Source organism: Haemaphysalis longicornis, unplaced genomic scaffold (genome assembly GCF_048455015.1).
Source record: "Haemaphysalis longicornis isolate Haplotype H1 unplaced genomic scaffold, Haemaphysalis longicornis Haplotype H1 scaffold_5, whole genome shotgun sequence".
Classification (NCBI taxonomy): domain Eukaryota; kingdom Metazoa; phylum Arthropoda; class Arachnida; order Ixodida; family Ixodidae; genus Haemaphysalis; species Haemaphysalis longicornis.
Window position 1 is genome coordinate 45300720 of NW_027526385.1, and position 144179 is coordinate 45444898.

The 144179-nt window shown below is 47.0% G+C and overlaps 3 protein-coding genes and 3 long non-coding RNA genes across 6 annotated transcripts in view; 2 read left to right on the forward strand and 4 right to left on the reverse strand.

The window, feature by feature from the left end:
* The first annotated feature begins 640 nt into the window (after positions 1 to 640).
* Ndg (Nidogen) lies at positions 641 to 44593 on the forward strand. Its single transcript, XM_077670303.1, has 19 exons — positions 641 to 968; positions 14327 to 14605; positions 15081 to 15292; positions 16615 to 16838; positions 18443 to 18685; positions 19902 to 20102; positions 21413 to 21634; positions 22881 to 23012; positions 23086 to 23208; positions 23735 to 23954; positions 25526 to 25695; positions 27294 to 27428; positions 29283 to 29558; positions 30260 to 30485; positions 32287 to 32438; positions 36677 to 37004; positions 39179 to 39463; positions 41731 to 41846; positions 43265 to 44593. Exons 1-19 carry the CDS (start codon positions 747 to 749, stop codon positions 43384 to 43386), a joined length of 3888 nt encoding a protein of 1295 aa, XP_077526429.1. The 5' UTR covers positions 641 to 746; the 3' UTR covers positions 43387 to 44593.
* LOC144139205 (uncharacterized) lies at positions 8623 to 9508 on the reverse strand. Its single transcript, XR_013316099.1, has 3 exons — positions 9262 to 9508; positions 9082 to 9160; positions 8623 to 8973 (listed from the first exon to the last, which is right to left on the reverse strand). It is a non-coding gene; the product is annotated as an uncharacterized LOC144139205 (long non-coding RNA).
* An 8252-nt stretch (positions 44594 to 52845) lies between the features above and the next one.
* Positions 52846 to 69819, forward strand: LOC144138160 (uncharacterized). The gene is made up of 3 exons (XM_077670304.1): positions 52846 to 53005; positions 65080 to 65380; positions 67583 to 69819. Exons 1-3 carry the CDS (start codon positions 52972 to 52974, stop codon positions 68688 to 68690), a joined length of 1443 nt encoding a protein of 480 aa, XP_077526430.1. The 5' UTR covers positions 52846 to 52971; the 3' UTR covers positions 68691 to 69819.
* Positions 69820 to 76916: 7097 nt separating this feature from the next.
* Positions 76917 to 92579, reverse strand: LOC144138161 (uncharacterized). Its single transcript, XR_013315828.1, has 2 exons — positions 92287 to 92579; positions 76917 to 87206 (listed from the first exon to the last, which is right to left on the reverse strand). It is a non-coding gene; the product is annotated as an uncharacterized LOC144138161 (long non-coding RNA).
* A 10965-nt stretch (positions 92580 to 103544) lies between these two features.
* LOC144139669 (UDP-GlcNAc:betaGal beta-1,3-N-acetylglucosaminyltransferase 8-like) lies at positions 103545 to 115129 on the reverse strand. Its single transcript, XM_077671960.1, has 3 exons — positions 114864 to 115129; positions 106201 to 106714; positions 103545 to 103574 (listed from the first exon to the last, which is right to left on the reverse strand). Exons 1-3 carry the CDS (start codon positions 115127 to 115129, stop codon positions 103545 to 103547), a joined length of 810 nt encoding a protein of 269 aa, XP_077528086.1.
* A 21928-nt stretch (positions 115130 to 137057) lies between these two features.
* Positions 137058 to 144179, reverse strand: part of LOC144139206 (uncharacterized) — a 7259-nt gene continuing 137 nt past the window's right edge. Inside the window, exons 1-3 of the long non-coding RNA XR_013316100.1 lie at positions 144135 to 144179; positions 139961 to 140084; positions 137058 to 137264 (exon numbers count right to left, since the gene is read on the reverse strand). The exon at positions 144135 to 144179 is cut by the window's right edge and continues 137 nt beyond it. This is a non-coding gene — a long non-coding RNA (uncharacterized LOC144139206). The remainder of the gene's footprint in view (positions 137265 to 139960; positions 140085 to 144134) is intronic.

The following is a 144179-nucleotide window of genomic DNA, read 5'->3' on the forward strand; positions in this document are numbered from 1 at the left end:
GAAAAAAAGTCAACGGTGTGTGGCCTAACGTAATACGTCTTCTGTCACACGCTTGAGCACTCCGCTACGCCTGATGTTCTGAGCCGAAAAAGACATCTTCAAAGGCCCCCCACCGCCCGCACCGGTACCCGCGCCACCCACGAAAATAACTTCTCGCCCTAGACCAACCGCCGCGACAAAGACTGCGCTCACACGCACTTTCCGAGAATGAAAATGGCGCCCCCGCCGGCACGATCACGTGGTAGTCTCACTCACGTCCTGCGATTGGGAGCGATTACCTCGTACCGTTCCGATTGGTTAACAGTCCCGCTAGCCTCCGCTCCGAACAGAAGGGTAACGGCGCGGCTGGCTGGCGCGGCCGTCCAAAACGCTGATCATAGCACTCTCACGCGAAAGTTCCGAAAAAAGAACTCAAATAAGCGGAAACAGCAACCAAAAACGGTGCCGACGAAACAGAAGACAAGCAGAAGAGAGCAGTGTAGTCGCAGACGACGCCATCTGGGTGTCGTCTGTGTCGTCGCCGTCGTCTGCTAACACCGGCCGGCGGCCGTCTTCTGCTCGCAAGCTCTTCTGCTGAAAACGCGGGAGCGGGTTCGCGGTGGTCCGTATCTCCGCAGGCCCCCTCCCCCCTTTTCTGCGTCTTCGCTCCTTCCTCTAATCGGGGCTCGAGCTTCGAGGAGGCGGCAGATAGCGTCTCCGGGCGCGGGGTTGTCCGAGACCGGCATCGCAGTCGTCGTTTTGCCACCATGGCGTGCGGCGTGCTCGCGTCACCGGCGGCGTACCGTTGTACCGTGCTCCTACTCGTGCTCTTCTCACGGGGTTCAGTCAACTCCCTGGCCGTGTCCGAACTGTTTCCGTACGGGGTCAACCAGGACCAAAGCCTTCCCAAGGAGAATGATATCAGCTCAGCCGAGGTCCAGCTCAGCAGTCCTATCACCTTTTACGGCACCGAGTACTCTACGCTATACGTGAGTTGGATTCTTCGCCCAACCTACTGGGCTTTTATCGCGGATTCCTCCGTCTTTTTACTGTGTCTCCGGGTCTCCTGATATCACGATGTCTTGAAAGCTGCAGCGCCATTGGTTGCCTAACATCTGCTGTCCTGGCAGTTGTACCAGCTGGTGTGCTAGCCGTTGGAAATAATATATTTTCTATTCAATATAAAAACTGTGTTCACTGGAAATGCTCCTTTATTACGAAAATAGCGGCAAATTACAGTGACACACACTGCGAATGAAATGCAATGCTTTGGAAACAAACGCGCTGAGGAAAAAGTGCCCAGGTGTCCAAAATTGTGGTTTCGGAATCCCGATTCCCTTTAACACGTGTAGTAACCAGCCGTTGCCTTTTCTGATGTTCTGTTGCGCGGAACATAAAAGTGAATTACAATTCGCCGAATATTGTATTAAATTTTGTAACAGCTCGGTTCTTGTGCGCGCAAACACCTACTGCCGTGATTGAGGAACTGAAATACGCTGCAATTAAATAAAAGGAAAATTGTGGGCTTTTTACGCGTCGAAGCTACTACCTGGGCTATGAGACGCGCCGTAGTGGGGAACTACGGATTGATTTAAGCCAGATGAGGATCTTAAACATTCGCCTAAATCTCGACACACTGCCACTAGTAGACCACAGGACGTTGCTCAAATAACTGAAACTCTTTCGTCAATTTTCTTGATGAAACGGCTTGCACATGTGCAATGATTTCTACGAAGGTCCCGTTTTATAAGCTATTTTGATTTAAAATAACATCAAAGACAGTAACGCCCTGGTTTTTACCAATCGATTAAGGACCTGTTTCGGCCTATGGGAGCCAAACTTGCCTGATTAGTTTTCGCTCTATGCGGACAGACGAAAATGAGCTTGCATTTGATTGCAGGGGCAAAAAAATACAAACAGGGCATTGCTGTTGCTTGAATTGTTTTATGAAAGAACGTACTGTAAGGTGGACCTTTCTGCAATTTTTTAGAACAATCAAGTCAGCCGTTTCTCAAAAAGAAAAGTATCATTTACTGCTGCAATATACGTTTCATGTGTACATTAGGTTGGCCCGTTGGTTTGCTACTAAACCATTCAGCTTCCACAAGGAGATGCCGATTGAATTACTCATAACAGATGCTACTGTGTTCTACCAGGCTAAAAAACATACATTCAGACCACCTAAATAAATCATTTTGATGCATCATTAATATTTATGAAGCGTCAGCCTTTTTAAAAAAAGCTAATTCTTAAAAACATTTTAACAATGTGCGGTAAAAGCGGAAAAACTTACTGAGACAATGCATTCCGAATATGCTATGCTCATTTTACTTGAACATAAGAGAACGATATTATTAACAATGAATTGTTAACAAAAATCGACAGAAATAATATCGCTTAACACCCGTCTCCGTAAAGTGATTTCTCAAAATAATTTGACAGGCGAAACAGTGGTCTGTTTTATTATTATGGAGTATTTAGGGTTAAAACATCCCTAGTTACCTGAATATCACATATTAAGACCTGTGCGCGACACATTTCCTAGACTGCACGTATTGCATAGTTCACTGCTATGTGCTGAACGAGTTTGGAACGTTTCTGCTGATCCAGATTAAAGTCCCAGTGCTACAACGCCTTGTGATCTTTCGTTCTGGCAGAAGCGACTTGATTTTTACTATAGATTACCACACAATATATCAATGAGCACCATGTACTTAATCTAAACATGCTGGGAATCGTATTCATGTTCAGGGAATCATCCAGTTTTTTAAATGTCCAGGGAAAACTTTCGAAAGCCTATTGGGTACAATTTGTGGCATAGTGACCGTGGTTTGACAGAGAATGTTCATTCAGACTTAATTACGGTATTCAATTAAGAGTCAAAGAGCCAAAGATTGTTCCTCCGTAAGAAGCATCCACTTGATACAGTGCAAACAAAACATCGACACAATTAAGGTTTATCTTCTCGGTGAGATAGAGGAACCAAAATTTGACAAGGTTCAGCAATAGGTCGCTACCGTTCAGCCCATCGCTTTCTCGACAAAAGTAAAACGTGTAGCTCTGGTTGCGTTCACAGTATACGCGCCACCGTATTACATTGCAAGCACTTGTGAACAATAGACGACACAGGGTTAGTGTCCAACTTTTCGCGTTGGCCACCTTCTGGGAAGGGGAGACATTTTCTTTTCTCTGCAGCTTTTACCTGAGCACTTCACAGGGACTTGAATAAGGTTTTGTTGAAGCCCAACCCGATTCAGAAGAGGGTCAGTGGAGGGAGGCCATAAATATGGTGCACGCGTCCCTGCCTGTGGCTGGCCGTTCGTGTGGACGAGTTTCTTGGGATACTTAAACCCAGAAAGTTTGGTCTGTCTGTCTGTCTGTCTGTCTGTAACTCGATTCAGCCACCCGGCCAAAGTAATATTACTGTTGCGAAGTAGTCTTTTATACTCACAGCCAAATGTAAGCGTCTAAGCCCGGTTTATATGTTCATACTTGTCAACTTTGTTGAACAAGAACAAGATATTACGCAAATATAATACAGGACATTAATACACAAGGGATATTTACAGTGTTCCTTTATTAAAAAAATTCATAGATGCTTGGTTTTTCAATAGCAAATGATATTCTACATCTACTGCAGAAAACCGCCGCCCCCTGGCGGCCTATGAGAAATCACGCGGCAACAGCAAAGAAAGGTTCCACTAGCTAGGTTCCGCTTTATGCTTGGAACGCACGTGGAGCACGGCCACGCGGTTCTATAAACCTTGTAGTCGGCCGCCTCCATTCACGCGCGTCTCCGCCGTACTGCAGCGCTGGCATCGAGGAACCCGGCCTGTAGCGGTGGAACGCGGTAAATTCAAATCGCCTTGAGCAAACCTTTAGTGTGTTTACCTTGGAATGAGCGCGACGGTACAGGAACAGCATGAGAGGGGAGCGGGAAAGCAGAAGGCGGCATTTCCTTGGCAAATGTCTACAAAGACTATCGTCTTTTGACGACATTTGCAACGAAAGGAGCAGATACGCGGCCAATTTTTTTTATTTTTGGAAAAAAAAAAAGAACAAGCGCATTGATTTCATACCCGCTGTCTCCACACAAGCGTATGTACAGCAATGAAGAACTACACAGCTCGAAAACACTGCGAATGAAGGGGGATAGGGAACAAGCTATACTCGGTAATAAGTTAAGAGCGGCAATAGCTATGAAAGGTATCACTCCGCCTAAGCGACCAACCCGGATGTCAACGGGCGCGCGCGTTTTGAAAGGAGATTGCTATGAATGCGTGATATTGTCTGCTTTTTCTCACGTACACCACTGCGTAATGTGTTGCCCAGAGCATGATGTCGAGCGGACTGCAATGCTCTCAGCGATTCGAAGGCTGGCAGCCCCACACAGCACTCTGGACCACATCGTCTTCCCAAGGGGACATTGGATGCTGCGCAGAGACGTGTCGCGCCTTCTACTAAGCTTCCTTCAGGAGACGGAACTGGCGAACTCGTGGTGAAAGGACACTACCACAGACTAATTAGGAGGAGCTTGGGCGTAGCAATTGTCGGCATAGCCAGACAGGCTAACCCCGCCCGATCCCACACAACAACCACCACCACATCTCACGTAGTTTGCTTGTCGTCGCTGCAGTAGTTTATAAGCATATTAAGTCCAAAAAATCACGGAAACGGCTCGTGCCATGTTCAGAATATTCCCTGTAACGCGCTACTTTTGCGCCGGGCAGAGTAACGTCCGGCAGCTGTGATGAGGCACAGCGGCAACTTCCGTTGCAGTTCTTAACTTGTACCCGAGTGACGCATGCAGCGTCGGAGGACAATGTTTATCTCAGGGGCCACTGGATTTCACAAAGAGAGACATCTCGTCCCCAGCTGGGATTTTCGCAGTCTACAGGGCAAAGTGACGAATGGTGTACGAAGAGTGTACGATAACTCGGCGGAGTAATCACCGGCAGCTTTATGCAAGGCTAAGTCCGCCTTATCAAACAACACATATGACCACTGCACTTTAATACCAACACAGCAATACGTTGCGGTAATGTGAACCTACGAAAACCAGACGAATAAAGAAGTGTGCCAAGTTCAGTGTTGGTGCCTGCCTTAACCTGCCTACTCATGACGTCATTCTTCCAAGCGACGTTTTATCACCCGTATTCCAGGCTAGAAATTTCCGCCCACGTTTTCAAGTGTAGCCGCGTTACGAAAGCTTGCACAACAATTTAAGATGTTACTTATCGGACTACGGGTGGGCACTGCAGCGTGCATCGACCGAAATTTCCGCAGCACAGTGCCGACGTAAAAAGAAATCTCGACTGTTCCTAAGGTGCGCAAAACAGGGCCAGAGACCTCCAAAGGCCCCATTCCCGGACGACCGATAACGACAGCGCGTACGCCCGACAAGAACTTTGATGATTTTCTTCTTTCTTTTATCGACCTGCATAGCTGCGATATGTCGCGTCCCCTCAGCAGACATGCGGGCTCCAACAGACGTAACAGCGGAGGTACGTTCCACAGTACGGCTCGCCGCGGTGACTCGTGTCGTCGACGCCGCCAACGTGGAGGCGGACGAAGTGTCTGCTCGTTCGTTATCGGCCGTGCGTAGAGACCGCTGGTCCTTGACGAGGCGTCACCGAGATCTTTGTTTGGGCGATAGTCTCGGGCACTGGGCGCGCCTGGCCGGCACCGACGTCGGGATGCGCGGTCCTTGCGCATACCGCGGGCCACTTGGAAGAAGAGCCTTTGAAATGGGCTCGGAGCTGACACGCTGTGATTGGGGTGGGCCACCCGTACGGAGTGGATCTTCCTGCATCTAACCGGTACTCACCTACGGGGTAGAAACTTGGAGGCTCACTAAGAGGGTTCTACTTAAATTGAGGACGACTCAGCGCGCAATGGAACGGAAGGTGATAGGTGTAACATTAAGGGACAAGAATAGAGCGGAGTGGGTGAGGGAGCAGACGCGTGTTAAGGACATATTAGTAGAAATTAAGAAGAAGAAATGGAAGTTGGCAGGGCATGTAATGCGAAGGCAAGATAACCGTTGGTCGTTAAGGGTAACAGAGTGGATCCCTAGAGAAGACAAGCGTTGCGGGGGGCGGCAGAAAGTTAGATGGGCAAATGAGATCAAGAAGTTTGCAGGGATAAATTGGTCGCAGTTAGCACACAACCGGGGTAATTGGGGATTAATGGGAGAGGCCTTTGCCCTGCAGTGGGCGTAGACAGGATGGTGATGATGATTATGATGATGATGATGACTATTATGGAGACGCATGTTGAGACATAGGCAGACAAGGCCGTTTAGGGATTTCTTCCAGCGTATACATAGTCCTTAAACAAGTTTGAAAGCTGTGGGGTCTGTCGCCGGTGCTGCGATCATCAGATTTGGTGATATAACTGCACTGTTACAGAGGGCACTCTGGCAGCCCTCCAGAAGCACTGCCACTGAAGGGTTGTGCTTGCAGGAAATTCTTTGGGGCTGTATTCGTTTATGCGCACAGCATAGCAGGCGTATCAGAAGAGAATTTGTTGGAAAGCCTCACAACAAATCATTGAATCATTTGCCTAGCCGTTTTCCTGTAACCATTCTATCAGAACGGTTCTGAATCGGTGGGCGCGCGAAGCCTGGCTGCGCGTGCACCCCTACTTTCCCCCAGCCGGTGCACGCATAAAGGGGCGCCTGGTGACGCGCGCGTGCTTATATATGAGAAAGACACCGGCCGAAACGTCGCTCAGTGAAGCCTCTCAAGGTGCTCATGTCGCTCCAGGGGCCCTTCAAGAAGGGAACACAAAGCGCTAGCTCTGGAGACAACAATTCTACGCCAAACGAGTCGAAAATGAGGACGAGAAAAATTCCTGTAGTCTATCGTATTTTTGCGTGTCGTACTGTCGTCTTGTATTCTCGTGTCGTGATTCTGGCAGCTGGCTATGTCACGACAGCATGATGGCTGTCGTAGCTACAGGCAGTTCTGTTCTCACCACAGGAATGTTTGTCGTTGAGAAAATTGGCTTTGTTGTTACGCCATAAATGCGTGTCGTAACAACCGATGGCTTTGTCGTCGTAACAGCAGGGCTTCTGGTGTCACAACGAAGCTTTTTGTCGTACGACAGGAATTCTTGTTAGGTTTCTGCGGCATTCCTGTTGTCATTTTAGACTGGGAATTGGCGTAGAACGGAAATTTTTCTCCGTTCCAGAATTTTTTTTTTTTTTTTGTAGCGTGAGCCACACTGGCCGAGGTTGAGCAGTTTCTCGTGGCTCCTGGAGAGCCGTGCTACGCATGCGCGAGTAACAGTGACACGTCACACGGCGCACAGAACGTTGCTCGCTGCCCGGCGTCTCTCACACACCCCACGCGCCCAGCGTCTTCGCCGACCTCCGTTCCGCACGTGGCGGCCCTGTCCACTTGATGATCATGCGAGGGGTGGCCGGGAGTGGAACCGATGGCTCGTGCGTCGCAGCACCTCCGGCGTGCGCCTGTGGAACCAGCTTAGCTCCGGGGCGATTGGTGACGCTGCGCCGGAGCCGCTTGATAAATACACATGTGTCACATAATGCGTGTAGCGTGTGTGTGTCATTTAAGCAGCAGCAAGCATGATAATGAAGCTAATTCTAGACAACCAGGAAAACTAAGAATGATAAGCTGAACCTTAGCTCACCCTGCGTATATCCTGGCATAGCCGAGCTAAGCCACTGCTAATTTTTTTCCCCGTTTCCGTAGAACGGAAACGGAAAATTAGCCCGTGCACGCAGTATGGGGAAACAGAGGCGCATACAGCTTCTCTGTACGAATTCTGCAGAAGTTGCGACCCTTGTTTGGCCTTCCGTTCGGGTTCCCCGTATGCACATATATCAGCCGTTATTTCCAACGCTTTCTTCGTTCGGAGCGAGCGGCCGTGACCGGCGCTGCCGCAGCACAGGATGTGGCCCGCCTTGCTCTTGCGAGCCGAACCGGAACGCGGAACATCCGCGCAGCCCCAGTTAACTGGCGCTCTCTCCATTGAGGTCGTTAAAGGCGCACTGTCGGTAAACGATGACACGCGCTCGTCGAGGCGCTCGTCTGAAGAAGCCGACTGCGTCCTTCGCTCGTAATCTATTACGCTCACTGCACACGCTGCCAGACGGAGGCTTTGTTTTTGTTGATTCGCTAACCGGTCGTATACGCACAGCGCGGAGAGCACTAGGCCAAGGTTGTCGGGAACGTGGAGGAGAAAATGCGGGGAGAGATTTAGAACTGAAGGTTTCGCTTACTGCGGCTACTTCTTGACTGCATGCCATACTGGAGAGCCAATGGTACGAAGTTAGAACTTTAATCCCTTGAGTTACCTATGACCTGTACACGTCAGAGGAGACTCACTACCTTGCAAGCAGGAAATAATAAAGCTCATACCTATTTAAAACCCTGTGCACTAAGTTAAAAGAGGAAAAAATGTTCATGTTTGATACGGACACACTTGAAAAATGAAGCGTTTTAGTGACGTTTCGGCCGAGGGACCAGTCTCCGTCAGTTTAACCATGCATCATTAATTTGATGAGGATGTCTTGCCCACAACGTCATTCCCAGCCGAAAAAAACCATTGGCCGACCTATTGGCGTTCCAATAGGTCGGCCAATTGGTCGGCCATTTGGTCGACCAATTGGTCGGCCAATAATGTTTTAGGCACCCATTGGCGTACCCATTGGCCGGCCAATTGGGCGACCCATTGGCCGTCCAATTAGGCGACCTATTGGCCGACCCATTGGAACGCCAATAGGTCTTCCCATTGGCCGCCAACTTGTTGCACTTTTAGTTGGTTCATCCCACTGCCGCAGCCACTCCATCTGAGCTGCCGCTGCAGTGCGCTGGTTACCTGTATCACAAATACAAGAACTCTTGGAATGAATGAATATCTTTATTGCTCTGTTTGTATACACAGCATGCAGACAGTTCGTCGTTTAAGCAATTTTTCACAGGCCATTGTCCATGCCGCGCTCCGCTCGCCGCAGGCTGGCTGGACCTTCACAAAGTGAGTGGCAAAAGCGAACAATGGGTTAACTTTATAATAAACCGCAGTTTCACGCATTAAAACAACAAGGCACTGAAATGTTGCGTGGCGTGAGCTCACCTCTTCAACAACGTCCCGTGCATGGCGAACTGCGTTGCGCGGCGATGTCGTGAACCCGTCAATCGTAACATGAACAGCCCTGAAATATATTTAGGCAGACAAATTAATTCTTAATAACACCGCTCACGCTATGAGGAGTGAAAATGGCAAGGAAAACTCGCATATAAACAGTATACTCACATAAACAGAGACACGCTTCCTTCGGTGCGAGGCTTAGCGGCGTTCAGCGTAAAGATGCATCTTGAAACACACTGCTATGGGTGTGCGACATCATCGTCGCCACTTCTCACACTCTTGCAGACCACCTTACATTTCCAATGCAGTCAGAGAAGACTGCGTGTGCAACCGACCAACACGCCTAGAACCTACACCGCCAACACCACGTTGAATACAACTTGTCCACTGTCCGTCTATGGATTGGATTCGATTGGATTGGATCGGGGTTTTATTTCAAAACAATTTTGCTACTCGTGTCGGAAAGTTTTCATTAGTGTTTGTTATGTTTTTTAAGGACTTTATCTTGAATTGCTGATTGTAATATCAAAATTAATTGCCTCATAAATATACATTTGTAAAAGTTGAAGTTCTGAACATTTCTGAAGGTTTCAATTAAGAGTGAGAGAGAGAAATAAATTTCATCCAATTGATGTCGTAATTGAATACTATCCAAATACTATCCAAAATGGCTCCCCGATTGGGTCATCATGTTGGAGCAGTCAGTAAGTAGTATTACCTTTATAGTTGGAGCCAATGGGTCCAATTGGGCCAACTGGCCATCCTAATCGAGCCAATGGGCCCAATGGGCCCAATTCAGATCGCTCCAATAGGGCCAATTGGCCCAATTGGGTTTCCATTTGGACCCATTGGGATTCCATTTGGACCCATTGGGTGGCAAATTGGACCAATTGGTCGGCCAATGGTTTTTTTCAGCTGGGTTACAACTTTCTTTCTTTCTGTTCATCTGTGTTTCTGCGTGTGCCGTGTGTTAGCGTCCATACCGTAAGGTTATTCCAGTATCAACTAAAATCTGAGTCATTTCAGTACCGGCTTATTACATCATCATCGTCATTATTATTATTATTATTATTATTATTATTATTATTATTATTATTATTATTATTATTATTAATCACTACACCACCCTGCGGTGTGGTGTATTGGCTAAAGCTCGCTTAAATGTTTCGCTTCATGTCGTATACGGTTTCCAATCCCAGTCGCAGCACTAGCATTTTTTCTATGAAAACGAGCATAGAACAAAAAGGAATGCATGTGTGTATATGCCATGCGCGCGCTGAACAACCTAAAAAGGCATACATTGTGCTTCGTTGTAAGCCTAAAGTCAGCGTATTTCTCACGCCGCTGTGGAAAAAAAAAAAAAAAACCTAGTCGATGGTTAGTCGGTGGAAAAGAAAGGGGGCCAAGGGCGAACCTTTGCAACGGTCTCCAAGGCCGCAGCCAAGCACTCTAGTTCTGTCCACATCCCCGAAATCCGCTATCGCGCCCAACAGTGAACCGGACCGATAGGCGCGCGCACTGACAGTTTTGTTTGACCATGATAGACGTTTCTGGCACAAACAGGTCGTCCTCGGAGCGTGGGAATGGCTCCGAGAGCCACGACTATGGGGGAAGAAGCAGAACACGTGTGGTCCTGTTTTGCATGATATGGACGCGGGTATGTGACAGTGTGCGCCGCCCTTGTCCGAAAGCCAACGCTAACAACTCGACTAGTCGAAGCAAAGAGTGAAAACGACGCTCATTTGCTCGGGTACAGGTTAAGAACGGCAATGGCTCATGTGCGGTATCACTCCACCGCAGCTATGAACCCGTGACGCCAACGCAAGCGCGCTTTTTGAAAGGTGATTGGATTGCGCTAATGCGTGACATTAGCTGTTTTTTAAGAGCGAATGCTCTTTATAAGCGACCCCAAACCATCCACCGCCGGCGTCGGCGGCGGCGGCGTCCGCAGTGCTCTTTAAAGAAGAAACAGCATCCGGCGCCAGGTTTCGATCCGAGGACTTTGCGGGCCGCAGCCCGACGCTCTACCGAATAAGCCACGGACGCGACGCTGATAATGTCAGTAACGTGCCTTATATCTTTAACGCATTCAAACTACGTCGTCAGCGGCGTGCGTTGGCGACTCAGCGGCGTTATAGCGGCTTGATAACTGCGTGGTGTACACGTGATACTACAAACCCGATGGAAGAGATGGAAGAGAAGGCGGCGAGGCGGTGGGCTGCCGGGGCCGAGCGCAAGCGCCGCAAGCGGGCCGACAACCGTGCATTCGCACTTTCACATTCTCCCCCTCGGGGAAATGCGGGGGAATTTTTCTCTTTGCCATCGTGCCACAGGCGGTTATTATGGTCCCTAGAAATCTTTCTAGAGACCATACGGTTACCGAGTTGAGCGTCCACCGTGGCTGTGGAAGGCACCATGTGCATTCGTGTGCCTTGGTGGCGCCGGGCACCTACCGGTAAAATAGGTACAAGCGACTCCCCATCCTAGCGCTCGGCACTTGTGCTGGGCTTCAATGTTTGTGACGTTGACCCGGCTTGTACGGGATATCGCCCCTACGGAATGGGGCGGCTTCAAAAATTCAGGAACTTTTTTTTCCCTTTGTCGTCACTGCAGAAATTTACAAGCAGACCAACGTAACTCGCGGTAACGCACTCTGAGCCGCGGGCAGGAACAGCTGACTGCGGTGATGAGTCGCAAGGATAACTTCAGTTAAGTTGCACGAGTGTATGACCTTCGACATATATCTTACGAGCCATCTCTTCCCTCTCTCACGCACCCACACGCACACAAAGTGGGAGCTGACGATTGTCTGCGAAAGTCCAGTATACAGACGTGGAGTGCTTGCCAACTAAACATTGGACTTTCCGACTGACTAGACGGTAAACAAGCCAGCTAACGGGACCAATCTTCCGTTTACCACATGTGCACCATGTGCGATTATGTGGGAATATGGACACGAAGGAGGAGGAGGAAGAAAAGCCTCTCTAAAATAAACCGGGTCACAGCCTAATTATTACAGGCAGCTTCTTGGCCAATAGCCCGCGTGGGTACGCGCCATAACATAAGGAACCAACCAACCAACCAAATGAAAGAAAAGAATTGTGTGTGGCACCCTCACATTTCAGAAAGCCTCGGGCTGCCGCTGCTGCTCGGGCTCGATTGACCAGGAAACCGCGAACTGGTCAGCTCGCTCTCCGCAGTTTTATTTTCTTGGCACCAGGTAATTAATTAGATAAATCTAGCAACAGTCCGTGCCTGGCTGAAGTAAAAACCAGCGAAACAACGACGTGTTATCATTCTTCCGCCTCCTGGACAATTCATATCGCAAAAGCCATCTCCTCGGGTGTCTGTCGATTGGCTGCGGTTATCCCTCTTCCGGTTAAGAGAACGATTTGTGTAGATAAGTTTCCCTTTCTCCCGCCTCTCCCTCTGACCCCAGTCGCTCTCATGCCCATTCCATTTTGTTCGGTTTGAATGTCTAGAACAGTGGTAGAACGGTTTGACAGAAAAGAAAGCGGTTAGGGAGTTATACACGGACAGGCAAAAAACTGGACGAATTACGATCGTAATTGTAGTAGCAAGAAAAACTGGTGGAAGATGCCGCTAAGCCCACAGGCTCGTGGCCGCCATCTAACGAGGAAGGGCAGGTGACTTCGTCCCCCTGGCCCCGTTCCCTCCCCAGTATGGGCCGGAATATAGTTCCTTCTCTCGAAGAGTTACAGCAAACTTTCGCAATTCAGGTACTGCGGCGGCTGTCGCGCCGACATTGGCGTGATTACTGGATAGGTACTTTTGGTAGAGCCGTTGCGCTGCCTTGTGCACGGCAGTGAGCCGTATAGCGTTGACCGTTGCTTGATCTTTGCACTGACGGACGTGCACTGCCCTGTGGAGATATAGTTGCCTCACAGTACGACCCGTGTCCCGAATGGAATTCATTTGGAGGCCGGAGTGTCGCCCTACACGATGAGGTCAAACAGCCTAACTGGGGTGTAGAGTTAGTCCTCTCGCGGACTAAATGTGTTCCCACAAGCATTAGTCCATTTAAAGACTGGCGGCAAGGGTGCCACTTGTTCGTCCTTCTGCGGTTACTTCATTCACGGTTCAACTGCCATTAATCCCCTGAAGACTAAGTGTTGTTTCCTTGCAGATGAACTGTGAGTCTTCCTGTTGGCACGCCGGAGAAAAACTGTCCATTTCTCCTGTTACTCATAGCTATAGGTTAATTGGTGTTCCTTGCAAATGGTCTCCTTATGGATTACCCTTTTATATTAAGGGATTATTAGTTGCTCCCATCAAAAGACCCTTGGGGAGTAACAGCTGTTCCATAAAGACTAACTGCTTCTTCGTCTGCATCCTTTCCCTCAGGCCAGCTGCACTCACATGTTTTGTACTCCTTTATGTAAATTACCTTTTACAAGACCAAAGCGTAATTTGTCTTCAGGAAGCAGAAGTAAGCACAACAGGCAAAGAACAGTATTGCTTGGCCATGCATCTATGTAGTTTTCCGCCAACAAAAGTAACCAGGACAAATAAAACTCCTCTTTAAAGCTTTATTACAGCAGTGTATACGCGCAATATCTACGAGAGGTCCGGACTCCACTCTTATAGTCCTAAAGTATCAACACTATACGTCGAAGGATTTTCGGGCCCTCGTTGTAAGGTCAATATCAAACGCACAGTGGATATCCTCGATTTACTAGTCCTGTACGGTCAGCGGGCAGTCCGAGGGCTGCGTTCGGCCCGGAAGTCCCATAGGAATACATGAGAAAATCGAGCGCCGGATGGCGCCTCGGGCAGTCCGCGGACGATCCGGGACTGATAATAGAGGAGGCCCGGTATCAATCCCATAGGGCCCCCTTGGTAGCCGCAAGGTAAGCGTTTCAACCTAAGCGTTTATGTAATGGACTGAAAGAAGGGGAAGGCAGAAAACTTAGTGAAGATAATAATCAGAAAATTCAGGGGCCTAAATCGCCGGCAAGACTACTGGTCGAAACACTACAGGAAAACTGTCGTTCTACTCAGGGGGCGTTAATCCTTCCCTGAGTGGTTGGAGATGCTGTTGACGAGCGGTCGCCTGGAGGACCACACTCTCCAATAACCCGGGATACGACGGAGCGGTCAACACATAGCTTCCTGGAATAAGGATCCACTCCTACTTTAAAACTCAATAAACGTTCTCTCCGTTTACTTCTCGGCTGGGTGACGATGACGAAACACTCCCTTACTGCAGGTGAACGACAACGGTATCGTATCGTTCCTGACCGAGGTGCCGAGCTTCTTCAGCGCCCAGTTCCCGCTGCCGTACCCGGTGATCGCGCCGCTCTACTCGGACGTGGACACGCGCGGGGCCGGCCGCGTCTTCTACCGCGAGACGCAGGAGCCCGCCCTGCTCCGGCGCTTCGACCAGCTGATCGCGGCCAACTTCGCCCTTGGAGCCGTGTTCCGGGCAAGGAGCATCTTCGTGGCCACCTGGGATGGCGTGGGACACTACGAGCAGAAGTCAGACAAGGTACGCTACTCGATAGTGCATTAGCAAGAATCGACTACGGTGTAAATCTCCTCTCTTCACAACATCGACGTGTCTATACGCCCCGTTTCGCCAAATCCGCTAACCTCGGCAAAGCGACCTAGCTGGCATCGGACATTAAAAGTCATGACGAATTGAGTAGTGCAGTTGAATTGTTTTTCTGTTGACGACGACGACAGGCCCCGGGGAAAGTAAAACTACAACAGCCTCGCTGTATATGAGGGGCTGAGGGGCCACGAGGTTTCTCATCAACGCCTTGTTGAATGGCTTTCGTAAAAGCCTCGTATACTTACTTCGGAAGAGGTATATAGTACACGCCGTCAACATCTGGCATTCTGCAGGGGTCTTCCTTCTCTCCCACCTTTTCTTCTCGACGTAGCACACTCCGTCAACATCTGGCATACTACAGGGTTCTTCCTTGTCTCTCCTCCTTTTCTTCTCGTCGATCCGCGCGCAGGTGAACAGCTTCCAGGTGGTGATCGGGTCTGAGGAGGGCCAGGCGTACGCGCTGCTGCTGTACCCGCAGGGCGGCCTCCAGTGGATCCAGGGAGACGGAAAGAACCCCGTGCTGCCGGACGCCAAGGCGCAGGCCGGATTCATGTCCGGCGACGGCCGCCGCTTCACCGCGCTCAGGGGCTCCGGCACCGACCACGTCATCAACCTGGACAAGTACGACTTTTATCGTCGTGGAATGTTCACGTATACTCGTGGCTCCAAGTGAAAAAGAAGTCGCCCGTTCGTACGTGCGTTTGTCACGGAACCATCATCATCATGCTCCTTTAAATGGGAATTACTACGCATCTGTAGACAGTTCTCAGAATTCCTGTGCCAATTTTGCTGCGGCGTATACCTTCCTTCTGGCGATGTGCCGTGGAAACACAACACGACGTAACACTAACCCTATCCGAGAAATCGATGTGGGACGGTGGATCACCGATATGTAAGAGAGAGAGAGAGAGAGGGAGAGAGAGAGACACTCGCCATTCCCTCACCTGCGAAAGTGGGAGGCCAGCCAAGCTTTTTAGCACGCGACATAGAGTGGACACAGAATTTAGGTGAAAGGTACGAGTAAATTTTTTTCTTTTGAGCGTTGACGGTGGTCATCCCCAGGGAAGACTCCTACATACATGCATACACTTTAACTTAGACTTCACTGATATTGAAAATGGTACCTATTAATGACAAGCATTCCACTTCACATGCATATCCAAGTGATGAGCTGTATAAGCTTGAGGTCCGGATCATGTTTTGAACGGCGTGTGACTGGCGGTGACCGCACCGTGACGTTCGTTTACCAACGCCGCGCGTTTGGGCGTCTTATCAGGCGCACACTACGTCACGCTCTACGTCATGAGTTTGCTTTTGTTTTTTTGGCTATATCCCTCTCACTTTTTAGGGGAGAGAGTTTCCGCTCCGACGCGAGCGGTGATTTACGTTTGCTTTGGCGATAAGCTGGATGTTTGTAAGCTGGCTTTTCCATGCTGCGTTTTTCGGCGAGCGCGGACGCCATAAAATCGCGTATCCTAAGCATAGAAGCTTCGCTTAAAAATCTTGATTGATGGGCGTCCGTGCTGATGGTAGGTCCCTCGCTCAGTCGAGTATCCTACCATTAGCGCGGTGTATATAAAGTCCGTGATTACCAGGCTCCGGCTTTCCGCTATAAGCCCTCTTCACGAAGTCTTGCGCCGAGATTCAGGGCCCTGGTCCTTCCGCTCCTCCTAAGAGAAGCAGGGGAGGATGGGGCACTCCCATTCCTAGTGGTACAGGGCGCCGGGCGTGGGACAGAAGTAGCAAAGGCGGGGATATTAAGTCTGGTATACATAGCATAGAGGAGGGTGCTGTAGGGATAGACATTCGTCTGTAATCTTCTTAAAGTGGTGGCTTTCTCTCCAGATGGCCGAGGGTGAGGTGGCGGGAATTTTCCTCTACCATAGCGTGCCAGCGTTTTTTGGGTGTAAAAGATTATGACCCCTCTTCCATCGACCGCGCAGGATGAGCAACACGGCTGTTCCGGGTCTGTGGGCGTACCAAATTTCGGGCAACGAGGTGGTCAGCCCAGACCTGGTCAGCCCCGACGTGGTGACCGGCGGAGGCACGTGCTCGACTGCTCGCGAGCCCTGCCCGCCGTCCACGGTATGCCAGGACTTCGCCACGGGCTTCTGCTGCTACTGCGACCGCGGATTCTTCGGAAACGGAAAGAACTGCATCAGCAACGGTCCGTACACGTCAAGCGCGAGTTCTGCCTTATACGCTTAAACATTGCACACTTTTTCCGCCCGTCCTTTGAAGGCACGCGAGTCGGCCGCACGTCATACTATACGTTGCTAAGTAGTCTACCGAAACGGCGGTCAGTGGAAACTTTTCGCGGCCTTTGCGACAGGTGCCGACGTAGGAAAGAAAATTAGCAGTGCGAATCGTTAGTGCCGAGCGACGAGCAAAAATTCCTTTCTCCTTTCCGTTGGCCTTTCTTGCTTTCTTCCTGGTCATGTCCTCTCCCTCCTTATTTGTATCTCCCTCATTTCTTTCTTTTCGCCTCCCCGAAGAAATAGAGATAACAAAATTTGGGCCCCTGGCCACTCTGGTCTTGCTGGGAATGAAGCGGCCCATGCAGCAGCCCGCGCTTTCCACAACCGGGCACTCCCCTCTGCAAGGCTAGATACCACAGGACGTCCAGATTCCGCAAGCACCACCTTAACACCGCTGTACTCTACCTATAGCTCCATCCTTTCCCACTACACAAACAACAGAAGAAGGTACCCTCCTCCCCACCCATCCCTTACCCCACATGAAGCCTATGTCTATCGCCGCCTTCAGACAGAAACTTTCTATAATCACACGATTCTCTCACACATCTCCCCATCCCTCTTCCCCCATAACTGCCAAGCGTGTGACCTTCCTCTTACCACCTTCCACCTAGTCTTCTCCTGCCCGCAGCACCCAACCCCCCTTCACTCCCCCACCCTTGAGCAGTGGGAGTCCGCTCTGACCAGCTCGTCACCGGAGCAGCAGCTCGCCCTGGTGAAACGAGCTCTGGAATCGGCGCGGGCTCGCGGCCTCCTGGACATGGGAGGCTGACCACTTCCCCTTCCCTCTCCCCTAAAGCTCAAATAAACGTTTTTACCACCACCACCATTACCACCACCACCACCACCACCACCACCACCACCACCTTTCGGTTTATTCCTCTGTTCCATCCTTTCCTTAATTTACTCTCTGTCGTTCTTCCTTCTTTCGTTCGCGACTTAAGTTAAGCTTGGCGAAATCGGTGTAGTGAGCATGGACCTCAGGGGGGTGAGTTATTTACCCTTGACTTTTTTTTTTGAGGGGGGGGGGGGGGAGGGGCTGACGCGTTCCATTGTTATTTTTTTACATTTTCCACGCAGCCTTGGACTGCTCCGATTGCGTGGTAGAGAAAAATGCGGGACGATCACGCCATGTGGCGCAAAGTGACAACACAGCCACAGTAATGGTAGGCGGTAACGTGGCAAAGCGGTCGCTTCCTCAAGCGCATTCGAGGCCAACTCATTTCGCTAAGAGACTGCAAGTACTGCGTAGTGCGCATTTTACAAATAACCTGCGCCGGCTGGGGGATCGAGCGTTCAAGGCTGTGTGACGCAACACCTCGCTTTGCCCCGCCCTCTCAGCCACCCTCACGCCCCCTGTCCACAGGTGCTATTTCAAGCGGTTGCTTCTCCTGTGCTCGCTCTATCCCGGCGCTCCGGCCACTTGTGCTTAGGCAGTGCTTTCGCTTAGTTTTTGGCGCGGAACGATGGACTCGTCACTGTCAACTTAGTGTTGCTCGCCTGAACTTCCTTCCAGGTTCCCCTCAGCGCGTGACGGGCAAGCTGACGGGCTCGCTGAACGACCTGCCTATCGGCGGCGAGGTGGACTTCCACACGTACGTGGACACGGCCAACGGCCGCACCTACACAGCGCTCAGCCGCGTCTCGCCCACGTCGCTGGGCAGCGACCTTCGGGCACTGCTCGCCATCGGCGACGTCATGGGCTGGCTCTTCGCCCTGCCGCAGAACGAGCAGGCGCGCAGCGGATTCGTCCTCACCGGTGCGTGTCTCTTTCTTTTCGGGCGCCTCGATCCGCGCGAAATTTCGGACTGGTCGAATATTCGTGTTGTTCGAAATATCGTAATCCTGGAAATTTGGTGCAGTTGGGATTTTTGTACTATTAGAAATTTCGACATAAACTGGAAGAAGTGCAGTTTGCGGTTGGAATGTGGTCTCTGGACGGTCATTAGAACGTTGCGGCGGTTGAGTGGAGGAGCTTGTAGAAAGTTCAGTAAGGAGTTCCACAGCCAAAGCTTGCTTGGGGTTCTTAAAAACGCCCTTTTTAGGCACACTTGGCTTGGCCTGGAAACTCCGCGCTATATGTCGACCGTGAGGTACTGGAAAAAGAGTGGAGATATTTCTGCATCGATCTCAAGTATTGAAGCGGAAAGCTTGGTTTTCAGATGAAAAGAAAAAACCCTTACATTAGTTTAAAAAATTAACTGGGGGGGGGGGGGGGGGGGGGGGGGGGCGGGGGTAGGGGTTCGAATATTCGAAACTTCAAATAATTCGTGAACAGCTTTGCTTTTCGATAAGGTTCGCAGCGCATTTTTAGCGTTCAAGGCTTCCGAATAGTTGAAATTCACAAATAAAAATTTGTGAATTTGAGAAATTCAGCAATAAAGGTTGGCCCTGCCGCAAGCTTCACCGCATGGCATATACGCTTATGGGTTGGCTGCTTAGCACAACGCCGAAGCTGTGAAGAAAGCCTAACACTTGCTTGAAACAAGTCAGGAAATTTTCACGTTCGCCTAAAAAGAAATAAGCAATCAAATAACTCATATGCACAGAAACTTGCATTGAGTGCACAACTCAGTTCCATTATCCATCATTTATGATCAGCTATTATTTACCTCGATCATTAGAACCGATGTTAATGAACTGATGCTCAAAACTGCGCGTCCCTTGCAAAGAATATTCGATTTTTAAAAGAACGTTTTTGTTGCTTACAGTGATGTGCTGCACTCAGCGACTGGTTTTATGTCTTAACAGGGGCTACACTCTACCTCTAACTGGTGGATTACCACTTACTGTTCAGCTCAAGGTTCGAACGTTTCCGCGCCTTTACTTTTCCTACCACAACGGCGTAATAAAATTTAACGTTTTGAGAGTTTTCAACAGGAGATTTAGTGAGCATCGATATGTGCAAGGTTTCAGTCTAGCGCGGACCTAGCCACTCTCGGCGGTCTTGAAATGGCGCTCCTGAACTCCGGCAGGCGGGGAGTGCAACCTGACGTCGGAAGTGCACTTCAAGCAGACGGGCCACCACGTGACCATCCGGGGCTACTTCCAGGGCTTTGACGTCTTCAACATGATGAAGGTGCGCTTTGAAGTGCGCGGCGGCCTGCCCTCGGTCGCCCAGGGCACGGGCGTCAACGTGCAGGACTTCACCCAGGACTACAACCTGGTCAGCCCAGGTGCGTCATTTGTCTCTCCTGCCATGTCCGTTTGCTTCTTGCCGTAGTGGACGAAGCGCGCATTTGCGTTGATATCCTGTTTGGCGGTTAAGTTAAAGCTGTTAACTATAGGCCGCCTATAAGGAGGTCGCCAGTTGAATAGTCTCGTCCATTTGGGCGAAACATAAAGCAAGTTCAACGTTACTTGTGTTTTCAATGTTTGTTGGCTTCATATAGGTGTACACTAAAGGTGCGCCAACATTCAAAACTTCGAATACTTTGCGAATAGTGTTGCTATTAGAATCGTGCCGAGCGCAGTTACCGTTCGAACTATTCAAAATTTACGAAAGGAGCTATACAAGTTGGCTCTGCCGCACGACATGCAAACGCAATCTTCACCGCATGGCTTGCCTTCTGGGGTTGGCTTTCTCGCACGACGTCACAGCTGTGCAAAAAAGCCTGGCAAGTGTGAGGCTTGCGCTACACAAGTGTATGCCAATGCAGGTGTGTTAGATGAAGCGGAACGCTACTTGTGCCAAATTTATCAGCCTGCCAATATGGTGGCACAAGTGAGAAATCAAGAGTTATTACTAGCTGACTTCTAGAATGGCCATACTGCATGCCTACTCTTTTTTAAATGACTGGAGGTACTGGTCAAATATATACTCCCTTTATGTTGACCAACTTGCATCTTTCTATGGCAATGTGTGCCCAAACTTTTGTCCCAATGTTTTCCTATTTTATCTTAATCTTTAATTTTTTTGCACAATTTTCTTATTCCGCACTAGTACATCTACACTTGGATGTCTCAAGATTACTTTTTTTGTAGCTATGTTTAGGAACTCTGTACACACTAAAGGAAAGATATGCCTAGTCAAAAATATTCAATTTGGTCTACAGTCACTTTTCCCTATTCATATTCAAATAAATTTAATTCAATTCGCAGCCAGTTCTAATTATTCTATTAGATTAACAGCTCCAAATATATATTCACACACCTCTAGACAGACCCGCCGCGGCGGCCGCTTTTCTGATGGGGGAGAAAAGCAAAAATGCCCGTGTGTACGAGATTTCGGCGCACGTTAAAGATCCCCAGGTGGTCAAAATTAATCCGGAGCCCTCCACTACGGCGCGCCTCATCGCCTGCGTTGCGTCGGCGCGTTAAACCCTACAATCAGTCAGTCAGACCTCTAGACAGAGGTGTGTAGCCACTTGTGTATATAGCCACTATATAGCCAGGGGTATATAGCCAAATTGTGTATATAGCCACTCGAGTAATACCTCCATTGCTTTAAACCTTTTTCTCCCACTGTGGCCCCATTTTCTTGCAGGCATGGTGAAGTCGCACCTCTCGCACTCGTTCGAGTTGGAAGGCAGTTCGCTGCCCATCGAGTACACGGTGGACACGACGGCCACCTTCAGGCAGTGCCCCCACCTGCCACCCTCCATGTCGGCCCTTCAGCGAGTGCACGTCTCGCGCAATTTCATCAACTTTGACGACAAGGACAGCATCGTGCGCTACGCACAGACCACCAAGGTCTCCGGCGTCGATGGTAAGGCTGCCGACGCTTTTACAAACCCTACTTCCACCGCAATTCATAGCAATTCCCTTTTTTTTTTTTTTTATCAGAAGAACAGGTAGAACAGGTGTCTACTGGAGTTAGCTGTAACACACGAAGTATACAATGATGTGCCCATATAAATGGCCAACAGATCTTTCCCATTGTGAGTGTAACGATGTGCTGTGTTATTATGTGGTCATGCTTGAGACAGCTGCAATATCCCGACTGACGGTTAAATGCACACTTCAGATGTAGAATGTGGCTAATAGTTCGAACTGAGTTTTGCATAGCTGACTTCACCTAACCAGAAATGTCCTGTGCAGAATATTGCGTTGAACTTGCTGAGGCAGTATTATCTGCTTAATTCCTGTGGATTTTGTACAGTAGGCATTTTCGCCTCGTTTTCCTATTGACATTTATAAGCTGGGAAAAAAAAAAACCTAACACAAGTTCGGACTCTCCGCAAGTATGCGGAGGTCATTCCGTAATTTTATAGTAGAGGTGCACATCGCGTGCAACAATTAACTGCAGCACTTACATCCTGCATCATCAGAAGACATGGTGACGAAGGGAGGAAAATTTGGCTGCCATAAACAAAAGGGCTTTTAAGTGCAGAGCACTTTAGGGGCTCGCTTTGTCGTCGTAGTTCGCTGTAACGATCGATGTCAAGCGACTGCTGGAATAAGGCAGCGCCACGAGATAACGGACCCAAGAAGAGCCCGGCGTTCCGTCGTAGGGTGTCCCACAGAGGCTTCGAAAACCAAGCAGTTTAATAGTCATAAACGTTCGAAACTCATGAAACCATGGCGCTTGTCATACATCTCCCCGTTGTTTAGTGCAAAAAAAATCTCCAGGTACATTTGACGCAAAATATACGTAATTAACCGGCAGCGCCTGTGTTCATTTAGTTAGGAACGCTCCTTAGGTTGGCTTTTGCGACATTAAGCGTTTAAAAAAAGTGGCAGAGCAACGCAGGCACAAAAGGGGGAGGAAAATCATGCACAAAAAGAACAGAACTCCCGCTGGCGCAGTTTCATGCAGGGGGTGCGCGAGCACTGCGAAGGCGGGAAATTTGAATTGCTTTAGCTGGTAGCAGTGAGCGGATAACGACACTACAGCCCATTATGGCGAATCACTTTCTCTGCACTTCCGACAGCTTTTACGTTGAATGGAAGGGCTTTAATTTTTTTCTATTTAGACACAAATTCCTCTCCCGTTTTTTGTGTCGGCTCCCCAGGCAGCGACCCATGCCAGGGCGTTGAGTGTGGAGAACACAGCACGTGCATCCCCGATGGCACCAACCACCGGTGCCAATGCGATGCGGGCTACGACATGCTGCACAGGGGGGACAGGACCTCTGCCTGCGTCGGTGAGTAGTGCGCACACACACTGTATAGGGCGTCGGTCCACTCCACATTCGTTCATCTCTTCCCACTGAACAGATGTGAACGAGTGCTTGACTAGCCGGCACAACTGCCACGTGCACGCCGAATGCATCAACTTGAACGGGAACTTCGCGTGCCGATGCCAGCCGGGCTTCAATGGAGATGGCGTCAACTGCCAGCGTAAGTGCTTGCACTATTTCTGCAAACGCCGTCATCATCAACAGCCCACTAGGTCCACTGTAGGATGAAGGCCTCTCCCGTCGACTTCCAACTACTCCTGTCCCATGCCACTTGAGTCCATTCTTTGCCTCCGAAATTCCTTAATTCATCCCTCCATCTGGTTATTGGCCTTCCCCTTTTTTTTAGACACGTCTCTTGGTGTCCACTCTGTTACCCTAATTCACCACCGGTTGTCGGTTCGTCGCCTTATGTGGCCAGCACAATTCCATTTCTTTTTCTTCATTTGAACTATGATATCGTCAACTCTAGTTTGTTCCCTGATCCAGGTAGCTCGTTTCCTGTCCCTCAGTGTTATGTCCAACATTATTCGTTCCATGGCCCGTTGAGGCGACCTAAGTTTGCTTTCAAGTTGTTTAGTAAGGCGCCAAGTTTTGCTCCACGGTGTTTCAAATATAACGTTCCACCTTATCCACACTTCAGCAAGTACTCCCAACGTGATGGAGGTGGACGTCGTTCCAAACTGCAGGCACCCAGGAGGTGACGTGTGCGTCCCTGCGCTGCGACCCAGCGGCCGAGTGCGTGCAGCCGAGTCCGAGCCACCCGCCGCAGTGCCGCTGCCCCGTGGGCTACACGGGCGACGGCACCACCTGCGTGCCGGCCGCCACCGACTGCCGCCAGGCGCCGCTCATGTGTGACGTCAACGCACAGTGCCAGTACGACTCCCGCACCCGCACCTACGGATGCAGGTCGGTCAATTCCCGGTTCACCGAAAAGGTGTGCGGATATTTCGAAATTTTGAATAGTTCGCAAGTAATTTTCGCTTTTCTATTTGATTCGCGTGCAGTGCAGCTTTAAAATGAGAAGAATTCAAATTCAGCACTAAAAATAAAAATTATAGCGCAAGAAAAGTTCGCCTTGCCTCGGAGAATACTTTCAAGCTCCACCACCATACGGCATACCCTTGTTGGGTTGGCTTTCTAGCAAGACGTCGAGCTGTGCAAAAAAGCCAAGCACGTGCAAGCTTTGCGTGAAACAAGTTGAAAGGGAGCTCTACTTGTGCGGAATTTATAAGCCGAAAAGAAGTTTCCTGCCACAATAGTGGCATGATTGAGGAATCATACCACTATTAAGAGTTATTAATCTCTTCAAGTTAATAATAGAGTTAAACTATTACTATTAGAATATTAAAATTTTAACTATTATTATATCAGAGTTTATTAACTTTATAATAGAGTTAATAAACTCTATCAAGTGTTATTATTTGTTGGCAGTGCTTGCAGTGTAAGGTACTGGTCATACCAACCAATAGCATATACTTAGCTTCTTTTTAATGAATGGCAGGAACGTACACCTTTTGTAATAACAGCATGTTGAAAACCCTGCATGCACTTTTGAATGCTGAATGTACAATAGATTGTTGTTACTCTGCTCTGCAAGTTTGTCCTAATCTTATATTTTTTTTGCCATTTTTTAATCAACGTACTACTAGTATGTGAACATTCAGATGTGTTAAGTCCTGACTGCTTACAAGTTATTTTTCTTCTCCTGAAGATGTTTTAGAAGCGCTATACACACTGAAGTAAATATATTCGTATTTGAAAATAGCTCATTCAATTTGCACTCAGTTTCTACAATTCGCATGTGATTCACAGCCCCAAATTTGATGTTCATAAGCCTTTATTTTGGGCTCATCGAACAGTAAAGTTGCGGCTAGAATTACTGGGTAGCTCACCAATGAAACACAGCTGGATATTTTTCATGCTGGTTTCTCGTTTCATGTTCAATATTTTTCACTGTGAAGGCGTTCTTCGCCAAGTGCCCACAGCACCAATGCTTTGCATCTCCACAAAAATGAATAATTGGTGAACTTGGCACATTACATTGTTACAACAGTGTTCATTAAATACACCTGAAAGAAAATTTCCAAACACACAAAAGACATGTAAACTAACAAATACAAAAAGTTAACAAAATCTAAATGCTTACTTTATACACCACCTCACACAACTGACACACAAATAAAGGAATCAAAAAAAAAAAACGGAATGAAAACATGAAAAAGTTGTAATAAGCACTAACTGTGTGTGCACCAGAATTCATAATTGGTGAAGTTAGTTTAATCATTATACTAGTGTAAATGTATGTTATTAGTCAAAGAAAAAAAAAGCTCAAAATGAATAGAAGCAGCGCACATACATGCACTGTGCATTTTTTTATGACCCTTTTTTAGCACCATTTTATCGGAGCACACAAGCTGCTCCCAATCGTAATCTTCGTCTTGCTAAGTTCCCGATGCTGGTGATGGCAAACTTTTTAGGTGCCGCACGGGGTGGCGAGGCGACGGCTCCTTCTGCGTGGAGCAGTCGTGCTTGGAGGCGGACGACTGCCACGCGGACGCCCAGTGCACCTACGACCGCCAGGTGGACTCCTACTACTGCGCTTGCAACCCGGGATTCTCAGGGGACGGATACGTCTGCTACCCGCATGGTAAGCACACACAGCATGCTGGGAGAACTGGGAGAACCGTCTTTTGCTGAAGATCGCGAAGAAAAAAATTGGCCTTGGAGAAAAAAAAAATCGCCTCCCTTCTGGGGCGCTATTCTCGCGTTTGTCCGTTTTGAAAAAGTTCGTTTTGCGTCCGTTTTATTGCTACGTGCTTCCAGTTGTAGGCGGGCTATGGGTCGACTTTTGCGCAACTGTTCTTGTAAACACACTTTAAATTACTACACCTATGTTAAACTATCTTTTATGTGCTTATTGTTCCGCCAGCGAACCAATAACAGGGCGACGAACAATCGTCTGCTCCAAATCATCTGCTCCAAGAAGCCGCGGCTCGTAGCTCCGCCGCGCTTGCATGGCATCACATCCAGGTGTTCGCTTTTAGCCAATCAGGGCTTGCTCAAAACGGACACTTTTGAAATGGGCACAAAATGGACAAAACCCGAGAATACTGCCCCTGTGCAAGTATCATCGAAACGTAATAGTCTCCTGCTGCCCATGACAAGTCACTACCCCTCGCTGCCCACGTCTCACACTGTCCCCCTCCCGTCTCAGTCCTCCCGTGATACATGCAATGCAAGTTTGCTCAGATCAGTTCAATTTTCCCACGTTGCACTGCTGCAGCGCCATCTATACGGAACTTTCGTTACTGTTTCTTAGGCTTGGTGTGCCATTTCAAGCTCAAGGCTTGAGCACAAGCCCTTTTTATACTTTTGGATGAAGTTAGAATGTTTTTTTTTTTTTCATTTGAAATTCAAGCCCACATCTTTAAACCACTCCTAGTATCAGTTACGTATTTCCGTTGTGCCTGAACTAGGCTAACATTTTCTTTTAGCTGAACAATGTTGAAGAATATGAAGTCTTCTTTTGGATTTCATAGTTTGGAAAGGTTTTGCCCATGTATAATTCTACAAGAATTTCTTTAAATTTTGGCCGGGCGACTCAGTTGAAGGACAGGCAGACAGATAGCACTCTTGATACTACTCGTGCTGCAACTAGCTGTCCCTCGACGTCATTAAATCTTGGTAAATGGCCTCGAATCGGGGGCTATAGACGTATCGGTTCGTGGCACTTCTAAGCAGAGGCAATACACATCCCACACAGCTGCAAATTTTCAACGTCCTCGGCATCCAAGAGTTCGGACTATATTTGCAGCCCCTTCCAGTTACAATGACAGAGAATTGAAATTCGAAATTGAGAACTGCTACTTGTCGAGTTAAAGCAAGTGTAGAGCAAAATACAAGCAAGCAAGCAAGCAAGCAAGCACAAATGAATAAATGAACCAACTAACCAATCAGCCAACAAGCAAATGAGCGAGCGAGTGAGTGAGCAAATGAACAAGCAAACAAAAGAGTGAGCGAGCAAGCAAATGAACGATTGTATGAATGAGTGAGCAAGTGAGAAAAAAAGCACTAGCCTTATCAGAGATGCTGAGGCTCCAGTGAAGTGTCAACACCACCGCGAGAACCTGGGGGATTTACAATACACAGCTTCACTGCAAAAAATAGAACTCCGATCTTGCTCAATATGGAGTGTAGTGAGGAACAAACTGGAACGGTCCCACCATGGACTCCTCTAACCAACAGGCCAGCGGCCATCGTGTGACATCCTGGCCGACTGCCACACCCGGGCCCAGTGCGTGTACAATGCGTCAATGAGTCAGCACCACTGCCGATGCCTGCCAGGCTACAGGGGAGACGGATACCAGTGCGAGCCCAGCCGTGAGTGCGCAACAATGAATGCATACCCCTGCAATGCATGGCTGTATATACGCAGACCAATACTATACGGATCATAATGAATCCAGGGAAATGATGGGCTGCTGGCCTTACTCGCTCTGTCTGTCTGTCTGTCTGCCTGTGCATGTTGCGTGCATGTGTGCCTGCAGACGTGTGTGTGTGTGTGTGTAGCTTATCAGATCAGGGAATGAGCAACTCGATATCATTGCATGAACACAGAAAAGAAAGTCAGCACTCCAAAAAACCAAAGATGACGCATGTGAAGCATTTCATCATTTTTTAGAGTGGAAATAAACGTTTCAAGGTGCTGGTCTGGCTGTACATAGGCGACTAAATACTATCATCTGCCCAAGCACACAGATACAAACACAAAAAGAAACCGACTCAAGCAACTAACGCCGCGGGATCACATTTCCAACCAACCGTTCCTTACAAGTACCCAAGAAATATTTATTAACAAATTCTACACAGATGCATCACTTTCACTGGAAAGAATCTGCAAATGGCGCTACCCCCCCACCAACCCGAAACGCCCATACTGTCAGCAAGCCGGTCAAGGATATTAGTTTGTCAGCCTCAAAAGACTGTCTTAACAGATTGCACTAAGTTGCCTGTATGTATTAAGTTCAGGAAATTCAACCGAAATTTCATGGCAAGAAAAGTCAGCGTAACTACCCCGGTTTTTTCACTGTCCTCCTTTTGGCGAGAACAACCCCGTTGAGAACACAGCAAAAGCAACCTGTAAATGGCACTTCACCGCACAGACACGCAAAGCGAGGAAAAGCGAACTTAACACAAACTTAACAAAGGAGGGAGGACACAGTGGGGCTGAATAAACCAGGCTTTACCAGAGCATTGGAACATTAAAACTCGCTGCTATTGTACTTACAGAAAACAATAGTGATTGCACACCCTTTCCTACTTACCTCCTTCCCCAGAAGGGCTTTGTGCCTCCTTTATAATAAAGCATATTCATTCATTCATTCTTTCCTCAAGATGTATGGGTCAGAAGCGTTATCGCAACCGAATGCAAGTTGTGCAAGAGTACTCAATTTCACAAGCACGTCTCAGCGTCAAAAAGCTCACACAGGGATCTACACTTGGTGCATTGCTTGTGACAGAAAAGTTATTTGGTAGTTATTATTTGACGATACTATGGACAAAGTTATACCCCCCCTGGAAAATTTCTGGGGGGAGGGGGGGGGGGGGGCACTTTCTTACGCTTGAACTGACAGTAATATACTTTTCCATCGTCATGCTAACTGTCGAAGGTATTGTGAAAGGCGGTGAGAGGGTGTGCAAGGGGTGAGGTGCACACACCACCAAAGGCAAAAACCACCCTTGCACTTCCTCCTGATGTCAGAGTTGCAGCCTTTATAAGTAACCAGACTCTTATCATTGTTTTACATTTAGCGTTGCACGCGGGGAAAATCTTTCCTTGAGCACTGCTTCTACACTTCTCAATGACAGCGACAGCTGTCTGCCTGCCCCTCAACACCTAAATAAACAGGCTTGAACTACACTCACTGTGGCTGGCCTTGAAATAAATTTGCATTAGAATAAATGAACAACCACTGGTCGGATTTACAAAGCGTCATTAGGAAGCAACACAACCGGTCACCACAAACTATTCACACAAGCCTTGGAGCACATAATCAGAAAGTAACGTAACAGGACCTCTCATCTTAGCCTGGAGTAGGTGATAGTTGTCACTGTCGTTGTGTTGCCACAATAGGTTTCTTTCCCTACCTTTCTTGGCACAGTACACCTAGTTCCCTATAGTACGGCCCATCTCATTTCTTTAAGTGCTTCAGCTCACGATTGCTCTGTGTGCAGAGGCTGGTTGTGAGTCAGCCCGCGACTGCGCGCCTGTGGGAGGAGCCTGCGTGGTCGGCCCGGACGGCCGGAGGGCCTGTCGCTGCCAGGACGGCTTTGAAGGCGACGGACAACGGTGCCAGCCACGGGACGAGTGCTCGTCGCCTGACCACTGCGACCCGCGCGCCCAGTGCGCGTACGACGGGCAGCGGTACCGGTGCCAGTGTGCACCGGGCTTCGAGGGAGATGGAAAGATCTGCAGGCCCATTGGCGGTGCTGGGGGAGGAACTGAAGGAGGCGAGTAATAAGCAGCAAATCAGCTCATCCTACTCTTTCAAATAATACAGGCACTACTTGTAAGGTTGTCGGTGATCTCTTGTTCCAGTCTTGTTCACTGTACGTACATTGTTGTTGCAAGTTTTACAGTGCAGTATTGGTATTCCCTGTCCCTTTTGCACTATAGAAAGCACCTTTGCGTTATTTATAGAAGCAACATGATCAGGCTGTACCATTTCTGGGAGCATCCAAAGAAGCTGCACGGCTTTTTTTTGTACCTGTACGGCTCCATTTTAGGCGGACGTCAAATTTATCGTCGCAGAAACCTACCCCATTTTGGGGGCTTCCCCTTAGCAGGTAGCGTTGATTGAGATTTTTTTTTATGGCCCTCACAACACCAGCATATGCTGAACAGAGCCATAGTGGGGAACTCTGCAATGTCAACCAACCTCAGCTTCCAACGCAGATGCATGAATTGCTGCCTAAATTTTTGTATTCCATTTCTATCATAAGTGGCTCCAGCAACAGGGACTCAAATTTGAGGCACTTAACTTTTAGTTGCGAAAGGTGTTAGGACCACCACAGCTGGTGCAGTGCGGGTAAAGTGAGTGGTGAAAAGGTGCGTTGCAGCAGTATGACTTTTACGATGACCGCTTTTACGACAGCAGTACGACAGCCTTTATGACTGACTTGCCCCAAATGTGCTGCTTTGGTTTATGCAGAAGTCCAGCCGTGCAATGTGGCGAACAACTGCGGCCCGTACGCTCAGTGCATGCACGACCCTTCAAGCCGGTCGTACCGCTGCGTCTGCGAGCCCGGAACAGATGGTGATGGTTACGTGTGCCGGCCGTCCGCGGTGCAGCCACTCTCCTGCCTCGACGATCCGTCTCTATGTTCCAGGGACGCTGAGTGCGTGGCCCGATCGCCGGGTTCCCTCGGCCCACACGGGTGAGTGACAGCGGGCAAGGTGGGGTAAAATGGGAGGGGTGCTTCGATTTGCGTAGAAACTGGTGTTTGCAGAGGAACCACAGGGAGCAGCTCCGTACATGTTCAGGCATTCACCTCCCGACTTGTGATTGCCTCAGACAGGCAATATCAGATGCCTAGCTCACAAAGAGAAAGATTTACACAGTCTTGTTCATTATGATTGAAAAGAAGGCTTAGTATTAACACCTGTGTCTCAGATCAGTGATTCTGCCTCTAAACTCGCTTATAGCCTTCCTAGCTACAGTGTGCATTAAGTGCTTGTTTTGGCACTCCCTTTTTTCACTGGCATGTTATATATGCCCCTACATTTGAGTGGTATCATACAATCAGCATTTAAATGCATCGCGCTAACTACAGGGAATTTCTCAGAGGGTCTGAGTGGAAGCTCTGCAGGTAGTAGTAGTAGTAAACGTTTATTGGAGCAAAAGGGAAAGGGAAAAGGGTGGTGGTGAAGCGTCCCTAGTCCAGGATGCCTCTCGACCGGGCCGACTCAATGGCCCGAGAAACCAAGGCCCTCTGGCGGGCCGGGTCCGGGCTGGTCAGCTCAGTCTCCCACTGCTCCGGGGTGGGGAAGGGGGGTGGGTTAGGGGAGTGGGGACAGGAGTATACGAGGTGGAATGTGGTGAGTGGGGTGTCGCAGTGTTGGCGTCGACGGGGGTCGATAGTGGGTGCGATCTGGTGGAGGATGACGTGGTTGTAAAAGGTACCGGTCTGAAGGCGACGATAGATTATGGCTTGCTGGTTGGTGAGGGAGTGGTGTGGAGGGGGGTAGACTCGGCGGGTAAGGGTGTAGTGGGACAGAAGGGCATTGTACGTGTTATCGAGAGGAATTTGGAGGAGGTCGTCGTTCGTGCGGGCCCGGGCCGATGGGATCACCTGACCATCGGTGGAGAATGCCCGGAAGTGTATACATAGCAGCAAGTGTGCATGCACAAACACATGTGCAGGTGCCGTCATAAGGAATTGGAACAATGATTTGTGAATATCGATCCCCCGTGAAAATGGAAGAGAATTTCTAGCAAGAAATTATAATTTCCAGCTTCATGACTGACTAGATTTATAGATTCTAACTGGAATCGACAGCTTCTAACTAGAAAAATTCTTAGTCTAGCTAGAGACGATTATTTCCAGCTTGCAGGGTTTTTTCTTCCAGCTGGACTGAAAAATGCTAGCTGGAAGTAATAGCTGCCAGGCGGAACAAAATCTCAATCCGCTATAAACAAGCTAGAAACTAAATTTATAGCTATAGATTTGCCTCTTTCTAGCTAGAAGAAATTTTTGTTACAATAATCCAGCTAGAAAAGAATATTATTTTCACCTGGGTATATTTGTCTTACTGGCTTTATGACCGCCATCACTGGTTTACAGGTGCTTTCTCTACTATTAGGGAGGACTCCTTTGAATGCACACAAATGCAGCCAGGCAGTTTCCATAAAAATAAATTCATGTAAATTTATGAGACTGTGTTCCAATTACTTTTGACAGCACCTGTACATGTGAAGACACTCTTGGTGCCATCATGTGTTCAGCATCGAACAGCAGAACCCGTGCCACCCAAAATATATGGGGGACGAGGAGCAATTGTACAGTGTCCTAGCACCAGGCCCAGTGATCCAGCCAACCTTTGGAACAGCCGGTCATTTTCAAATCGCAGTAGTTCGGGAAACTACCAGCAACAATTGAGCTCAGCTTCTGGCTTTTTCCATGCCTGCGCTTCATTGCCACCTCCCTGGCTTTCTCCAACTCTTTGTGCCTGTAACAGAATGCCGGCGGCATCGCACGTGTGCCAGTGCCAGCCTGGTTTCACCGGAGACGGCAAGACCTGCGCTCCTGCCCCCAAGGCAACCGGGGAGGAGTACCTGCTCTTTGGCCAGGGCATGTCCATCCTGCAGATGCCCCTCAACCCGACAAAGAGTGAGACTGGCATCATCTCTCTGGCAATCACTCCTACCTAACGCCTCTCCATAGTACTTGCTATACCCCATATATATTAATGGTTCTGATGATGATGGTTGATTTTTAATGGTGCAAGGCCAACTAGGGCAAAGAGGGCCAAATACAGTTATTTAACATGATGTAAAAACAGCGCGGTAGGACGAAATACACGAGGAAAGGAACCAGACAGGACGAGCGCGGACTATCAACTGAAAATTTTATTTGACCGGAAAGACATATATACATAAAAAACATTGAAACGACGCATGCGCTAACATCTGTGCCATACCAACACTGATAGCGATAAAAAAGGGAGAACTAGTTTGCTCCTTCATAATGTTAACCACAAGCAAGATAAACCACTTCTTTAGCATGTAAAGTAACGGAAGCGCTCGTGTTGTGTACTCCTCTCTCGTCCCGTTTAATTTGCGCTGGTAAATCATGAAAGTAACGGATGCCTGACTAATGCACTCGTCACCAAGCCTGTTTATATAGAACGCCTCTATTATTTCGCGCTTTAGCTGATTAGAATGACGGAACAGTAAGACCGTTTTTTCAAATTGGGGCTGACATGAGCGCGTAGGACACGAACGACAGTGATCAGACAAATGAGATCTAGGTGTGCCTTTCAAAAAATTGAAGTGCTCTCTCAAACGCACATTTACACAACGGCCCGTTTGGCCAACGTAAACATGACAAGACAAAGGTATTTTTTAAACAACACCAACACGTATACACGGGATGTACTTGTTCTTGTGGTGTTCTAATAGAGGCGTTCTATATAAACAGGCTTGGTGATGAGTGCATTAGTCAGGCATCCGTTACTTTACATGCTAAAGAAGTGGTTTATCTTGCTTGTGGTTAACATTATGAAGAAGCAAACTACAGTCGAATCCCGCTACAACGAAATCGACGGGACGTGCGAAAAATTTCGTTGAAGCGAAAATTCGTTGAGGCGAAATCTGCCGCAACACACCACGGAAAGGCCCGAAAAATAGCCCCGTATGCTTCCGCATCATTGGCAGCATAATACAATGTTTAGAAAAAGGAGTGACGTGCAATAACGTCATGTTTATTCGGATAACAAACATACCAATGGTTATCTGTTCTTTCACTGCACGCGAAGAACCCGCGAAGAACCCGTTGCGGAGTGGGGTGAAGAAATGCAGGCGCAAAACGCATTGCTGTACAACAAGGCGTGTCCACCGAGCTGATTACTTGCAGATAGCTGCTAGGCCGTCGGAAGGCCCCCTCTCACTTGTAGCAGGAGCAGTGCCGTTATCTTATCATCTGACACGGCGCGGCAGCTACTGACCTTGGCACGTTAGACGGGCGCGCTTGCATTTAACACAACTGCGCGCTCATGACTAAGATAGGATGACTTGGCTTCAAGACCAAACACGCAAACATGATTTTTGCTCTTGGCTATGAAGAATGGTAATAGGAAAACGGCAAGGACAGCTGCTCACAACGCATACATGACGGCGCCGCGCCAGCAGCGGAGCACATTTGTGCGATTTCAACTGGATACGGATTGGCTGTAGCTCCGGCTTGGCGAACCGGGCCTGCGCCTCATGGCTGCGCCTCATGTAAAGACGGCCAGCCACATCGTTATCACCATCAAACAATGGCGTCCGCCTATGTTTTTTTTTTTTTTTTGTGGCGGAGTGGTTGCATCGCGCATGTTTTCGGTGAAACTAAGCGTCCTGAATGTATAAAAAGTTACAGATAGCTGGCGCTATGCTTATTTTATTGTAAAATAATTGTTCAAACCCAGCCCAAATCATCAAAAATTTCGTTGAAGCGAAAGCAAGCCTGACAAATGGTTCGTTGTGGCGAGGACTTTGTTGCATGGACTTCTATGGCTGGCTGACGGGGAATTGGAAATATTTCGTTGAAGCGGAAATTTCGTTGAAGCGGCGTTCGTTGTAGCGGGGTTCGACTGTAGTTCTCCCTTTTTTATCGCTATCAGTGTTGGTATGGCACAGACGTTAGCGCATGCGTCGTTTCAATGTTTATGTATATATGTCTTTCCGGTCAAATAAAATTTTCAGTTGATAGTCCGCGCTCGTCCTGTCTGGTACCTTTCCTCGTGTATTTCGTCCTACCGCGCTGTTTTTACATCATGTCGACCTACCAACTCGCCCAACTTTCCATCCTGCTACAGTTATTTAATGGTAGATGTCAGTGCAAATTCTAAACCCTTTGACTTAAACAAACCACAACACAATGAGGATGAGCTGGTGTATAGGGCCAGGACGATTATGCATGATACGTAAGAAGCTGTAAAAATTTGACATCGGTTAAAAACTGAAAAACTGTTGCCAGCCAAAAAGTATGATGGGTGTAACGGGGTATGCTGTCTGTATAGTTCAGGAAAATGTTTATGTCGTGTTGTGTCAAGTGCCTTGCATGTAATTAAGATGTGAACTACAAATAGGGCCTCTCTGCAACTGCTGCATTGGGGTCTTGAAGATCCCGTGAGCAGATACGAGTGTGTTGCATGTGTGTGCCCTCTCCGTGGCCTATTATTGGTTCTGCAGTGGAGTCACCTGATGTGTTCATCATCACAACTATCACCAGATTATCCCGCTGAAGAACACGGGCCTCTCCCATACATTTCCATACACCTACAGAGCCATCAAAGTGTGAGGTTACATTCCCCCTTGGGTACAAGCTAACCACTTCCTGTAAGCATCCAGTGCCACCTACTGGTTCACTTCAAGCGCTCCTACCATTGTTTCGACCAACTGCTAAAAGAATCTCACTGTTTGGCTGCAGTAACCCAATGGGTAGAACCACAGGTTTGACACAAACAACTTGGGTTCCAGCCCCAGCAGTGCAAAAACTTTTGCAAGAACCGTGACATATTTTTCTTTTTTTTGCTGTAAAAAGTTCTCTTGGCTCAATTCTACTTCCTTTTCGTAAATAAGGGTGGTGGGGTATCTTTTAGCTTGATTTAGGGGCAGAATGCAGCATACCAACACATTTAATTAACCACATTTAATTTAATTAGTGTTCTGCATCACACCAGTAGTGCCTGGTTTACACCTACCTCAAAATGAAACATTGCTATTTAACTTCATTAATGGTGGCTTAAATATGATTTTGAGGGTAACATTAAACCTTTTGACTTCACACTGCGGCCACAAGGGATGCCCTGCAGTGCTTAATAATGTTGCAAATGCTTTTTCCACGCCACAGATACGGTCTCTATCAATATTTTCTAGGCCACGCCAAATGTTTCTGATCCACAAACAATTCAAAGCAAAAGGTTAACATTCAGGGGTGACCAAATTATTTCACAACAAGGAACGTAGGTGCTTTCACCAGCTTTCTGGCACCAAACATTCGTCTCACTCAAGAGGTATGCTTGCATTTTGAATTCTTTGTGGCCCACTGACTTTTGCCACGGCTTAGAAACTTTTGACAAAGACTGTACATCTGCAACACCACAGGGTTTTTCAGATGCAGGCAAAACACACCGCTGAAAACGATGTAAACTGTTATGCAGCTAATTCTGCCGTATCGAAAAATGCTTATTGGGCCTCCATCGGTTGCAAGGTTGGCAAAATTGAGAACAGGTCATGACAATGCACGGTGCCAACATACAAATTACCGTATTTTTGTGATTGTAAGCACACCCCCTGATTTTACGCACCCTCCCCTACTTTCGGGAAAAAAAGTTGGAAAAAAGTTTGCATGCCAATGCAAGCACCCCCTTTTCTAAGCAACCATCGCAGGGTAGATTTCAGACGCGTGGAAGCGGTCTCAGGTTGACGTTGTGGACAAGTAATTTATGAAGCTTTCAATTACAAACCGCTTCCACAGAACAGACGACGACCTGCCGGGGGATACTGAAACCGGCGGCCCAAACGGCACAACGGACTTGAATGAATGACTGAATGACTGAGCATCAGACTGAGCAATGGTTCGCTGCCTGTACCTGTTTTTATTTTGAATGTGTGCCAAATAAACCACTGTTCCTTGTGCCTGTCTCGTCGAGACACGGCCGCGAAAAAAAGTGGCGGTGGGAGCGGCAAGTTAGGTTTTTCAAATCTGAGCACCCCCCTCACTTTGGGCATCCCAATCGCAGAAAAAAGGGGTTGCTTAGAATTAAATAAATACGGTAATTTCTTGCCCAAAGCAGTCGCACATTGTATTACACAATAAAACAGCCACTAACGTGATCGTATTGCCTTCCTTTTACCCTACAGGCAACCCAGGCAGGCTTCTCCTGATGGAGCAGCACCAGACCGTGGTCGGCATTGCAGCCGACTGTGTAGAGGAGCGCATCTACTGGACCGACGCCGCGTCTGGAGCGGTCAGGCGCGCCTACTACAACGGCTCGTATCCAGAGGTGTTCCGCGCAGGCCTGCGGTCTCCGGAAGGCGTGGCCCTCGACTGGGCCTCACGCAACATCTTCTGGACTGACTCGGTGGACGACACGGTCGAGGTGGCCTCTCTCGACGGTGCCTATCATCACGTGATCGTCAGCACGGGACTCGTTAACCCCAGGGGTATCGCCGTCCACCCATCACTTGGGTATGTACAATGACAACAATGCCAGCACCAGTGTATTGATGCTGTAAAAAATACTGCAGGCATAGCATTACCACTGGTGTTTTCACTTTTATGGGCGAAGCCCCTTAGGGGCTGGCGCTGTCGGCGTCTCATGTCATTGTCGTAATCGTCGTCGCATGTAGTCACGGTACTAAAACACCGAGACACTCGCTTACGCCTCGCGCTGGAGCGCTTCATGCCTCAAAGACAAGAGACTTTTACAGCAAAGCTGTATACTTCTCCCCCAACGGTTTCATCGTCGTTGCAAAAACGCCAAGGCTCCAAGAATACCCTTATACACTGCAAGCTTCGCCCCCACCCAGGTTTCATGTTAGTGGAGATGGCCCGGGATTTTTTTGTTTGCAATTAAAATATTTACTGTCAGGTAAACCTCCCCAAATGTCTGTCATTGGTACCCAGACGTTAACTTGTGCTGCAATTACTTTTTAATTAATTATTTTGTTTATTAATACTGTTAGCCCAGTTTTGGGCTCTTACAGGTGTGGGAGGTGATGGTACACTATAGCTACAGCGTGAAAAAAGGGAAAGAAAGTACATTTCCCCAAACGCGAACACAAAGTAGAGTTTGGAAATGTAACACGAAGGCAATTGCAAATTTAAATTTCTTGCCACCCCAAGCTGGTGGGATACACTAGTCCTTTCCATAAGAATGAAAGGGAGGCAATACTGCAAGTGAAAGACAATGCCAACTTTTCGCTAAAGGCAAACACTACAGAGACTGGTTTTTGCTATCTTTTCTCGTTTCTGCTTCAAAGGCCAACTGCACTCAAAATTTCGACCTCTTGAAAACACTATTTCCAGTCTGTTAAAAAAAAAAAAGAAAGAAAGCAAGGTGCAAAATACGCCAGCTAAAATACACGTGTGGACGCCGCAAGCGGTTAGCAAAAATTGGCGGTTTTGAAACCGAAATCAACGAGAGTGCAACCATTTAAGTGACGTTGCAGCCGTCCAGTGAGCGGCCGGACGGTCAGAAGCTCGGGAGCAAGCCTGCGCGCAAGCTCTACATGCGCACGGGGCCGAAAATGGGTGAAGTGTTGGAAGCAGAGCTCGACCGGTTCGCCAGCTGCGTGGCTGGCCAGAGGAAGAAGACCCGACCGGCTGGAGCGTCACAGGCGCGTCATGGCTGTTTACGCGATGCACCGGCAGGTGAAGCGTGGTCTGCAGCGGAGCTTTTTTAAACGCTTCTGACTGATTGACGAGGCGTTTCACGGGACCAAAATTTGTGTCCCAGCTGATTTGGTGGCACTTACTACACATTAAAAATCAATTGGTGAAGGCGAAATTTGAGTGCAGTTGGCCTTTAACCATCCGGGGAGTCTAATGCATACCAGAGAGTTATGCTTACGCTGTGTGTGCAACCACGACTCCGACACTTCATGCTAGTGGAATCCCACGCTGCAGAACAAGAGCTCGCCTTCAGTCCTTCATCTCGCGCCCTTCCTATGAATGAGACCACCTTGCCGAGCCAACACCCACCATTGTCGACCGCCAACTTTTTCGTTCTGCAATACGTAGTAGTATTGTGTACCTGGGCATCCAACAAGCCAGTTATCATCTTTATCCACCCCCTCTTTGATGCATCTGGCCTTGAAGATCAATAAAAATACGTAAATAAAAATTTACTGTCCCTTCCTGAAGGAAGTTGAGAGAAGTGCAAAAGCTAAAAGTGTGTCCAACTTTCGCTGAAAGTGCGTCCAAGTGATCATCAAACCTTTAAAAGCCAAATCGCAAATGAAGAATGAAACCATGCGACAATCTTTCATGCATTAAGTAAAGCATCAATGAACGATCTAAATGTATGTACTATACCGATGCGTGGTTCACGAGAAAAGGCACACTATTGTACTCCTCCTTCACGATCAATGCGTGTACTGTCTTATCTAGAACCGTTCTTTTTCTGCAGTTTTTAAGTAACCATTTTGACACAATGGAGTCCTGGTTTCACCCAGCTGTGTGTCCAGAGATCTCATCAGAGCTTTTCAGTCGACCAACCAACCTATGGGGAAATGTGTTTTTTGACAGGACACCATGGGTCCCACTAAGAAATCTTTGGCTTGAAAATAGCACTGGACTGACATAGAGTAGCATTTGGACGGCAACTTAAGTTTGCTTCCCTTCCATTCTTGGCATCGCAGGCGCCTGTACTGGACCGATTGGGACAGGCGTTCGCCGCGCATTGAGTCGTGCCACATGGACGGCTCGGGTCGGCTGGTTCTGGTGGAAGGCGGTGGCCTGGAGACGCCCAACATGCTCGCTCTGGACCTGGAGCACAATGACCTGTGCTGGGCGGACGCCGGCCGGAGGACCATCGAGTGCGTCAACCTGAATGGCCTCGGCCGCCGCACCGTCTACACACCTGCCCAGTACCCGTTCGGACTGGCCCTGGCTGCCGGACGCGTCTACTGGACTGATTGGAGCATGTGAGTGCGCCGAAGACCGGCATGTTTTGACAAATGAGGTGAAAGCTGACAATCGGTGGATCATCAGGGTAACAAGAGGTTGGACTAGAAGTAGGGGAAGGTTATCAACTGAATTGAGGGCTTAACCCTGTGAGGGTCGACTTTTTTTGAAAAAAACTTTCCTAGATGGTGAAATTACTTTACGGTGGTAAATTACAGTGATAAACAAGCTAAGAGCAGTGCCAATATAGATAGAAATAAACTCTCACCATCCCTGCAAGGGAGTGCCGATAAAGATACAAATCAAGCTTCACGCGCCTCTGATTAAGCGGGGAAACTGAAACCACGAAAGGGTGTTGACACAGACCACGTGACGCACTGAAGCTAGAAAGTTCTGTTTACCTCCACAAAAACGTAGTACAATCAAATTTCAAACGCTTCTTGTGAGTCCTAAAAGGTGGCAGCACCTCCCAGCCTCCCAGTGAGCATGCATCGTCATTACGCCACGAAATTTCAAACGGAGGGTTGAAACTATATTCGTATGGCAAAGACCTCACGGGATGGAAAACCGCCACCATACATATATGGAAAAACCCCTCAAAGGGTTAAATCAGATAATTTGGAGGCTAAGCATGGACTCTGGCATCGCGAAGCGGAAATAGCTGGCAGAACATGGGAGGGGCTTTCGTCCTGTGGCCATTATGAACAAGCTGTAATGACTGTGTGATCACATGTAAAAAAACAATGCGGTTAGGCTTTGTACACGAACAATGATCTTTGCAAATATTGGGCACCGAGACCACAGTCCTGAGATATCAAAGCTCTAACAAATTGTTTTATACACCCATGTGTCACTAATGCAGGGGTTCTCAAGAATGTTGGTCCCAGGGAACCCTGCTAAGTTCCGTTGTGTGCCAAGGAACCCCCCTGCCCAACTCCCGCCAGTTTTCATTCCGTTCATGCTACATTAACGTGCAATAAATTCAAAAGCAGGCAAGGGTATCGTTTTTTTCCCGCCGACTTTACGCGAATGCGTACGCTAGCGGCACCTATCTCCAAACAGGAGAAATGCGCATGGGGGTAATATAAGGCTGAGATTCAAGTGCACTAGTTTAACCACGTGGCCCGTTTTCGGAGTCTGGCTGGCTACAAGCTGCTGGCGAGATTTATTGCGCAGCTCGGGAGTTTCTGTTATGCGCCGAGATGTGCTTACTGACACTCGGGCGTGAGTAATGGAGGTTCCTTAGATCGATCGCACCTCAAGTTTACCATACAAGACTTTGCGACTGCGGAACCAGGGAAAATTTATCAGTGGCTCGCGGAACCCTGAGGAGGGGCCTTCGGAACCCCTAGGTTCCGCGGAACCCACTTTGAGAAACCATGCACTAATGAATTGTCAACTTTTTGCATCGTAAAAAAAAAATTGGGCACATGTCAAGCTAATCATACGTGCATATTACATGTGAACAAAGATTTGGTCACTGGAGGTATTTCCTTTTTTTTTTTACCGTGACAGTTGATATATCCATGAGCTGAATTTGGCTTTTCTGCAGCCTAATCTAGGTGACTGCGAAGTGTAGGGAACAGCAAGCACATGAACAGTAGCTCAGCAGGTGTCCCTGAGAGAGCAACAGTCTAACAACAGACTATCTAGCTAGCAAACTGCCCTAACAGCACATGTCGATCCAGCAGGTTATCTAGCAAGCATGCATCGGTGGTGGTACCCCACAAACTGAGTGCCCCTACTCATGGTCTGAGTTAGGCTTGTATGACGAAAGTAAACTGGCCCTAACAGGCGCTCCATGCCCTCACCCCAAAATTGAATGATTGATTGATGATGAGGTCTAACGCGCCGACGCTACACAGGCGATGAGGCGCGCCATAGTGGAGGGCTCCATACAAAATCCTATTGATTCCCTGCATCTCTTTGTTAACTCCTACCCAACATCAGGCTTTTGAAAGAGTGAGTGACATGCACAAAAACGTACGTTGCAATCTTGGGACATGATTGCAACGCATAGCTTGTCACTCAACAGCTGAGTTAGTCTGATTTTTATATAAAATTCGTGTTTCCAGGGTGAATATGGAATCCAGAACTGTACTGTTTGCTATATCACCCCTTCACCACACACTTTGTTCTGCGCATGTGTGTACTTCATGGATGCCTTTTCTCACTTCATCTTCACCCCCCCTCCCCCCTTGAAGTAAAATGAACAAGCAAAAGAACCCCTCTGTAATCACAGCTCACCCCTTCCGACCACGTTAAAGGTTTCTCTCTCTTTTCACAGCCCATTCATCCACATGGTTGACCGGAACGGAGGCACAGCAGAGCCCCTCAAGCTGCCCCTGGGTGGAAACGGGAAGCTGTACGGCATCACCGCGGTCTCCGAGCGCTGTCCACAGCGTGAGTACTTAGCCCAACATTCCATTTAGGCACTTTTAGTTCATGCAGCTAATGTGGGTTAGCCTATCGAAAGTGCCCACATTTTTCTAGCTGTTTTACTACAGTAAAATGTCGTTACAAGAAACACTCAAGGGATCCAAGAAGCATGTCTCTTGTAACCAAGGTCTCTTGTATGCAATTGCTAACATGCCAAATACAGGAAAATCAACCAAACCATCTTCAATCAAATGTCTCTTAAAACGGTGTCTCTTGTAGCAAGGTTTTACTGTACCCAGAAACATCCTTTCTCCATACAACCAGGGCCTCAGTGCCAACTAATCCCATGGTGAACCGGAACGAGTATGTATTTGCGCAGAAGTAGGGACACATCATCTGAAAACCACCCAACAAAAGCTACAGCAGAATTGTTAGTATAGGACGTGCCAGTTGACCGTGTATCGTCATGGAACAAAAGTTGAGATTGGTGTGCTCGATCGTTCATGTGGGTCACCCACTCATGCTAAAAGAACACTTTCTGTTCGCACGCTTCTTTAAAAAAGAAAAGATTGAAGAAGAATGTTGTTTGTAGTACAGTTTGTGGGGTAATTTAGAAGTAAAATATGTAAACTTATTTTGTTTTATTATGTTAAGCCTTTGGAAGTTCTGAAAAATTTGGGAAAAAACAAACGCAAGTTAACATTGGGGGGTAAAACGTAATAACTTACCTACATGCCACCAGAATTTATCACGGTTTTTTCCCACAATTATGTAGCAACTACAAGGCGTTTGACTGGATCAGGATGTAAGGATGATAAAGATGCATTTACTACCACACACAATCGTAAAAAATATTCTACATGTATTCATGTAGGACGTGTAGAATGTTAATTTTTAGAATCCCATTCCCTCCCAAAGAAGGGGCACACGGTATTTTTTCGTCTGCTCACCACCACCGTGAAGAGTGAACTGAAGAAAAGTTAGCACCAGTTTGAGTACCATATTTGCATGATTCTAACGTGCATTGTTTTTCGCTAAAAGTAGCTATAAACTTTTTGTGCATGTTACAATCGCATTCGAAACCGATATTGGCATTAATTGTTCCCCGCTCTAGTTTTGACGCCCGAAGGCACTGGATAAGCATTTTCATGAAGCACAAGAAATTCATAATGCCACACTTGCGTACGTCAAATAAAATGTGCCAGGTATGTGGTGTCATATGTCTCTTATACATGCGTGGGTAGAATCGGCGTAAAATTATTTCTACGAATTTTCATCAGTAAACTTACCTGCGTGTTATATTCGGCGGCGAGTTAGAATCTTGCAAATACAGTATGCATGAATAGTACTCTCACCCCTCACCGTCATATTCGATGTTCTTACGTACTGCTTTGGTAAATTAGCCCATGATCTTCTTCCTATCCCCCCACCCCCCAATGCAGTTACCAATGCCTGCAGCCACATGAATGGAGGTTGCCGCCACCTCTGCCTTCCGAGCGGCCAGTGGGGGCGCACGTGTCATTGCGGAGGGAACAGCACAGCTTGCAACGAAGTCAGCGCCTGATTCGTCCACCCTGCTACGGCGTTGTTCTCTTGTTCAACCTTTCCTCTTGTTCACCCAATGAAGCATTTAGTTTCTCACGCACACATACCCACATGTCAATGCAGTCTGGAAAGAAGGTGCGGACACTTTCCACAAAAACACCTCCACCCGGATTTGTTACACATTACTGTTCCTTAAGAGTAGCCCAGTCTAGATGGTCTAAAACTTCTGTAGAAGTGTATGAACGTGGCAGGTGAAGTGCTCTAGAGAATCATGCAAGCACGTTTCTTTTTGTTAGGGTCTGGGGAGAGGAGTCTCAACATTTTCAAGTGGCGGTGGGTTTGACTCTGTCCTTCCCTGCTTCATCAGTTACACCTAAGTTTGCTGACAAAATGACCAAGAGCAGAGTTTGCATGTTTACTCCTGATTCGGCCACGGCTTCATCCGTTTTTGTGCATTATTAAGGTGTTTTTCTGGAGTGAGCTATGTTCACTGTCTTGTACAAACTATCAAGACAGTGAAGTGTTTGTTTTTGTGGACACCTTTGAGCCTCGATGCCTCATGATTGAAGCGTATGTGGCCTACAGACAGTTTTGCCCAGCTCTGCTTGCATACAAAACTGAAGCTTTCACAAAAGCCATGCTCAAAGCACATTTCAAAATTTCAGGGCACGCCTGAAAAGTCATCACAAGGCAATGACACTATAACCCCAGAACTTTTTTAACCACATTTCTGAATGAGCTCATTTAACTTTGTGCTTTTTCATTGGCTGCTTTTTTACACAAACACTGCAGAGTGCCAAAAACCTGTGCGCAATGCTTCTATAGGTACAACAGCATGACACATTGTATAGGAGACTCATGTTACATAACTATCATTAACATTGACATCTACCAGAGGCCCATCAAGAGGGAAATTTCTTTCTGACCAGCACTGCAGTCTTGCAGCGACGTAGCTTCATACGTTCAACGATGTTACATCATGCACTACGACAAGCTTCTGCACAAAAATACTTTTGCCTTTTGGGTTGTGAATATACGAATGTTAACTTTTTTCCCCCCTTTTAGTAACTGTAAATGGCCTTACTTTCATGTTCTAAAATATAAAAATGTACGAGAAGGCACTTTGTATTTTACTTTTCATGCTGTAAGAGTGTCTACTGATCTTGAGGAGTTCTGTACGACGGAAGAAAATAAATTTCTCACTCTTTGAGGCCTCCTTGGAAAAAGTGTTTTTGTGCAATGACTGGGCTCAAAACCAATTGCAGGGATGTTTGGGATTTCTGTCATTTGGGAACGTTTGGGATTCAATTTGGCCTTGAATCGAACACCACTATTAGACAATTTTGAATCAATTTTAGAAGTATTCAGAAGTTCAAAAACGCGAAGGGAGAGTGATACGATAGACGGCTGCAAACATGCACAAGACTTCTTCCGCTAGCAGCGACTAATGCCCCTCCCACTGCTCACGACTGGCTTTCCTGCACTGCTCCGGTGATGTGCGGCTAAGTGACAAGAGGGATGTGTTTTTGGGAAGCACCTCTTATCTCCTTGGAAGTGAGACAACTCTGCTCCCGTGATTCCCTTTTTTGCACCCTGATAATGCAGTTGTGCTCAAGCTGCTTTAGTCGACACTCTCTAGATAAGGAAGTTCAGCTACGTGCTGTCATAGTCCCGAGAATTCCCCCAAATGACGTGCAGAGTTAATTTGATTTTTTCTGGACATGGGACATAAGAAAAGCCGTGAGCTTGTCAAGCTGTGCCCTTCCAGACAGGCAGATAAAGCTTTCTTGACAAGAAGGCATTGACACCGCAGCACAATTCCCGCAACTCTTTTTATAACGCACAAAATGCCCTCTTCTTGTGCGTGTGTGTGTGTGTGTGTGTGTGTGGACATCCGTGGTGCAAGCGCTTTTAAAAATAAAATTCACGCGTTGTTAGTGGGACATAAACCACACTATGAAAGTATGCTGACGAGGGTTAAAAAATAAGGCTAACGTACATGAAACTGCCATTCACGCTTTTTATGTGCGATGCTAGGCTCATTCTGCTATATTTTTGCATGTCCTAGCCGTCCGTTATCTGCCAGGCTACGGCTCATCAACCATCCACGGAAATACGTCATCGCTTCCAACCGGAAACTATGAGGCCGCCAGGTGCCGGGGCTTGCCTTAATCTGGAATACGGCGCAGCGACCACCGGAGTGTGAAAAGGAGGACAACGATACAACAGCGACAACGGCAGATGCGAAAGAAAGGATACGTGACTTCATCATGCGCCGCGCGCCTGCGCAGTTCAGTCCATCGTTCTACGCCCCGTCGGCGGTTTATATGCTTAGTAGACATGGTTGCCAAATGCCAGGGTTCGCCTGAATCTGGAATGCGGTGCAACAGCAACAAAACTGGAGGACGATGATACAACGGTGGACGCGAAAGAAAGAATACGTGATTTTATCTCGCATTGCGCCTGCACAGTGAAGTTTGCTGCGCACCCCAGAGGTGGGTTGCATATTCAGCACACAGACACGGTCGCCAGCCGTGCCCGCAACCAACACTATCACACCAAAGCACCTCTCCCACCGCAGCTAATGCCAACACCAACATTGTGTCCCCTAACTAAAATAAGGGGCGGGGGGGGACGAAAGATTAACACCAGGCTCTCAAAACCCAAGGGAAGTCTTAGTACACTAAAATGTCTCCTAACAAGAAAAAAAAAAACAGTATATATCACCCAATGCTAATTTTCAAATTATTTTTCAAATTTACCACGGCCCTGTCACTGCCACAAGCTCTGACTGGCAAACTGTTCATGGTGCCCCGCAAACCAGATCAAAAAAGTCACTTCAAAAATAGATCAGGATGCCAACTCGCAGAACAGTCACGTAAGAATCCTCGGCGTGGCCCTGCAGAGAAGCAGCAGAACTGATCTCCTAATCGCCTAAACACAGAAAATGATCTTTAACCATTGAGCTTGCACTGCAACAAACACCTAACCAGGCCAGGGAAAAGCTGAAATGAGAAGAGAAACAGGAAGACTCCCACAGGCACATGATATTGTACAGCTTGCCATACCACAAATTTACCCACACCGAAAATCAAATAAAGACCATCGTTGCAACAGAATACAAGACAGCCCTCAACCCCCAACTTCACCATCACCGAAAAGGTCCTCAAAATCAGTCTTTGTAATACCTTAGAAGAAATCAAAAAAGCTATTCTTTTAAGCACTCAACTTGGGTCTTTATAATACCAGAAGCCACTCTCTTAGCAAAAAGAGAATGCCTGGGAAAAACAGAATTAAGATGGGCCATCCCTTGCAAAATATAGGCACTTTTCTGGGAAATAAATGACTGGAGAACATGATGTACATGTCACTGATCCAGCAACTCTCCATAAAAACTCGAACCCTGCTGTAAAACATGGATCTAAACCTAATCAAGGGCAGACAACGAGCCAGGATAAAATTACATCGAGGAAGTTTTAAAACCATGAAAGCAGAGTATACGACATCAAAATTTATGAAAGAACGAAGGCAACAATTGTTGTTCCAGACTACCCTGGCAGCCTTTGTGACTGCATGACCCTCCAACACACAGGAACCGAATAAGTGGGAATTGGAGCAATTTTTTTTTGGCAATCCGCCCAGTGGAACTATCACTGACGCTGAAATATCATTACTACACTCTCAAAAGGCCACCAGATGGTTGGCTACAGGCAGAAAACCTAAACGCTTCAAAAAGATTAATCCACAATGAAGGAAGTTCACATCACATGGGCACCCGGACACGAGGGTCTGGAAGGGAATGAAGAAGCTAACCAAGAAACATGCTAACTCGTATACCACGTTTTTTGTCACCACAACTATTGCACTTCCCTCTTCCAAAAAGTATTAAGTCCTCACTCCACACTTAAGAGCTCGATCCTTTGCGATGTCACACGAGGAGCTCAACGCCAAAGAATTTCAACCTCTACGTAGGATACAAACCAACACATATCCATATCCAAAACACATCCACAACATATCCACAACAAATCCAACACAGCCACAAATCTAGATGGGCGAACATGTTTAGTGGGAAACATCCAACATTAACTTCAAACTGCGCTAAATGTGGGAAAATAGCCACCCTTTTCCACACATCCTGGTTACGCCCAAGGATATGCTCAAGGAAGAACTACTCGAACATTACATATCCCATAGCCTACATATAGCCTACATATCCCACACAGCCCCTGCATCAAAGTAATGCTATCCTCTCGTACGTCTTAAGACCTTAACATAAATGTCATCTACTACTCCTTTTTAAAAGAGAAATATGGTAATCTCAGCTTGTCAGAGTATACACATATCCTCCTTACACTAATACTGCTACTATTGAAACACTTGCGGTTGAAGTAACCACGTGAGATGAGAAAGTTTCCCCCATATGGATATAATACAATCAATAAAGCTGAAAGCAGCAGGATAGCTTGTTATATGGCACAGGAAAATTTTGAAAACATTTTTAGACGAGCTTTTGATTCATCTACAGACAGGCTAGTTACTGAAACATGCTTGAGAAATTGTAAATTTCAGTTTATATTTGCTTCAGTTTGCAGCTATTCAAGCAAAACCCTTGTTCGCTTGTATTTGCTTCGAAACCAATAATCGCTATTTACATATACCAATACCAAGGTGAACAAACTTCAACAAAAAACTTTTTCAGACAATGGGTGCATAAAAGCTGATACTTCAGCCGATTGCTCAACGACCTCAAAAAGTGAAATACAGCGAAATCTCGATAAACACTGCCCAAAGAGATTGGAAACAGCAGTAACGTTTGCGAGGACACCTGCTTACCAAGACAACATATACTTGAAGTGCTAAATGCTCCCACAAATGCTGTTGCAGAGGTGTTTCAGCGAATAAACATCAGCTGAAACTATTATCACAGACAACAGGTACACAACTGCTGCCTTTTGCATACAGACCAAAGAATGGGAACACACGTCACTTTCAATCACCAAGTTTGCAAAAAAAAGAAAAAAGAAGCTTTGACTGTTTGAAATTATCTCGCAGCTTTTTTCTCTCGACGTCATCCATAGCCATTAGGCAATACAGGAAGATTTCTAAACCCGTTAAAAACGTTTAATGTTTGCAACACCAAGTCTGCATTTTCAGCTTCACAGTTTACTTGGAGCGCAGATTAATTCAGTTTTAATGAGATTATTTTTACGTTGAATCAGTATAGAATCCAACAAATTCGAGACATTTCTTTCAGTTGAGTGGGAATTTGGTTCAAGGAGTTTGTATTGACTGAGATTCTGCTGTATGCACCTCCGGCCTTTTTGCTCAAAATGGTTTTTACGAGCTGGCCTTTCTGTGGGGTCGTAATTGTGTGCATTTCATGATGAGCCTTTCACTCTACACTTTACTCACATGACGTGTGTTTCCACCAATCACAAGGGAGAGCAGCAATTCACACCACTCATGGGAGAAGCAATACATGCAGCACTATCGCAATCAAACTCTCTCTCAACAAGCAGGAAAATCGTGTTTCTAGTGTCTGCTTCGCTTTTATCGACAGGTTCATAAAGGTGATCCTCCAACAGTTTCATTGGTGCAACTGCCACAGAACCCATTTAGCACGAGCGACAGACCATCTTTGCACACAGCTGAGCATGAATTGATGCTTCTGAAGTCGCAAGAGATTGTGGGGGCTCAAGGTAGACCTAGGAACAAAGGAACAAGGTTCCGTTAAAAAGTTGGGGGCTATGAACGCTGCGGGCCTATTACCATCTTTCAGGCATGCAGGAACAGCCACGGCTACATACAGCCTTGCCACCTGATATATACTTCTCAAAACAGCCTTCGTTGCCAGCCCAAAAGCTTTCCTTCTTTGTATTAACTTCTACCAACGCAGGAGGTTACAATGCTGTAATATGATGAGGGCGTTCTTTGTGAAATGTAACTAGTATGTATCCCCCATGAAAATGGAAAGAGCACTTCTAGCAAGAAATCATAATTTCCATCTCAATTTCTCACTAGATTTATAGATTATAGCTGGAATCGACAGCTTCTAACTAGAAAAATTCTTAGTCTAGCTAGAGACGACTATTTCCAGCTTGCGGGTTTGTTTTCTTCCAGTTGGACTGAAATGCTAGCTGGAAGTAATAGCTTCCAGCCGGAATAAAATATCAATCCAGCTAAAATGAGCTAGAAACTAAATTTCTAGCTAGAAATTCTGCCTATTTCTAGCTAGAAAAAATTTCTGGATCAATAATCCAGCTAGAAAAAATATTTTCACTTGCGATGGAAACAACATTTATCATATTTGACGTTCATTGAAGCTAATGCATTGCTTGAATGCACTGAGCCCCAATTATATTGTGATCATTTGGGTGAGCTGGCACTCCATGACATGTAAAGCGCAAAAGGTAGACGTGAAACACATGCACTTAACTGTGTCATTTCTTTGTCTGTAGTTTAAAGAGGCCAATAAGTCAACATCCAGCTTTGCTTTATTCGAAAGATTGGGCAGCATATATGCTGCTACAGTTTTGTGCAGCAGGAAACTTTGCTGTTGTTAGTCTAGAATTATTGTTTATAAGGGAAAATTTCAAGCTACCTACCAGTTGTGCAATTATATGACAAGGCTTTCAGAACAGCAGAATAGATCTCATAACAATGGAATAGAGCGAGCAGTAAAAATCCCTACCAGCAATGCAGAATTGGCAGGAGTACTGTCTGCTGGTTCTATTCTGCAGTTAGTACTAATAGTCCAGCTGATAACAAGACACCTAACCACAGGTGCTTCAACCTAGGACAATTTTCAACAGCAAAATCTTTGTTAGATGCCAAACTGAAAAGTTGGCTCATCAGGCACGATAGAAAGTGGATACTATTAAAAAATTTACTCTGCAAGCATCTTAACAATGCATGTCGTGACTTTCAGGAGGTACCAATCTTTTACAACTAGAGCTGCTAGCACGCAAAATTCTCTTCATGCGGAAAGAGCTATATAAAGCCAAAATTTTTGTAAAACCCCAACCATAACATCCTCTGTTTTCTCTCCATTTACCCGAGTCTTCTAAGTCTTTCACTTTTTAGTGCGGTGATAAGTTTTTGGAGCTCCCAAGGAATGATAAATTGCGCACTTTGTGTTTGTCACAGCCGTGTGCTGGTTTCACCACAACACACTGCCGTGTATTTTAAGCGTGTCCGTAGGGCAATTCAATATGACTTGGCCACGCATGCACACAAAAAAAGCAAGGTGCAGAGACCAACACAGCGTTGAACTGGAAATTTATTGAAAGTGCACGTGTACATAAATACTGATTGCCGTTCTAAAGTGCTCTCGCAGAACCTGCAAAGTGCAAGGCTAAGACAAGGTAAGGACCCATGATCTAGCAGGTTAGAATGAGAACTGGCTAATGCGTAGGAGGCCTTAAAAACAAAATCCCAGTCTTGTGTGAATCCATTTAGGGCACAATTAATTTCACATACACAGACACCTTTGCGCACTTGAAAACTTCTCATGTTAGCTGATTATGCCATTAGCTACTCTGCATCACTGAATGTCGGACCACGTCTGTACAGTGAGCAATGCTGAGCTATGCACAGGTTGCGTTATGTTGTTCAGGACGCTTCAAACTCGCAGAACTCACAGCACCACGGGGCCCACGGCTACGACAGTAGGAACTGCCACACCATGAGGAAGACAACGGATCAAGCACAGCAATGTGCCGAGTGGCATCCCAAAGTATCCTGAGCAGATTAATTCACGTGACACATTGAAGAATGGAATTGCAATGCATGCAGCAGCCGCATCAATCTTCAATACAGCAAAAAACTGGCAGTTTTTTTTTTTTTTCGAACCATGGAAATGCGAACCTGTGAATTCACATGGGGTCGGCAAGGAGTGAGCCCAGGCTTTCTAATAAGGCAAATCACGAAATCCCAAAATTTTTTGATAATTTTTTTTATTCAAAAACGGGGTAACACATTTGCGAATGATGCGTGCGTATTTTCACCACCAAGACGCGGTTTTTACAGTTTGCAGCAGCTGGGTGCCAGATGTGGTACATGCACTCCGCCAGCACGAAGTTTTACACAATTTGGCCACCGATCGGCGTCAGCCCCTTCATCTGCTTAGGTACCATGGGCCTTTGAGGTAAATAAAATACACGACTGAACTCAAAATTGACATTTTTTAGCTTTTAAGGAGTAACCACATGAAGTGACAGCGACGAGCGACGTGAAAGGACATGCAATTTAAACGGGTAGTGTGGGCGACAGCGACTTTTTACAGACCTGCGCGCCGTTGCCCTCGATCGCTTTTGGGCGGCCAGAAGCAGCCCACAAGCTAGCGACAGCGACGGAGGTCATCGGCGGCAGTGTACTAATTTTTTTCACTCTTCGCTGAAACCCACACTACCTGTTTGCTGTACCCATTCAGTGTTGTGGAGGGGACAGACGCCTGGGAATCTTTAACGCAAACCGAAATATCACCACAAAGCCGGTTCGCTTCTCTCTTTTATCGATCAGAGAAACGCGACCGCCGCGGCCGACATCGAACCCGCATCGCTGGGCTCAGCAGCACAACACAGCCACAGCTGCGGCAAATGAACGAGCTCTGTAGACTTGAAATTGCATTTGAAGGCTACGTAGGATGACAGGAATCAAAAACGTCGACTTACGCAGTTCAGTTGAATAGCCAAGCTACGGCGAGTGGTGCAACATTCAGCAAATGCACTTTCGTTTTTTTTTTTTTTTTTTTTAAATACCAGCACTGCAAGGAACCGTCACATAACGAGGGTGAAGCCCTTCCTCCATTATGGGTGTCCAGAGAAACTGCATCCGAAGCTGACGTACCGCGGCTAAATGCTGCCAACGAGCTCGTGGCTACTGGGCATGCCGACCAGCATCCGGTGTAGTTACCCACGCAACGGAACATTTCCTCATGAACACCAGCAACATACCAGCAACACCAGCAAAATCGGCCATTACGACGAGTACGCGATTACGAGACCCTCGACAACACAGCCAACAGCCTCCGCTTCCCCCCATTTGCACGCCGTACACCAGCGAGTGACGTCAGTGGCGTTGAGCTTGTCATCATCGGGAATGCGCCATATTTAGGTAATGTCGCATTTGATTGGTTGAGGACAACGTCAAAATCACCATTTGTTTTCCTGGTAATTGAAAATGTCCGGCCTACTCCGGCGGCCGGCCCCTTTACTACAGTACTTTTAAGTGCTTTTCTTCACTTTTTTTTTTCATCACAAAACTTGTGTGCCTTTCAGCAGCATTACGCGCTTGAAACGGCGAAAATCAATAAAAATAATAAGGTAAACATTGTCGATACGATCTTTGCAATCAGTGCAGGCGTAAATGCCAGAACAAGATAAGCTCAACCACCCTCAACCACGGTGGAAGTAGCTTCAACCCAATACGTCTAGGGTTTGGAGAAGTAAGATTTGTGACGTCACGGCTGCCGCCGCCTTGGCTCTCGCGATTGGCTGCCCCGTAGCTCGCACAAACGCGCATAGGAAAAAAAGAAAAAACAATCTAGTCTGATGGTTGCTTTGTGCGAGGAAATTCGGCGGATGGTATCATCTCGTTGAATATGATGGCATCATCAAGGCCCCACCGGAAGTGCGGTATGGTACTTTCGTCTAACGTGCATGTTGAAGATGATATATATCGCGATAACATCGACGACTGTGAGAACGCGTACGGGAGCAGAACGAGCGGAATTCTTCGTCGAATCTTTTCACCACGGGACGCCATGCAAGCATGGCGAAAGGCGTTTGCTTGTTGCTGTTGATCATGTCGGCCTCTCTGCCACCGAACGCCAATTTTTGGCGCTCTGCTCGTGCTTGCCTACCAGGCATTCTCGATCGCGGAGCCCCGAACGCGAGGCTCGATCGGACCTGACGCAGAGCACCGGCGCGTACCAGTCGCTGGCTCCATCTTTTTCTCTCGTATGGTCCTCGATTTGGTTTGGGGGTGTTGACTTGTGCGAATAAGATGGAAGTTCGGGTCGTAAATATGGACTTCAAAGCTCCAAAATGCAACAGTAAAAGCAAGGACGCTTCCAACGGAGCAGACTCAGTTTTTCACCTCAAAACGCGAGAAAAAAAAAAAAAGTAAAAATGCTTTCAGTCTTGTACCCCTAACCGTTCACCCTTGTTTACAGAGTACCCCAACACGCGTGTACGATTACGTGGGTTTGCTTTCGCCGGTCCTCGTATAATTCGACGAAAACCGACCTGCTGTTAACGAAGAATTTACGCAATGCGACGGTAAAGGGAACGCAGGGCAGCTAGGAAGAGGTGAAAGGGGGGGGGGGGGGGGGGGTAGTGCGTGGGAAGAGAACAGTACCTGACGTTCGTTCCAGAACGCACACGAAACGTTCGTGCTTCCCGAACGGACATCCGTGAGCGTACCTGCCTACCTAACGCACGTACGTGTGTCATAGATACAGTATGGCGTGACCTTGAGAACGCGCCGACGCCGCGCATGCATAAACCAGCTTACGTGGCGTCGCTTTTTTCAACATTCCTGCCCGATAAACCATTTCGCTTTAAAAATTTGGTGGTGAATTTTAAAATATCCTGCTAGTTGAGTTTATGTATTTCTTTGCAGGTTAGCGCATATCTTTCATGTAAAGGCCATTGCGAGGAGTGGGGGGGGGCATAATACAGTAATTTAATATACGCATGTTACGAATGGCAGCGGCAGGAGTCGAAGCCCACAAGAGCACATAAAAAGGTGGCATTTTTAAACTTGGAAATATTTGTTATTCATTGATTAAAGTGATATGTACGCAGATTTAGGTGCCTCAAGGGATTTTTTTCTTTGTCTAGTATCATATGAACACAGTCATCGTCATGTGACAGCTTTTCTGGAATTGGTGTTCTCCGTGGTTTGGTTGCACTGGTTCTCAGTGCCTCGTGTTCTCCCCACGTGTCCTCGTGTTCTCCCCCAGTGCCCAGTGGGGCTTTGTGGCACCATCCGCTGTGGATGGTCAACAATGCTAGATTTTTAAGACAAAAGCTGTGAGTGCCCCATTTTGTGCAAAACTGGCATTGTTGCTGGCACGGAAAATGGCCACAACTGTAAAAAGTAACAGACACATTTGAGTTCGTATGGGAATTGAACGGGCGTCTCCTGAGCAGGAGCCGAATGTGTCGCCACCGCTCTGCATTAGCAAGTTGTTAGCAATGGAGCAAGAGTTAACCTAGCGCGTGCAGTGCTGACATCATATCACGTGACAGCACGAGTATAACCAGTCATGGGCATGTTACGAGCAAAAAGTAAGTGTTGCTGTTACGGTTACCTAAGCTCAAAAAAACTTACAGTTGCAGAGGTTCCGAAAGTAACCTGTTACAGTTACTGTGAAAAAGTAATGTCATTACTTTTCCGTTACACTGCAAATCATAAACTAATTGGTTGAGCTTATTTAATAGAAACGTACGAGGGCATGCGGGTAAACTGTAGATGAAGGGAACCTAAAAACGGCACATGCAAGCTCAACACCAGCAACTGTTGTGTACACCTAAGTTTTTTTTGCATCAAATTGTTTGTTGATGCACCCTTGGCGTCGCCCTTCTCGGTGAGCCCTTGTGCGGAAGCCTTTCTTTACAAGGGTAGCCCAGCTTCCTCCTAAGCCGAGGCCTAATTGGCAGTTCTTTTTTGCTTGTTTCCGCTCGACTCAAGACAAAGAAAGCGTTTGACCTCGGTCTTCTGCAGGGAAGATAACCCTCTCGGCGACCCCCTCTCCTAAATTGCAAGGGGAGCCTTGTTGTGGAAATTGGAAGGGCGTAAAAGGAAAAAGTCCAAAAGTTGGAAAGCGCAGGCTGTATGTTGTCCTTAAGCGAGTGTTGCTGTTGAATATGTTTTACAAACAAGTAAGGAACTGTAACAGTATTTCCCATTGCAGTTCCCGTGAAAAAAGTAACAGTGTTACAGTTACAAGTTCCTCTGACTTAAAAGTAACTAGTTACAGTTACAAGTTACTGAACGAAGTAATTAGTTACCGGTAACGTGTTACTAGTAACTAGTCACTGCCCGGGACTGAGTAAAACAGCTGCACCTCAGCCCTGGACAACTGCGATTCTTTGGAAGCTGTGGAGCGAAGTGTCCCCAGTCTGCCTGTTGAAGTAATGCACGCCTGAAAACCAAGAAAACAAACACAGTGCAGCAGACTTTGATAAGTATTGCCAGGGGAAGCCGTAATGATTTTGCCTTTAAGGCACGTAAACAGACTTAGGTACCCTGAAAAATTTTTTGGCTTGTGAAGCTCAAACCCCCAAAACAAACAGTAGCCCCATAAACCACCACTTTTGGAGAGCCCAATTCAAGCCCACTTTTGGAGAGCCCATTTGCATTTATACTTGTCAGAAGGTGTGTTTATGAGCTTGGAATGACCAAAATTTTTAATCACTGCATCAGATTTTAAATTGGCATTCTAAAGTTGAAGTTAAAAAAAATTGAGGCTATTTTTTGAAAGTATTTTCAGTTAAGTATTAGCAATGCGAGTAATAAAGGGGTCCTGAAACAAGTCTTGAACATGGGCAATAAACTTGCAATTTTGATGTTAAGTGCTCAAGCGCCAAACTGCGTATTTGCCAAGTCTTGAACATGGGCAATATACTCCCAATTTTGATGTTAAGTGCTCAAGGACATGTTGAGTGCTCATTAAGTGCTCACGTGCCAAACTGCATATTCGTGAACAGCGTGTAATAAAGGGGTCCTGAAACGAGTCTTGAACGTGGGCAATAAACTTGCAATTTTGATGTTAAGTGCTCAAGCGCCAAACTGCGTATTCACCAAGTCTTGAACGTGGGCAATATACTCCCAATTTTGATGTTAAGTGCTCAAGGACATATTGAGTGGTCATGTTGAGTGCTCATTAAGTGCTCACGTGCCAAACTGCATATTCGTGAACAGCGTGTAATAAAGGGGTCCTGAAACAAGTCTTGAACGTGGACAATAAACTTGCAATTTTGATGTTAAGTGCTCAAGCGCCAAACTGCGTATTCACCAAGTCTTGAACATGGGCAATATACTCCCAATTTTGATGTTAAGTGCTCAAGGACATATTGAGTGGTCATGTTGAGTGCTCATTAAGTGCTCACGTGCCAAACTGCATATTCGTGAACAGCGTGTAATAAAGGGGTCCTGAAACAAGTCTTGAACGTGGGCAATAAACTTGCAATTTTGATGTTAAGTGCTCAAGCGCCAAACTGCGTATTCGCCAAGTCTTGAACATGGGCAATATACTTCCAATTTTGATGTTAAGTGCTCAAGGACATGTTAAGTGGTCATGTTGAGTGCTCATTAAGTGCTCACGTGCCAAACTGCATATTCGTGAACAGCGAGCCACTAACAATCACGTTGCATATTTTTCTGTCCCATCCCTGCGCTTATTTCAAATACCCACCATCCTTCTTGCGGCAGAGATTTCTGTCAGCTTTTTCTTGGAAGTTGCAGTAACATGATAAGTATGGTCCCTGCATCATTTGCTGCCCATCAACACCAGAGCTTTTAATTGCACAATACGCTTATAATTATTATACATTGCTGTTACATGTATAATTAGGGCTGTTTGTTTTCGGGTTTTATATATTTTTAAAATCGAGGGGTAAAAATGGGCACTATTTTTCGAACTAATATTTGGGGATAAATCAGTTTTTTTTGTGTGTGAAACCATTCCGAAATTCGGGTTTTTTTTCGTGTTTAATCTGCAGATGTACTAAGTAATACACACTCTTTATAGGGCAGTATCAGAAGCTTCTTGCATCTAACGCGTTAAAATTGGTGTTTGTTTCCAGCTGGTAAATTGGAGGGACGTCAGGGTTTTCTAGCAAATATTACTCTCCGATATTTGGCGTTTGCTTGGAAATGAATCAGTAATAACAGTAAGGGGCATTGATAACTTCTAATAAATCAGACATTCAATTTGCAAAGAGCTGGTCATCGATTTTTTTTACACATCATTCTTTACCTACATTATCATCTGCATGCGCAAAAAGTTGGACTCCATTCTTCAGATCTGTCCGATTGCTGAACGTATCTAAACTGGGCGAAAGTTCTCTCAACATCACAGCTTAGTTAGGCACAACAATGCCAGGGCAGCATTTGCTGGCCTGGGGTAGTGAGCGGTAAAGTCATGCCCATACTCAATGGGCCCGAAAGCTGTGCTTGCGGGGCTTGCTTCCGGCAAATACTTGTTGAGAACAGCGGACCGTCAGCCCACGATTGTACAGATCGCTACTTTGAAAAGATCCACGTTCGGGATGTAACAATAGGGTAGAATAGAGTTTTACCTGAAAACGAACAACTCTTATGTATAATGTAACTGTACTGTCAAGTACTGTTGCCCTTATTATAATTTAAATAATAAGCAAAACACATTGCTGCGAACCATGCATTGGGTTTGTTTATTTGTGTTTTGCTTTTGCCGCCCAGCTGCGCCGGTCTCTGTTATCGGTGTTGTCTGTGTGCCAATTAGGCGCGTGTTCCGTTCTTTCTTTCTGGGCCGCATGTGTTATCTCTTCTGACAGGGAGAGCGTTCCGAACTAACACGAACAGCCTAGAATAATCTTCGCTGGTCTACAGTGTTCTGGATACACTTCGACTATTCGAGGAACCCTCTCATTGAGTGGTAAATTCCCGCAGAGCAGATGCCACGGCATTCAAATCGTCGCGCTCACCTTCGCACGTCACTTTGTTGACTGCTGCTTCGCCGCCTGTATTCTTTGAGTTAGGGGAGCACAAGTTCGCTCCAATAAACTTGTTTTCCTTGAAGACAACTGCGTCGTCTTTGGCTTCGTGACAATATGCAATTATACCTAATGGAAATTAGTTGCGCAGGCTCCTTGGTTCACGGTTATGTGCATCCAAACGTTTCGTCAAACAGTGGACCTACCAAACTGCCAGAGTTCCTAGTGCTCTGTGGTTTTTCTTGGGGCAAACGAGCTGAATTTCACAAAAGAATTTACGAAAACGCGTTACGCTACTCGCAGCCATCTTCATTGGATCCTCTGCGTGTCTGCAACAGATTTCAGAACTGGCAATGTTCGCTTGGCAGACAGATGCCAGGCTGCAGCCGTATCAGACAGCGGTAGATGGAAGCACAGGAATGCCTAAAGTCGACAAAGTGCTCAGTTTAGCTTATGTTACTTTGAATCCACATTCAAAAGTTTTGCTTGAAGTGCAGTACTCTGCTCATACGCAGCACCATGAGCCGGCTGCCAGCACTGGCCCAAAGTTGTCACCGGAGGAGAATTTCTGAACTTGAAGAAAAACAGACCTGAAAACGGGGCAAGAGAATTATGTTGCACACACAACAGATGTTATCGCTGTGCAGTCCGTCAACACATGAACCAGGAGTAATTCGTTGATGTGGGTAGGATCACACTGCTCACTGATCCAAGACTGCGTTGGCACCTTCCACACAATTACAATTGACGTGGGGAAGAAGGAGAGACATCTGCTTCATTTATATACAATGATTCCTTTGTTGTTATTGGCATTAAAAAAATTTTTGCCGGGGAAGGTTGGGCTGTGTGGGACACTGCTTGGAAGCAAAAGAGCAGAAGTGGAAGAACTCTCACGAGGAGTATTTTGGAGCAAAAGATATCATTGCAGTATATGTGGCTCTTGCCGGAAACTTGCTGTGGTAAGGCTAGTCGTATCAACTGACGCACATGTCTATGCATCTGTTACTGACATGAACCTGACCACAATGAAACCCCATGAAGACACAATATAAAGGCCACCAAAAAAGACCCTGCAAGATTGTAGGCTCGGAAAATATCTGAGCTACAGGCAGACATAAAAAACAGGCAGCTGTGATGCCGTGGTAGTGCAGAGTTGAAAATGAGTCGGCCCTACAAGTGGTGGAAAGAAGAATGATGGGAGCAACACTAAGCAATAAGAAGCAAGCATCTCGGATTAGGGAGCAACAGTGGATCCAGTGTCTCAAGAACGGAAGAAGCGGCGAATGCCCTAACATGAGTGATGGGAGAGCAGTTATGATCTCTCGATCCAGGCGCTTCAATAGCTTGTCAAGCTCTTTTTTTTTTTTTTTTCACAGTTCTGCTGATAACGCCATCTATCAAGACATGTAACCGAGTAAATTTAGTGTGGAAGCACTGGGTACACACCGCACTGAGCATCACCAGGGCTATACCACTGTGGCATGGGCCTCACTCACTGAAGTCTTGCTGCTGCTACTTGTTTAATCCCTAGTGCTACCTCTGAGGAGGAAGAGAAGACCAAACTCTGTGGAAGGAAACAATGAGAAAATTGGAAAGAAGGGGATCAATTCGGATGGTGCTGGACAGGAGCGGCTGGAAGTCTGCGGAAAAGGCCATTTTCCTACAGCGAACAGCAACATGTTGCTGCTGATGGGGACGTGACTGCTCCTCGGCATTGCCGGATGCTCTGCTGAGTGATCTAGAGTTGGCTGTGTGGTGTACGGAGCTGGATTGATGCAATGCCGCTACTCTATCTCTTCATCCCTGTGTCCACACCACTGGTTTGCTCGTGGCCAAGCTGCCAGCGGGCCCGTACCATTCTTACCTTCTGTCAGAGAGGATCCGTCTCTTAATGTCTTCTTTGACTCCTTCCGCCTGCAGGACCCCCGGCAAAGTACAGGACGAAGATGGAACTGCAAAAACCTGCTCCTCGTGGTGGTATTCCCTCATCTGCAGTCATGCGCGCTGATTTCGTGTGGTTGGAACAGAGCATGTGTGAACGCAGCAGAAAAATCTGCAACGCAACACAAACGTGGTTAATGGTTTTTTCCTGCACAACAACAGTTGGGCAGTCTTGGTCGAAAGCATGCCAGTCTGCCTAGGGTTGAATTTTAACCCTTTTAATTCAAAAGCATTTAGTATGCTGGTCAAAAATTCAGCATCACACACGAAATAGCTGCTTAAAGGATAAAAAAAAGTAATTGACTGCTCATAATGATGCCACATTTCTCAAAAAGGACCTATAAACGAAGTAACTAAAGTTGAAAAGGAAATGGTGTAAATTATTCACTGGGTTGGGTTCAAACCAAGGTCCTCCGGAATGCAAGACAAGAAACCCCTGGACCATTACAACTCGATGATTGTAGCTGACTAAAGAACCTAATTATGATTGTAGCTGACTAAAGAACCTTAATATACGTGTGTTGAGACATGGCCGTTGTCTTAGAAACGGGTTAGAGACTGGAGACACGGCTTTTGACGTAAAAATGTGTGTTAGAGAGGCCTTTAACTTATAAACAAAAAAACGTGTTAAAGACATCGCTTTTGACTTAGAAACTTGTGTTAGAATGATTGATTGAAGGTAGGGTAGGGCTGCGTGCCTCAGCGCAGGCGATGAGGCACGCCGCAGTGGAGGCTTGGGATCTTTTAACGTGCGCAAAAATCTTGTACACACGGGCATTTTTGCTTTTCACCTCCATCAGAAAAGCGGTTGTTAGAATGGCCTTTGACCTAGAAACGTGTGTTAGAGACATGGCCTTTGACCTAAGAACAGGTTAGGGGCACGGCTTTTGACTTTAAAAAATGCGTTAGAGACCTGGCCTTTGACCTAAGAACGGGTTAGGGGCACAGCTTGACTTTAAAAAATGCGTTAGAGACCTGGCCTTTGACCTAAGAACGGGTTAGGGGCACAGCTTTTGACTTTAAAAAATGCGTTAGAGACATGGCCTTTGACCTAGAAACGTGTGTTAGAGACATCTTTGACCTAAGAAGGGTTAGGGGCACGGCTTTTTACTTTAAAAATGTGTTAGAGACATGGCCTTTGACTTAGGAATGTGTGTTAGAGACATGGCCTTTGACTTGGAAACTGGTGTTAAAGACATGGCCCTTGATTTAGAAACATACATAATACCCCTGTCAAGCGTGCCTATTTAAGTGCACTTCCATGGAGTGCACTCCGCTGAAATGCCATTCGGGAGCAGCTGAATGGCAAACGCAAATGACACTTTCCAAGGAACACGCTTTAAGCTGAGTGTGTTCCCGGAGCACACTTTACCCAGGTTGGCTCGCCGAGTGAGTTGTCTCGTCAGCACGTGCCTGAAAATTGGGATAAATAAAACAGATCACTTAGACGAATATTAGTTGTGTTAACAGTTCCGAATGTAATGTTCATTTATTTTTCCGAAGAGAGAAGCAGCGACTAAAAACAAGAAAATAATCTCGCCCAGCAACGTCCCAGTGCTATCGGGTGGGGGGGTGTTGCTGCGTGGCGGCTGCTGTCTACAGTGTATGCGTAGGTGGTTTGGTGTGGTTTTCTCATGTCAGCCTTTTCTGTTATAATCCGCACTCACATGTAATTTTTCTTTGATGATAATGCTCCTGCGGTTCACTGCCCAGTGAGTAACAGTGAAGATAATGACCGCCGGTGTTCAGTCGCCATCTTGACACTGTTTTTTGTGGACTTGTGAGAGGCGCTGATTGCAGTGTTGAACAATGCAAAGTGTTCACACTGTTCCTCACATGACAAAGAGCGGGGATTTCAAGTGATTTTGTGAAATATTTATGCCAGATAGCGTCACTGACACCACGCCCAAGGGAACTTTGGTTCGCCGCTTAGCAGCGTGCAACCAAAGTGCCATTCGGGGAACCTGAGTGCACCTAGTGTAAGTGCACTTAAACGGGTACATTTGACAGGGGTATTAAAGATGGGGCCTTCTATTAGAACTTGTATTAGAGGCACAGCACTCGATTTAGAAATGTGGGTTAGAGGCACGGCCTTCGACTTAGAAACATGCTTTAGAGAACTTGTATTAGAGGCACAGCACTCGATTTAGAAATGTGGGTTAGAGGCACGGCCTTCGACTTAGAAACATGTTTTAGAGAACTTGTATTAGAGGCACAGCACTCGATTTAGAAATGTGGGTTAGAGGCACGGCCTTCGACTTAGAAACATGTTTTAGACACATGTACTTGGCACAACAGGAGAAATTAAAGCATGGTAGACTACTTTTTCAATTCAATTTAATTCAACCTTTATTTCCAACAAAAAGTTGGGGGTCCCCCGGGCGAGAAGTGGCCGTAAAGACCACTTGAAAGGTGCCTGAGGGCCCGCACTTGCAATGTGGACAGTTAGTGTTCTGTTTCCCTTTTTGTCTCCATTATGCAGAGTTGTTTGACTTCAAGAGGAGGCTAGGAACAATATCCACTGTCATGCGCAGATGAACAAAGAAGCATAGCGATTGCAGTGACACAGGAGCAAAAAAAAAAAAGAAAAACAGTCGTAAAAATCGAAATATTTCTATACAAAAACTCCATAGACACGAAAAGGCAAAAATCAAAAAAGAAAAAGAAAAAGAGAAAACAAACAACAGTTTTGATCAACATATATAAAAAAGAACGGTGTGTGTTGACAATTTTTAAAAACAATTCCCTCATTTCTTTTCGGGTGTAGCCCCTTAAATTTGTGTTCACAATATCCCATTTGTTTAGCAGGGAAGGGACAGTACATCTTAAGGACTGCAGAAGATAGTCAGTTCGTCGAAGTGGAACTAGCCACTTGTCACAGCCTCGAGTGCGCGAATCACTCTGTTGCATTTTTAAATCGCCCAGGCGTTCCAAAAAAAACTCGGTACCTTTCATTTGAAAAGAAAAGCGAATACAATAGACGAAACTCGTAAATGTTCTTGACAGACATGATTTTATATTGAGAGATTTTATTGACATGATTTACATTGACTTGATTTAGATTAGATTGACATGATTTTATATTGCTTTGCTCTTTGCCACAAAGCTTACCACATTCTTCATTGGACTGCCTGTTGCTTTTGCGTTGAGCTCCTTGTTACTTGTCACATCTCATCGCACCTCTCACAACATTTCAATGTACCACCTGTAAATGCATTCATAACTGTCTTGGCAATATTGAAGGGTGTGGCAGATGTTCTTTAGTTCACTTTTCTTTCCTTTACTGCAAGTTTAACACATGCTGCCTTTAGTTTTTTCTTGGCAATAATTGAAACCAAAGATTTTGTGGCTGAGCTTCTGTACTACCCCTTCGTTATCTGCTACATCGTTTGTAGCTCCTAGAGAATCACCTGGGAATTTAGTTTGGGAGGTAGCATTTCAACACCGGTGCTAAAGAAACCTTGTGAAATGAACAATTAAGAATATAGTAGACACTATTAGCCTTCAGAAGAAACTGCAAGTGACGAATAATACAGTTTAGATTCCAATTACAGTTTGTGCTACGCCCATGCTCGAAAGACGAAAAAAGTATTCCCTTTCTAGTGTAATTGTGCTTAGTGTTCATGTTGCTTTTGGTGCAACAGTTCTCACTAGCCTTTTTGTATGTAGTGGTGACCGCATGAAGCGATTTTATCAAGCGACAGGACAGTGACTCAGGGGTGATGACTTGCCATCACTTGACTTCGTTGCTCGCTGGTGCAACTACACGGGAGTACCGTATTTATTCGATTATAAGGCGAGGGTGTAGTTTCAAGAGTAAAAAAAAAAATTGGCTTATACATATATATAAGGGGGGGTATGACTTTGAGACTACAGATTTTGGGAAAAAATGTCTCCTTATATTCAAATTTACAATAAATTTGGTAACGGTGTGAGCGACAGAGAAACACAATATCAATGTAGTCGTACTGTGCGCAGTGACACGCTCTGTACGCCGGTTCTTTACAAATAGTGTTGCAAAAATAAGTGTGTGGTAGCAAGTCTTTTTTTTGTGTGTGTGTGTACATTTATTAAAAGAAAAAAAATATTGCGGAAAGTTGAGATGTGCTTCTCTGCAGTACAGAATGCCGTTCGCCACTTTATGTCTTGTTCTCGATGCTAATCCACAAGTTGAGTCCCTGAAAGGGCTCCCCTTTTGACTACTTGCTCAGGCCACTTTTGAGTGGCAAGCAGTTCCTTCCACATTGAAAAGCAGAATGCTGCATCGTTCCCTGATCGCTTTGTGTACTTAACACTTGTAACTCACCAATCGCTAACCAGTGTAAGTGATTGGAGTGTTTAGTGTGCTCGCTTGCTAAACACAGAATCATATTTTTCTTATTTGCTAGTTTAAAGGCCCGTTAGGGTATTGATGGAAACTTGTAAACGAGTGTACAAAGGATTAATGCTCAAAAGAGAGAAAGTAATAAACTAAGCACAGAGAATGCGTGGTTACAAATCTTACACTGGGCAGTTGAGTTTTGTATTGACGCAAGGTGAAAATTTTTTTTAAATTCTGAAAACACTGCGCTGACTGAATTCACAGGAACAAAAACTTTAGAAACAATAGCGCATGCGCATAAAAAAGCATGGTTGTGCTTTCGCGCGTGTGCATCGTGTTTGTTAGTCATCATTTTTATAATCTCAGTCAGTGCAGTGTTTTCACAATGAACGTGTACCAACTAGACCGCAAGCAAGCTGTCGGGGAAAATTTAATTGCATCAAATTGCAAGTGGTCCTGGCGTCGTCGATGTATACCGCTGCTTTGTAGCTAAATTGTCTCTCTTCAGGATAGTAGTTTGATGAGAAAACTACTATGTCTGGCAGAAATTGTCACCGTAGAACGGGTCATTGGCGCAGCCAAGCCAAGCCAGTACCAATAGCCATTGTTTTTTGTTTGTTTTTGACCCCCACCTACATTTATTTGTGTGCCTCTAGCATGCATATTGGGGACAAGAAAGTCTATGAGATGTAAAGTCCTCACGCTCAAAAAAAAAACTAAATACCTTTTCTTCTCATCGCAGTGCGCAGATTGTCGGACGAGGCGATCAACGGCATCCTGAGCGACCTTTCGGACGCCTCGGATGACCCCGATGATCCCGACTTTGAGGTGGAGTCTGACAGTCACCACCAGCGGTCCTTCCTGCGAAGCACACCCAAGAAAGCACGCATTTCCGACGCCAATTCCAACAGCTCTGCTTCACCGCCTGCCTCCGCCAAGACGCCAGCTGATGTGCCGAGGCCGGTGCCGAAGCCGGTGCCAAAGCCGGCGACCACGCCGACATCCATCATGACTCTAGACGATTTGAACATCGAGTCACACACGTAAGTCGGGAGCACAACGGTTACAGCAGACCATTTCTGTTGGTTTGTTTGGTCCTCATGCATTTTAAGTGGAATCTACTACGCTCATAACATACCCGGCTATGGCAGACTTATCGGCTACAATAGACTATATTTCAGGTGGAAATTGTTTTGACTAAATGGTAATAGCTGACCTCCACGTTCTGGCACCCGATATGCTTTTTTTTTTTTTTTCGCTGTTTATTTTGGCGGGAAAACTACTATGTCCGGCGAAATTGTTGGCGTAGAACAGGTCATTGGTGCAGCCAAGCCAAGCCAGTGCCGGCAGTTTTTTACGAGCGGCAGGGTAGCCGGTTTTACTGGCTGATAAACTAAGCATAATTAACGCTGTCGAGCATGGTGAAAAAAGGCTGCCATCACCAGAAGTATGGACCTGTCTAAGCAGACGGTCCGCTCGGCCGTCAAGAACAAGGACATTGCCAAAAAACACGACTCCAGTGAGATTGAAGAAAACGCTTTCGAATAGGCTAAGTGGCGCACCCGGAGGTCGAGTCTGCCCTCGTCACAGTTCTTTTTTTTTATGTAATGAACAACTCAGTTTCAGTGAAATTCGGCATTTATCATTCCCACGCATCCATCGTTCCCATTTTGTTCGGTGGAAACGATAAGAAATGCCTCGAGCAGGGGGTCGGTTCCCATCCATTGTGTGCAATCGGCCGCTGGCTGTGCGGAGTCCAACTGGCCGAACTTTTGATTTCACAGCTGTCCTTTATCTGAGTATTTTGTATCAGCCGTTTTACTGACCCTACTAAGGTCATAAAAAATGCGGAAGCTTCCTTGGGGGATTGTCGGGCAGCGATCCGAATTGTTTGATGAATGGTTTGGGCCTGAAGGGGTTGAAAAGGGCCTGGCTAATTCTGCTGGCCATGAATGATTTTTATGGCTGGTTAGCAATTGCTCCTAGTTACACTCCCGCTTTATTTGCTCAGCTTAGTGTGCGTCTCTACACACTCGACCGCATGTGCTAGGTCTTTTCCAAGTGCCGGTTCTAATCTGCGAAAACAGTGTTTGGCGACCATTTAATTGAAATAAAATTAAAAATAAAAATTAGTTAAGAAATTATATTTAACTATTCTTTGAGGATGCAAGAATGTATTAAAATATAAAAAATGGGAAAACGTGATAGTTAACAAAATCACAGAGGTATAATCAATCGATTGCCCTCACATGACACTTGAAAAGAAAAAGAATATAGAAGGGCGCAGTCTTGGTTGAAAATGATGCCAAAGAAAGGCGAAATAAAAGTTCAGCAAAAACAATGCAAAATAAAGCAAAGTATGGCAATTCTCCTGTGCATAGCCTCAGCTCAGATTTTTTTAAGAAGGGTTCTTGAAACGTTCACGTACAAAACGTGTATTGCTAATTTATTTTTTCACCACACCTGTTTTCCAGGTATAAACATTTCTTAATCAACTTGTTTCAGGTGTCTGCAAAAGTTTCTATTTGTGAGTTTTTTTGTTCTTGCAGTTATTTTCTACAAAATCAATTTAAAGAATATTATTGCGGCAAAGGCATTCAATAATCTAGATATTAGTGCAGCGCAATACACATTCAACTAACATTTGTTGCGAAAATGTCTTTTTGGGCTCCCGCAGTGTTATCATTTCCCTCGCATTAGTGCAAATGTTAAGGGCTAAATTTGAACGAGGGAAATTTTCACCTACCACATGATAACATTTGAGAGGTGTGAGCAAGGTAGGGTAAGTGGTGTAAAAACCGCTTACCTACTCCCCCTCAATTGAATGGTAAAAGTAAGAAAAAGATGCAAAAGTTCCCGGTCGCGGCAGCCACTTTTCTGGTGGAGGCGAAAAGCAAAAACGCGCGTGTGTTCGAGATTTCAGTGCATGTTAAAGATCCCCAGGTAGTCAAAATTAATCCGGAGCCCTCCACTACGGCGCACCTCATCACTTCCGTTGCGTCGGCAAGTTTAACCTTAAAATAAATCAAATCAAATTAAAAGATGCAAAAGGGTTGAGGATGTCATATCGATACCTTCTCCTAGCGAGAAAGGAGGAAAGGGTTTCAGTACAGTGTTTCCAAGCACTCGTATATTCAATGTTAGCGCACTTGCACGTGTGCGAGCACATTCGTCATGTTGCACTACATTCGTGCCAACTGCTCCGAGAGAGGAACTAACTCTGAATTTTTCTAAACGTCTCGCAGCTCAACAACTTCAGGAGACCGGTACATCTGCTGCGTCACGGGCTGCAGTTCGGGCACGTTGAGCAACATTGACGGCCTGTGGCTGTACCCACTGCCCGAGGACAAAGAGCTACGCGAGGCCTGGAACAGGGAGATCAAGCCGATCGATCTCGAAGCCAACCGCCCGCGGAGCCCCCGGATCTGCTTCCGGCACTTTGACTCTAGCAGCTTCGTGCGGCGTCAGCAACGTCTGATGGGTCTCAAGAAGGGCGCTGTACCGTCGGCCTCTGCTTCCGCCGCGGCCCTTGCAGCGGCCAACAACCTCCCCAAGCGCGGCGGCTACCGCGGCCGGAGCGTGCTCCCCACAAACAGCGTCGTGGCACAGGCGGCCGCGGCTGCTGAAGGTTCTAAGCCGGCCTCGCCTGCTCCGCAGTTGGCGGGAACTGAGAAAGTGATAACGCCCCGCGTAGCACCGGGAACGGGGACAGAAAAAGTGATAACGCCCCGCGTAATACCGGGAACGGGGACGGAAAAAGTGATAATACCCCGCGTAACATCAGGAACGGGGACGCAGCCCACTGCCGTGACCAAGACCTACGTGAAGCGACCGGTGCGAAGCCCGGTTGTGCAGGGGGCGGTGGTTCCAGTGGCGATTACTCCGGCGAATCCCGGTTTGCTGAAGCCGCAGACGGAGCTGTTCATTGATCTCACGGCAGAGGAAGCCACGGTGGAAGAGAAGAAAGCGACGGATGCGGCCGACGGAACAATAGGGGCTACAAACGACACAAAGGTGGTCCCCGTGGCGTTCTCGGAGGCCCCGAGCAAGCCGGAGCAGGTTCTGGGCCTGGACTACGCGGCGGAGGACGGCTACGTGCTCACGCTCGAAGACGTGGAGGAAGAACTGCCGTGGGTGGTTCCGGACATGCACTGGAACTCGGAGCTGGTGGATGGCGAGCTCCACTTGGTGTGGAACAACTCTCCAAATAAGGATTGCTGCAAGAAGGTTGTCCTCGGCAAGGACATGAAGGTGAAGGTCTTTGTGAGCAAGACTCAGGTGGTGCTGGGGGTGCGGCAGGTGACGAATGTGGCTAGTCTCAAGTCGCTGTTCATGGAACTCAGCAAGCTGTAGGCGACACGTACACCTGAGAGAAAATGTTTTACAGGAGACAATTTCGACGATCCAGGCTGATTTCTCTGCTGTTTGGAGGCTCAGCACTGGATTCGTACTCATAAGCTGAGCATCACGCTTCCAGCATTAGACTCCGCGCAGCAGAGAAGTTAACTTCGATTTGTTGAAGTTGTGTCCTGTGAACTTTTGCCCCCAGCTGTACAAATAAGGGGGATTTGTGACATCATTGTTTTTGTTGGGAAGCTGAGTGCCTCTGCTCTGTTTGTTACTGGCATGGTGAGATACTCGAAGCTGTCAGGGTGATCTTCTTGGGACTAAAAAGTGTCTTTATAAGGTATTTGTAGCTTGAGGTTGTGCACATTTTTTTGTGCTTTGCTTGAGATTGTTGACAGGATTGCTCTTGCCCGAATTGCCAAGATAAAATGCCGGAGAGCTGTCTGGGTGGTCTTTTGGAGACTAAAAAGTGTGCTTACAAGATATTTGTAGCTTCAGGCCGTGCGCATTTTTCCTGCTTTGCTTGAGGTTGTCGACAGGAGAGCTGGAGATAAAATTGCTCTTGCTTGAGTTGCCAAAATAAAATGCCGGGCCTGATTCACTGTTTCTGGTTTGTTGCAAATTCAAAGCACACAGTATGCAACATTCCTTAATATCCGCAGCGGGTCGTTCTTCCTATGAGATTGAGGCCAAGCAGTTCTTGGTTTTTGCATTTTCCGTTTGTGACGGCAGTGGTTGCCATTTAGCAACTAGGAGCTGGCTGTGTGTAGCCAGTGCTTATCAAACCAAACCCGTGTGTCAAGAATTTTATTAAGTGGTTGCGAGAGTCATGCAACGAGGTGTCACCATGTGGTTACCGACAGTTCTTTTGTCATTGTATATCTACATTTGGCTGCGCTTTTGTGATGAAAGCAGCATTCTGTGTTCCTTTGTGTGTGTGTTTTGTTTCCAGCGAGTTTTTTAATATCTTCTCTGATGTTTCAGTTTCCTTCCAGTTGGTGGCTCAACTGCTCTGTATAAATGCCATTGCAATCTTTTTGTAATATATGTTAATATTCAGAGAACAAAGCTATTCATACCTCCACATTCTCTGCAGCTGTTTGGAGGAAGTCAATAAACAGGTGTTCAAACAAAAGTTGTCTGGCTTGTTTGGGCTATGCTAGCATGATGAACGCCCTTAAGAGTATTACTAAATGTATTGCCAACGCTGCGCTAGCCCATTTGCTTGAGCAACCTGCATTCAAGGAAAAATCTTAATAAATTTAAATTGTATCTTGTAGAAAAATTGTTAGTACTTGTTCCCTTGTAAGCTCTAAGCAACCCACGAGCGCTGTAGTGCATGATACGCTTCTTGTGAATGTTTCGCGTGGAGTTGCTATTAACTTGAAAGGTGCGAATTTATCTAATAAATTTGGTTCTATTTTACAAACGCTCCAAGGTTTCACGCTGCTAACAAAGCTTTTATTAAATGGAACACATTATTTTAAAGCAAAGCGTTAGTGTTCTCACTAATGGCGTCTGTAATGCGAAAATGCCCTGCAGGAAAGCCAACTTTCTCTGATGGCGATGAATGATTGTGGGTGAAGTAAAAGAAAAACCACTTTCAATGGTCGGAATCGAAGTCAGGTCCGTCGTGTTGTAAAGCCGGCATCTATCCGATTGCTTCATTCCGAAATGGTCGAAGCAATTTGGAAAACTCGGGACAACAACCAAAGAATCACCAGAAAGCCTTGCGTTCAACCACTGTCATCGTTAGACGGAAGAGTGCATGATTTTTACCTTTCAAGCCAAGCTATATTCGATCAAAATGTGTTGTAAAACTGTGGATACTTTTCTTAATTCAGTTTCAGTAGTAAAAAAAGAAATGTGGCTGCAGAACAAAAGTAACATAGATAAAAAATTGTCCAAGGTATGGCGCAGCAGTGATAATGTGGACTGCAATTTGAAGCAGTGCAAATTTGTTAATACTAGCTTCAACTGGGGAGAAAGCCACTTACGGAGCCCATGCTGGGGAGGGGTTGAGAGAACACTCGTGTTGCACTCAAGTGACACTTCTTGTAAGAACACATTGCTCTTTCCCTCAAGAAGGCCGACAAAGCAAGGGTGCCAACAAAAAAAGGCAAGGAGCAGAGTTACGCAATCACTACAACCAAGCCTCCCATGCCCATATTGAGTTGGACTCCCCAAATGTGATGAATGCCTAAGGACCCAACTGTTAGCTTCGTAGGCTAAGTGTTCCCCCGAGCTTTAGGAGGAAATACAGCACAAAAAGTGGGCCTCGAGACATTGCATGGATGTCGTCAAATCAGTTGCACGCAACCTGCACCTGAGCTTTGCAGTAAATTTTATTCCCAAAATTCCCATCATCTTCCCGAAGATTCAAACGGCTTGCAGGAAATCTGGGCGAAATCTTCCGGTCATGACTGGTGCTGGATTTTGCCTTTTCACGTTGAACTTCGCTAATTATAGTTTAGAGCGTCTAATCTATCATCCATAAACAGCATTTTAGATATTCAGGTCTCGTCTTATTCACTAAAAGCATTTACTGAAATGTGAAAAAACGAGCAATGCAGCAGGAATGCAAGAATCTTTGTCTTGGCCTTTACTCGTACGAATGAGTTGGGTTAGTCCAAAAATGGTGCCGTGTCCGCTCGCACACCACACCATACCCCATTGTATTCCAAAGAAAACATTGAACACTTAGGCCACCCCACTAGCTTCCATCAGGACATGAAGGAGACACTTTATTAACGCACTGGATGCCGCTCGGGTGGAGCAATTGCCGGCATATCTTGCCAGACCAACACCGCCTGACTCAACATCAGCAAAACCACCAGGTCATTTTCAACTAAGCGAACACACTTTTCTTGCTATGCTATTGAGACAAACTAAAAATTAAAGAATTGAAGATCCATTGGTCTAAACGCATGTGAGCATGTAGTGCCACTTCCTCGTGAACATGAGACGGCTTGATGCAGCTTCATACGTTTGCGACAAAACACTTTTCACACATCTTTCATGCACCGTTACGGGAGCTGTTGAGGCGGAGGCAACTGGTGATCTACACTTTGACTTCCTCCCTGACCTACGCTTTGACTTCCTACTCTTTGACTTTGACCCCCTGGCAACATTGCCAGCATCTTAAAGGCACTCCAATTTCGAATGCAGCTCTCTCCACGCACCCTCCCCACTCTATCACTCTGTGCTTTCTGTTGCTCGCTGTGTTACACGGAGTAACATGGATTGACGTGGATTGACATGGACTGAACATAGATTGTAGAAGAAACTGTGCAGCCTGGCATTTCGCTGCGCAGCCCTGGAATGAATTGTGGCCGCTATCATCTCTTCCATCCAGTGCTGCCACCTTCTCCTTTGACTTCGTCTCAGCTACGAAGCTTTGTATTCCGCGTTGATTTTCATTGCGACATCACCTGGTCACTCACACGCACTACGACACAATAGTCTGTTTTGCCTCGTATATGTTCTCAATACGTGCAGTGGCTTTGACAGACTTGGCAACGCAAAGCAGGGGATGGGGGCGAAGTCAAGGCCAGACTTGGAATTCTTCAACAGAGAGTTAGGTGGGGGCGGGGGAGTGATACAGGTTGTTGACGATTTGTGGGGCAGGTGACATTCTATTTTTAGATAGGTACAAGCCCGGCAGTTCTTGCATGCCCCCAGCACCATCTACTGGATCGCTTGGAACACACTTTGTATTCTTTTGAGCAACTGCTAAAGCATGGAGGAGGACTTAGTAGCCCAGTAGACTTAGTAGACTTAGTAGACTTAGTAGCCCAGGGCGGAGTCGTGGGTTTTGGGGTGGATGGCCTGTGTTCAATCCCAGTACAGTCGAACCCCGCTACAACGAACGCCGCTTCAACGAAATTTCCGCTTCAACGAAATATTTCGAATTCCCCGTCAGCCAGCCATAGAAGTCCATGCAACAAAGTCCTTGCCACAACGAACCATTTGTCAGGCTTGCTTTCGCTTCAACGAAATTTTCGATGATTTGGGCTGGGTTTGAACAATTATTTTACAATAAAATAAGCATAGCGCCAGCTATCTGTAACTTTTTATACATTCAGGACGCTTAGTTTCACCGAAAACATGCGCGGTGCGGCCACACCGCCACAAAAAAAAAAAACACTCGTAGGCGGACGCCATTGTTTGATGGTGATAACGATGTGGCTGGCCGTCTTTACATGAGGCGCAGGCCCGGTTCGCCAAGCCGGAGCTACAGCCAATCCGTATCCAGTTGAAATCGCACAAATGTGCTCCGCTGCTGGCGCGGCGCCGTCATGTATGCGTTGTGAGCAGCTGTCCTTGCCGTTTTCCTTCTACCATTCTTAATAGCCAAGAGCAAAAATCATGTTTGCGTGTTTGGTCTTGAAGCCAAGTCATCCTATCTTAGTCATGAGCGCGCAGTTGTGTTAAATGCAAGCGCGCGCGTCTAACCTGCCAAGGTCAGTAGCTGCCGCGCCGTGTCAGATGATAAGATAACGGCACTGCTCCTGCTACAAGTGAGAGGGGGGCTTCCGACGGCCTAGCAGCTATCTGCAAGTAATCAGCTCGGTGGACACGCCTTGTTGTACAGCAATACGTTTTGCGCCTGCATTTCTTCACCCCACTCCGCAACGCGTTCTTCGCGTGCAGTGAAAGAACAGATAACCATTGGTATGTTTGTTATCCGAATAAATATGACGTTATTGCGCGTCACTCCTTTTTCTAAACATTGTATTATGCTGCCAATGATGCGGAAGCATACGGGGCTATTTTTCTGGCCTTTCCGTGGTGTGTTGCGGCAGATTTCGCCTGAACGAATTTTCGCTTCAACGAAATTTTTCGCCCGTCCCGTCAATTTCGTTGTAGCGGGATTCGACTTAGTGCTAATTTTCTTTCCCAAGACCCAAGAATCTATTTTACTGTAAAATGTTCACTTGGCTCAATTTTACGCATTCTTCCCGTTTATAAGGGTGCTTTGGTATCTTTTAGGTTTATTTGGGGGCGAGGCGCGGCATATCAATACGTTTACTATAGTGCCTAGAATATTCTAGGCACTACTATAACGTTTACTTAAACGTATACATAGCACCGGAAAAGCCCGGCTTGTACCTATTTTGCAACAGAATATGGAACGTGGGGGACACGGTAGAGAGAGGCTGTGGTGGAAGTCGCGTCACCCGGTCCTGTAGAGAACACCCCGATGTAAGGCACACAAACCACAGTGTGTGCTGCTTCAGGCCCAGGGAGGGAGGCATGTCTCGACGCCTAAACAATAATTGTGGGCAAATTGGAAATGCCTTGGAGGACCTGGAGCGCTTGTAGTGTCAGCAGGCCTGTTGGGAATCTATGATAATGTTTCAACTAAGATTCTCCAAGGGCAGTGTCAGTGGCCTCAACCATAGTCAAAGTGAGATGAATTGTAGCTCCATTGCAAATGGTGTTGTTGGTGTCTGTGGCCGCTAGCGGGCCTGACATAAAAAAAAAGGACAAATTGCAACACGAACCTAATCTGAACATGAAAATGTTTCTTGCAAAAAAACAACGAAAAAAATTGTTCCAAGGTGTTTGACCACCATCGTTTAAAATTGCCAGGACTGCATCAATCGGGGACGAAATATGTTGCCCAGCATTAAGGTTGTGAAATATAATAATGCAAAGTTTCCTGGTTGAAAGGGTACCACATTTAATCAGATGGCATTCCAAAAACGCCTTGCCATGCTGCCCTCTAATGAAAACACTAGTGCAAAACGAGAGGTACTGTGGCAAAGCACGTAGCATCATCGGAGAGAAAAAGAATTGGGGATTTTTATTCAGAATTGCTGTTATCAGGAAATCCAGGAGCTGGGGGGAATAATTTATTGTGGTACGCATAACTTGCCCCAACTGGATCTACAGACGGCACGAGGGAAGTTGTTGCTTGACGTTTCTGGACACTAAACTTCCGCAAAAAAAAAAAAGAGGGGGGGGGGAGTCATTTTGCCCATTGTTCAGCAGCAACACGTTGTTCTGATGAAAAGAAATTGAAAAAAATTCATTTAATTGTCAGATTACATTAGGTTAGGTTTAGGGTATATTTAGCTTATGATAGGTTAGTGGTGTGACAAGTATAATTGCCGGTTTTTAAGCGAATAATGGTTTTGTGTGAATAGCTGCGAATCAAAGTGACTATTTTCTAAATAAAAGCGAATGTTAAGTGAAGAAAACTGAAATTCAGTTTCTGAAGCATATGCTTCAGTAACTATCTTCTGAAGAAAAATAAAAGGCTCGTTTCAACGGGTCCGAAAATTGTTGTATGCCTAAAACAAACATGCGAAAAGAGAAGCAAAGAAAAAGAAAGACTTCTTTTCACATCCTGATAACATAGTCGCACTCAAGCTGCCATGGTTAATGCCCTCTAGATCATAAAGCCCAGCTGCGTACTGACACAGACTCCTCACTGAAGTTCCCTTTTTTTGTGAATATTTTTTTCTTCTGTGAGCGAAGCATGAAGGCAAAGTTGGCCCAATGCAAAGGACAGAGAGAACTTTATTAACCCAGAAGTAGAGAGCTTTGAGCTCTCTCTGCCGCGTTAGTCAGCCAGGTCAACGAAGTTCCTGGCGGCTTCTTTGGCCATGTGGACTAGGTGTAGCTGAATTAGGGGGTCGTAGTTGAATAGCAGTGTCTCCCAGTGATGCGTGTTTGATGCCTATGAGGGTTTCTTCTGACATTTCCACATAATGTGCGAGAGGTCTGCGAAGTGGCCGTGGTCTGCATTTACCTTAAAAGACTTGTTATCTGTTTGTACGAGTTCAGGGCGTCAAACTCGCGTGGGCACTCTGTTGCTTCTAGTAGTTCGGCCGCACGGCACCGGAGCGGTGCGGGAAAGCCCGCCGCCACGAGCAGAGATCGAACGCCAATGCATGTTTTTGAACACATACTTACAAAATTTATTCAACATTTTCAAACACTGATGTTTGATTGGAAGGCGAATCGAATGTTACATTATCCGCCTTGACATTGTAGAGTTTCAAATATTCGCACACCCCTAGTTAGGTTAGAATCGTTTAATTAGGTGCGTACATGAAACTTATCAAGTTACTCGTTCAGACAGCTTAACCTTTGCACTTCGTTCACCCAACGGCTTTTTCAGGGGAAGCGTTAACTGCCACTTTTAAAAAGATATCAAAGAACACATCATAAATTATCTGTGACCACTATGCTATGCAGTTGCCCCTTCATTTATAATTAATGTCTTCGTTTCTTTTATGAACTAAATGTTCCACGAGAAATTATCCACTGAAACAATGCACTAGTTCAATTTATCTTCCACTCAAGGGCTCCATTGATAGTGCACGCTGGAATCTTGGCTGCTATGGCTGTAGCAAAACTAGACTTAAGCACAACATGACAAACAATTTTGGACTGTGTTCAAAGCAAGAACAAAGCTCAGGGGTGCCCAATTTCGCAGGAAAATCAAGTACGTTATTTCTCCTTTCATAATGATTAAATTTAACCGCATTCTCCTTAAGGGGGGAAATGGCTCTTCAAAGAATTTCTTGTAATTTTCGAGTAAACTCTGTGAAACTTGTCAGATTTGCTGTTTTTGATCCCCACTCATTTCAAATGAGGTTACCTTTTTTAGTTGGCCCATTAGTTCCCGCGATAATTAGAGGCTATCAGTCATTTTTGGACGAACAACAGACAAAACAGTGTTGGTCATAAAACTGTATACTTTACATTTTCCAATGCCATGAACCCTGGTGAATGCAATAAGAGAATCGGTTTCTTGATGCACCACTTGGAACTAATTTTACAGCTCATTAAATTTTGGTGTTTGAAATGCGCATTCAAAATGGTTCCTTGCCACTGTTGCCACCAAAGTTTAATAAGCTGTAAAATTAGCTCCAAGCAGTGCATCAAAAAACTGATCCTCTTATTGCATTCACCAGGGTTCATAACATTGGAAAATGTAAAGATTACAGTTTTATGACCAACACTGCTTTGTCCATTGCTCCTCCAAAAATGACTAATTGAAAATCAGCGGGGGAAAAGCAGCAAGACTGGCAAGTTTCACAGCAGTGTCACCCCTTAATCTTGAACCAAACCTGAAACTTCAAATTCTTAGAGCGTGCGTAAATGATTCATTATTTTAAAATTACTGAGATATGCTTCACGGAGGTATGCTTGGAAAGTGCTTTATATTTGTTAGGTACCATCATTCTTTGTTTTAAAGACATTGAAGTAGCCATCTAAAAGCTTGTCAGGTTTATTACACAAATAACATACATTCATTATAAAACATTCTTTTCTTTGACGGCAGTTTTGTATCACAACATAACAAACATGTCAGTTGGCAGTTTCAGGCAGTGAGGCAACGCGGTTCACATCTGCAGTGTACAGACAGCGCAAACAGATTGTTCATCAAAAACACAAACATAGGAAAACACCTCCAGCTCGGTCAGATCTTATAAAAAAAAGTTGCTGTAGAACTACCTCACAATATTATCCGCTTAGCAACCAGAGACCATGTCCCTCCACTGTACTATCATCCTAACAAATAAAATGCAAACAGCTAAAAAAGGGGAAACATATCATCATAAATCTGACAAGGCTTCTCAATAAAATGCACATCCAAGTGAAACACAGAGAGTTGAACATATTGTGCTCGATATAAATTGGGTTTTGTTTGTGAACGAAACGAAATGCCCCAACACTTTACAGGCAATCACAAACATAACATCAAAAGGAGTACTAGAAGCAGTGATAGTGGGCTGGTTGTGAGGTCTTTATGACTAGTCCGGCAATGCGTCAGCAATCACGTCGTTGCATAAGATGTCTCAAAATGCTGAATTCCCACACTCCACTGCCTGCTTGCGAGATTTCTCAAAGACCTGTAGAATCCGCACACCATTTAAAAGCTTCTGCGTATAAAAGTACCACAGCTTCTTGCCACCATTACGCATTGCTGACTTGTTCCGTCAGAAGAGAAAGCAGCAAAAGAAGTAATCTCTTCTCTCGTTTTCACAAAAACTGGGCTGGAAGCCACGAAATCCGGTATCGCACAGCGCTCACGCCAAAATCCTGCGAGTCGGGAACGATCTCCTTCTCAATGACGTGCCTGCCCATATGTGGCTCGTACACTGCGCCTGAAAAAACTTCCAAAGGCGCCGCCGTTTTTGAATGGCCACTAGGTCCTGCCGCACAATCATGATTTGACGGGTCTTTCGTAGCAGCAGCCTTGGGAGACCTCCTTTTCGCGATGCGTATGGGTCGGTGCCGTTGGGAATCGCTCTCTGCTCCTGAAACGGCGCCACTGCCGGATCCAGCACACAAAGATGTTGCATCTGACTCTTCCGTAAGTGGGTTGGCAACACAGTTTGCTTCAGCGACACTGTCGGAAAGCTGGCCAAATTTGGTCCCGACCCGCGGCGCAACAGTCACGTGAAGATTGTTCGAATAATCGAAGCAGACACGGACCCCGTCGGTGTAATCCTTCTGTGGCGGACATTTCGTGGCGGCGTCAGCCGGAGGATCACTTCGCCAGGCAGCAAATTTTGTACGTCGATGCTTTCTGTCGTCACGTCGTTTTTTCCTTTCCTGGCCCGATGCCGAGCCGAGGTCAGGCCGTAGACGCGAGGTGCCTGAATTTGGGTGTCGCGCGATTGCGCCATCGACACCGCAGTTTACGTCAGAGCTGTTGCTGAGCGTTCCACAAGGCTTCCTCTCGCGCCTCGCCATGGCCACACAGTCTTCGCCCGCGATGCGAAAATGCTCTGCCGGTTTCACATTATCGGAACCCACGAATTGTCCAGCACTGCCGATCCTTGACAGCCCTCTCGTCAGCGCACCTTCAAAGGACCTGTTTTCTTTCATAGTTTCAGGCCAATCATTCCAAACTTCTTCAACACTGTCACTTCTGGATATCTCTTCTGTGAAGACATCTTTGCGAGGCCTGTTAGTTTCAGGCTGACAACTCAACACTTCTTCCACACTCTCACTCCTTGACAGCTCCTCGGGCGAAAAGTCTTCAAGAGGCCCGTTTCCCGTCGTGTTTTTTTCACGTTGGCACGGTGTTTGCGACTGCAGACCCTGACTTGCCTCTGAAATTGCCCTGCTCCTGTCCAGAGCATGTGAAGCTGCATCTGGCTCAGGTAAACAAATGCTTTGGTCCACTCCAGTGCCATCAATGGAAGATATGACCTGCCCATCTACATTATCTGTGACAAGGGAACCATTCTCGTCCATGCTGCTTGAGGACCTCACATTCTCAAAACCAACAGGTTCCTGAATTAGGTAACTTTTCGATTGCTCACTTACGGCAGCATCCTTGGAAAGGACGCTTTCCGTGATAGGATCACGACATTCCTGGCATGATTGCAGTTCCTGTCCTGTCCTTGTAATTGGGCTGCAGTTATCACCCGAAGCTGTGGCATCTACATCCAGCACAGTGGAGTTCAAGCCACAGGTTATGCCAGCACTGTCCTTGAAGGACCTGGCGGCCTCACTTTTTGACTCCTCACTCATACCGGCATCCTGAGAAAATACGCTTTCTGTGATAGCTTCAGGATATTCCTGGCATGGTTGCAGTTCCTGTCCTGTCCTTGTAATTGGGCTGCGGTTACCACTTGAAGCTGTGGCATCTACATCCAGGACAGTGGAGTTCAAGTCACAGGTCGTACCAGCACTGTCCTTGAAGGACTGGGAAGCCTCACTTTTTGACTCCTCACTCATTCCAGTGTCCTGAGAAACTACGCCTTCCATGGTAGCTTCAGGACATTCCTGGCATGATTGCAGCTCCTTTCCTGTCCTTGCAATTGGGCTGCAGTTATCACCTGAAGCTGTGGCATCTGCATCCAGCACAGTGGAGTTGAAGTCACAGGTTACACCAGCACTGTCCTTGAAGGACTCGGAAGCCTCACTTTTTGACTCCTCACTCATGCCAGGGTCCTGAGAATGGACACTTTCCTTGATAGCTTTAGGACATTCCTGGAATAATTGCAGTCCCTGTCCTGTCCTTGCAACTGGGCTGCAGCTATCACCCGAAGCTGTGGCATCTACATCCAGGACAGTGGAGTTCAAGTCACAGGTTACATCAGCACTGTCGTCGAAGGACTCAGAAGCCTCACTTTTTGACTCCTCACTCATGCCAGGGTCCTGAGAAAGGACGCTTTCCTTGATAGCTTCAGGACATCCCTGGCATGATTGCAGTTCCTGTCCTGTCCTTGCAACTGGGCTGCAGTTATCACCCGAAGCTGTGGCATCTACATCCAGGACAGTGGAGTTCAAGCCACAGGTTACACCAGCACTGTCCTTGAACGACTCGGAAGCCTCACTTTTTGACTCCTCACTCATACCAGGGTCCTGAGAAAGGACGCTTTCCTTGATAGCTTCAGAACATTCCTGGCATGATTGCAGTTCCTGTCCTGCCCTTGTAATTGGACTGTGGTTATCACACGAAGGTTTTGTATTTAAATCCAGCGCCACAGAGTTCCAGGCACAAGTTATACCAGCACTGTAGTTGAAGGAGTTGGAAGCCTCTTTCTGGTCACGTTCGGTCGCAGTCGTGCTTGTTTCGTTGATGCTTATACCATCACTGTTGTTGAAGGACATGGAAGGCTCACTTTGGTCACTTTCAGTCACAGTCACACACTTTTCGTTGATACTTAGAGGCTCCAAAGCCTTAAAACTGCATGGTTTTTTAACGCAATCACCGTCAGAGAGCTGTTTTACAAATGTGTTCTCGTCTGACTTGTTTCCAACAACAGTTTCAGGCTCACGTGGTCTGCACAATTCAGAGCCGGGAAGCGACTCTGAAATCAAGTTGTCGCCATCCTTGAAATGTGAAGTCAATCCTAGTTCTCGCACATTGTTTCCGACACTACAATCCACCTCAACATCCTCGCTGGGCGTTTCTGCAGAGCCATCATCGTCTCCTACAATAGTCGAACTGTCACAGCCCAAGCTGCTCGCAACCACCACACACTTTACGTTTGTAAAGCAGAATTTCCGGACGACCTCTTGCTTCGACGGCTCTGCTGTCACAGTGGCTTCGTTGTGGTCGCCTCTTGCGTTGGTTTGCTGTCCGCAGAATACTGGTTCCTGTCCAGCCTCCACAGTCGGGCTGCTGCTTTTAGAAGACCTGAATGGCATTAACCAAAATAAGCTTTTCTCTGTCTCTGTCTGTCTAGAAGGCAGCGTTGCTGTGCCCGGTTCCCTCACTACACTGATGGAGTTGGCAATGTCAACTGTGCCGTTTGAAAGTTCGGAAACGGCATCCTTCACTACAGTGTAATCTTCACTGCTCGAGCTCTTCACTTTTTTCACGCAGCCGACTTCTTCGCCACATTCACTTTGTGATGGCTCCTCTGTGATATCTCCCTCAGGAAAGTTTCTTCTAGCTATGGTTCTAGCTGGGCACCCAAAACAAGACTCCGGGGCAATCTCCGAAGCTAGACTGCAGACACCCGTGACCAACGAGGTTTTTGTCCCAGAATCCAGCGTAGGAGAGGTTAAATCATCCACGTCGACAGCCTTTTGATGATCTTCCATGACGGCCTTGTCTTCTTCTTTCCCAGAGTTTAGAGGGCCCGTGGTTTCCAAGTCTTGCTTGTTGACGTCAGGGTGGCAGTGCCCTTGGATCGGTGCGTCCTCTCCCATTTCAGAAGTCTGGCTACTGCTGCGGCTGTTTTTAGCAGGTAGAGTTGCCATGTCAGGTTGTTGCGCTACGCTGCAGAACTGGCGGGCGTTGATTCCATCGTTGGAAGCCTTGGAAACAACATCTTCTGCTGCTACAGTGTAATTTCCACAGCTTGAGTCCCCCACTTCAACAAATGCACCAACTTCATGACTGTGGTCATCCTGCGACGGCTCTTTCGTGACAGAGTCGGACACAGCATCCGCCACTGCATGATCGTGCTCCCTACTCATGTCCTTTGCTTCATTCAGAGCGATGGCTTCAAGACTGCGGTCCCCACACGGTGGCTCTTCCATGACATCCTCAGGAGAGTTGGTTCTTGTGATGGTTCCAGGCGGGCTCTGAAGGATCAACTCCGGCGTGGTGTCTGAGGTCAAGTCCTCAAAAGCAGAGGCTAGTGACATTTCAACCTCCAACTCCCGCGTAACAGTGCTGAAATCCTCATGCACTTCAACAGCGTTCTTGGAGGATTCAGCAAGATCCTCTTCCTGTCCTTCAGCGACTGTCCTAGGGTCCTCGGTTGGGCAGTTCAACACGCCCACGGTTTCCAAATGGTTAAACTCCCGAATGTGGTTGGACTCCAGCAAGCGTTTTGCAGCCACGTTTTCACAAAGCCTGCTTTCAGCCCTGGTTTTGGCTGGGCAAGGCTCATGCGATTGCGACTGCTGTCCTGTCTCTGTTGGTACGCAGCTACCATTTCCAGTACTTGCAATCATCAAATCTGGTATAACAGTGCTGGATCCGCAGTTCACATCAAAAGCATCGCTGAAAGGTTCAGAGGCACCATTTTTGTTGGCATCAGGGATGGCGACGCTGTCCCTGCTTGCAATGATTAAGGGGTCCACAGTTTTCTCTTGAATGCAATCACTTTCCAAGAATTCCGTTGCAACGCTGTCTTCGGGCAGGTTGCTCGCTGGGCTTGTTTCAAGTGGACACTGACTGCACACCTTCAGTTCTTCATTCGTCCTTTCAATCAGGTTGCTGCCATCTTCAGCCACCCCAGTCTCATTCCGCGGCCCTTGTGTAATGGTACCAACACTCTGGTCAGCACAAGCCCATTTGGTGTTCCCCCGTTCTTCTTCTGCAGGAGTCAACTCGTCATTTTTCGAGCTGTCGACTTTTTGGCAAAAACTCCTGTCATAGACACACTCCTTTTCTAAAGCAGTCAAATCGTCCTTGTTCACACTGTCCAAGGGCTCCACATTTTCTACACTGCAGACTTTCTGGATGCAGTCATGATCCGATGGCTCTTGCATGACACTGTCACCTGAAGAGGCGTATTTCGTAGTGGTTTCGAGCGGACCCTGCCAAAGTGGGTACAACTCCTGTGCTGTCTCCAAAAGCAGGTCGTTGACACCCGTGGCTGACAAAGCTGGTATACTTGGCTCCGGAAAAACAGCGCTGCCCCTAAGGTCTGCGTTGACAACATCAAGTTCAACAGTGTCACTGTCAATGCTCTCGGCAATGCTTGCGTCATCAGCACTGTTCAGAGGATCAGTGTCCGGAGTTTCGGGCTCCTCAATGCAGTCACCCTCTGACAACTGTTTCGTGTAGGTGTCCTCAGGAGAGTTACTTCTTACGACCACTGCAACGCTCTCAGCAATAGTCACGTCTTCCCTGTTCAGCGGCTCAGTCTCCAAAGTTCCAGGCTCCTCAACGCACTGATCCTCTGATAACTGTTCTGTGATGGTGTCTTCAAAAGAGTTGGTTCTTGCAACGGTTTCAGCCTGACATTGTGTGTGCACTTGTAACCTTATTGTGTCTGCGCTGCAGTCATGCTTATCGCACAAAGCCACAACTTTTGGCACTTCCGTGACAGCGCTGTAACCGAAATGTCTGGCGACCGTGTCCTCGGGAAAGCTTGCAGTGCTCTCAGAAGTAGTCACTTCACGTGCACTGTTCAAAGGCTCAGTCTCCAAAGTTCCAGGCTCCTCATCGCAGTCATCCTCTGAAAACTGTTCTGTCATGATGTCCTCAAGAGAGTCGATTCTTGTGACAGTTCCAGCCTGACATTGTGTCTGCACTTGTAGCCTACATCCGGTCATCGTGTCTGTGCTGCTGTCATACTCGTCGCACAAAGCCACAACTTTCGGCGCTTCCGTGACAGCGCTGTAACCAAAATGTCTGGCGACCATGTCCTCGGGAAAGCTTGCAGTGCTCTCAGAAGTAGTCACTTCACGTGCACTGTTCAAAGGCTCAGTCTCCAAAGTTCCAGGCTCCTCATCGCAGTCATCCTCTGAAAACTGTTCTGTCATGATGTCCTCAAGAGAGTTGGTTCTTGTGACAGTTTCAGCCTGACATTGCGTCTGCACTTGTAGCCTACATCCGGTCATCGTGTCTGTGCTGCTGTCATACTCGTCGCACGAAGCCACAACTTTCGGCGCTTCCGTGACAGTGTTATGACCAAGGTCCACTCCGACAACGTTCTGGAAATATTGAGTGATATGTGCCTCAGTGTTAAAAGGGTCCAGCGGTTTCAAAGTGCTGAACACCTTGGTGGAGTCACTCTCCGACGACTCTTCTGCTGCAACATCCTCAGTGAAGTCGATTCTTGTGACTGGTTCTGGTAAACAGTGCCCGTATAACGGAAGCTCCAGTGCTGTTGTAGTAATCTGATCATTGTAGCTCATAATGTGGCACTGATCTGACCCATGCATTGCAGAGCTGAAACCCCGATTCCCTTCCACAACAGTGTCCAAAGGTTCAGCAGCATTTCTGTCAACTCCAGCAACAGTCACGTTGCCATTGTCCGCGCTGCTAAACGGCTCCACATCATTCGAATTCCCAAGTTCCTCAACACAACCGCCTTTTGACAACTTTGTCGGGGTACAGTCTTCAGGAGCGTTGTTGTTTGCGTTAGCTTCAGGTGGACAATCCCTGTACAACTCTAGCCCCTGTTCTGCCTCTACAACCAGGCCTTGTTCATCTTCAGCATGAGACTTTGCTTCATTAGGTTCAGGTAAAGCAGTGCTGCAATCGTGCTCCACACTGCCAATGTTAAAACGTTCTGCAACAACGTCAGTTTCAACACTTTCAGCATCACTTGCACTGCCCTTTTCGTCTATGTTCAAAGACTGCACAGTTTTCGGACAACCGAGTTCTTGAACATAGTTGTCCTTCGACAAATGCATCGCGGTGGCGTTTTCAAGAGCGCTGCCTTTCGCAATGGTTGCCGGGGCACTCTGATCGTGCGATTCAATACCCTCTTCCATATCCGCAACTGGGATGCTGCTGTTTCTTGCACCAGAAGTCACTGCGTTCGGCTCTGTTGTGGTGCTGATGCTAGGGCTCAGGTCGACGTTGTCGGAAGATTCAGCAACACCATCCTTCCTTCTTGTAACAGCCTCACAAGGCACACTGCTGGAGAGTGCGGTGCTGTCAGTTTCGGAAATGGATCCGGGTTGACCCTGCCATGCCAAATGCAGGTCCTGGGCTGTTTCTGAAGCAGGGCTGGCCGATGCAGACACTGCATCATGTTCGCCCACAGCAGTGTTGTAGTCACTGGAAGTATCAACGGTGGAGACAGCAGCCCCAGCAACACTGCTTGTGTCACCTACAGCAGCAGCTGTGTACTCCTTGCTCAAGCTCATCGTGGACTCTGCTGTTTTCAAACTGCCTTCTTCCTGAACGAACCCAGCCTCCGACAAGTCTTTCTCGCCACAGTCTGGTTGGCAGTCCAGGAACAACTGTCCTGGTTTTGCACTTAGGTGGCTGCTACTCTCAGCCAATGGAGTAACTGCATCTGACGTTTGTGTAACGGTGTGGACAGTTTGGGCTATTCGATAGCTAGTGTCGTAAAATTCAGCAATATTGGGGTAGCTTACACCAACAATAACACAGTCATCATCATCCTCATCTGAAAGTTCCACATTCTTCAAACAAGCCTCTCCCTGAATGAAATCGCTTGCTAACGGCTCTTTCACGGTGCCGTTTTCCGCAGGTTTGTCTTTTGCGTTTGTTCTAGGCTGGTGCCCACTGCTTGGCTGTGGCTCTGGGTTCGTCTCTGGAGCTTGATTTGGGTAGACACTGGCGCACAAAGCTGCTGCGTCCGGATCCTGTGCAAGCTTGATAACACCGCAACCGACACTAGCGCTGCTTTCAACCGGCTCAGCACAATCCTCATGACGCTGTGCTGCTGAAGAGTCTTGAGCGAGCAAACCTTCAGTGCCCCCTACGAGACTGTCAGCAGATGCCAGAGCATAAGCGGAAGGGGTCACCGCAGGACTTTGTACATATTCGTTGATACCCAGGGATTTCACAAGTTGTTCGAGCGTTTGAACGGTGAAACTTTCACCAGAGTCATCTTCCGACTTGCCGGACACGCTGTCAGCTGGGACATCCATGCCTTGGGATGCTGAACTGCACTCAGCCGGTTGCAGGTCCTGCAATGCTGTATCGGATTTACCTGCAGACGGTGCGGGGGGTGCAGCAGTGACACCTGCACCGAGCGTGATTAGACCACTTGAAAGGCTCATATTCTGGAAACAACTACTCAGCCCTGAAATGGAGTGCAACGGCAACTTCGTGACCGCAGTCTCAGCAACTCCCAGCCTTCCCGTGGCACTCTCATACCGGCACAAGCCGAAGCACTGCAGGCCCTGCTCTGTGCCGGCAATTATGGTGTTGCCCACAATTGCGGGTGGAGCTACAGTAACGACCGGCTGGATGACTATGCTGACGCCACTAAAATTTGCTTGCGCACTGCCACTAAAAAATGGTCCTACGTTGTTTGCGTTGGCTACAAAAACAATCGTACGGTCTTCGCGTGCACCATCGCAAGGTTGCACTTTCTTCGAACAGTTTCCGACCCTTGCGCCGTCCTTGTCCAAGCCATCGCAAGGTTTCGCTTTGTCTCCGACCTTTGCACGGTAGCTGGCTTTTACCGGTGCTCTCGGGATGGCAATTTTAGCCGACATACTTCTTGTCACTCTTCCAGTCTGGTCCTCTGACTCCACTTGCGACCTCTGTGTTGTGTCGGTATGGACTGAGCTACACACTGAGCGATTTCGGACCTCAGTGGTTGCATTGGAGCGTCGCCGTCGACTGAAGCTGAGGGTTTTGACGGCGACGCGCTCAAGGATGTTCACTTGCTTCAGTCGCCGCTTCAGGCCGTGCTTTGTCGAAGATTTTGTCACTTTGGATGGCCCTGCTTGCTGCTGTTTTCTCGCCAGCGAGGTTGTGGCCTTGGCACAACTGCTAGCTTGCGAGTTGTTCCCATTGGATTTAGTTGTGGCGTCAGTTGCAGCACTGTTCTCTGTCATCCTGGAGGGAAAACCAGCCACGTCAAGCTCTGGAATGGTGGCGTCTTGATTAGGTGCCTTCGCACTTGTACTAACAGGCAGATTGCCAGCAACAGAGGCGAGCGCTGGGACACGATCGTTGGACGTAGGAAGAAATCTTGGTCTTGAAACAGCCAGGACATTCTCCTTGGCAGTGCTGTGGTGAGCTGATGAAGGCGTTGGGTTATTTTTCAAACCATTTTCAAGACGATACTTCTCAGCACTCACAAGAGCCTCTTTTAAGCTTTTGCGTGCATTTTCCAGCCAAGCTTTCTGATTTTCTTTCTCAACTGATTTGTGCGTTACCTGGTCGGGGTTGTTAATTGGCGCATTCTTGATGCACCGGAACTGCTCCATACTGTTCCGAAGAAGGATGCGTCGGTCGACCATTATGGGTCTGTGTTCAGCAACGCGCTAGGAGAAGGCCTGTGGCCTTTGCTGGCAGGAGTCCAAACGTCGGGTGCTTGGGCAGCTTGAGAAGTCCATTCGGTGATAAAGGAAAGGCCGCAGTTGCTTAACAAACGGCCCAAACTGCAGCATCAGCACTTGGTTTCATGTGCCCTTGACCTGCACAAGAAAAAGAGGGGGTAATACCGTATCGTGAGAGAACAGAGTTGAAACAGGCTCATAAATTTGTCCCGATATGCAGGCAGCACACACCTTTTGCCACCATTTATTTATCGTAATTTGTAAGTACTCACCAACAGCGCTAGGCCTTCTCAGGTGTATTTAAGAGGACGTACAGCACAATGTAATACGAAGGATGCACAGGATTTGATTGATTGATTATGGGGTTTAACGCGCCGACGCAACGCAGGCGATGAGGCGCGCCGTAGTGGAGGGCTACGGATTAGTTTTGACCGCCTGGGGATTTTTAAATTGCACCGAAATGTCGTGAACATGGGCGTTTTTGCTTTTCGCCTCCATCAGAAAAGCAGCCGCTGCGGCCGGGAATTGAACCCATGTCCTCAAGTTCAGAGGCACTATGCAAGGATGCACAGGGACAAAGCGCTAACTTTCAAATACTATTTCAATGAAACGAACGCTTGACATCGAGGTACATAAAAAAAAACAAAAAAACAAGCAAGCCAAGCAACACGAAGAAATGCAAAAAAAGGCCAATTTCCTAAACCACTACACATTATCGCCCCTGTCTCGAGCCACGGGCTTCCAAATACGCAATCTGTTGAGGCAATCAAGCAATCGATGCTTGGCTAATCTGTCTCCGGTTTCAAATATCAGCCGCTTCCACAATTTCTCTGGTTGCTTGGTTCTTACTTTTCAGCAAATCTTGCGGTTAGAGAACAGAGGCATGCATCTACAATCACAGCAATGCAAGCCAATGTGGCCCTGCTCCTGACACACGTTACAGTTGTCTTCTTTCAATCTGCAGTTTATGCATCAACCGGTTTGACCTACACATTCCTTGCCACACTGAGTTGGAACGGAGCCCTTTTAGATGCAACGCATCTCATGCTCGCCCCTCTGTCCTTCCTGCGTCTGTCCAGCATTGTCCGCACAGCTGCGCCTCTCCTCCTCTCCTCTCTCCGATAGCGAACACTCTCTCCCAAACAGCTGCGGGTTGGCGCAGCGCGCTCTCACTCCGTTGCTAGGCGCCGGTAAGCGGCGCTACGCTCGGCGCTGCGCATGAGCAGTTATCTCTCTCTCTCTGCGCTCTCCTCTCCTACGGGCCCTGTGAATATAAAGCGGCATGCCGCGCTCCAACGGTCTCAGTCGACGGTCGTCCGCGTTACGCTTGCACTCTCTCGCAGTACTCGACGATTGCATCAAGCAATCGTCGAGCCCCTAACTGTGCACTTTACGGACCACAAGGCACTCATTCTCGTCTGCAATAAAGACCGTACTTAAGCATACGTGTACTGCATGTGCATTGCATGGTGAAAATGGAAAATTACGCCCACCTCCCCTTCGCGTGAGAATCCCTGCTATAAGCGTAATCAATACGATGGAAAACGCCAATCGAACCCCCCGTGAGATGCGTTGCATCACACCAGGGTTCCCGCGAGGGGAGGTGGGCGTAATTTTTTTTCTTGTGCATCCTTACCCTCTTTCATCTTTACGTTGCACTGTTCCCCTGAATGTGCTAGACCAACTAGCACAACATGGAAACCGATGCACTGTGTACATAAGGTATATATGGCATACAAACAGACAACGTACATGAAACACTAGTAAACACTAGCAAGTTAAAGAAAAGTAAAAATAAATGAGTAGAAATACACAAAAATGGTTTTATGAAACGTACATGAAACACTAGGAAACACTAGCAAGTAAAATAAAGGTAAAAATAAATGAGTAGAAATACACAAAAATGGTTTTATGAACAACAATAGCTTGGAGGCCGTGTGAAAAGTATGCATGAGCTAACACAGACAAGCATAAGGTGGTGGTGCTCTATAGGGCTCACAAGAATAGAAAAAAATGTGCAGGAGAGACCATTCCACAACAGGCGCATCCAAAATATCTTTTTCAAAAGCGCCTAAACAAAACCAAGTTAGCACAAAAATGTCGGGAGGATGTAAAAACAAGCTGTTAAACGCTTGGCGGCAATGGCTAGCTGGTGCCAGGCTCACTGTTCTCTGTACACGAAAGCAGCCGTGCGGGTGCAGTGGTCTGCTTGGCACTCGCAGATGAATTGAGCTCACGAGACAAGGGCAGTCAAATTTCAAAAGAATACAGTTGAAAAGAAAAATCAGGAGATGCCTGGAGCGCCTGGTACGTAGCGCAGCCAAATTCGGAAGCTCGTTGTTCGCATAATGGCTCAGTGATGAGTAACGACAAAATACAATTCTTGTAAAGCCCTCCGAATCCTTTCCAGTCAAAGGAACGACGATGGGCTTAAACAATTCCCGAGTGCACTGACAAAGTCGAGCTCAGGTGAAATTATGGCGCGGTAGAGTGCGACAAACCAGGACCACTCAGTGAATTCACTGGTCGCCCGGGAAATCATGCTAAGCGTATGGAGGCAAAATTTGATCAGGCAGTTCACATGCGAGTTGAAAAGCCATCCAGCATTGTACCCAAATCACGGATTACCGTAGCACGTTTTACGGGATCACCCTGCAGAGAGTACATAAAAATTGGCGGGGAAGTCTTGCACGAATATGATATCACTATAGTTTTGGAGACATTCACCTTTAAGTAGTCGCTGTCACACCAGGCTGAAATTGCCTTGATGTCGTTTTGCAGCAGGACGTGATCTTCCGGTGATTAAACCGCAATACAGCTTGATATCATCGCCGCACTGAGACAGCAAAGAGCGCCTAACAACAGGCTGGATGTCATTGACAAAAATGTCGAACAAAAGACGGCCAAACATCGAGCCTTGATATACCCCCGAAATTATCGTGAAAAGCCTAGAGGTAACGCCTTCATAACAAACGCAATTGGACCAGCATTTAAGTAATTGCAGAACCACTCGAAAAACTCACAAAACAGGCCACATGTGGACAATTTGCAAAGCAGTAATTCATGATTAAATGTGTCAAAGGCCTTGCCACAGTCGAAGTAAACTGTGTCAACCTGTCGGTGTGAGAGCACAGAAGGGCCGATGTCGTTAAGACAAAAGGCAAGGTTTAACTCTGATAAATCAGTCTCGGTTAGCATGGATTAATTGACAAGGTACTGCCAAGACTTTTTCAAAGGCTTTGGAAAAGGAGGACAAAAGGAAGATTGGCCTATAGCTCCTGGGTATTGAGGCCCTTCCAGACTCGTGCAGAGGGAAGATACCCCTAATTTCCAGAATGTTGGAAAATGTTGCCCAACAAGCGACTGACTTATAATATGGCAGAGAAAAGGTGCAAAAACATCCCAACAACCGTCACGATGAAGCATGGAATGCTGTCCCACCCCGCCAACATTTTCGATGGGAGATTGCGGATAGCAGACACGACGTCATCCTTCACAATGTTAGGGGTTTTCAATACTGGCCCGTGAGAATAGAAACCCAGCTTGCAGCCGCTGCCGCAAGACATCGAGCAGGTCGAATAAAACCAGCAGGCGAAGAGTTCACGTACGCTTCCCAGGTAAGACACAAACGTATCACTGTCCTGAAGTTGCGCTTTCGTGTGCGTGACGTGTGCAGGAGTTAATATACCAGTAGAACTCGCAAGGGGAGCAGGCAAGAGATGATTCAGAGTACCCGGTAGATGCCTTTTTGTCCCAGCCGAGAAGCTCTTTCGCTTAGGGTCGACACTTCTTGAAGCTTGCAAGAGAAGACGGGTCATGAACTGAAAAACTGTTAATACGGGTTTGTTGGTACATACTTAGTCGTCGTTAGTCAGCGCCCAGTCTCGTGTCGCCCTCTCTGTGCCCTGTCCTAGCGCTGTTATCAAACTAAGAAGACGGGTCATTGTGAACCTCACACAAGTGTTGTAAATGGCATTTTTTACGAAGCAGGCGACGCATCTCATGACTAAACCAAAATGAAAGCTCAGTGGAGCGACTTCACTGATTGGGGATGTGCTGGTCCCCTGCCCCTTGCACAATTTTGGTTAGCTTTCAGACAGCCACATCCACAATGGGAATATCACATTCCAGTGGTCCAGTCAGCGTTGTGGAGAGACTGGTATAGCGATTTATAATCACCACAACCAGAATCGGGTCTAGGAGCGGTCACGCCAAAAGGCGGGTGCCACGAATCAACGGCCTCAATGGGATCGGGACATTGACAAACAACGACAGAGCTCAAGTTTGTAAAGCCAGTGTCAAGAACATTTCCAGAAGGGTTTTGATGCAGAACAGCTGTCCGGATGCCGTTGAAACAAAAGAAATGAGACAAGTGCGCTGCCTCCGAATCTCCGCTGATTTTGTCAGTAGGGTCGGAACACTATTCGCCAAATGGAAGTATTTTACAGTTTTCCGGATTTAGCCTCTCGGATAAACTCTGTAGAGCTGATGAAAACACAGAACTTCCGAGAACCAGACGAAAATAATGCACGCCAATAAGAACATATTTGCACCCGCACATGCGTGCACAGAACCAGTTTTGGTACACCGGGACAATCTAGCTTTGCTGAAAAGGTGCCCTCTCCACAGCCATGCTATCAGCAATAGAAGGTTATCAGCGACACAACATGGCAGAGCCTAACAGCGGAAAAGCACATGTGTTTCCGTCGCATGAAGCCCCTGAATCTGTGGTGGTGCCCCTGACGGTCCCCCCCAAAAAAGAAACAAAAATGTTACCCATACCGCACTCGTGGTTACATTTTTCTTTAATTGCGCACGTCGAGTAAAATTTCTGCCAGTACGGTTCTCGTTTTCACAGGAAACTCAGAACCGCAGCGCGGCTCTCAGTTTCTTCGTCGCGGTCAAACACACACGCGCGCACACACACGACATCGCAAGGCCTGCAACCAGCTGCATTTGTTTTTCTCGTTTACCGCGAATGCTGCCTTAACGCAAAAGACGTGCGTGGTCGAAATAAGTATGTTAGCGGTCACCTTTCCCCTTTTCTGGCGATGATATTCGCGAACAGCCCTGCCGCCAGCTTTGTGGCAGCAGCACATGCATCAAAAACGTTGATGAGCATTGACAGAGTGCATTGCATTTTCCAGGGTGCATGTCAGTGTTTTGCGATACTCAGCGTGTCTCTTCATCACGCACTGAAAGTTAGGTCCGTACTTACAGTTCCAGAATCAGGACGCAGAAAGCGCGCGCTGGGTCGTCTCTGGCACATTGGCATAAACTTCCCGCCTTCGGAGCGACACGGTTGGAAAGAAAGAAAGAAAAAAGCGCGCGCTGCTCTACGGCGCGCGTGCACGCGACTTGTACTGTGTTGGAAAATGGTAGGAACTGTGAAGTTTTTTCGCGACGTTCCACAGGCTTGACAGGAGTTTCTGCGAGAAAGATATTAGAGCGCGCTAATCGGTGTTAACATCAGTCCCCAGCATTCCCGAGGCTACTTTCATGCTGATTTGCTGATTTGGGGCCCTATTCTCGACTGCACAAATTGCCGGCATTTCGCCCATGTTGTTTTGCGTAAGCACGACGTAAGCAATCAGTGACGTGCTGCACCTATAGCTATGACGACATGCAGTGTAATTTGACGAGTCACTCATAAAGATCGCTACCAAGGTATCAAACATTGTGCAAGAAAGATATAAAAACACTTGGCAAGTACTATAAAAATTAACACGGTAGCTGAGGCTGACAAGAAAAACACATTTCTGGAGGCCAAATTTGGCGTCAACACCACAAGGCGATCGAGTAACGTTGATCCAAAAGCGAGCGAAAGGCGGATGTCGAGCTAAAGAACATCACACAATTTTTTTTACCGTATCTATTTATCACTTTCAATCGCTGTTAGTAACATAGCTGGGCTCTCTGCTTCAATGCAAGCTTTGTTGCGTTATCACCTTCCCTGCCGCCACGCCATCGTCTGCTGCTATGTTACAAGTTTATGTCGTGATCACAGAACAAGACGGCCGCGACCATCGCTTCTATGACACATAAGAGCAGCGAAGCGCTACGCCTGATAACCGCGGAGCACACCGATGTCGCCTATTCACTCATTCGTCAAGCTCGACTGCAATCAGCGCTCGAATGAACTATATAGTCACTTTTCATTGTTATTTTTCTCTTGAGTTCGATCATGTGACCCAACAGCTTACTAGGACAAGTATGGACAAATGCCATGCATTGGGTTCTCTTTGTCATGGAGAGGCTTGTACTGCCCTCTTATGTTGCGGTTACGCCAAACAAATAATTTTTATTTCATTGCCAAAAATAAAAGCAAAATACTGCATGTTATTTGTATGTTCCACGATCGCTGACTTGGAAGTAGTCAAAACTATAATTTGTTTCGGTAGGAAACAGGCTTTAAACAGCGCGCATGCGAAACTGCGCCTGCTGCAAATTGCCGCACATTTCGCGGCGCCGTAAGCCGGGGCAATAGTTTGCCCTCTTTTGCTTGTATTTTGCGACAAAAACAGCGGCCATTTTCAAGCTGTTACGTAGCATTACGTCACTTTTACGCAGGCTGAAGTTGCCAATGCATGACGTAATCGTTCCCGCCAAGTGTTTAAATTACGTCACGCCTTCTCAGCCAATCACAGAGGGGGTGTGTATTACAAGTAGTATTGTTGTTGAATAGCAAAGACAGGCTTATGTTGTCATGTCCGCTGCATTTAGTGCGGTTTTTCATTGCCGGCCAAGAATTATGCACATTTAGTAACGAGAAATAAGGCAAACTTTAGAACTGGTGTCCGTAAACGACATGAAACGTCAAAATGACGACAGCACACATAACCGCTTTGTCAACCGGAAGCACGTGACCAAAATTGAAAGCCAATCAGAAAAGACTTCCCGAAAATTGCCTGAATTGCCGGCAATTTGTGCAGTCGAGAATACGGCTTTGGCTTTTGGCCGCCTTTGGCTGCGAGTCGCTTGTGACGAAACCGCCAATAAGAACACAAAACACCAAACTGCGGCGTGAAATTTAATTTACACGCAGTATAAATATAAAATTAAATGCTGAAGATTTAAGGAGCACACATACAGGAACTCTAGCTGCAAGGAACGCAAGGAACGCTGCAAGGAACGCAAGGAACGCTGCAAGCAGCTGCAAGGCTGCAAGGAACAACAGCAAGGAACGGTCGCAAACAGTGCGCTGCGCTGGCTGCGCGGTGGCGGGTGGCGGTGCGCGCGCGCGAGCAGTCGGTCAGTTTGACCGGTAGAAAACTGATACACAAGGTACTATATTTCGTGCATGGTGAAGAATAATGGCGCTGTTTAAACTAATATCTTGTTTGTACCAGGGTGACAAACCGGAACTGAACCAGAACCCGAACCGTTATTTTTTGAGCATGCTGAACCCGAACCGGAACTGAACCGAAAAAAGAAATAACGGTTGCCGGCTTATGCGGAAACGGTTCGACCCTCCGTTGTTGATATTGCACAGGCAATGCAATTCAGGCCTTTTTTTCTTTCACGTACCATCAACGTACCCGCTCGCGCACTTCCCCTCCAGACAATTGAACACTATCACGCTCTATGTAACAACAGGGGAAATGAACGAGCACCAATGTAGCAATGGTCAGTTGCTGCTGGAAGCGCGCGTAGTGCAAGATGTCCAAACGAAATGTCATTCTCGGCAGCTTGCAGCGGATATAAAACGACTTTTGCCCTTCCCTAGCTGCGACTTTATTGGAACAATCAGGCTCTAGGAGTGCTCCACTGCGCAACAGCGAAAGCCCACACCCGATGTGTGCAAACTTTTTTCATTTCATAATTTGTTTAAAAGGTCCGACACCTGCAAATTGTTCATACTTGACAAGTGTGACCTCAGGAGCTGCTCAGTGGCTAAGCCGTTTGCTGCTGACCACAAGTGGCCTCCATCTCCCTTCCCCACGACCGTTTTTCTGAAGTAGATGAAAATCGACAGAGTCCGTGTATCGAGATTTTGATCCACGTTTAATATCACCAGCTGGTTAAAATAAGCCTGCCGGCCTGCAACATAAGCTGTGCCTCGGAGTACGGGGCATCAAATGCGCCAGTTTTTTTTTTTTTTAATGTGTTTACACGGAAAACAATAAATAAAAGACGAATCGCGTTGTTTTAAAATATTACGCGAAAAGTAAGTAAAACCGAATAAGTAAAGAAAAAGCACCAAAACGTGGATATTGCTCTATACTTTTCTTTGCCCTGCCTTTCACAACCAAATGTGTCATCAATGCGAAGAAAGTGAGTTACGTGGTCAGTGTTTGAGGACAGTACAATGGACAAGTTCCGTTTTTAAGTGCGAATGCACTTCTTAAGCGACCCCGAACCTGCGTCCACCGGCGATGTCCGCATAGCATACCCACGTGGGGGATTGGCCAGGAATCTCCTCGTCTTCCTTGGCAACGGGGGGAGATGGGCGCGCGCTGCCTGGCCGCTGACATGACACATACCCACGTGGGGGATCGTCCAGGAATCGGGCGTGAGAAGGGCTAATGCACCCGCTTAAAGGAGTACTGACACGAAATTTCAAAGCTGAGATCCGCACTAGCAATCAAGTACAACGACAACACAAATAGGTGTCTGTGAATAAATGCATCTTTCTTTCTTTGTAGTTGTGTGTGTGTGTGAGATCTCTCTTTCGCGAACATTACCGAACCGCGCAAATTCAACTCATGCATTCGCACTTTCACATTCTTCCCCTCGGGGAAATGCGGGGAATTTTTTACAGATACAAATAACAACAGATATGTCAGGGAAAACTGTTGAGGTGCACACTTAATTCCTTGGCAAGAAACTGCAGCCATCAACCTTGTCTTGGAAGCAGAAACAGTAATAAAGCAGATGACACGTGCAGAAAGGCAGGCCGGTACCTCACACTGTCCCATTCGCCCAGCGATCATCTTAAGCTTGTTCTGCAGTTTTGTCTCTTTCAGATCTGCTTTTTTCGAGGGTACACTTGTACTGACTGCCCAACTCGCTACAATTACTTCTACTGCTACTCGTTCCGGAGGGGAGTACTGCTGTGGACGAATTAAAGAGCGACTACCCAAAAAAGTCCCATCTCATGCTCCGCGCGTCAAATTTCCCTTTCATTTTGTAACAGCATAATCTGTCATAAGATTCCGCAATGTAGCACACGGAACGATGGCCGGGGGTCAGGCGGTACGATGACATACTGATTGTAATGCAGACATGTGCCAATTGGTACACATCGACGGAACGGAAACCAGCGAAAAAGGAGCAAAAGGAATTGCAGTGGTCAGAGAGAGAGAGATAATAGTCTTTAATGATACTGGTGCACGAGGTTAGCCTGGCCAAGGCGCCTAGCTTGCTACACCAGATGTATGAAAAAATTACACCATCTTCCCGTGGGGAACCCTGATGAGGATGCGAAGCATCATGGGGGTTCCGTGTGGTTCCATTCTGTTGCCGTTATGTTGAGTGATCTGGTGTTTAGTAGCGCCAGAGTGAATTCCGCGTCCGGGTCCACACCGGTGGCAAAGGCACGCAAGTACTGTTGCGTGACGGTGAGTAGGCGGTGGTTCTCGGGGCGCCGAAACTCGTCCATCATGTTCTTGTCGATGTTGTCGTCTCTGTGGTAGAATCGGTAGTCTCCGTCAGCGTTGGTGAGGTAAAGGTTGTTGACCGGCTGAGAGCAACGTACATGCCCTTCCCTTCGCAACGTTGTCTTCTTCTCCCTTCTTCTTCAGCGGTTCCCCTACGGGAAGATGACGACGGTGGTTGAACGCGAAGCTACCTCGTGATGGATTCTTTGGTTGGCCAATCCCTAGGGGCATCCTGCCGCAATCATCATCAGCGGTGCCTGGCCAGGCATGCGCAGTGGGGGTGTGGACGGCGGACAACAACTACAACGACAAGGGAGGGAGGGACACAGCCCCGAGCATGAGATGCTCCGCATCTAAAAAAGATGGAAGCGTTCTCTAAGTCGCGTAATGCTTGAACTGTAGCGAAGCTGTAGGATTTCTTTCCGCGTGAGCAGTGGACACGATTACATGACGCTATATATTCTATTCATCCAAACTGCAAATTCATAATGCCACCTGGACTCTCCAAGCGGGTAGAAGCAGTTCTACGTGGCATGCGGTTGAAGGTCGCATACACGCGCAATTTCCTCTTTAAGTTGAAACGGGCTACGTCGCCAATCTGCCCACATTGCGTTTTGCGAGAAAATCAGCAGCACGTGCTCTATGAATGTGCTCGATTTAGTGCACAAATGGTGTCATTTGCAGTGTCTTCGGGGCTTTCCGTGGACGTTCAATGTTTTAGGTGCGTGGGTATGTCTCAAACGTGCTGTACGGGCCACAAAAGTTCTGGTCGCGTACCTGCAATACACAGATCTTGACCAGTCTCTGCAAATAACAGAACATCTGTGTGTGCATCAACTTCTTCAACATCATATCCATCATCTCTATCAAGTCATCATCTGGCGTATCAAGTTAGGCATTTTAGACCGGCTAACATCACCAGACTTCAGCAAAGATCGCTCTCTCTATCACGACGCATTGGTAGTTTTGAAAGCGTTTAGTTACATGCTCCGTCGTCGCTTTGCGCTGTGCTAGTATTGCCACATTCATCGAGGCACGCGCTCACAAGCGCTCGCCGTGCATTTTCTCGCTTCTCTGGGTTTTCGCCAGAATTTAGATGCGACGCTGAGAGGAGAATCTCTTGCCGGCGGCCCTGTCCTGCGTCCGTCGTCGTCGTCGTCCGCGTCCGCGTCCGCACAGCTGCGTCTCTCCTTCGCTCACCCCCTCTCCTCTCGCCGTGGTAGCGCGCCCTCTCCCCCAACATCTGTGGCGCGCGCAGTGCGGCGCGCTCTCTCACTCCGCCGGTGGGCGGCACTGCGCGCAGCGCAAGCGTGTGCTAAGGTCCCTAAAATTACTAAGGTAGCGCCAACTGCTCCCTCCTTCTCCGCTGCCCTCCTCTTTTTTCTCTCCCCTCACCCGTGGCGCCGCGGTCCCTGTAACTCCGCGGCGGGGCCGCCATTTTTGTTGGCTTCCTCAGAGCAGACGCCCTCGCAACGCTTCGGGCCGCTCGCTGCAGTTTTTCGTGCAGTTTGCTCTTGTTTTCGCGCCGCAATCGCTCTTTGGTAGCATTAATAGTATTTCTAGAGCCCCGTTTTACCAACACGCATTAAGTGAGGCTGTTTTGTTGTATATTTTTGTCTAGAAGGGGATATTTGCGGGGTGGATGCCGCGGGCGCATTCGGACAGCGCGGTGTTTGTTTACCTGTGCGGCATGCTCAGGATAGTTCGTGAACGCGAAAGGATCGAACGTGGACGTTTCAAATTGCTCTGTTACAGTAATTCCGTTCTTGCATTTGCGTGATTAAGTTGTGGTCGTGCAAGCGCTGCACAGAGGGCTCGCGCATATGGTTCGTGGTGACCTTGGTTCGCGGCAGTTCGAGCGCTGCGCTGGCTTTTTTGCGTTCGCGTTTTTTGCGTTAGTTGTAGATCATTAGGCAGCGCTCAGTATGCGTCCCGCATTAGCTACTGACATTCATGCCACTTTTATACGATGCACTTTCCGGTGCTTTACCCTGCTGCAAAATATATGTCACCTTCACGTCGTTATAGGCTGCTGTCAGGGTCAAAGTTCTCGCGTCTCCTCGTTGGCCTCGCCCATGACGGCTGTACTTTTGGCAGTGCGTCCGTGCCATAACAATGTTCGTGCGATTAGTGTTCACAATTACTTCGAGTAAGGCACTGTCGGGCATATCTGGAAAAGGCTGGCACAAAGAAGGCGCAGTTAAAGAATGCGCTCAGCTTACAATTAGCTGTAGTGCCCAGTTCTATAATAACTACCGTATTCCAAGGCCAGAAGCGCGCTAACAAGCGCAATTGTGAATCCTTTTTATGCTGTACAGCTAACATTGATTCATGTGTGGGCTTTGATAAATTACAGCTTGCTACAGCCGAGAGTGACTGCACTGACCTTATTCGAGCAGCCGAAGGCGCAACAACTCGGCATCGCGAAGCTACATAAAGTGACGCCGACGCAACACTTTTTTGAAACGAGCAGCTGACTCTTCGGTTGTTATCGGTTGTTATACGCTGGCGGCTTCGATAAGGCCTGCTCCGAGGCAGCTGAACCTACCATGGCGAATTTAAATGGACAGTGGCGGCGAAGAAAAGAAAAAACAAACAACGCGAGGACGATGTACTACGTCACTGGCCGTTGGCCAATGGCGCGCGGCGTTCGCCGCCGAAAAAGAAAATCGCAAAAAACGAAGGAGGGAAGGAGCGCGGGCAAGGGCGAAAGGCGGCGAGATCTAAAGATGGCGCTACCTTAATTTCAGGGACCTTAAGCTGTGCGCATGTGCAGCGCCCTCTCTCTCCGCGGTCTCCTCTCCTTCGGGCGCGCTGCGCATACAAGCGGAGTGCCGCGCTCCGGCCTGTCTCTCATCCGACGGTCGTCCGCGCTACGCTTGCTCTCTCTCTCTCTCTCTCTCTCTCTCTCTCGCATTACCGGACGATCGCTCACGCACTTCGAGTAATCGACCCAACGGAAACGCACAATGGAACCCCCTTCAGCGTCGCATCACACCAGGGTTCCCGCGAGGGGAGGTGGGCGTAATTTTTTTTTAACAGCGAAGCTATTAAACAAGTCGTTAGAGTTTCGTGTCAGCAGTTAAAAATGCCAAGCACACGTGAGCGCGTGCCTCGCGGCGACCGCCCGGCAGTTAAAAAAAGCCAAGAAAAGGCCAAGCGCTCGTGCGTGCGTGCCTCGCGGCGACCGCCCACCATCCCTGGCGCACGTTTGTCCAGTCAAGCATACCCCCTTAGCTAGGGAGATTAGCCAAGATTGGCAAAAAAAAAAAAAGAAATGAAGGAAGCTGTACGCAACCTTCACGACCACCACGAAGGTTTAAGTCGACGATTTCAGCCGATTTGCTTCTTCGCATGCCGCAACGACCTTTCCTCGACCAGATTTAGGGAATTCCCCAAGGTGGAGTAAGTTTCTGGGAAGGAAAGTTTGACATCAACCTAAATACAGCCATACGGATGCAAAGGAAAGCTATACAGTTTTCTCAGAAACTTCGCAGTTGAAGAAAAATTCGTCCTGGTGAACTGCGAAGTTTCTGAGAAAGCTGTTATGTGTAGCTTTCCTTTGTAGCCGTATGGTTGCTTTTATATGGATGTCAAACTTTCCTTCGCAACGACCTTTACTCCATCATTGTTGCTATAAGTGAGAGCTTCTTTCATTTTTTTAGTGATAATCATTGAACATCACCTTGGAGGGGCGTAGGCTATGACGGGTCTTTCTTGTTCCGAGCAAGTGTAGACACACACACACACACGCACACGCACACACATATATATATATATATATATATATATATATATATATATATATATATATATATATATATATATATATATATATATATATATATTTATATATATATATATATTGGCTAATTTCCCTAAGTGGGTATGTTTCGCTTGACAAACACGCTGGGCTGTCGCCGCGACGCACTCACATACGAGCGCTCGGCATTTTCTTGGTTTTTTAACTGCCGGGCGGTCGCCGCGAGGTCCACGCTCACGTGCGCGCGCTGGCAATTTCGTGGTATTTTAACTGCGGACACGAAAAAATACTATTTGCTAAACAGCTTCGCTGTTAGAAACGCAACACTTGCTTGGCACGAGAAAGAAACGTCATAGCGTACGCTCCTCCAAGGTGATGTCCAATGCTCATCATTTCCAAAAAAAAAAAAAGAGTACGAAGCTCCCACTTATAGCAACAATGATTGAGTGCAAGAAGCGAAGTCTTACGCGTTAGTGAGAGCTTCCTTCATTTTTTTTTTGGCTAAAACCACTGCGCGTGCCAGGGACGCTCGGCGGTCGGTCGCTGCGAGGAACGCGCTTACGAGCGACGAGCGCTCGGCGTTCCTGTCGGGTAGTTTTCTGCTACACCAAACTTGCGGCCAGTAACAGCAGCTCCGTTGCGAAAGGAATATTTTGCCCTGATTACTATGACTCCAATATTATATCCAGCTTCGAACAAATAAACTATATATTGGCTAAAACATGTTGGCCATTTGTGACTCCCCAACAACTTTCCGGCAATTCAGAGCGCAGCTGTCACGGTCCCGCTGCAGTGGTTCCGCGTTGTCCCTAGCAGTTGGCCTCGTTGTAAGCGAGACGACGAGAGGACACCGAAGGTAACTAGAAAGAAAGAGGAGGAGGTAAGTATGGCGAAAGTGTGTGGGGGAGGCGGAGTGCCGAGGACGCGCAAGACATGCTCCGCGGCGGCGACGCGCTACGAGATAACGCCAAGGTGTCGCGCGCGGTCGTCCGTTCGCTGATGGCGGCTCCACGCCTCAGACGGCAGAATGCAGAGCTGCCCGTTTCCGGCGTAGCAGCTATGCGCCGCCTCCGAGAAAAATTCACCCGCATTTCCCCGAAGGGGAGCATGGGGAAGTGCGAATGCACGGGTGATGCGAAGGAACTCTTCTTGGCCAATCGCCCTAAGTGGGTATGTGGTGGGGTCGCTTTCGCACTTAAAAACTCTTCTTGGCCAATCGCCCTAAGTGGGTATGTGGTGCGGACGGACGGACGGCGGTGGACGCGTGATTCAGGGTCGCTTAAGATAATACTGATTGTGGAATTAAAAGCTATTTAATTCCACACTAGCCTGGTCAAAGTTTCAATGACTTGTGGGCTTGGCGCCTCGTGATCCCGATGTATGCTATAGGATTCAACCAGGGCTTCAATCCCATCTCGGTGAGGTATATTTGTGTACAGAGAAGTTACATCTATAGTTACAAGGAAGGCGCCATCGGGGATTTTTATGTTGTTAATTTCCCGTAGGAAGTGGTTAGTATCACGAAGATATGCCGAATGGGTAGCGAAGGAACTCTTCTTGGCCAATCGCCCTAAGTGGGTATGCGGTGCGGATGGACGGACGGCGGTGGACGCGTGATTCAGGGTCGCTTAAGAAGTGCATTCGCACTTAAAACACTGCGCTCAAAATTTGCATTAGGGAGGGTCGTAATCGTTAGCCAACTTTTTCGTATGACGTACAGAATCGTTTTTGCGCGGCCACGGCATCTAGTAACCTGATCCACCGCCAAGAAACCGCCAGGAAGCATGAATGAGCTTATGTAGTGGGTCCTCTATATACATATACAGTTCCGCTTGATTGCGTCACCTAAAGGTTAATCTGCACGTCATTTAACACGCTGATAACTACGTTTTAGTGCTGGCTCTCCTGTCACTCGTCACTTGTCACTTGTCACTCACGTTTATACAAAATTTTAATGTTTTTGTTTTGTGTCCTGCATCTTTCCGCTTAACATCTTTAGTGGATGCTACTGGGCTCAATGAGGTAACAAAGGCTACTTAAATGTCAAACTCACATTTGCTATTTTGTCTTCATGGCCACTTAAATGTGGCCTGAAAGGTACCGCACTTGTTCATTTCGAATGGATCGCGAGAAAAAGAACAACAGGATGAACAATAATGATTAAAAAGCTTTTAATGCAAGCCACACTAGCAAAAAATGTGGGGCAGTCAGGTTACCAAGAATAAGTTTAGATAACAAACCACAGCGCCTGCGGAGCAAATAAAACGTAACACGGCACTAAAAAACATCAAAATCTTCATAAACGCACGCTGTATGCACGTGCGACATTGGTTAAAGCAGCACATAGGGCAGTTTCAGCCACTTTCGTCCGCACAGGTCTGAACTACCGAAAGGACTCTTCCGCAAAACGCACAACAAACCAGAGTTTATAAACCCTAAGACCGCATCTGTCACAGTCCTCCATTCCTAAAAATCATTGCCTTCAAATGCGCGAGGTGTTCTTGTTGCAGCAATACGCGGGAAACATTGTTGAACTGTATTAGAGTAACACGAGTCAAATGCAAAAAAAAAGCTGTTATTTTAGGGCGCAGCCCTTTGGCGGCCGTTTCTGTGCTCAGCAGCGTCACCGTCCTAACTGAGTGAATGATGACAAGACGAGGGGTGGAAGAAATGCTGTGCCCGAGGACGCGGGTTCGATTCCCGTCAGCGGTAGCCGTTTTCCTGATGGAAGAAACATCGCCCTCGCGAGGGGCACGATCAAATGCAGAGCATTTCCGGGGGCTCACGACGTTAAGTAGTTTGCGTTACGTTAATGTTGTTGCACTTGTGGCAACTGCTGACGAGAGAGCGCGGCGATGAGTGCGTTCCAGCCTCGGCGACAGCCGCCTTTATCACGCCACGATCTCGGCACGCGCGCGCGATGCTGACGTCACGATCACACCACAGATGTTGTTGATCCCGCGACGCGCGCGCCCCCACCTGTTGGGCGCGAACCGACCGCGGAGAGAGCGCGCGATGCAAGCGGAGAGTAGGCGAGGAGGAGCGGGGCTGACGAGATAGCGCGGCGATGAGCGCGTTCCAGCCTCGCCGACAACCCATAGACAACCGCTTTTATCACGCCACGATCGCGCCGACAGGGCGCACCTGCGAGCAATGCGGACAACTTCGGACGCCAAGAACGGGTGACATCGTGAGTTAAAGAAATGCTCTGCATTCAAAAAAAGAAAAATAAACAAGTAACAAAGGAAGGTTTTTGTTGCAGGTGGGCGACGCTAACGCAACGGTACCTTATCTCGATTTCATGTGAGGAGATTTATTTTTATGTTTTCCACTATTCTCTCTGAGGTCTGGGCCGCGTAGTCGGTTTGATTGCGATAGCAGATAAGGCTTTCAAGCCACAGCAGCTTCCACTGGGCAATCACGTTCACGTTGGTTAGGAAAATGGGGCGCTCAGGAGCCCTGCAGTTCAACCGTGGTGGTTGTCCAAGATCGTATATCTAGAGAGAGAGAGAGAATGCATGTGGTTCAGTCCTTGAGCACAAACGCACGTGTTGTCCGACGCTATGAGCATTTCGTAGCGTGACCTACACTGGCCTTAAAGGAGCCATGAAGAGAAAATACAACTTAGTTTAATTTGAAAGAACTAGGATTCAGTATCTCACTCAGGTCCATTAGAGCCACAAAAGATGTTTTTTTAACTAAAAAAAGCAAGAAGTATTTAAAATTTTTCAAATTTTGCGCCACAGTGACGTGTTATGAGCAAGAATGACGTCATACGGGCCAACAATAAAATATAATTTTCAGTGCGTTAACTGCACGTTAGCATTCAAGTGATGCGGTCAAATGAAACTAGAGGCCCCATTACAGACGTCCAGTCATGTGTCGTCGCGACAGGTCAGTTAGGCGGCCGCCAATCGCACAAACAAGGTTCCGTGACGTCATAGAAAAGTTGCGGGAAATTGGCTAAGGGATCGCGACTGCTTCACACGTTTTGTTTAATATATCCGTTAATTGTTCGAAGATTGCGATGATATTGGTATCATTGTTATTGGGACTGAGCAGTCTTTCTAATAAACCCAACTTGTATTTTGTCTTCATGGCTCCTTTAAGGTTGAGCGGTTTCACGTGGCTTCAGAGAGCCGTGCTGCGCATGCGCGATGAGCAGCGACGTCACACAGCGCACAGACCGTTGCTCGCTGCCCTGCGTCTCTCACACACCCCACGCGCCCAGCGTCTTCACCGACCTCCATTCCGCACGTGGCGGCCCGGTCCACTTGATGATCATGCAAAAGGTGGCCGGGTGTGTAACCGATGGCTCGTGCGTCGCATCAACATCGGCGTGCGCCAGTGGGACCAGATTATAGCTTTGGGGCGATTGGTGACGCTGCGCCTGAGCCGCTTGATAAATATACATGTGTCACATGATGCGTGTACCATGTGTGTGTCATTGAAGCAGCAGTAAGCATGATAATCAAGCTAATCCTAGACAGCCAGGAAAGCTAAGAATAACCAGCTGAAGCTTAGCTCACGCTACGTATATCCTGGCATAGCCGAGCTAAGCCACCGCTAATTTTTTCAACGCATTTCATCACAAGGGCTCCGGTTCCAGCTGACCGGAAACGCCTTTGCTGAGCTATTGGCCATGTGCTCGAAACACACTGCAGATCGAATAAGCAATATACACTCCCCCGTGACTCCCAAAAGGGTGTCACGGGAGTCCCGATTTCTTCGACATTGCTGCGATATTGTGACATGGTAGCAGAACACGCGAGAGACAGTAACTGCGGGGAACGACCCGTACAGAGGAAGTCGCCGACCTTTCTAGATTACTTGGCACTGCAGAGAACCGACTGGCATACGGATAAGCAATGCTCCCAGGTTCGAACCTCCGACATGAAGTAATTTTAGGTGCAAAGCACTTTATGGACTACACTTGTCGTCTTAGCTCGCTAACGGTTGATGCGACTGCCGGAATAAGGCGGCGCAGCGAGATAACGGACCCGAATGGAGCCTTCTGTTCCGGCGTCAGGGAGTCACGCTGAGGCTTCGAAAACCGCGCGGTTTGAATAGTCGTAATTCCGTTCAAACCTCGTGAAGCGCTGGCGCTTGTCCTACATCCCCCCGTTTAGAGCAAAGAAAACTGCAGGTACATTTCAGGCAAAATCTGTGTATATAACCGGCAGCCCCCGCGTTCATTTGGTTGGGAACGCTCGTTGGGTTGGTTTTTACGATAGTAAGCGAAAAAAGCGGCCACGCAAGAAAGAAATGGAACGTTCGAAATGACGCAGAAAGTCTCCAGCCGCGCAAGAAAAAAATGGCGCGTTCGAAATGCAGCAAAAAGGCTCCAGCATACGAAATTAAAGCAAGCGCAAAAAGAACATAACTCCCGCCTGCGCAATTTCAGGCAGGGGGCGCGCGAGCAATGCGAAGGTGGGAAATTTGAAATGCATTGGGTGGCAGCAGTGAGCGGATTACGGCGCTGCGGCCCATTACTGCGAAGCACTGCTCTGCACTTATGACAGCTTTCACATTTAGTAGAACGGCTTTATTTTTTTTCTTTGAAGTACCAAGTTGTCTGAGAAAGCAGAGTAGATTTCCTCTGCACAGCACGGCCGCATTTTTTTTCGCACGAACTAAATCCACTTTCGGAGTTACCCCTATGATGTTCGACCGACAACCCCAGATAATCGATCTGGAGAAAGCAGTCTGGTTAGTAAAACAAACGACTTTTGTCTTTATGGCCCCTTTGGTGCGCCCTACCAAGACCAACCTTTGCGGAAAGGTCGTTGTGGACGATTCCAGCCAGCACCGGCAGATGTCCGGTTATGTATGGGCCCAGGAGGGGGAACTGCGCGATGGCCTCGGATGCCAGCACGAGCGGCCTGAGTTTCTTGGCGGGGACAATGATGGCGTCGCCCTCGCAGAAGGTCGGGAAGTACTGGTCCGGGAACAGCGTCTTCGACACGTAAGTCGGACTGCTCACGTTTCGGTCCACGGGAACATTGCTGACGGGGGCGCAGTAAAAGCAACGCGCTCCCTCGGTCACGTTGCGGAGGAACTCGTGCGCCGCCACCAGGTCCACCATGGTGGAGTCGTTGGTGTGGACGAAGTAGCGCAGCTCGGGCTCACACCGCTCGTGCACCCATCGGATGGTGTGCATTAAGACCTTCACCGTGTTTTGCGCGTGGTCTTCGTGAGGGGCGATAATCAAGTCGCCCTTATTGGAAACTTCCCACCGGAGGAAGCGTGACCTGCGGCGCGAGGTTGAGACAAGTGATCGAACACTGTGATTGGGCAAGGGATAAGAATGGTGCACATTGGGCATTGACTTCCCTTGATTCCTTTAATAGAACACTGTGATGGGGCAAGGGGTAAGAATGGTGCACATTGGGCATTGACTTCCCTTGATTCTTTTAATAGAACACTGTGATGGGGCAAGGGGTAAGAATGGTGCACATTGGGCATTGACTTCCCTTGATTTCTTTAATCGAACACTGTGATGGGGCAAGGGGTAAGAATGGTGAACATTGGGCATTGACTTCTCTTGATTCCTTTAATAGAACACTGTGATGGGGCAAGGGGTAAGAATGGTGCACATTGGACATTGACTTCCCTTGATTCCTTTAATAGAACATTGTGATGGGGCAAGGGGTAAGAATGGTGCACATTGGGCATTGACTTCCCTTGATTCCTTTAATAGAACACTGTGATGGGGCAAGGGGTAAGAATGGTGCACATTGGGCATTGACTTCCCTTGATTCTTTTAATAGAACACTGTGATGGGGCAAGGGGTAAGAATGGTGCACATTGGGCATTGACTTCCCTTGATTTCTTTAATCGAACACTGTGATGGGGCAAGGGGTAAGAATGGTGCACATTGGGCATTGACTTCTCTTGATTCCTTTAATAGAACACTGTGATGGGGCAAGGGGTAAGAATGGTGCACATTGGGCATTGACTTCCCTTGATTCCTTTAATAGAACACTGTGATGGGGCAAGGGGTAAGAATGGTGCACATTGGGCATTGACTTCTCTTGATTCCTTTAATAGAACACTGTGATGGGGCAAGGGGTAAGAATGGTGCACATTGGGCATTGACTTCCCTTGATTCCTTTAATAGAACACTGTGATGGGGCAAGGGATAAGAATGGTGCACATTGGGCATTGACTTCCCTTGATTCCTTTAATAGAACACTGTGATGGGGCAAGGGGTAAGAATGGTGCACATTGGGCATTGACTTCCCTTGATTTCTTTATTCGAACAATGTGATGGGGCAAGGGGTAAGAATGGTGCACATTGGGCGACTTCCCTTGATTCCTTTAATAGAACACTGTGATGGGGCAAGGGGTAAGAATGGTGCACATTGGGCATTGACTTCCCTTGATTCTTTTAATAGAACACTGTGATGGGGCAAGGGGTAAGAATGGTTCACATTGGGCATTGACTTCCCTTGATTTCTTTAATCGAACACTGTGATGGGGCAAGGGGTAAGAATGGTGCACATTGGGCATTGACTTCTCTTGATTCCTTTAATAGAACACTGTGATGGGGCAAAGGGTAAGAATGGTGCACATTGGACATTGACTTCCCTTGATTCCTTTAATAGAACACTGTGATGGGGCAAGGGGTAAGAATGGTGCACATTGGGCATTGACTTCTCTTGATTTCTTTAATAGAACACTGTGATGGGGCAAGGGGTAAGAATGGAGCACATTGGGCATTGACTTCCCTTGATTCCTTTAATAGAACACTGTGATGGGGCAAGGGGTAAGAATGGTGCACATTGGGCATTGACTTCCCTTGATTCTTTTAATAGAACACTGTGATGGGGCAAGGGGTAAGAATGGTGCACATTGGGCATTGACTTCCCTTGATTTCTTTAATCGAACACTGTGATGGGGCAAGGGGTAAGAATGGTGCACATTGGGCATTGACTTCTCTTGATTCCTTTAATAGAACACTGTGATGGGGCAAGGGGTAAGAATGGTGCACATTGGACATTGACTTCCCTTGATTCCTTTAATCGAACACTGTGATGGGGCAAGGGGTAAGAATGGTGCACATTGGGCATTGACTTCTCTTGATTCCTTTAATAGAACACTGTGATGGGGCAAGGGTAAGAATGGTGCACATTGGGCATTGACTTCTCTTGATTTCTTTAATCTAACACTGTGATGGGGCAAGGGGTAAGAATGGTGCACATTGGGCATTGACTTCCCTTGATTCCTTTAATAGAACACTGTGATGGGGCAAGGGGTAAGAATGGTGCACATTGGGCATTGACTTCCCTTGATTCTTTTAATAGAACACTGTGATGGGGCAAGGGGTAAGAATGGTGCACATTGGGCATTGACTTCCCTTGATTTCTTTAATCGAACACTGTGATGGGGCAAGGGGTAAGAATGGTGCACATTGGGCATTGACTTCTCTTGATTCCTTTAATAGAACACTGTGATGGGGCAAGGGGTAAGAATGGTGCACATTGGACATTGACTTCCCTTGATTCCTTTAATAGAACATTGTGATGGGGCAAGGGGTAAGAATGGTGCACATTGGGCATTGACTTCCCTTGATTACTTTAATAGAACACTGTGATGGGGCAAGGGGTAAGAATGGTGCACATTGGGCATTGACTTCCCTTTATTCCTTTAATAGAACACTGTGATGGGGCAAGGGGTAAGAATGGTGCACATTGGGCATTGACTTCCCTTGATTTCTTTAATCGAACACTGTGATGGGGCAAGGGGTAAGAATGGTGCACATTGGGCATTGACTTCCCTTGATTTCTTTAATCGAACACTGTGATGGGGCAAGGGGTAAGAATGGTGAACATTGGGCATTGATTTCCCTTGATTCCTTTAATAGAACACTGTGATGGGGCAAGGGGTAAGAATGGTGCACATTGGGCATTGACTTCCCTTGATTCCTTTAATAGAACACTGTGATGGGGCAAGGGGTAAGAATGGTGCACATTGGGCATTGACTTCCCTTGATTCCTTTAATAGAACACTGTGATGGGGCAAGGGGTAAGAATGGTGCACATTGGGCATTGACTTCCCTTGATTCCTTTAATAGAACACTGTGATGGGGCAAGGGGTAAGAATGGTGCACATTGGGCATTGACTTCCCTTGATTTCTTTAATCGAACAATGTGATGGGGCAAGGGGTAAGAATGGTGCACATTGGGCATTGACTTCCCTTGATTTCTTTAATCGAACACTGTGATGGGGCAAGGGGTAAGAATGGTGAACATTGGGCATTGATTTCCCTTGATTCCTTTAATAGAACACTGTGATGGGGCAAGGGGTAAGAATGGTGCACATTGGGCATTGACTTCCCTTGATTCCTTTAATAGAACACTGTGATGGGGCAAGGGATAAGAATGGTGCACATTGGGCATTGACTTCCCTTGATTCCTTTAATAGAACACTGTGATGGGGCAAGGGGTAAGAATGGTGCACATTGGGCATTGACTTCCCTTGATTTCTTTATTCGAACAATGTGATGGGGCAAGGGGTAAGAATGGTGCACATTGGGCGACTTCCCTTGATTCCTTTAATAGAACACTGTGATGGGGCAAGGGGTAAGAATGGTGCACATTGGGCATTGACTTCCCTTGATTCCTTTAATAGAACACTGTGATGGGGAAGGGGTAAGAATGGTGCACATTGGGCATTGACTTCCCTTGATTCCTTTAATTGAACACAGTGATGGGGCAAGGGGTAAAAATGGTGCACATTGGGCATTGACTTCCCTCAATTCCTTTAATTGAACACAGTGATGGATCATGGGGCAAGGGGTAAGAATGGTGCACATTGGGCATTGACTTCCCTTGATTCCTTTAATTGAACACTGTGATGGGGCAAGGGGTAAGAATGGTGCACATGGGGCATTGACTTCCCTTGATTCCTTTAATCGAACACAGTGATGGGGCAAAAGGTAAGAATGGTGCACTTGGGCATTGACTTCCCTTGATTCCTTTAATCGAACACAGTGATGGGGCAAGGGGTAAGAATGGTGCACATTGGGCACTGACTTAATATTAATTCCATTAATCTTTTTATTTTATCGCTTTTATTCGTAAGATAATTCCCGAAGGAGGGGACGCTGTGGTCGGCAACTAGTTTCTTTTGAAAACAGCATTGTGCTAAAAGTACGCGTTTGTGATAGTATCTAAATTGGCATCTTTGTTGATTAGGGTGGCGTGAGAACGAAAGATGGTCTGGTGAACATTACTGGTTGCATCAAATCCAATGTGTAAACATTTTGCGTGCTGTGACAGTCCCAGCTATAAAACTGCCTTGCGTAATATCTAACCAACAACTACGGATGAACAGTCTGGAGCACACAAAGGAGTATTGTTACGAGTAACTACTCCATTATCGAAATGTTTCGGCAAAGGGACACGGCTTCCACGCGAGTGCTGTTTTCTTTGACAGCGCGCAGTTTTACATCAAACAATTTTGTTGGGGAAAACCATAAACACAAAAACTGTCGCACATACCAACCGATAGTTTTCAGCGGGCAATGTCCCGTTGTTTCGAAGCCAGTTCGGATGGCTCAGCGGAGGTGAAATGGGTCCAGATGAGAGCCCACTATGCGATTCCCATGTAGTCTTCTAGACTAACTGCTGCGCGACATACCACCTCATTTCCTTGGAGTTAAATTTCCTTGGTTACATGGTTTACCTTGTTTTGCTTTATAGAAGAACCACGTTCTCAGAAATGTCGGGCGCTGTGCGTGTTCATTTTTGGATGTTGTGGTGGTGCACCTGTTTCTACGCGCCAAGCTGCCTTTGAGCGCTATAAAGAGAATAGTGACTGGGTTCGGTGTCAGTTTTTTTTTTAAAAAAAGGCGCATAATCTGCACGCTTAGCTGCAAATGTTGAAAGAAGATAGTCGTCTGCAGCCCCTGCCATATAAACCCTGCCTTCCATCAAGAACGCCGCCTTGCCCGGGCCAAGGCCTTACACAAGGCACACGCTTCGCACCCCACTACCCTGTACGTTGACTCAGCGGAATATCCCGACCGTGCAGCCTGCGTCGCCGTAGTGGTCAACTCCCGAGGAGCCTCTGTTGCTTCGTGCTCGGTCTCCACGCCTCACCCTGAAGTTGGTGAAGAAGTTGCCATTGCCCTGACCCTTACAGCGACCACGGCCACCGCAATAATCTCCGACTCGCAGACGGCTCTTCGGAACTTTGCGACGGGTCGTGTATCCCCCATCCCCGCACGCATCCTGCAGACAGCACCGACTCCGCCTGCACATTGTCCACGCCTGATATAGACACCGGCCCATGCGTCCCTTCTGGGTAACGATCGAGCTGGCTAACGAGGTAGCCCGAGATCTTCTGCTGCCGGGATGCCTCGGATGCTGCCTCTCCACCTCGGGCGGGAGGGAGGGATCGCCTGGTCACCTATCGGGACATTACGCAGCACTACCGCCTTAGTCGGACACACTTCCCCTTCCTCGCTCCCACCTTAACGCAGGCAGTCTGTTCAGTGGCGTCTACTGCAGACGAACACCTTCCCGCATCCCGCATTGTGCCACCTCCACTTCTCACGCGATACTGCCACACGTGCACATGGCGCGGCGCGGCTTTCGCTTCCCTCCACCTCATAGTGGGCGCGTGCTCCTCCGAACCCCCCTCCATCCTACTCTGTCCCTGCCCCTTCTCACACTAGAGCAATGGCAGGCTACGCTGCTCAACTCCGACGGAGTCCGACCCACGAGTGCATGTGTAATCCAGCTGGCCGAACTCGCCGCAAGGGCCCGCGGCCTCCTGGTCGTCGATTAGGGGACTGTAGTGTGCCGGTGCTCAAACCTGGGCCGCTTTCTATACTCGGTTACAACTTAAGAACGGCAACGGAAGTTGCCCCTTGCACCGTGCACCGCAGCCGGATGTTACTCCGCGCGGCGCAAGTAGTGCATTAATGTGAATATTTCGAACATGGCCCGAGCCGTTTCTCGGATTTTGTGGACTTAATATGCTTATAAACTACTGCAGTGACGACAAACTACGTGAGAATAAGCAGGCGACATCACGCAATCATAGCAACCTCCTTTCGAAACGCGCGCGCCCTTTGAAATACGGGTCCGTCGCTTAGGCGGAGTGATACCGTGCATGAGCTATTGCCGTTCCTAACTTGTTCCCGAGTATATAAAGCTTTGGATGAACGAAGTTTCTACCACCACCACCACCACCACCACTGCCTCTGCGCTCTCCCCCGCCCCTGCTCTTATGCTCTTTCCCTCCTGTCTCGGCACTCATGCCATAAACGCAGCAGATATTTACTGAATCCAATTCAATTTTCCCGTGTTCGCAATGCTGGCGGGGCATCTGTTGGGGCCATTATTTACTGTTTCGCTTGGAGGTCGAGCCGCAAGCTCCAGACTTGACCGCGAGATTTTTTTTTTTTACTTTCCGGGTTACAATATTGTTTCTAACGCTTTTTTTGTTTCCTTTCACAATAATATTACTTCCACATATTCTTTTTTAAATAAAAGAACACTGTTAGTGTCTGTTACGCATTTATGTTTTGCCTCAAAAACGGCCCAATGTTTTCTTTTTATAAGCAATATTTGCGTGCGTGAAGTACGCTACCTCATTCAGTAGTTTGGAAATTTTAAACACGATATATTCTTTCTTGGGCTACTTCAACGCAGAAATTTTGGTCTGTCTGTATGTCTGTCTGTCTGTCTGTCACTCGATTCAGCCAGCCGGCCAAACTGAGCACATACTGCGCAATAGCCTTATATACTCACAGCCAAATCTGAACGTCTGTCATCATCATCATCATCATCATCATCAGCATCATCACCAGCCTGTCTACGCCCACTGCAGGGCAAAGGCCTCTCCCATATTTCTCCAATTACCGCGGTCCTGTGCCAACTGTGACCAATTTATCCCTGCAAACCTCTTGATCTCATCTGCCCATCTAATTTTCTGTCGCCCCCTGCAACGCTTGCCTTCTCTAGGGATCCACTCTGTTACCCTTAACGACCAACGGTTACCTTGCCTTCGCATTACATGCCCGGCCCACGTCCATTTCTTCTTCTTAATTTCTACTAGTATGTCCTTAACACGCGTTTGCTCCCTGACCCACTCCTCTCTCTTCTTGTCCCTTAATGTTACACCTATCATTTTCCGCTCCATTGCCCGCTGAGGCGTTCTCAATTTAAGTTGAACCCTCTTAGTGAGCCTCCAAGTTTCTGCCCCGTAGGTGAGTACCGGTAAGATGCAGCTGTCATACACTTTCTTCTTCAAGGACAATGGAACTGTTTTCTGAACGTCTAGGTCCGTTTTTAATGTTCATACTTGTCAACATTGTTGAACAAGAACAAGACATTACGCAAGTATAAGGCAGAAAATCAATACAGGAGTAATATTTGCAGTTTTCCTTTATTAAAAAATTACGAGTGCTTGCTTTTTACGATAGCAAATAAAATACATCAACTGCAGAAAACCGTCGCCTGCTGTTGCCTGAGCTACCTGGCGGAATTCTAAAAAAAACTGTGGTTGATTCCTCTGTCGTAGGAATCGGTAAAACACAAAAGTGAAATGTGCCGCGAAATCTGCAGCTGAGCATGATTTGTGGGTCGGCGGCTGTCTTGTGGGTGTGCTTAGCGAGCGACGTCCTGTTGGCGGGTCGCTTCGGCAAAGGTGTACTGGTGTCATTTCCGTTATGCATATGACGTCAGTGAAATCTTGGTGCATTCCGGCATAAAACACTTTCGTGTTAAAATATAAAACCCGAAAGGAACAACCCTAAATAACGTACTCTTTAATTATAAAGGTTGCTTCCTCGCAAGAAGGCCCTGTGTACACGGGTGCATCCTTTATTGTACTGGTGTCATTTCCGTGACGGATATGACGTCAGTGAATTCTTTGTGAATCCCGAAATAAAACACTTTCGTGTTAAAATCAAACGGCAACAGCTACGAAATGTTCCACCTGTCATTCTGCGTTCCGCTTGAAAAGTAGGGCAACGTGGTTCTCTAAACGTTGTAGTCGGGCGCCTCGATTCACGCGCGTCTCCGCCGTACGGTAGCGCTGGCATTGAGGCACCCGACTTGGAGAAGCGGAACTCAGTAAATTTAAATTGAGTTGAGCAAACTTCTAGCGTGTTATCTTGGAAGGAGCGAGACGGGAGAGGAACAGCATGAGAGGTGAGCGGGAAAGAGGAGGGATACATTTACTTGCCAGGGGCGCCAGTCGACTATCGTCTTCTGTCGACATTTGCAACGAAACGAGCAGATACGCAGCAATTTTTTATACTATATAACATCTTGTTCAAGAATTTCTTTTAACTTTTCCTGGTGGCTGAATCGAAGGACAGACGTACCGATCGACAGACCAAAATTTTCACGTTTACCTAGCTCAAGAAAGACTATCGTCTGTAACAGCCGGGCGGCGAAGTAGACTGGAACTGACTTTGCCATGTCCCGGGCGTATCCCATGTAGAAGACGACACGCCAGGGCAAAACGGCAAGAGCCGGAGGACTGGCCATGGAATGGCGGATGGCCTGGCGCTCGGCGAAGTTGGCGGGTGACGTCTTCACCGCCAGGACCACCTCGATGGCTGGCTGGTTGGCCTGGCGCTGGCACAGGTGCGTCGGAAAGTGCTGAGGGACCGAGGCGCGTGTGAGTTGGATAACCAGGAGACTCGGCGTGAGGACGGTCAGGAAGGACACGAGCATTAGGGCGAACGGAGATCGACCGCTGAGGCGGCGGCACACCCTCAGCCAAGCACTGCGGTGGTGGGAGGAAATAGGTAGTAGACAGAGGCGCAGATTATGCAGTGAGCTACCGTTAGGAGTAAGGCTACGGAGAACTCTAAAACGTGCATGTCTTGCAACAAGTTGCGCCTATATCAGAGGTTCAGCTAGATTTGTTGACGGGCTAGTTGGTCTGATACTTGAAACGCCATGAGGATTGCGCGGAACGACGACGTCCTGTTGTCTCCTCTCTGTGCCGTCGTTCCGCGCAATCAATCCTCATGGCGTGTCATATATCAGAGGTGCCTCTCGCCACAAACGGCAACATGCCCGGGTGCGTCCAAACACTGGCGTACGCAGGGTATAAAGGGAGAACATAAAAATTATGGTTCATTCCTCTGTCATAGGAATCGGTAAAACACGAAAGCGAAATGTGCAGCGAAATCTGCAGCTGAGCATGATTTGCGGGTCGGCGGATGTCTTGTGGGTGTTCTTGGCGAGCGACGTCCTTCGGGCCACTTCGTCCTTCGGGCGGGTCACTTCGGCAAAGGTGCGCTGGCGTCATTTCCGTGACGAATGTGACGGCAGTGAAATCTTGGTGTATCCCGGCATAAAATCCCGGCATAAAACACTTTCGTCTTGATATATAAAACCCAAAAACGAATAACCCTAGTATAACGTATTCTTTGGTTCTAAAGGTTGCTTCCCCGCAAGAAGACCCTCTGTGCAGGGGTGCATCCTTTACAGGCCGCTTGCGTCGTTGTACTGGCGTCACTTCCGTGACGGATATGACGTCACTCAAACATTTTTGTATCCCGGAATATAAAATATGAAAAAGTAAAAAAAAACGAAACACGAAAAGAAAAAGACCAAAGCAAGATTTCCCTGAAATTATAAATGCGGCACTTCCGGAGGACGTCGTACTTAGCAGGACGTCCTACAAAGTTTCCAGTTGTGTTGTTCAGTTATTCAAAATGGCTGATAGTCTTGTTGAGAGCCTATATCAAAGTCGAATGTGGTTGGGGCGTACGGTTTCGTCACACAAAAACAGTCATGTTGATGGGGAAATTTACAGCTACTTGCCTCTTCCATCCCCTCCCCCCCACCGAATAAAAATTTTGTAGAGCAGGGGAATCGAGCCGTACACTCGTGCGTTCAAGTACCTTACATTAAAAGCTTCATTGAAGTGGGTTTGAAAGCACAGCGGGGAAAAGTGCAAACGAAAACCTCCATTTAGCTTTACTTAATGAAAAATTGCATTCAACACATTTACCCGACGCATTCCTTCATGAACAGCCTCCGAGGTAGCCAACGTTCTGTCAAACCAGTGTTCCAAGAGCCCCAAGCCTCCGTGTATCTTGTTTTCGACGACATCACGTGACCGCTGGTACCCGGGCCGTTACTTTACCGTACGCCCAACAATGGTCAGGGGCTAGAATTTGTTGGGGCGTGCTTTGTTATCACCCCCGCCTGGTCTCGCGACACAAGTTTGCAGTAGCTCTCGGGCACCTCAGGCGAGCATGTGAAGAGCGCATGCGAAGATCGCCGAATTCACAAAAATGTCTACATGTTTATAAAAATATAAAACAAAGAAACTACATTGACTAGCACCTCTGCATCTCGCGATAAAAATACCTCGGAGGGTCGACAGCAGTAATACCCACGCGAGACATTAAAAATAAAACCATTTTACCAGTGGCCGGGAAAATTAGATATTTTAAAGCGACAGCTTTCTTAGTGGGACGATGAAGTCCCGTCAAAAAACGAACGCATTTCCTCAGAGACAGGGTTAGTCAAGCGAAAAGGTCCGATTAGATCTCTGGACCCGTTCCGCGTGCGTGAAACCGGCCTTCCATTGTGCCAAAACCGTTACTCAAAATCGCGAAAAAGGGTTGCTTCTAGATAAGGCAATACAGTCTAGTCCACTTATAACGATATCCAAGTGCCAAGGAAATCCCACCGTTATAAACGATAATTGTTATAAGCGGGTTGCGAAATAAAAAAGACGGAAAAGAGCTCAAAACATTTTATTCGCATGCCAGCAAGGTCGTACTACTACTAATTTGCGGAAAAGAAGCCACAGTCGGTCACCTTTGTTTGCCGCGTGTGAAGCTAGCGCAAACCTTTTCCTAGAGGAAATGTCCTTGGCGGAAACAAAGTCCCCGACTGTGTCACGCATTGGGCCTCGTGTACCAAGACATTACCTGAGTAGGCTGCGCAACCGCATTCTTAGAGTCGTCACTGTTGCTCTTTTGGTGCACATTATAACCGGATTCAATCGTTATATCTGATATCGCGGCACTGAAGCATTGTAATAAGCGGTTTATTTTCCCGTGGAAAGCATAGAAAAGCGGACGCTGCCATAGCTGTTCATCGTTATATCCGATATATTATTATAAACGGTATCGTTATAAGTGGACTCGACTGTGCACGCATTGATCACGAAGAAGGACTACAATAGTATACCTTTACCTCGTAAACTACATATCGCTGTACACTTAGATCGTTCAATGACGCGTTTACTGGGTGCGCTAACAATCAAAAACACCCGTGTGTGCGAGATTTCGGCGCACGTTAAAGATCCCCAGGTGGTCAAAATTAATCCGGAGCCCTCCACTACGGCGCGCCTCATCGCCTGCGTTGCGTCGGCGCGTTAAACCCCACAAATCAATCAAATCAATCAATGAGTTCGTTCTTCGTTTGCGATTTGGGTATTTGAAGGTTCGATGATCGATCGGACGCACTTTCAGCCAAGGTTGAACGCACTTTTAGCTTTAGCACTTCTCTCAACTTTTTTTTTTAATAAGGGATGGTAAATGTTTGGTTTTCTTCGTATAAACATTACGATTTTCTTTGAACGTATCCTTTTCCAGTAATATTACGTATACCTGAAGCTTCACTCAATTAAGGGAAAAAACGCATTTGAACTAAAACGTAAAGTTAAAACGCTATAATGCCAGCATTCAATCGTCATGTTTTGGTTACTCTGGAGAAACAAACTTATTTCACAGACTTGACAAAACGAACTAGCTTTCCTATAACAAACGTAAATACAAAAAGCGCAGGAAATAAGAGAAACAAGGCCGTAAACGAGCCAAGAAAGAACCAGTTAGCAAAAATGAGCGGGAGATGGCCATTGGGCGCCATCAAATAAGTGCTTTAGCCGCTATGCTATACACCCGCACTCCAAAGTCGGCCTCTCTGCTTCCTGGAAACGTTCAGCTGGGAAAGTGTTTGAAAATTTAATACAATATAATACGGTGCCTTATTAGATACCTTAATAAAACCCTATAAAGCTCAGAGGGATCTCTGGTGCGCTGAACGAGCTTCTTCAGACTGAGCTTCGCTTCTATTGAGAAATGCAATGCCGGGAAGCCTATTTAAAGGGGAAATATAAGACGTAGGATATCAAGGTATGATTGGCCTCGTATTATATAGCCCCATAGGACGATTTCAACTTCGCTGAGTGCCATAAGAAAGCTCCGTTAGAGTAGAATTTACCGTTATAAACAAATACATTGTTGGGAAGACGTTTTTCTCAGGGGGAACGCGAAAGTTCTGACATAAAAGCGTGAGGTCACTATGGACTTCATAATTATTAAAACATGTTCAAATACTCCAGATGAGTGTCCCGCAGGCGTTACAATCCACCAATGAGTTTTTAACAGCGATGCTGTTTAAGTTGGTGTTGGGCCGGCGATCGTGCGCAGAAAAACCTGGCCGAACGATGACGCCATCGCGCGCGCCGGCACCACCGTAGATTTGCTTCGCCGCGCTCGGGCGGTACTCATGCCACCACCTGTCGGAGGTGCGATACAACTAGTACAAGCAGGGCTTTGGAAATTCGTTGCGGGGTGGCTCGCTGTATCGTTTGTTGCGACGAGTGGTGCAGTTTTCACGGTGCACGAAAGTCACGGTGCAAGAATGTTAAACCGCGCTTGGGTGGCCAAGCGCGGTTTGGCCACACAACCGGCCAAAGCGCGCTTCCGCTCACTGACCAGCCAGAGTCACTATTAATAATTAACAGTGACCTGACTAATCAGTGAGCGGGAGCGGCTTGGCCGGTTGGGTAAAATCAACACCGACTGCTCCCATTGCCGCCATGATGCAACACTATTTAGACCATTGCCTTTCCCTCCACCCGTTCCTTTCCTGAGCTGTGGGAGGCTGCCGTCGACTGGAGGACCACTCTCTCCTGGTGGTACGGACGGGCGAAGACGTATAGGGCAACACACTGATTCCCGTGATTATGTTCCACTCTCACTACCTAGCTAATCGAATGTTTTAAATGCAGAGCATTTCAGTAGCTCACGATGTCACCCGCGTTGACGTCCGTCGTAGTCCGCACCGTCGTTGTCCGCACCCCTCCCCCTACACTATATAAAAAAAAAATACTATTCGGCGCCTGGTTTCGATCCCTCGACCCTGCGGGCGGAACGCAATGTACATGGTGCTCTACCCACTGCGCCACAAAGCCGACACAGAATGGGAGGCTACGAACGCGCCTTATATCCTTGACTCATTCAAACTATGTCAAGAAGCTGCTGATACAACGCATTCACTGCCACCAACTCCCCAAACACTAAACGTTAACGCAATACACCCACCCCCTATGCGACGCATTTACTCGAGTCCCCCTCGCGGGGAGATGGGCCCGATTTTTTTTGCTCCCTCACGTCCACCCGGAGCTCGCGCCATGGCTGGCGCGCACGCATTTGTCTGCCAGCCAAAAACGAACAACCCAAGCTACGCAGCGTAGAGAAATTTGCGCAGTAGTCGAATAGTCGGTAATCTTGTGAGATCCGCTAGACAAACCCGAGATACCATGAGGCGAAATCCAGCTTTTTCTACTCACCACCTTGCTGCGGAGCTGCGCTGTCGCTCCAGTACGACCGCCATCTTCTTCATTTCTGCGGAGGCGTGGTACGCGCAGTGTGAGACCGATGATGATGATGAATGGGCGCCATCATCATCATCAACGAGTTCTGCGCGTGCCTACCGGCGGAAACTGACCTGGGGCGGTATTCCCGTGTTTTGTCCCTTTTGTGTCCCTTTCAAAAGTGTCCCTTTTGAGCGAGCCCTGATTGGCTAAAAGCGAACACCCGGATGTGACGCCATGCAAGCACGGCGGAGCTATGAGCCGGGCTACTCGGAGCAGACGATTTGGAGCAGACGATTTTTCGTCGCCTTATTGTTGGTTCACTCACGGAACAATAAACACATAAAATATACTCTGATACGGTTTCAGTTCTTGAAAATGCGTTTGCAAGAACAGTTACGGTATTTGAATCAAAGGCCCACTGCTTAACCGGAAGTACGTCACGATGAAGGGGATGCAAAAGGGACGTTTTCAAAAGGGACAGTTGCGAGAATACCGCCCCTGGTCCACTTCTTTGAGAACTTAGTCTCTTTTAGGGTGCTGCTTATTGACGTCGCCTTCTACCATTCACGCATTCCTTCGCACACTGGGTGAAGTACGGTCTTCCCCCTCTAGTATCTTTCGAACATAACCCAGAGTTTGTTTTTCCGCGTTTTATAGCGTGAGCTACACTAGCCGAGGTTTAGCAGTTTCGCGTGGCTCCTCGTGCTGCGCATGCGCGAGGAGCAGTGACGTTTCCTGTGAGGAGTGAGTTGAAGTAACGACTGGATTGAATTTGATTAAATTGGATTGGATTGGAAATCGTTTTAGCAGCAGTAAGCATGATAATCAGCTAATCATAGACAACCAGGAAACTTAAGAATAACCAGCTGAACCTTAGATCACGCTACGTATATCCTGGCATAGCCGAGCTTAGCCACTGCTAATTTTTTTTTCCGGGGGGGGGGGGGGGGTGGTTATTATTTTAAAGAGTTTTTATGAATCAGCTAAAAAAGACAGGACAAATAGTTGTTTGTGGTGCACCGGGTGGCGCACAACGGGAAGGAAATGAAAAATTAACATCATTTATGTAACACCGTTTCTCATTACGCCTCACAGTGGACTCCTACGTTGTAGCTTCTGGGGCGGATTTCCAAGGAGTGTATGATTCGACAATGTCCCTTTTGCGTCCCTTTCAGCCATGACGTAGTTTCACTTGAGGCCCCTGACCAATGATATTGCCTTACCTGTGACGCGTCACATCCTGTGCAATGAGGAAATCGGCAGCGAATGTCAAACTTGCTGTTTTTTGGAATAGCTGATTATCCCTAGGAAGATTGGGTCAAAACCCGCCGTGGTGGCTCAGTGGCTAAGGCGTTGCGCTGCTGAACACGAGGTCGCGGGTTCGATTCCCGGCCGTGGCGGCCGCTTTTCTGATGAAGGCGAAAAGCAAAAACGCCCGTGTGTACGAGATTTGGGCGCACGTTAAAGATCCCCAGGTGGTCAAAATTAATCCGGAGCCCTCTATTACTGCGCACTTCATTGCCTGCGTTGCATCGGCGCGTTAAACCCTACAATCAATCAATCAATCAATCAATCAATCAATCAATCAATCAATCAATCAATCAATCAATCACTCACTCACTCAATTACTCGATCACTCACTCAATCAATCAATCAATCAATCAATCAATCAATCAATCAATCAATCAATCAATCAATCAATCAATCAATCAATCAATCAATCAATCAATCAGGATGACAGAAAAGGCCTTTTAGCCTGCGCAAGTGATATAACTACTTCTGTTTATCTGGAACAAAAGTCGCGCATAAGAATAAAACCACAACTGTATGTCTTTTTAATGCGAAACCGTAATTCACGCATTCCTTCGCACACTGGGCGAAGTACGGTCTTCCCCCTCTCCTATCTTTTGAACATGACCCAGAGTCACCCTGTTTTTTGAATAAAAGTCTTACAACGATCACCACACTAAATCCCTGTAATTGGACTTTGTAAGCGATAGACCAACGCGCAGTATTTTTCCCAAAACCAGTCATAAGTGTGAGCTTCCTTCATATTTCTGGAAGTGATAATCATTGGACATCACCTTGGAGGGACGTATGCTATGACGTGTCTTTCTAGTTCCGAGCAAGTGTTCGCACGATTGCGGCGAACGCTGGAGTCTTTTTTAGGTGGGGGGTAGGCAATCTTGGCCAATCTCCCTAACTGGATATATGCTTGTCTTGACAAGCGTGCGCCAGAGACGCTAGGTGGCCGCAGCGAGGCACGCACACACGACCACTGGCATTTGCTAGATTTTTTCAAACTGCCGGGCGGTCGCCCCAATCTTGGCCGGTCTCCCTAAGTGGGTATTCTTGGCTTGACAAACGTGCGCGTGGACGCTCGGTGGTCGTCGCGAGGCACGCGCTCACGTGCGCGGTCGGCATTTCTTGGTATTTTTAACTTGAGACAGGAAAAAATTACGATTTGCTTAACAGCTTTGCTGTTAACTGGCCCGTGGCGATTACAACAGCAGAGGGAAACTCACTGCGAATTCAAAAACACTTGTGTACACGTCTTTCTCCTCGTCGTTTGCAGCAAACGGTGGCAGCGCGTGACTAGCCTTGTCTTGGCACTGGTATTATACCTTGGGAAACCTCTGGGGTATTTCAGGCTATCAGCTCATCATGGTGGCATTCCTTGGTAAATGACACATACCTGAACAAGTGAATCTGCCAGACATCAGTGGTGAAAATGAAGATCTTGTTTACCTACAGGGTCCAGGAAAATTTAGAGCGGTTGGAAAGAATTGTGAATGTAAAATTGTAGATATTGTTGCGTCCTGGTTGACGCAGGTGTAAACAGCAGGGGGGCGATGACCCATTTATTATAGGCGTGACGCATTGATCCGAAGTGGTCAGGTCGGGTAGCAGCGACGATGGCTGACTGGTTGGTCGGTTGGTTGGGCCCTTGAATCACGGCGCATGCCCACGAGGGGGATTGGCCAAGAAGCTGCCTGTCTGCATGCGGCAGGCGAGCGCGGGGCAGGCACATTTACGCCGTCGTCTTCGAACTACTTCGCTGGCCGAGAAACACGGCACGTATCCCTCACGTGGGGATTGTACGAAGCACGGCGACCAACACGAGCAGGGACTTCTCGGCTTGACCGTGATCCAAGGCATAGAGTTTCATACTAATATACACTAGAGGGAAATGTGGCGCCACCGTCTAGGGGATCGTCATGTACCGGGCAGGCACGTTCCACTTGTCCTTGGCATGGCTCACGAACAGGCTGAAAAGTCGCCTCTGGCTGCAAAAATGCAACAATATTACGGCAGAAGATTAATCGAATTTGTTTTATTATTATAAAATTAAACGTCCAGAAAGATATACTTTCCAGGGATTATTTAGAAGGTTCATGCAAACTGAATAAAAAAAAAACAATGTTACCAGTTTTTGTTGATTTGGCTTCAAGACGAAAACGAAGCCATGTGGCTAACCAAGCCAAGGAGGCGAAGAACGTCGCTAGCTGCAATGGCGCCGCCCACGCGGTGGCACGCGAATGCAGCGCCAGATTTCCCTCTAGTATATATAGTATGAAACTCTATGATCCAAGGCAATATAGATGAAAAATGGCGGCGTATCTGCTCCTTTAGTTGCAAATGAACCCATGAACCCGAAAGATGATAGTCTACTGGCGCTCCTGCCGAAAGGCCTCCCTTCTCTTTCCCGCTCACCTCTCATGCTGTTCCTTTCCCGTCTCGTTCCTACCAAGACAACACGCTAGAGGTTTGCTAAAGTAAATTTAAATTTACCCCGTTTAACTGCTCCCGGTCGGGTGTCTCGATGCCAGCGCTGCCGCACGGCGGAGACGCGCGTGAATTGAGGCACGCGACTACAACATTTATAGAATCACGATGCCCTACTCCACGAGAGTCACAAGCAGAACGTGGATCCCATCTAGTAAAACCTTTCTTTGCTATTGCCGTTTCATTTCTTAAATGACGCCAGGAGTTAGCGCTAGCAACAGCAGGCGACGGTTTTCTGCAGTTGATGCAATATTTGATTTGCTATCGCAAAAAACAGAGCATCCATGATTTTTTGAAATAAAAGAGCACTGCAAACATCACTTATATGTATTGATTTTCTGCCTTATATTTCGTAATGCCCTGTTCAACAATTATCAACAATGTTCAATGTCTTGTTCAACAATGTTGACAAGTATGAACACTGACACCGGACTTAGACGTTTAGATTTAGCTGCGAGTATTTAAGACTAATGCGCAGATTCTGTTTCACTTTGGGCGGTTGGCTGAATCGAGTCACAGATAGACAGACAAACAGACATATAGACAGACCAACATCTCTGGGTTTAAGTAGCCTGAGGAAGACTACCGTCTTCAAAATTTATTAGGAAGAAAGTGGTGTCTTTTGTTTTGCCAGGAGGGCTTTAGGTGAAGTGGCTTTCCCTTCATCACTCGTATGCAAGCTCAATATACTTGCTGTGGTGCATTGGCCAGTGTCGATGACAGCAGCGGTAAGGATGAGGAATAGACGTTTATTTCACGAGCGCTGGTGCTGCTGTTAGGGCTAGTGCTTCCCGGTGGTGGGCGTCCCTAGTCCGGGATGCCCTGGCCTCGGCTGGCAGTTCAGGCCCTCTTTACCAATATGCGCCGAGTCCCAGGGTCCGGACTCTTCAGAGGCCACCCACTGCTCGTAAGAGGGGGAATGGTTGGCGGGTATGCCTGGGGTTTATCCGCACTCCCATACGTGATGGTATAGGGTGCCGGGTAAGGGACAGGAATTACAGGTGACCGGGTACAGGATGGGGTAGAAGCTTGCGCCCGCCCCATTTAACAGTTTTTATCTGGCTGCGGCTTCAACATGCCCACTTACAACACCAAACGTGTTCACTCGTTAGGACTGTCTAATGGCAATGTCAGCTGCCGTAAGAAGCTCATGGCCGATTCCCAACTTCAAATTTGGCCCCGACGTCAGAATACCAATCCAAGATTCTCACTGACTCACATTATCTCCAAAATTTCTTAAGCAGGTCCTGCAAGATCCTGCGGCAGCGTCCTCGAGGATCTGTGAAAACGGCCACCACATCGTTGGCGTCCTATTCATTGCAAATCTTGTCCAGATTTTTTAAAATTCTTTTCGACGTTTGTCTCTGACCTAATGTATATGGCACCCGACTCTTGAGGGCAGCTCGCACTGTTCCATAGGTCCATCACTAAGTTTTGTAAGGATCAAATCTGGGAAGACTTGAACCCGGGAGAATTATTATTGGCGGTGAGATGTTTGAGCGGCGCCCCCTGGCACTGACGTCTTTTTAGGAAAACGCCCGTGTGTACGAGATTTCGGCGCACGTTAACTCTTTCGGGACCGCTCCTATAGGCCATCGGTCACATATGATCGATGGTTTCGCGAGCCTGCAGAATAAAAATTTTCGCTCGATGGAACACCTAGCGACATCTAGGAGATAGTTTCAAAACTAGAGTTTTCTCTTTTGTGAAGTTTCTTTTTTTATCGCCAGGCGGCAACGCATCAGATATTTTATTCTGACGGGCGGTGGTTCCGAATGTAAACATACTCACGCGCGAGCGCGATAAGAGATCCGCGTCGTCTCGTCTCGCATATCTTCGCCTTCTACTGTGGATTTTGACGATGAGAGTGGCAGTGAAGAGTCGAAATGTGACTTTAGAGATCGCATTTCAGCTCAAGTGAGGATTCGGGTGTCGATCAGCCTGGAACATGAATCGCGCTCAAAGGTGGGTGTTGGTTTCGGTTTCAATTGGCTCTGGAGTAGGTATGTGCGCTCGAAATATGTTCTGGCTAGTTTATATCTGTTCGCTAGGGTGTTAACTACCTATTGTGGTGATCTCCTGCCACCAGCGCAGAAACGGATCAAGTTTTCGCCGAGCCGAGAGCCCGGCGTGTACCTGGGCGACGACGTAGCCATGGCCCTATTGCCAAAGAAATCACACACAAAACAAAAAACCAGTTACACCTAGCCGCATCAAACTTTCGTGATGAATAAACAAAGCATTGTGTTAGATTTTGTATATCCTGAAATAATTTTATTCTTTTTAATTATTCTTAGATTTACGCTTTTTTCTATCTTTTTCAGTAGTTTTTTTGCGAAGTTCTTACTTTCTGATTTTTTCATGGTGCTATCGTCAGTGTTGAAGTAAAACACGGTATTGTATGTCAAAGAACATATAATTAGCTGCATTTTGGTATATGCTAAAGCAGGATGGTATCTTTGCTTCATGTAATAAAAATTTTTTACCGAGACCTCCCTTTTTCATTACTTTTTCAGGCGGTCCCGAAAGAGTTAAAGATCCTCAGGTGGTCAAAATTAGTCCGGAGCCCTCCACTACGGCGCGCCTCATCGCCTGCGTTGCGTCGGCGCGTTAAACCCCACAATCAAAGACTTTTTAGGGACTCGCGCCGCTGTCGTCTGCTACACTCCGCTTGTGAGGGGCAGCATTACCTGTGCTAGAAGCCACCCGCTTTGATTCTTTCGTGAACTAAAAAGCGTATTTCTAATAATTCAGTTTTCTTCGCCAGCTTCTGACACATCTGAATAATTTCAAGCTGTATCCCCCACAAGTTTGCAACACACGAGGAGAGAGAGAGAACAACTTTCTTCAGAGCATCGGTCAGATCATCGCGTGTAACTCGCCGCCTTTCTAGCTTATTTGAGGGGTTAGGCACTCAGAGCTCCTCGATAAGTATTCAAAATGCGTAGGCTTGCCTGCAGTATTTTTGAGATGCTTTTATGAAGACTCAACGGTCTGTAATGCTTCGCACCAAGCCGCGGGCCCTAACACGCGCATTGCACAACAGGAAATAAAGCGGCTGTCATCTATTTCTTTCGCCGTTGTTGTGGACTTGTACCATATGAGTGTTTTTTTTTTTCTGTGCCCAACGCATTAATTTTTCTCTACCGTCACAAACATCTTATTAGGACGTTTGTGTGGTTGTTTGGAAGGTTCACAAAGATCGCGTGAATATTTTCTGCGGGCTGTAAGGTTTGGTAACGTTTGGCAAGGTTGCAAAAACTGTTTTGCCTTGCATAAGTTAACCGGAAATCGTAATGCCTTCTGCCGAAACCGAGAGCCCCGAAAGCCTGGAATCGTTTTGATCTTGTATTTTCGCTGTCGTCAGTTATTAGCAGCTGGCTGTTCCTTTTGTTCAAAAGGTTGCTGAATACAGAAGCTGACGCCTAGCTCCGACTCTCCGCGCTCCGCACAGGACCGTCTTCGCTGACGCCGGCAATGTTTCATCCGGACCGGAATCAAAAACTATACCTTAGGTCACGCCTAGAGTTTGTGTATGCGCTTTTAAGTATTTTATTATATTAAAAAGTTACGCAGACGCAAAATCTGGTGCGAACAAGCATCGAAAGTCAACTGAGCTTGAAGAAACAGCAGGGAGATCGAGCCCGAGTGAAGCAGACGACAAATGCGAGAATCCCCAAGCCGACGTCACGGAGACGCGCTTCGCAGCGCCGCCCGTGGTAGCGCTCACGGCCAATACGAACGTGTAATGGCTTGATGAGCGTGGGAGTGTTCAGCCAATATCATGGGTACGTTTTTGGTTCGCTCGCCTAGAGACAAAAAGCAGTGGTTACAACGTGTGCCCATTGGTAGTGGGGATAGCAAATTTTACAAAGCACAAACCCACTTCGCTCCCACAAAAAAGAGCAACCCAAACAAATCAAACTACCAGTACAATTTTCTTTATGAACACAAGTGAACATTTGCTACATAGATAAAAGAGTGACATTAAAACAGCTGACTACTTTGGCTTTGCCCGTATTGGCAGGATTATCGCAGTAAATGATTAACAAAGGTCCAACGCAGGGCACGTTCTGGCATTCTCCTCTGGGGTGGTAAACGCGTACAACGTTCTTTTTACTCTGCTTCCCAGAAAAAAAATACTGAGACACGGGGCACAAAACATGAAATGCGTGAGGTGCACCAACAATAAAATACTTCAAAAGAGTTCACGGAGCAGTCGGTCGATGCTGAGATGGCGGCACGTGATGGGGATCCGATGTTCCTTGTTTTACATAGCGCCAATTTTAATCCTCTCTACTATCCTTTCTGTGAGTGCGGTCGTGATGTTGTCGTCGCCGTCACTGCAAACGATGTTCCAAAGCCACAGCTGCTTCCATTGCTGCCACTTTGTCACGTTGGTAAAGAACAGGGGCCGTTCTGTGATTGTAGAGGTTGACGTACGTGGTTGGTTGCTTAGAGCCGTTATCTATGAAATAGGGGGAAAGGCATACCTGCATTTTATTCTCGGAAACAGCGCGGAGGCAGCTGAACTGCCAAATACCGGAAATAAAATTAGCAGTGGCTAGCTCAGCTATGCCAGGATATGCGTAGCGTGAGCTAAGGTTCAGCTGGTTATTCTTAAGTCTCCTGGTTGTCTAGGATTAGCTGATTATCATGCTTATTGCTGCTAAAACGATTTCCAATCCAATCGAATCCAATCCAGTGACGGCAGCGACGGCTCCGGCACGCCAGCTGTGCGCCGTGAGACGTCACTACTCCTCGCGCATGCGCAGCACGGCTCAACAGGAGCAACGTGAAAATGCTCAACCTCGGCCAGTGTAGCTCACGCTACAAAACACTTCAACCGGAAACTATGCCCAATGAGGTCCGTAGATGCATCAGAGTTCCTCCGATCCCGCAAAATACGCATCTCGGCCATCACGCATGGCGCAGGCAAGCACGGACGCAATTTCTGCAACGCAAGTACCATGACCTCCCCTTTCAGAAAAATTCAAGGATACAACGATTACGCAGTCGCAGTGGTAAGCGTGGTGAATAGCTCGAGCGACTTCGTCAACTCCGCGAGCATTCGAACTAAATCAAGGTGGAAACCGAAGCACTGGCGATGACGTCTGCCGCTGTGAAGAAATCCCCCGCGTGATCATGGCCTGTAAACATCTGCGGAAAATCTACGGCAACGGACTTATCTCAACACCCGTTCTTAGGATGCTAAAGACAAACCAGCACCTTATGACATCCGCACTTACTCAGATAGGAGGAGTCGGTAGATTTATTAAAATTATAGCGAAATAAAATATGAGAATTAATTAGCCACTAAGACGACTCTAACATCACAGAAAACATTGCACATACAACAAAATGTAGTTATCCCCCAGTAAGCTTCACTGGTCTAGCATGTATATTAACACTAGTGGAAAGGCTCTGGCTCCCCAGTTGACTCACTCTGCCGAAATATTCTTCAAGGAGCCATGAAGACAAAATACAAGTTGGGTTTATTAGAAAGACTGCTTAGTCCCGATAACAATGATACCAATATCATCGCAATCTTCGAATAAATTACGGAGATATTGAAGAAAACGTGTGAAGCAGTCGCGACCCCCTAGCCAATTTCCCGCAACTTTTCTATGACGTCACAGAACCTTGTTTGTGCGATTGGCGGCCGCCTAACTCACCTGTCGCGACGACACATGACTGGACGTCTGTAATCGGGCCTCTAGTTCCATTTGACCACATCACTTTAATGCTAACGTGCAGTTAACGCACTGAAAACTATGTTTTATTGTGGGCCCGTATGACGTCATTCTTGCTCATAACACATCACTGTGGCGCAAAATTTTAAAGTTTTTAAATAGTTCTTGCTTTTTTTTTCGTTAAAAACATCTTTTGTGGCTTTAATAGAGCTGAGTGAGATACTGAATCGTAGTTCTATCAAATTAAACGAAGTTGTATTTTCTCTTCATGGCTCCTTCCAACGAAGCTGGGGCCAGCCCGGCCCTGGCACACCACGTCACTAGAAAATGGATTCGCCCGACGGTATCTCCTCCTTTTTACTGTCTCCACTGCCGGATGACCGTATTCACCACCATCAGCCACTTAATCTGGCGCTGCACCGCGTTTTCTCTTTACTGGCCTATGCTCACCAAGGCTATGCATCCAGGTGCCTCTCAAGGTGACCCTCCATTTCAAGGCTATAATTTTCTCATAGCTCCTGGGCTGTTCGACGTAAAGAGTGGTCTCTCAAGATTAGCGTAGACTGCGGTATTACCCCAGTCGGAAAAAGTCCCTTGAGAGATAAAATCTTCACCTTAACTTTAACTCCGTTGTGTGTAGGGAACTCCAGTGTGGCCATCATGGACGCATCATTTCTTCGATGGGCTACTCTTTCTGTCTCTTCATTCCTATACCCTTAAAGAGGTGGCCTTCCTTTAAATAATAAAGGACTGCAACCATATAGAAACATTGACCTAAACTATACCGCACACCCCGAACGCATCCACCCCGGAACAAGCGGCTTGCAGCCGCAAGTTGTCCGCAGCGCGACCAACCTTCGTCGAGATGTTCCTGTGGCCCAGTCGAGCCCGATCCGCCAGGTGTCCGGTGACGTACGGACCGAAGGTGGGATAGTGCTGCTGTACGGCATCGGATGCAAGGAACAGTCGCTCTAGGTTCTTGGCGCCTACCACGAACGCATCACCTTCGCAGTGGGGCGGAAGGTGGGTGCCCTGGAGCTGGGGCTCGTTCGTGTACGACGACCTGTTGACGTTGCGGTCCTCCGGCACGTCTTTGACGACCGCACAGTGAATGAGGGGCAAGTCCATGCTCAGGTTTGAAATGTACTTGTTCATGGCCAGAACATTTACCATGGTGGAGTCGTTGATGTGGACGAAAAATCGCAGCTGGGGCCCGCACCGCTCGTAGACCGAACGGGCCGCACTGAGGAAGATGTTTGTGCCGTTGCGGACGTGCGCCAAGAAAGGGGTGATGATCAGGTCGCCCTTTCGAACCTCGCGCCGAAACTTGCGGGACCTGCGCAGTTGGGTTGAGACGTGCGAAGAGGAGAGGTATGTTCGCGAAAATTGGGTTTCCGTCCTTCAAAGGGACCCTGCAACACTTACCATCGAATACTCGGAATGTATTTTGGGGTAAAGTCTATTGTCCCAGAAATCTCCTCCCTCAAGAATTATGAAAATCCGTTCGCTATCACCGAAACTACGCGCGATGAGAAATCGGCATTATTGTTCCCTCTCAAGTCGACCGCGGACAACGCGACGAAAGCTGCGCTCTTTCTTCCGGAGAGGGGGGTGGCTCTCGGCGTTCTCTTCGATGGCCTTAGATATATCACAGGCCGGGGAGTTTTCTCCTTTTCTCCGCAACGTGAAGGGGTCTATTTCCGGTCTGGTGCCACAAAAAAGCAGGCATGGCTGCCTGCTCGCAAGCGCGCGCTCAGGCTGTTAGAGCGTTTTTCAAGCAATAAAACCTTTGTTGTCATGTCGTCTGGCTGAAAGAGGGACATTGAGTCCGTCACTCAAATTCTGCGTGCACTCAAAACACAAAAGGAACGCCACAACTGTGCGTACTGGTTCAGGCATAGGAAAGGTTAATACACAGTGCCGACTATGGCGGATCGCCACACGAAATGCGAGAAATGAGGCGCGACGTCGACCAGCAACCGCCAATAGAACAGCCATGGCCCAAATGACGACGTTTAGGCCATGCCAGGGGTGCATAATGAGGAGAATTGGAGAAAGCGCGGTTGGTTTTCCTGCGTCCTTCACCGCGATTTGCGCGCTTACCGCTTCACGCGCGCGTGTTATATTTGGCTCAGGTATTCCTGGCAGTGTAATCTAAACGTCGCGCAGGTTTACTCGCACTGCACGAAGAGTGTTGCAGGGTCCCTTTAACCCTTTCTTTTCATCGCTGTCATTTGATGGAGCATTGAGTGCAGAACGGGTAATTGTGGGCAACAGGTGCACTTCGCAGAAACCATCGTTGGGAATCAAGGGTTCTTGTGTTAGCTATAGTGTCTAAGAAATTGACGCTACAGGTATTTTAGGGGCGTTTCGTGATGCGAGGACAGATGAGGCTCTGCCGAAACCCACATGTGGCATCAACCGCTAATACAACTTCGTTGAGAGTTCTCACAGTACAAAATTATTTAGTCGTATATAAGCTACAGCTAGCTTAACATAGAGTTTTTTAAATACCGAAAGCTGACTGTTGCGATCTAATTAGCATCATGTTTGAGGTATTCTTAAAAATCTAGCGTCCCAAACCGTGTTTGTATCTACGCTGCTTCATCCTTCTATCTTGTAAGCCCTGAATGTGTCTGTGTGAAGTGGTAGTAAATAAGAAATAAACTTAGTTTACATAGTCATATATTTGAAAAAATTATATTTGGTCACCACACTACGCAAAAGAGCAGTACGCACTAAACTTTTTTACACCCTTTCAGCCAAAAAGGGTGTAGCATAAGTGAAAAAAGGGTGTTGGGAAGCCTTTACACCCTTTTTCTAGCTCTACACCCTTTTTATGAAAAAAAAGGGTGTTGATCAACTTCAACACCTTTGCTGTTTCTTAGGGTGTTGAAAGGGTGTGGAAAAGGTGTTCAGCTGTTCATTGAATAAGGCCATGCTTGGATGCATAACAGCACTGTAAGAACAAAGAATCCCCTCATATACTCCTCTACTAGCAAGAAATTTTCAAGCGCAAAAAAAATTGCTCGTATGCAATAATCGCTCGTTTCCATATGCGGTGCACCTCATGCCCCAGCTTTAGCTTTGGCACGTGAAACACCAACTGCAACCTTCAGAATTTAAAAGACTATAGTCGTGTGGCGAAAAGGGTGTTTACCGACTGCAACACGCTCGGCTTTCTGTAGGGTGTTGGAACGGTGTGAAATAGGTGTTCAGTTGCAAATAAAGAACAGCGGAGCTGGGGATCGACCTAGTTTCTTCCGGTGTTGCTAAGTTTTATTATGTTTGCTAAGCTTTGCAATGTTTTTGCTAAGCTTGGGTGACCGCTGAGGGGTGAGGCTACTCGGCTACTCCTCCCTGCCTCTTACCCCTCCTCCCTTATTATGGCCGCATGGCCTTCCCTTCGAAATAAAGGATTACAACAACAACAACTTAGTTGGCGGTCTTTTCTTACACCCTTTTTCTTACACCCTTTTTCTTTACGCCATTTTTTTTAGTTTCGAACACCCTACTTTGTAGCTTTACACCCTTTTGGGAAAAAGGGTGTTGAAGTAATTAACTTGAGGTGGCGGAGAAGATTTGTTTAGTATTAGTAAAATTGTACGAGTTATGGAACACAAAAACTACCTCGTGATTAAGAAGTTTTTGCAAATTTGCGTTTTAATTTGTACATTCTCTTAGGAAAATCCGTGGTTCTAAAATTAGCGCTAAATATCTTTCTTTTTGCGACAAGCCCACCTACTCGATCGGGGGGCTTTCCTTTGCTGGATATAAAAGCAAGAAAAGCACATGTATTACTAAGTATGCACTCCCTGTACCGCTTTCATCCCGTTGGTTTTCTTGCTCAATTCATTTGCGTTCCAAGTGTAATTTGTGCGTATTGACTGTGTTGAATGCTGCGCGCTCCGCCAATTCACATTGCCCTGCGTAGCTGCTGCCCTGGCCACACCCTTATTTTAGGGTGTTCACACAAACACTCTTTTTTTATCCGTACACCTTTTTCGCCAAAACAACTTTTAAAGGTGTTCGCCAGAGGACAGGATTTTTACACCCTTTCTGGCCAAAAAGGGTGTAAAAAAGTTTAGTGTGAAGCTCTTACACAGTCGTCCAAAAAATGGCGAAGCCCACACTTTCCTAAGCCGGTTCGGCTTCTTGAGTTATACATAGGTTTCGTCAAGATCTGAGTCATACAGTCCGTTTGTATTGTTGTATACTCCCTTATCGCGACGTACTTTCATTACTCATGGAGGGTACTTGGTTACTCTGCTAGCCCATAGATAAGTATAAGAGTCACCGTATTTGTAGAAGCCTAACAAGATACGAAACATCTCTACATTTCCGTTCTGTTTCTCTTTAATTAATTTTGGTGGCGCACCTCCCCGTTAGCGACAGGAAGCTACCTTCGAGTACCTCAGATACACACACGAAACATTGGAAGGGACGGTTCCACCGTTAACGTGGGGTATATAATCAACCAACGACGTATTGAAATTCGAAGTCGGAGATTGTCATACTCGTGAGTCTTAGCAGGAGATTAAGATTGTGTTCGCAAGCAGCACATTACGTCGAGGCGCTCTGGTAAAAAAAAAAAAACGAATAAGGACGCACGAGAATGTAGAACACGGTAAAAAGGAGAAGCAACCGTATATGCAAACCACCAAACAGTGTGTCCCCGCAGAAACAGAGGACGTAGCCTTGGCCACGTCAGAAGCGCTGCTCGAGGAGGCCGCGGGAGCGCACGGCTGGTTTTTCTGTTTTTTAAGGCAGCAGTCTTCAATGCACCATTGTAGCGTTTCCGTGAATTATCCCGGCGCCAACACGAACGGCACAAAAAACACAACTAAAGCCAGAAGCCAACTGAAACGTGCAAGAAGTGCACAAATGATGAATAGTCATTCTCAAATTCGAGTAAATATATAATAATGATGACTTATTATTGTAAGTAATCTGGTAAGTAACGATAAGTGATCTGGGATTAACCTGGGATTAAGGCAGATATAGGTGGGTCACGATACTTTAGCAGGGATTAAGGCGATATTATGGAGTATTAAGGTTGGTTAAGGATGGCTGAACGGCGTGGCTGCTGTGCCAATATATGGACGTATACATATAAAAGGTGCTCGTAACAATAGTACGTCAACAGCCCTAAGCAGACATATGTGACCTGAAACAAATTTCTTGTTAAATCAAACGCCAGCCGGGTGAAGTTTACCGCATTCGCGCGTCGTCGGCGTCGCTCGTGACGACAGCCAAAGTCAGCGAACTTGTTTCACCCGTGTTGCGCTTGCGCGCGCTACCTTTTAAACGTCGTTTTAAACAGTTTTTTTTTATAAGCTTAGTCAAAAGAAATCCAACGCGTGCGTTAATTTCGCTATACTGGTAATCTTGTTATGCACACATTTCTCACCTCTAACTTACCTAGGGTTCACATTGAGCTAAAAAGCGTTAATAGCAGTATGCACGCCACCGGCGCTGTTAGTTTGGGAAATGCCTATATATATATGTTTCGTCTTCGTACTCTACGTTCCGGCAGAAATATCTTTTTTTAGGGGCGAAGCCCCTTAGTGGCTTGGGCTGTCGGCGTCTCATGTCGTCGTCGTCTCATGTCGTGGTAGTATCATGTAGTCACGGTGCTAAAACACTGGGACACTCGTTTTCCAAAGCCTTCCGCGAGAACGTAACGCGTGCTAAAAGAACACAGCTGGACACTCGTTTTCCAACGCCTCGCGCTAGAACGCTTCGTGCGTAAAAAACACGAGACTTACGGCAAAGCTGCATACCTCTACCCTCAACGGTTTTATCTCCGTGGGCAAAAACGCCAAGGCACAAAAATACACTTATATACTGCATGCCTCGCTCTTCCTCAGGTTTCACCTTACGGTTTCACCTCCGTGGGAAAAAATGACGATGCTCCAAGAATACACTGATACACTGTATGCTTCGCCCCTCCGCAGGTTACACGCTAGTGAAGATGGCCCGGGATTTTTCTAATTTTATACGGTTTGTGCGAGCGACCGCAGAAACCGACGTAAAAAAACAAAATTTCGAAACCAAGACGTTGCTTGGGTTCGCCAGTTTATGCTTCCATAAAGACAAGACGAACAGAAGGAGACACTTGTTTTAAAGCAAGGCTTTATTTGCCTCGGGTTACCGTCATTTTTTGTGCGCGTGCACAGCCACCTTGAGAAAAAGCCAACTTTACTGCAACTGGACCGCAGGAAACGGCCGTATTTCATTGTACTGCCGAGCTTTCGCCAAACCTATTACGGTACACTGTTAAAAATTTTCCCGTAAATCTACGGTAATAATGACCGCTAACTCTTGATGCCGGCATGTATTCGTATTTATGCGTTGCGCTTATTTAACCGTTCCTTCCTTTTACGGCATTTTCACTGTTAGCCCAGAATACGCAACAGAAACCGTAATTTTGTCCAATGGAACAGGAACTGTAGCACACTTGTGCAGTGCAGAAACCGTAAGTTTTGTCCAACGGAACAGGAACTGTAGCACACTTGTGCAGTGCAGAAACCGTAAGTTTTGTCCAACGGAACAGGAACTGTAACACACTTGTGCAGTGCAGAAACCGTAAGTTCTGTTCAACGGAACAGAAACTGTAGCACACTTGTGCAGTGCAGAAACCGCAAGTTCTGTTCAACGGAACAGGAACTGTAGCACACTTGTGCAGTGCAGAAACCGTAAGTTTTGTTTGATGATGCAAAACCGTACTGCATTTTTATGGAAAACAAACCATTATTTTTCGTTACGGTTTGACACCGTCATGCACTTTCACAAGAGTGTAACTGTAAAAGATCAATACGGCATTTACCGGATGAATTTGAACCGTAAAGCAGGCTAACTGTATCGCAACTGTCGCAGCAGTAGCAGGGTTACGGCAAAAAATGAGCGCCTATAAAAGTTTTTTTGAACAAACCACTTCTGCATTTGCACTCTAACCTTACGCGATAGTCACATTATGCGGTCTATTCTGTTTGACACAAAACCTGCTTATATAGAAAACAAAAAAAAATTTGCCTTTGGGAATGTCACTAGTTAGCCACGGCCATTTGAAATGGCTACAGTTTCTCATAGGCAAAATTATTTCATTTTCTAAATAAGCAGGTACCACTGGCATCCTTACTGTCAAACAAGATAGACTACATAATGTGACCTTTGCATAAACTTAGAGCACAAGCACAGCAGTGCAGAAGTTCAGAAAAAACTTTTAAAGAGATGCTCATTTATCATCGTTAATCTGTTTAGTATTTAATTAATGGTTTGAAGTTTAATCACAATCACTGGTACCCTTAATAAATACTGTATTTTCTTGACCCGTTTGACTTTGTTCCAGATTCATTTAGCTTTCTCAGTGCAATTAACTCTTAAGAGGCACATGTGGTACTATTTTTGAATACGCTACTCAAACACAATAGAGAAGAGAAGAAATTCTGCAGTTAGCATGTAACTTCAAGCATGCGCACTGAATCTGTTAACAATTTCCACCCACCACTTTGCTGCAATGAAACATATTTGGTGTACAGAATTTGTGTTGTTTATGACACAAATCGACATAGATTGGCAAGACTGACAGCAACAAGGGTACTTTTGAGGCTATATTGAGAACTGTATAATACATCATTCTGGACTTGCAACTTGCAACTTGTCTCGTATCACTTGACGGGCTTGCATGACGAACATTTCTGGATCATTGTCCAGTTGTCCAGTGGACGGTCCAGAAACTAGTTTAGCAGAGCAGCTGAAAACAAAAACAAGAAAGTATTTTTATTTGGGAGATTACCAAAGCCTGGACAATTACCAAAGCCATTACCAATAAAATATTAATTTCATTCTTCATTAAAACTGGGTGAAAATGCATGCCGTAGACCTATTTTGTATATTTGAGGACGACCATGAAATGGTACATAAAAAATAAGGCCAAAAAAAAAAGCTGATATACCTTTAAAACATACCTTTGATTATAACAAGCTACCAGACGTGTCTGCATTTTTTTAGTGCAGAGGCCACCGTACTTACAAATGATAGCTTCCAGTAATTTACCATCATTACCACCAAAAAGGATTGATTAGTCTCTCACAGAAAAGTAGACACTACCTCGTGAACGGCTTGGGCAAATAATTGTATGAGTACATTTTGCTGTTTTCGAAATGTATTGAAATTGCCGCCCGTCTGCGGGAGATAGCGCGTGCATAAGAATGAGAACCTCGGCATGACGGCACGCGGAGGTGACAGAGGAAGCAGGGAAAGAAGATTCTCACTTGTAAGGGTGCAGCATCTTTATACCATGTAATTATGGTATAAAGATTAACTTGAGTGTGCCTGTCTTGCCTTTGAGAATCACCTTTGACATTCGCCTTTGAGATTCTTCAATGGCCATTCTTATCAATGTATTCGTGTCTTGTAATATATCCAAATAATGACAGTACCAGCTGCTTTCGTCTTTTCTATTATCAGTGTGCCATGTTACACTGTGACATGTTACATTGTGAAAAGGGATACTGTAATTTGTATGCAGTTTGCTGAAAATGGCAAGAATTGCTCATTACTATGTGGAGTAAAACACCCTAAGGAGCAATTCTAAACCAAGGGAAAGCAAGTTAGGCCCAAATGACTGGGGCAAAAAGCAAGTGGAATTTCAAATTATATGCCAAATTTACCTGTAAGAACGTACGGGTAAGTCAAAGTCATGATAAGTAAGTCATGACAAGTCAGATTAGTACAGTACAGGATATATCTTTAAGGGGGGACACTGCTCTTAAAAAAAATTTTTAATTTTTAAGTAAACTTTGTGAAATTTTTAAGACTTGGTGCTTTCCCCACTGATTTCTTTACACCTTGGTGGCACCAGTGGCAAGGAACCATTTTGAGTGCCCATTTCAAACACTGAAATTTAATGGGCTTTAAAATTAGTTCCAAGCGATGCATCAAAAAACTGATTCTCTTATTGCACTCACCAGGGTTCATAATGTTGGAAAATGTAAAGATTACAGTTTTATGACCAACACTGCTTTGTCCCTTGTTCCTCCAAAAATGGTTGATTGCCTCTAATTATCTCGGGAACTAATTGACAAACTAAAAAAATAACGGAATATTTGAAATCAGTGGAAAAGAAGCAGCAAGAGTGACAAGTTTAACAGAGTTTACTTAAAAATAAAAGGAATAGTTTTAGGATCCATCCATGTCTCCCTTTAAGGAGCCATGAAGACAAAATACAAGTTTGTGTTATTCGAAAGATTTAATGTTTTATAGTGCCCCCAGCGCTTGTCCAAATGCAAACAATGTTTTATTCACTGAGAAATTGATTAATTTAAGTTAAAATTTTAATTTTCCCACTAAATCGAGTGTTCTCGTGGTCCGCAATGACTTCACAGGAATTGAGCGCTCTTCTATGGTCCCTAGAAAGATATTTCTAGGGACCATAGCTCTGCAGCCAATTGGGAGGCCTTGTTTGCCGTTAGTGAACCTAGATGGCGCCACCATACCGTAGCATACCGTTTTCTGCCTTTGGCGCGGAGCAAGAATTTCTTTCTCCGTGGCCTTTGGTTTGTTTTTGACCGTATTTAAACCTGGCTTGGTTTTCTTCAGGAAGAAAATAATTGCTTCGTGAAACATAGTGCTCGCTCTATAAATATGCTCACGTAAAACACCGTTCCTTGCGTCAGTCGGCAAGTGTAGTCTGAGACAACCCCAAAGCCCTGCAGTCCTGTGCAGCTAAACCAAGCATAGCGCGCGCAGTACCAACCGCAGTACACATCGGCACTTCTGTTTACGTGTGCTTCCGAAACTTCCACTGTTTGTCCCACCCTTCTTACGGCTTTGAAAAGAATTTGCCCTACATTTAAGCACAAATAGCTCGTTCGGCAAGCTTGTAAGCTCTGCCTAATTTGCGTTTGCTTTTGCCACCCTCCGCAAATCCCAGAACTGTAACATGTGACGTCATAGGTTCTGCTGCGGGAAATGAGCTAGTGGGTCGCATGGCCATTCCCTTTTTTTCCTAAATATATAGCTTATTTGAGCGAAGTTTACGTTAGCAGTGGTGTCAGTATGATTCTAACGAGGCAATCTTTTGAATGAACCAAACTTGTGTTTTCTCTTCATGGCTCCTTTAAAATATACCCAGATTAAAAGAATACTTATTGGGTGCAGTACTTTCAGTCATATGAACAGACGCAGGGGTTAATCCAGAATTTTGATTTTGAGGGGGTGTCGAAATCCTCCTGAGGGGGTTGTCGTTCTCCTGGGGAGAACGACAACCCCCCATATTGTGTATCCTCTTGGGAGGCTGTGTATATCCCCCTGGGTGGGGTTCTCGTGGTTGTGGAGTCTTTCTTTTTTTTTTTTTTTGGGGGGGGGGGGGTGTTGGGGGAGGGGGGTATAAGTTCCAGAACAGACGCATACAGTTCACCACACAACTTATAAAGGCCTGCAACTCACATTGCTCCATTTCTTCTTGAATGTCTCAAGCTCTGCGGCGGCTTTCATGGCCTTTGACTCCGCTCCTTTGGACCGCACTTCCTCCTGTTTGGTACCTTCACTTGGTGTGATGCCAACTAGGTACCTAAAACAAAATAAACAGATAACAGTCAGTCCAGCCAACACATTAAATTCCTTGCTGGCTTAGCCTGTTCTTTTATTACCACAGTGACGCCTCTTTCTTAAGTGACTTAACCACAGCGACTTAATTCTTTCGTTACCGCACCTATTCAAAACCGTTCAATTTCAAAGATACCTTGGGAGCCCCTTTTCACAGCATTCCAGCCGTTTCTGGAACGATCTGGAGTTAGCTCAGAAAATGCCCTTTCAAATTCCATTTCGTTTTCATTTTTGCAATGAAAATGTGATTTTTGAGAAGCGTTTGCATTACCTGGGTGTGGAAAAGGGGCGTGGTCAACGCTACTGAAGAAGAATACAGGCCACTGGTAATTAGTCTGCATCAGCGTTTGTTTTTCTTTATAATGGTGAATCAGAAGCCGATTTTCCATCGTCAGGCTTGCACTCTGACAGTAATAATCTCAGAAATTGGCGGAAAATGTCAAGCAGTGTCTGTTTAGGTAGTTTTATTCCCTCTGCGTACGTTGTTCTAAGGTGTGTTGTAGTTTCACTTACCACAGGACCATTAACGAACAGTTTACAACTGTTTCATTTTCATTTCTGCATGGCGAAATTCATATAGGCGCTACCACGCAGTTACCCAACTTCAAGCCTACTTGAGCCACCTTCAAGCCTTGAGCATCCGCTACTAATCCTTGAAAAAAGCCTGCCGCTCCTGATTTCACCCACCCTAACCCAATTTCTGTGATGAGAACTTCCCAGGCAAGTCAAACGATAGCACCCAGTCACCATGCAGATATCAGTTTCGACGAGGAGAGTGCTTCAAACCGCCTTACACACCGCCTGCCAGTTTTGTTTTCATACGAGGCTATCTTCAGAGTGTAGTGTTGTTTCTTAGTTGAACCCTCTGTTCGGACAGTCTCCAATACGTTTTGTACTGTTTCTTTTCAAAAATTTTAGGTGGCACTGCAATGGAGGAGGCTGGTAATGCTGATCTTTTTTTATCACACAACAGCAAAAGTTTGCAGGGCACGATTCTAGCGCATTGCACCTCACTGCTGCAAGCAAGGCTACATTAGCGAAACAGAACATCATAACTGACGGTGAGCGTCAACAAGCATCAACTTCATTTTGTTTTCAACATCATGCATGTTTTTCCGCATTGCGCGCTTGCCCCAAATACTCTGCTGGCCGGAAATGCTAAGTCGGTCATTGACAAGATGTTTTTATGTTACGTGGGGGCAAATTGCTGCCGCTGCTAATGTCAAACCACCAGATTTCTTCCAGGGAACCGCCAGAAATTGCACATTTTGAAATTTAGGTTGGGCTTCACTGCATGGCAAGAGTACAATGCAAACTAAAATTTTTTTATATATCTGACAAACGGCTCCACGCAAGTCGACATTTCTTCTAGGGCGCGTTTTGAAATGCTTCCCTACAAATTGTATATTCTAATTTTTTTATACTACCGGTGGTTTTCTTCAACGAAGGAACGGAAACCAGCGAAAAAGGACGAAAAACACGAGGAGAGACGAGACAACACAACGCTGAACTAGCAGCTGAAATTTAATTGAAGAAACCGACACACTCTGTGAACAGCCAAGTCAACGCATGCGCCAACACGTACGCGTGAACGAATGAAAATGCTATTGTTACTAACTACCTCCACTTTCGTATCGACACCTCTCAAGTTTGAAGGAAGCCGATTTCTTTGTCGCTGAGGGTGATAGACGCAGGTGCGCTAATGCAGTTGCCTTCCTGCTGTTGTCTTATGAAGAACGCCTCCAGTACTTCCCTCTAATTCTTAGTCCTCTAATTCTTAGTCCTGCAGTACTTCCCTCTAATTCTTAGTCACAGGGACCAGATGAAAAGAAGAAAAAAAAGAAAGGTTGAAGTAATGTCGTATATACATAAAGTGTTGCACAACATAAAGAAACTTGCTCCGCAGCACGGGGTTCAAGTGGTCTTTTCCGAGCCGTGTAAGCTCTCCAGACTATGCGCGTGCTTTGGAAATATGGGAAAAGAGAAATGAGCGTGTAAGACAAACCATGCCAAGAAATTCGTTAAATGTGAGCACAGTGTCATCTATAAAATTCTGCTAAAGTGTGGGAAGGTTTACATCGGCCAAACCGGCCGATGTGTCAATGAGCGGCTGGAGGAGCATTGCGCGTTAGTTCTCAAGGAGCTGGACACCTTGCCTTTCACTGTCGACAGTGCAAGTGCGAACCATTATTTGATAGTGTAACGATCCTTGGAAAAGGCAGGACTAAGAATGAGAGGGAAATACTGGAGGCGTTCTTCATAAGACAACAGCAGGAAGGCAACTGCATTAGCGCACCGTCTATCATCCTCAGCGATAAAGGAATTGGCTTCGTTCAAACTTGAGTGGTGTTGATACGAAAGTAGAGGTAGTTAGTAACAACAGCATCTTCATTCGTTTCACACGTACGTGTTGGCGCATGCGTTGACTTGGTTGTTCAGAGAGTGTGTCGGTTTCTTCATTAAATTTCAGTTGCTAGCCCGGCGTTTTGTTGTCTCGTCCCTCCCCGTGTTTTGCGTCTTTTTCGCTGGTTCCCATTCTTTCGATATGCACCAACTGGCCCAGCAAGCTGCACTTCTACGGTACTTTTCTTCAACAACTCGGACGCACCACAATCTTTGTTTTGTTGCTTCTCTCGCTGTCAGTGAATGTGTGCATACATTTCCTTCTCGCTCAAAATAGGTTTAAGCACGTGGTGCCATTTCACAGCAGCAATTAAACGAAAATTTGGAAGTTTTTCATGATGTGTCTGGCTTGTGCCAGTTTGGTGTCGCTGAAGGCCATCTACAGTGTGCTACTGGTGTTAGCTGAAGGGCAGTTCTTTGTATGCAATGCTCGTAAGACCTCGTTTCAAAAGCGCTGCTATGTGCACTTCTGCACAAAGTGGCGACTTTTGTCTGCAAGCGCCGTGTGACATCTCTATGAATGGATACCCTGAGATGCTTGCTAGCCACCTGCACAGACTGGCTATCAGTATGGTGTGCACACGATTTTCCCATGCTTTGCGCTTGCTTCACGATGAGACGGTCTTGTGAGTGTTTAAAAAGTGCTGCATAAGCAATTCCCTGGTCTGCACCATGGATGACAACCCCAAAGAGTAATCTGAGACGAAACAGGTTGTATCCTCAATAAACCAATAGCGTGTACCAATTCTTTTTTTTGCATTTTTCGCCTACAAGGTCAGGAGGTCGACTTATATTCCAGTTCGATCTCTATTCCGCATAATACGGTAACAGACACACCTGCTGAATCTGCACTTTTATTCTGCAGTTGTCATTTCTTCTCTTCAAGTTGCTGCAATGAACTGACTTTCTCCTTGATTTTGTGGCATAAAATATTTCATTCAGACACCGCATGCCCCTCTACAGTGCTGCTTAAACGGGTCAGAAAGAACTAGCCTTAGGTAGCTCGCTCAACTACATTCCATGTTTGAAAGATGTTTTTTTAAACTGAAGAATGACAAAAATAGTGAAAGATCTTAAAATTTCCTGTTACAAACCGCAGAAGTGATGTAATAGCAGTAATACTATAAATTGAGGTAATGGTGTGCTAATTGCACATTACAACTCGAATGATGTCTTGCAACACAACTGACGCACAACTACTATCCCACAGTCATGCTTCATGGCAATGGCTTTAGACTGCAGCCGCTAGTGGCACTAACAAGATGTCATATGGACTCGGCAAGAAAGTGGCAGGTGACATACCACTACTACATCTCTTGCCATTATTATTCAGCTTAGTTGTTGGAAGTTTGCATTAAAATTGGCCTCGTAGTGATTGGGTCAATGCAGTACATAATTTGAATTCCCCACAGTTGCATTTTGTCTTCACCGTTTAACTTGATTGGCCGCATAAGATGTATAAGTAGGTGGTATCACGACTATGTTGCTCAGCACCACTGCTTATGAGGATGCCAAGTTTAACAAAATACAGCTGTTATCTGCAAGGCAGATTCACCAGAAGCTACTACACCAACAATAAGCAGAGTAATAAACTAAACAGAAAACAACCTACCTTTGAATGAACTCCATTGTCGAAGCAACCCCTCTGGGATACTTG

Bases quoted from the DNA above. Each gene is read 5' to 3' on its own strand.
- Ndg (XM_077670303.1), top strand. From the start codon at position 747: ATGGCGTGCGGCGTGCTCGCGTCACCGGCGGCGTACCGTTGTACCGTG. The intron at 16,839-18,442 runs GTCCGTACACGT...ACTTCCTTCCAG, and splicing joins AAAGAACTGCATCAGCAACG to GTTCCCCTCAGCGCGTGACG. The intron at 20,103-21,412 runs GTGCGTCATTTG...ATTTTCTTGCAG, and splicing joins CTACAACCTGGTCAGCCCAG to GCATGGTGAAGTCGCACCTC.
- LOC144139669 (XM_077671960.1), bottom strand. From the start codon at position 115,129: ATGCTCGTGTCCTTCCTGACCGTCCTCACGCCGAGTCTCCTGGTTATC. The intron at 106,715-114,863 runs GTCAGTTCCAGT...GCCCAATCACAG, and splicing joins TACGCCCGGGACATGGCAAA to TGTTCGATCACTTGTCTCAA. The intron at 103,575-106,200 runs GTTGGTCTTGGT...CATTGCTCGCAG, and splicing joins ACAACGACCTTTCCGCAAAG to GTGCGCCCTGTCGGCGCGAT.
- LOC144138160 (XM_077670304.1), top strand. From the start codon at position 52,972: ATGATGGCATCATCAAGGCCCCACCGGAAGTGCG. The intron at 53,006-65,079 runs GTATGGTACTTT...TTCTCATCGCAG, and splicing joins AAGGCCCCACCGGAAGTGCG to TGCGCAGATTGTCGGACGAG. The intron at 65,381-67,582 runs GTAAGTCGGGAG...AACGTCTCGCAG, and splicing joins TTGAACATCGAGTCACACAC to CTCAACAACTTCAGGAGACC.